Below are 116,676 nucleotides of genomic sequence, written 5' to 3'. Positions count from 1 at the left end.
GTCGAAACCCGTCAGGGGCACCCCCGACACATTGTGTAGAGGTGTTACCTAATTTTTGTTTAAGAATAATTATCATTATATAAGATGTTGATGATATTTTTAAAATGTATTCAAGTACAAATAATCATTAGTCACTAAAATGATATAATGATAATTATTGTCATTTAAGGTTAACCATGGAATCAAATGAATTTTTTTATTATGAGTTTGATATATATTGTTTAAAGGATCCATTAGTCAAACATTGTCATTTAAGGTTAACCATGGAATCAAATGAATTTTTTATTATGAGTTTGAAAAAAAAAATTCTACATTTTTACTTATAAATTTGCCCCCCCCTGAAAACTAAGGTTGGTTCCGCCCCTGTATATCATCAACAATTTACTATTATATTTCAATTAATTTTGGTAATAATTATTTATACTATATTTAAATATAAAAAAATTTTAAGTTAAACGTATTACCTATTACATGTGTATAATTGCATTACAATACTATAACTTCAGTCATATCGTTCGCTCCTTCGCCATCAAGCAACACTACAAAATAATTCGTACTTCCTAAGAGTTCAACTTCCTCTCCAACTCGGAAATCCTCTGCCTCCGATGAACAAAATTTCCATCGGCATCACATTCCTCATATTCCTCAATTTTCATTGATGTCTTGTTATGTAGTTATATATTGTCATTGTAGTAGAAAAAAAAAAAAAGTCATTGTAGCATTCCTCAATTTTCATTGATGTTTTCTTATGTAATTATGTATTGTCATTGTAGCCACTACAATAAACCGCTAATTTTTGAAATAATAGTTTGACATATCTTGTAGAATTTTTCATTTCTTTTTCCATACACCAAATGCTCGTTCTATTACATTTCTTAATGAGGAATGTCGCTTATTAAATACCTCTCGATGCCCCATACTAGGTTGACTTACTCTTCGAAAATCTGGTATATGATATTGAGACTATAGTTATGACTTAAAAAAACCTCGTTGAACTCGTTATCTAACATCAACTAAATAAAATTTACCTATTAAAAGATATGTTAACATCCTCATCAACTTTAACATAAAATATCCTTCTAAATTCATACTTATTAATTAAGAAATATCTAATGACGGTGTAGGAAAATTGTATGTTGGACTCCTTACAACATATTGAAAGATATGGACATCAAGAGCTAAACTCTCACATCATATTGTCACAAATGTAAAGCACATATTAAAATTTTAGACTCTCATCACATTTTATATAGGTGAATGATGTCGCCTTATATACAAAATTTGATCTTCATAAAAAATATGAGCGTCTACATGAGTTCACTAGCCCAAATACAATCCTTAAAACATATAGCTCGGATCATCTCTAATATATATAAGAATGTCACGAAATAAAATTTAAGTTAAATATTTTTTATGACACTATGTAGCAGTATTATGAAACAAAAGAAGTTTTTTTTTTTTTTTTTCTATTTCACCGTTTCATAGGAAAAAAGCAATAGAATCAGACAAGTAAGATCATCTCCAACCGTTCGGCAAACAACCGAATGGAGGCCCTCAAACGTCGCAACCGAATGTCATTTCTTCCGCTATTTGATCGCAGTTGAATTGACGTCGCACTGTTCACTTGCGCCATTTCTTTCTCTCTACCGAACTCGTCCGAGAAAGACGCGAAAGAAACGAACGATGATTTGGGGGCAAAATGACGTTTCACTGGAGATGAATCACGGCACTTTTTGATTTTACTGTATTTTACAGTAAAAAATGAGAGTTTCGGCTGGAGATGCCCTAAGAGGCCAAAAGTTTTTTTTGGCCGATAAAAACAATGAAGTTTCAGAAAAAATATATTTACAAATGCCTTGCTTCCAAACAAATTCCGTCAACTGAATTTGCTGTTTCAAACCGGAAAACTGTGGAATTACGCCGAACCAAACGCGCCTGAAGAAATGTGCTCAGCTTTGGCCGGAAAACAGCTTCGCTTTCCCCTATGGTCGCCTTCTCTGGGAGATGTCGGAAAATATCCAACCTTTCCCATTCTTTCTGCTATTTTTCTTTGTATTCTCACCTAATCCTTATTCTTCTATCTCCTTTATCATCACCGCCGCCACAGCATCCAACCTACCGCCGCTGAAGCCGCCGCCGCCGCCGCCTGAAAAAGAAGTTATACTCGATCTTAAGAATTTCCTCCTCGTAAATAACCGCATAAACCCCGGCCAGTACGCCGGATGGAACGAGTCCGATCCATCCCCTTGCCGTTGGTTCGGCATCTCATGCAACTCCAATGGCCGCATCACCGGTATCAACCTCAACAACTCCAATATTAACGGCTCCATCTTCCCCCACTTCTATCTTCTTCCAGAGCTCACTCACCTCGACTTATCAAGCAACAGTTACTTCGGCCAAATCCCGACGGAACTCACCCAATGCCGGGGCCTCCGGTATCTGAATCTATCCCACAATTTCATCGACGGTGAACTCATCCTTTCGGGCTTCCCCCTTCTTAATACCCTCGACGCCTCCTTTAACAGATTAAAAGGTCGCTTCTTGGATACCTTCCCGGAGAAATGCGGCAGTTTGGTTTTTATCGACATCTCGTCGAACAATTTTACCGGCGAGATAGGAGACTATTTTGACGGATGCAGGGCGGGATTGCGGTATCTGGATTTAAGCTTAAATGGGTTCACAGGGGAGTTGTGGAGGGGATTTTGGTTTCTTAGGGAATTCTCGGCGTCCGATAACCATTTCAGAGGAGTAATCTCGCCGGAGACATTCCCGGCGAGGTGCAACCTGGAAGCTCTGGACCTGTCTGGCAACACGCTGAGCGGGAATTTCCCAGATTCGATTGCTAACTGCTCAAATCTCACATCTTTGAATATTTGGGGGAATTTCTTCACCGGTTCGATTCCTTCCGGTGTCGGGTTGCTTACAGAGCTCGAATCTCTCTTCCTCGGAAACAATAGCTTCGAGAGGGATTTGCCAGTAAAGCTTCTTAACTGCAAGAAACTGAAATTTCTTGATCTCAGCCGGAATCAATTCGGCGGAGAAATCCAGGAAATATTCGGGGAACTCACTTCCCTCAACTTCTTAATACTGCATTCGAATTCGTATACCGCGGGAATCGAAGAATCCGGAGTGCTAAATCTCCCAAATCTACTCCGGCTTGATCTCAGCTTCAACAATTTTTCCCGTAAGCTCCCTGCTGCCGCCGCCGATATGCCGGTGATTATGCTATTGATCCTCTCTCACAATGATTTTTATGGTGGAATCCCTCCAGAGTACGGAGGGATCTCAACGCTGCAGGTGCTGGATCTCTCCTTCAATAGGCTTAGCGGCGAAATTCCTCCGCAAGTCGGGAACTTGACCTCGTTACTATGGCTCATGCTCGCGAACAACGAAATCACCGGAGAAATCCCGATGGAGATCGGTCAATGCAGCAGCCTCATATGGTTAAACCTAGCCAACAACAGCCTCTCCGGTCGAATCCCGCCGGAGATATCGACAACTGGGCGGTCTCCGTTGCCGACGTTCGCAAAAAATAAACGATTTGGCGACCTCGCTGCCGGGTCCAGCGAGTGTCTAACGCTCAAACGGTGGTTTCCGGCGAGCTTCCAACCGTTTAGCTTCATCTACAACGGGATGACACGGAAGAGGTGCAGCAAGACCTGGGATCAACTCCTCAAGGGCATTGGCCTCTTCCCTGTTTGTTTAAATTCCTCAAAGCCATTTCAAACGTTAGACAGCTCCGGCTACCTCAGGCTTTCCAGCAACCTTCTCTATGGGGAACTACCACCCGAGATTGGTTCAATGAAAAGGCTCAGCCTGCTGGAAATAGAGGGCAACGACCTCTCTGGTTTGTTACCTTCGAAAATCGGCTCGCTTCCACTCATCGAGCTTGACGTCTCCAACAACCAGTTCTCCGGCCAAATTCCCCCAGCGATTGGCCAAATCCAGTGCCTTCAAAGCTTAGACCTTTCCCTAAACAATTTTTCCGGCGAGTTTCCGTACAGTCTCAACGATCTCTCCTTCCTCAACAAGTTCAACGTCTCCTTCAACCCCTTGCTCTACGGCGTCATTCCCATGAGCAGCCATATCACAACTTTTGGCAACAGCTCCTTCTTCGGAGATCCTCTCATCTCCTTCTACCCTCAGAACGCCATGCCTCCACCCTCCACCACCGTCTATGGCCGCCAGTCCTCAGGTAACATGATCTCCTTATGGGTCTTCGTCGCCTTAACCTTGTTTAGCTTACTGTTCGGCATCGCTTTCCTTTTCCTCTGCCTCACAAGCCGAAGTCGATCAGCAATCGATCCTCTCTTACATTCCAACCAAGATCCCACATTTTCCCAATCAGAGAATCTAATTTTAGATCAAAATTCGATATTTCCTTCTCCTTCGGGGTCTTCTTCCTCGCAGCCTTCCAGCGTCCCTATCGTCAGCGTGCGCGTGTACGGAATGAACAAAACAGCCTTCACTTACCCTGACATCGTGGCGGCGACCCAAAACTTCTCCTCCGACAAGTTGATCGGCCGTGGAGGTTGCGGCGAGGTATATTCCGGTGATCTCCCGGACGGCCGGCGAGTGGCAATCAAGAAATTACAGAGAGGAGGTTATGAAGGGGAGCGACAATTCCGTGCAGAGATGGAGACGCTAGCTGGTGGTCACCCCAATCTCGTTGCACTCCACGGATGGTGCCTCGCCGGCTTCAAAAAGCTCCTTATCTACGAATACATGGAAGGTGGAAGCTTGGAAGATGTCATCAAAGACCAAAACGGATTCCAATGGGAGCAGAGAATGGCGGCAGCAGTGGCGGTGGCACAAGCATTGGTGTACCTCCACCACGACTGCTCGCCGGCGGTGCTGCATCGCGATGTTAAAGCTAGCAATGTGTTGATGGATGGGAAAGGAGGAGTTAAATTAACGGACTTTGGGTTGGCGAGAGTCGTGGTGGATGGGACGAGTCATGTGAGCACAGTGGTGGCGGGTACGGTGGGTTATGTGGCGCCGGAGTACGGGCAGACATGGAAGGCGACGACGAAAGGAGATGTGTATAGCTTCGGCGTGCTGCTCATGGAATTGGGAACGGCGAGGCGGGCGGTGGAGGAGGGAGAGGAGGAGGGGCTAGTGGAATGGTGGAGACGAGTGGGGGTGGAAGGGGTGATGGCGGGGATGGAGGGATGGGGAGAGGAAGGTAGAGAGGTGATGAGGGCGTTGGTGAGGGTGGGGATAAGTTGCGCGGCGGAGGCGCCCCTACGGCGGCCAGAGATGAGGGAAGTGTTGACATTATTGTTGAGTGTCGCGTCGAGGGAGGAGAAATGTGGTAGCCTGCAGTTAACTGGATGAGGATCCGTTCAAATTTTGCCATCCCCATTAAATTCTTTCTCCGGATCTTCGAGCCTGCTCCAATGTGAATCTCATCTCTTTCTATCTCACTGTAATTTTTTCTCTCCCGCCGCAACTTTCTCTTCAATGTGCAAATCCGAACGTCGGCTTTGTAGCCGGAGAGCGGAGCCTCCCAATCCCAGAGCAGATATTCCTCGTCTCTTGACCGCCCTCGTACATTTCTTTATGAATAATCAGATGCTTAGAAAACAAAGATCGACATGGTGGGGTGCTCAACTAGTTGGAATGATAGGTTTTTAGTTGGCCAAATTTTCAGAACAAGCTTTTCACCAGTGACATTTAGAGGAATGAGCATGAATTTTAAAAAAATTATAAAGCATCAAATACGCCATATGATGTGGCACATTCTAAGAATGCGTCAATCTCTTCGACCCTATTAACATCACACATTCTTCAGTATTGCATGGATACGGGTTCATAGCACTTTAGCCATTCTAAAGTATAAATATTTTTTTAAAATTTTTCTTAAAAATAATTTTTTCTTTCTTATTCTCATCTCTCAATACCTAATTCTCACAATTAACAAATCTTTAATAATGCATTTTAATTAAAATTTCATATTTTAAATTAATTTAAATTTCTTCATCAATTCGAATACTATGTTCGTTAATTATGTAATAACTTTTTTTAATTTTTTTAATAAATAATGTAACAATACTTTATTTGAAATTAATTCTTATTTATATCCTTAAACAATTTGTCCTTTTAATTATATCTTTAACTACCGAAACAAATTATTCACATATACTTAATTTAACTTTATATATTATATTATGATTCAACTCAACTTTACTTTCAATCAATATTTCAATCAACTTATAATATTCACCTTATCAATATTTTTTAATCAATATTAATATCACCTACCATAACAAATTTAATTTAATAGGCCAAAGTTTCATTAAAAATACTCAAAATTTTAAAACGTTATTTTTTGATGCATTAGTTTTTCCTTTATTTACTCATCACTATTAATTAAATTAACCAAAAATATATAATTTTTATTACAGCTATATTTTTTATATTAAATGAAATATATATTTCTTCTAAAATTTCAACAAAATATTAAATGAAATCACTATTTTTTTCTAAAATTTTTAGAAGTTAATTTTCTTATAATCTTTATTATTATCCATTTAATTCTCATCATCATTTCATTAAAATTAAAAAGGCCAACTCGATTATACAAGAAATGAGAATTTGATTACACACTCAACCTTTAATTGCCAGGCCAATTATATGTTCACTGAAAACGTAGTCTAATCATTTAGACGTGGAGCTGAATACGAGGCTGAATACGAAATCTTGTGAGTTTTAAGCAACCATAGCACAATGCGCTGGAACGATTAGCGCAATCCACGCAATGCTAAAGAATGCGTTATGGTAATAGGCGCATTCAAAGAATGCGCTGAAAAGATTGACGCATTCTTTGAATGCGCTACATCATGTGGCGTATTTGATGCTTTATAAATTTTTTAAAATTCATGCTCGTTCCTCTAAATGTCACTGGCGAAAGGCTTGTTCTGAAAATTTGGCCTTTTTAGTTTGTCAATACGAAGATGATAAAATTTCTAAAATTTTATGAGGTGGCGCCGCGCCCATTTTAATGATTCAATGAGTTTCAAGCAAACTCTTTTATCCCAGGTCATTATAAATAATTTTGGAGTTCAGATTAAGATTTTATTTGGGATAATTTTCTTCTGACTTTTTATGATAATTTTTAGTACAATTTTTTTTTTGAATTTAAAATTTTAATATTAGAAATGCATTTTAAAAAAATGCAATATAAAAATGGTCTCAAATGAAGTCTAAAGCTAGTGATAAAAATGAGCTATTGTTATATGCTTCTTTTAAAGATGGCCAAAGTTTTGAAGTGATAAAAAAGAAGATGGAACACATTTATGTCGAGTGTCAATAGAACTAGAATAGCTTGGGTCGCTAATGAAATAAAATATTTAGTAAAGAAGCATCTATCAAAAATAATTCAACCGCATTTTTTATGTAGTGAATCGACAAAAGAAATGAGCTGCTAGAAGAAAAAAAAAAAGCATGGAATAACCCAAATAACTCAAAAGAGAATGTATATTTTCTATCTCCCTTCTTAAACCATTGTTTGTATATATAATGGCAATAGAATATTCTAGAGAGCAAAAAGGTAAAATAAACCTATATTCTAATATAACTACAATATTCCACATCAAATTTTTATTTTTTATTTTTTGAAAATAAGGGGCAAACCCCAAATTTCATTATAAGAAAGTAGTTACATGTAAGAGATTGTGATAAACAATCAAAGACTAAACTAAGAAAAATTGAACTAAAAGGTAAATACATAAATCAAAAGCTTAACAAAAGAGTGTAAAAAATACACTAGATAAAATGAGCTAGAAATAAAAAAAGAGTTGAGAGATCAAAATAGGGTGCGGCCGCCCAATAAGTCAAGTAGGGACAAAAAAGCTCAGTATTTAGAAATTGCATCCATTAAGCCACAAATATCCCATGCTATGGGGATTACAATCATATAGAGACCATGTTGCAAAGAACCACCATCCAGGGATGAAGATGCACTTTAATCATACTTGCCCAAAATACCAAACTCATTGCCATAAGTCAAAACCGAGTGCAACAAAATGAGAAAAGCAATGGGATACTATAACAGAACCCCACAGGATAAGACAACAGAAATCCATAACACAGGCCCAAATGAGAAGCAATAGCAGAATTTCCCCAAAGAAAAGCTTCGAAACAGAGCCAGAAAAGGCAAATCGCCAGACAACACAAAAACCAACTAGCCCGCATGTAAAATTAAGCCTTTAAATTCATCTCCATTTTTCCATCTTTACACCTTGAAATAGACTGATTTTCTAATAATCTCATGGATGGTAAAATTGCTTTTGATAGGGTGAAAAATTTCCTCTCATTTCTTTCCCTCCATATATAATAAATTGAACACCATAAAAGTAAAAAACTCAGCTTGGCTGAACTATGCTTGACCCTATCAGTAATGAAATCCACAATTTGAATTAGATTCGGGCGCAGGAGAGAGTTCGATAGGCTGAGAATTAAAGTTGAGATGATAGAGATGGAAAAATCACACTAAAAAAATAAGTGTGTTGCACTCTCTGATTTCATTTTACACATGCAACAAAATACTATTGTTTTTTTTTTTTTTTTTTTTTTGATCAATAGATGAAATTATAAGTAGGATAAACTATTACACTAAACCAAGCATAAAAAAAATTACAAACAAATATGAAGTGATCTCTTAAAGATCATAAGAAAGATATATAGCTAATAAAAGCCAGAACAATTTACTCCAGATGAATCGAAGTAGATTAATGAAAAGAAGCTGGTGAGAAAGCATAAGCATAGGAATGGCCATGTTGTGACTTTGGGCGGAATTATTATGTGTTGTTATGGAATCGTCCGAAGGTCAATCAGGACGCACCACGCCACCAATACGTCGTGTATCGTTACTGTGTATCGTTATGTGTCGGGTGACGTGGCGCATCATGATTAATCTCTGAACGGTTTGATGGCCACATGTAATAATCTCTCCGACTTTGGGACTTGCCAAGAAGGAAAGAAGATGGTGGGATAATAAAAGAAAAGGGAGGTCTGGTTCATAGAACATCATAGCGGCATGCGGCATGATATTTTTTAGAAGGAAAAAAGAGATTAAATTTATATATTTTATCAATGCGTGGTTCAACAAAAATTAAAAGAAGGGCAATAAAATAAAGGGAAATTTACATACATACCACTTTATAACATTCTATTTACATATCTAACACCTAAAACTTTAATATTACATAAATACCACCCTATATTATTTTAATATCAAATATACCACCCATATTTCCTTCCTACCACTCATATATTTCATTTCTACCACTCATATTTCATATAAAAGTGAACTATGGGTGGCATATTTGTAATATTAAAGTTTTAAGTGTTAAATATGTAAATAGAATAGTATAAAGTGGTATGTATGTAAAAATTAAGAGTGATATATCATCAAAAAATTATCTTGATCATCCGAACAAAATCAAGTTGAAAACATCAAAAATTAAATTCGGGACCATTTGAACATTGATTTTAGCAAACTTATAGTCGAACTGAAGGTCTCGGAAATACAAACCCAATGAGATCAAATTTGACCCAATCCGAGCTCAAATAGGTCCAAATCAAAGACCCGAAACGCATTTGGAAGCTTCAATCCATAATTTGGATTACCAATAAGTTTCCAAACGTGACATGCTTATAATCAAATCGAGGGGCCGGGCTTGACGAAACAAATCCAAAGAGGCCTAAGATTGTCAAATTATGATATCATTAAGACATTCTAATGTCCAGTAAACAATCTATATCAAGGGAATCAACATCGGTCATCCATTCAAGCCACTCTCAATTTACACTTGATCTTCCTCCTTTTAAGTGGTCATGCTACTCTCAAAAAATTATAAATAGACCCCTCATTTCTCACGAAAAGAGGACCTAAGAAAGAAGGGGAGGAAGAGAGTTCTCTTGCCACCAGACTCGTCCTCGACCACCGCTAGACTTCAACCCGGCCACAAACTGTCGCTGGACTTCTGCTCGTCCATTGACTGACGCTGGATTTCTGCTCGACCACCAACTGACACCAGACAGAAGAAAGAAAAGAAGGAAAAAAGGAAGTGAAAGAAAAAAATTCTCTTTCCACCGGACTCCACCTCGACCATCGACCGTCGTCGAACTTTCACCGGACATGTTCGACTCGACCACCAAATGATGTCGAACTTCTGCCCATCGCCAGTTTTTTACATGTCGCCAGACTTCTATCAGTCGCCGGACTTTCGTTGGACTTCTGCCCAAGCCCAAACTTCAGCCCGTCGACGATCTTTCATTTGAATTTCACCCAGCCACCGAAGGATGTCAGACTTCCACCTGGCCTCTAACTAATGTCGTAATTCTGTCCGGACACTAATTGACGTTAGAATTCTGCCTGGCCACGGACTGAAGCTAGATTTCTGCCCGGCCACCAACTAAAGCCGAACTTCCACCCGGCCACCGAATGATGTCGGGCTTCTACCCGGCCACCAACTGGCATCAGAGTTCCACCCGGCTTCCAGCTATTGTTGGACTTCCACCCAACAAAGGTCTTTCCGACCTCCATCGCCCACCAACCACGGTCATTCCGACCTCCTTCTACGGTTAAGATCCTTTCAACCTATATCGTTCACCTACTATGGTCTTGCCCACTAAACAAACATGTCAATACTGATTCTTTCTATTTCCTCCATGTAATGTGCTTTGTATGATGTATATTTGCTACATCAAACCAAGACCTTCCCCCTAAGGAAGGGCCTCATTTGTAATTGATTGCAAGCACTAGTGAACTCATTCAAATTGGGCTATGCCCCGTGATTTTTCCCATTTTTAGACGTTTTCCAGGTAAAAATCTTGACGTCTTTTATAAATATTGCACTTTATCTATTTTATTTGATTGTGTGTTTGATCTTCGTACAAAGCTAAGACGTTAAACTTTATAATTCTCTACCACCATGAATTTTTCAAGACGCAACAAAGATAGTATACAAAACTACATCAAATCAAAAACAAAAAATTACTATGATATATAATAAAGTATTTCACAACATTACTATAATATATAATAAAATATTTCACAACATCAAATGAAGGAGAAGCCCTTACCAATTGGGCACCCATAGTGTAGTATATGAAGAATAGTATTTGGTTTCTATTTTATGAGGAGATGAATTAAATTGGACCAATGGATCTCATTTTTAACATCATATAATTTCAGCAGTAAAATGTGTTTCCTACTATGCTTTTCAAATTACGGTCACAGTTTCTATTTTGCAATTATTTTTTTTATTGTTTTCAAGAAAATTTTATATGAAAATGCTGATTTTTATAGCAATTTCAAAAAAAAATTATTTTCCTCACAACAAACTTTATAAAAAATTATGGCCGTTCCAAAAAAAAAAAACTTAAGATTCATTTAAAAAAGTTTTTTTATTATGTTCTAAAGCATTTTTCTAACAAGAGATTTTTGTATTAGAAAATTACTTTACAAAAATCTCTAGTATAAAAATCTATTGACGTAGATATTTTTGTAATAAAAATTTTCTTTAAAAAGCACTTCAAACGAAGCCTTAACCATGAACTTTTATTTGGTCCGGTGAACGTACGTAGAACTACGTTCGGCCGGCACTAAGATTGCAGGCACAAAACGAGAAATACCGAGCAATACCAACAATAACCAGAAATAACATTATGTGAAGACAAAATACCGAATTATACCGAGCAATACCGAGCAATACCGAGTAATCCCAAAAAATACCGAGAGGGATTACTCGGTATTGCTCGGTATAACTCGGTATTGCTCTTCACAAATCGGTATTCCTCGTTATTATCAAACAATACCTAGCAATACCGACCAAATACCGAGCAAAAACCGAGTAACAATCCTCAGACCGAACGTAGAACTACGTCCGATCAGATGACGTAATAAAAGTTCCTTAACCACACGTTCCAACTTCAATTAAAATTTCTATCACTGCTAACTGTGGGGGGTATTTTGACTCTTATTTTTATACGGTTATGTTTTAGATGATTAATTTAATTAAAATAAGAAGCCAGAACAAGCCCTTGACTGCTAACTTTAAATAATTAAATAAAGTTGAGGATTATGATTATGAAGATTTAATACTGCTCGATATTTAAACCCAAAAAAGGACAAACAATTTGACCGAATTCAATAAAATAATTATTTTAGCACTCTTTTTATATTTAAAAATGCAAAGTAGAGGCTGACTTTTTTATTATTATAATAATTTGGTTTTCTTTTCCAAATAATTTTGATGTATTTATATATTAATACATACATTTTAATATTTTCTTTTAAATAATTTCAAAATAATCATTAATATTAGCATTTCTAAAATAAAATATTTATTTTTATGCTTATGTTCCGAACTTATTGATGCACTTATGGATTTAAAAATGGAATTAGCTAGATTGATCGAAGTGATTGTAAACTTGTCAAATGATCATGAACTCAAAGAATCGACAAATCATTGAGCCAGTTTTGATTTCTTAAAATTAATCGGTTCAATTGTTACACTATTAAGCACTTTTGATCTTTGGTACAATGTTTATTTTTTTAATTATAATTATAAATTATAAATTTAATAAATAGGAAAACCCCCAAATCCCCCAAACAAGTAAACCTTATTTAACCTTGGAAATGTATATTTATTTTTTTAATCAAAATTTAGATATTAAATATATAAATATATAAAAATTATGTGGTGCATATGTAAATCATCTTATATTTAAATACATTTAAATATTTGTGCTATATATATATATATATACTTACTTACAGGGATATTAAAGAATATAGTTTGGAAAACTAATACTAATTACAAAGTTTGAAAAGAAATAAAAAAAATTTAAGGATTGAACTTATCAAGAATAAAACTTAGGCTTCATTTGAGACAATTTTTTTATTGTTTTCTAAAGCAACTTTTTAATACAAAAATTTTTAATTCATTTTTTTTATCAAAAAATTGCTTTAAAAATATTTTAAAAATTGTCACAAACGAAGCATTAATCAAAGTCAAAATCCGATTGAGCTATTCATCAATTATGTATAAATTAAACTAAATGACTCGTAGGCTTCATTTGGGATGATTTTCTTAATTCTTCTAGCACAAAAATTAAATTTTTATAATAAAAAGCTGCTTTAAAAAGCATTAAGAAAGCCATCCCAAATGAAACCTTAAGTTAATTACTTGAGTATGACAGTCAAATTCTATCAAATTTAACAAGTAAAAAACTTGAAAAGTTGCAAAATACAAAGGCCCACATATGGATTGCTTGCACAATAAGTGTGGAATATATAGTAGTACAATTAATTATATAGATTTTAAAGGAGGTTGATGTACCAATAAATATCTTTACTATAGCCTTTAAGGTGTACCATCCAATCAATGCATAGTGAATTTTTTTCCCCCTTTGATAGTATGCCAAATCTACCCTATTCTTCCTTTTTATCTCTCATATTTCATTTTTTTTAGTGATAATCAAAGGCTATAATGCTATATGACTTGTTATATTTATAAGATGGCACATAAAAGCAAAAGAAAGCATGTAAGCATTAAGAGTTCAAAGAAAGCATATTGTGTGATGATTTAAAATGTATGAATAATCATGATTGTTTCAAATAAATAATAATTTAAATTAATAAAATAATATATATTTAGGGTTTAGATCTATCAAATGTAAAGCAAATTTTGTGATGATTAATAGAGCATTGATTATTATCAAGGAGTTAATTTTGTGAAAATGAAACAATTGGACATGAAAATTTTATTGAAATAATATTTGGCCAAAAAACATAAAGAATAGAAGTGGTAAAATTGTGTTAGACTTAATAAATAAATTAAGAATTTAAAAATTAAATATTGTCTTATAGACAATGAAAAAAGTTACATGGCCTACTTTTAACCTTGTCGTATCATGATAATATACAAGTATCGAGTATTTGAACATATTTGAAAACGTGATTGTTAGAGCCAACAACATTTATTAGAAATTATAAATAAATTTCTAATTGAATTTAGAATTCAAATTAGAAATAAAGTTAACTTGTGTTTTCTGCCCTAGGACTTCTACTAGAATCCATTATAAGAACAATGTGGATTAACTTCTTAGCAATGTAATGAGATCTAATGCAGATATAAATAAAAGAGGGCTACAAGGGGCACAAAATTGAAATGATTTCACTATTAGTCATTGGTAACAAATATTGTTCTTCTTTATAATTGGGGATTGTGTTGATAAAATATAATAGAAATAAGTTGTATAAAACCTGTGATGGAAGTTTGAATAATCATGTAACATAAGAGTTATGATTGAGAGATCAGTTTTTGTCAATTTGACATGCGCTACCTTAAAGGTGATGATGTGCATCAACCTTATTAGTAACAGCGGGTGATGAAGTTAACATGCATTGGTGTTATCAAGCAATAATAGTCAGGAGACTAAAGTAGGGTGGCATTGGTTGGGATACTATTATCATGTAGTATTAGTTGGGAGACCATATGTAACAATTTGAATTTCTGAAAATAATTACAAATAAAAAAAGTTGAATTTCTATTTGAACTAGAGCGCTGCAGCATTAGGCCTAGAGTGCATTGTATTTTCAATACTTGTAAACAATTGCAATGATTTTTTTCAGTGAAGGAGGAGAGAGAAAGAGAAATCTAGATTTTTCATTTTTGGATCACTTTGCCACTTTTACAAAAAAGTATTCATATCAAAGTATATGATTCTAATCCTATATCTATTTTTAAAGATTTTAATTTTGACTTCTCTTCAAATCAATTTTACTGAATATTTTCCTACTCTATTGAACTTTTATTGCACAATTTTTTGTATTTTATCGTATTGATTATCTTGATTATTTTGACTATAATTTTTTTGAATTATACCGAATAAAATAGAAGTTATTGAATTTTATATGATTTATAATGTATAATAATTAGATAGTTTATTCAAGCATAATGTTAACACAACCATTATGAATGGAAATATATTTGTGATTGGGTAATAGTTGATCGCTATTGATTTTATTATAATATGTGTAAAAGACAAGTAAAGGCTATTTGACCTATTGGTTGAAGATTAATTGACCTAAACATCATTGTAGGCCAACAAGCTTTCTTTTAAATACTGTGATTGGATGTTATTTTCTACTGATTCATCTGATACAAGAATGCAATGATTAGGAGTTATAAGAAGTTATTACTGTGCCGACGGACAAAGAGTGGTGACTCTATTTACTGAGCAAATAGTTATTGATTATTGATTATCGACCATTGAGAGTTTCTTGTATTTGTTGTCTGCCCGATGGAAGTACGAACTACATCTTAAACACTAGAGTTAATTCATCTCATGTGATCTATGCATTGATTTTCCCTGGAATTTCTCTCACTGCTGTCGAATTCACCATCTCTTAGCATCTCCTTCAAAGAGAAATACACCAATGATATCTTCCTATTCTTTGGACATAGCATGCTATTGAAGATCTTTTTTATCCTCAGTAATCAATCTTCTGCAACCTGTGGTCCTACATCTTCTTCGAATAATAGAGGCTTTAGCTCATGAAATGCATGTAAATATTTATCTCCCTTTTCTTCCTAGTTCCCTTGTTGCTTTGCTGAGCTGTTGAGCTCACTCTTGTTTTCTGGTGGTTTTCAGGTTCTGGGAAAGGGAAGGAAGTCCAGGAGTAGATTTCTGAGTTCTGATCCGTATAGGTATTGTTTGTACCTTTTGATTTTTTGTACAGTCATGGCTTTTCTGTTCTGTCTTTCTTTCTGTTCAAAAGCCATGTACTGTATCTGTAGATGATTGTTTTGAGGAAAATAAAAATATATATATTTTGTTCCGCTGCATTTGGTGACTAATAGTAGCTCTGTGGTTGTGTGTCTGTTGAGTTTAAATATTTGGAAGATTCAGTTCAGAAACCAATTCCAAAGCCAGATCCTGGATAAAAAGATTTTGTCGCGGTTCGGCTCGGGCGGGATCCGTCCCCGTCGGGTTGGGTCGTGACATAAGTTGTATAAAACCTGTGATGGAAGTTTGAATAATCATATGACATAAGAGTTATGATTGAAAGATCAGTTTCTGTCAATTTGACATGCACTACCTTAAATGTGATGATGTGCATCAACCTTATTAGTAACAACGGGTGATGAAGTTAACATGCATTTGTGTGATCAAGCAATAATAGTCAGGAGATTGTAGTAGGTTGGCATTGGTTAGGATACTATTGTCATGTAGTGGTAGTTGGGAGACCATATGCAACAATTTGAGTTTTTGAAAATAATTACAAATAAAAAAGTTGAATTTCTATTTGAACTGGAGCGTTGCAGCATTAGGCCTAGAGTGCATTGTTTTTTCAGTACTTGTAAACAATTGCAATTATTTATTTTTTTCAGTGAAGGAGGAGAGATAAAGAGAAATCTAGATTTTTCGTCTTTGGATCACTTTGCCACTTTTACAAAAATTATTCAGATCAAACTATATGATTCTAATCCTATATCTATTTTTTAAAGATTTTAATTTTGACTTCTCTTCAAATCGATTTTACTGTATATTTTCCTACTCTATTGAACTTTTATTGCACAACTTTTTGTATTTTATCGTACTGATTATCTTGATTATTTTGACTACACTTTTTATGAATTATGCCAGATAAAATAGAAGTTATTGAATTTTATATGATTTATAATGTATAATAACTAGATAGTTTATTTAAGCATAATGTTAACACAACCATTATGAATGAAAATGTATTTGTGATTGGGTAATAGTTGATCGCTATTACTTTTATTATAATGCGTGTAAAAGACACGTAAAGGCTATTTAACCTATTGGTTGAAGATTAATTGACCTAAACATCATTGTAGGCCAACAAGCTTTTCCTTTAAATACTGTGATTTGATATTATTTTCTATCGATTCATATGAAACAACAATGCAATGATTAGGAGTTATAAGAAGTTATTACTGTGCCGACGAACAAAGAGTGGTGACTCTATTTACTGAGCCATTAGTTACTGATTATTTATTATCGACCATTGAGAGTTTCTTATATTTATTGTCTAGCCGATGGAAGTACGAACTACATCTTAAACACTAAAGTTAATTCTTCTCATGTGATCTCTGCATTGATTTTTCCTTGGAATTTCTCTCACTTCTGTCGAATTCATCATCTCTTAGCATCTCCTTCAAAGAGAAATACAAGCAATGATATCTTCCTATTCTTTGGACATAGCATGCTATTGAAGATCTTTTTTATCATCAGTAATCAATCTTCTGCAACCTGTGGTCCTACATCTTCTTCGAATAATAAAGGCTTTAGCTCATGAAGTGCATGTAAATATTTATCTCCCTTTTTTTTCCTAGTTCCTACTCTATGTACCACCCATTACCTACGCTAGAATATTGGCAAGATAATAGAGTATGACGTTACTGGAGCTACATTATGTTGCTCATTTGGCGCATCTTGCTCAGGTAGGTCCTTTCAACTGTTCATTTTTGGATAATTATGTTAGATCTGAATAATTCACACATAATAAATTATATATGCAAAATAATGCACCTTAAACTATCCAATCTACCTTACTCATCATAAATTCATATTACTCTGAAAATAATTCAATTCTTCCAATAATAATGCTCTAATACCAATTGTCACACTGCATAATCTAATTTAGAAGAATTCTTTTTTTTTAAAAAAAATCTTTTATTATACAATAACTAGAGCTATCTAATTTCATCTCAGTAATAAATAATAAAAATAAATTTTTAATTCAAAATATCAAACATATATATTCATTGATCTAAAAATAAATCATATATAATACTCAAAAATCATATAATCACAGATAAAAAAATTTCTTCCAAATTAAATTATGGGGCATCATACCATAGTTGGGTGATGGTGGTTAAAGAACTATAATCAAGTGATGGTGGTCTGTGGATTAAAGTTGGGTAATTAGGTTAATAAATTATTGCGTGATAATAATGGTTACATGATCATAGTGAGATAGTAGTGGTCAAATGACTGTAATTGGATAATAATGGTTGAAGGACTAAATTCAGGAGACTATAGTCGAGAGATCATAGAGGACATAAATAAAACCATAGTGTTTGAGGGATTGAAGTGAGGCGAAAGTTGCTGGAGGACCAATTTTGAGTGATGAAGTCTGATCAAGAACTATATTCGAGCGCATGTGGTTAAAGGATCTTAGTTAAGCTATTATATTCAGATGACCTTAGTGGAGTGATGTTCGTCGAAGGACTAAACTTGGATGATGATAGTTAGAGATTCGTAGTTGGACGAATGGGGTTGGGATGCCGTAGTCAAATTATAGTAATCATAAGATTTTAGGTCGGTGATAATAATCAGAGGATTATAGTTTGGTGAATTCGATCAGGAGACTATTGTTAGGTGAAGGTGGTCAGAGGTTTGTACTTAGATGATGGTGACTAGGGTTGATAATCATATGATGGTGGTGAGATAGCCATAGTCAAGATATCATAATTTGAGGATAATAGTTGGGTACAATGGTTAGTGGAGCATAGTAGAGAGATGATGGTTAGAGGATTGTAATCATGCAAATGCAGTAAGAAGTCTATAGTTGGGAAATGGTGGTCAAAGAAGGGGCAGAACCAGCTTCAATTTTGAGGGGGGCAAATACTGTATAAAAATAATTAAATATTAAAAAAATAATATTATACATCTATATATTACGAAAAGTTTTTTTTTAAAAATTAAACAAGAAAAATAGAGAAAAAAATATGTAATTAAACTATCATGAAAAGCATGAAAGAGAATATTATAGCCTATGATGCATGGACACGGACACGGCGACACGAACATGATGAGACACAGATACGTACGGGACACAGGTTATTTTGAAAATATAGGACACGGGTACGGTGCGGACACGACAATACATATTTTTATATAGTGTATATATATTAATGTAATATCATATTAAAAATGACAAACAATAATAAATGAATGACATGATAACTTGTATATCTTATAATATAAAATATTTAGTACAAAATATCTAGTATGAAGCCAAACCAAATAAGATTTGAGTATTAAATAAATGAAGTTTCAAATTTGGGAATGAAATCCACACCGGTGTAATAAGAGATTCCTCCACAACGTCAAAATTTGGAGTCCATTTGAGCAAACACATTTGACACACTTGTATATAGTAGGATCTCCTAGCAAATATACGACTGTAATCAAGATCATTAAAAAGTTGGATAGAAACATGCCTTTGATCCAATAAGTTGATATGAAATGATCTGGACAGTTTTAGGTTAAGAAGAAAATTATGTATAACATCATGATTCAGATGCCTTAGGAGGAATTTACCCACCAGCGTTAAAGAATGGAGCAACCAACTGTATAACCATGAAATCCTCAAACAACAAGGCCAGACAACCTTTAAAGGAAGATTAAACAAACTGCAACTTAGAAGGAGATGATGAAGAACTTGCCAACACATCTTTGAAAGAATGAGATTTCCCCTCAAGAAGAGAAGTAGACAACGGGTTAGATGACAAAGAAGTCATCATCTTCGAGAACCCAAAAAAAAAAAAAAAAAAAAACCTAAAAATCATTTGATTGAGTTCTCTCATCCATGAATACTCTCTCTCTCTCTCTCTCTCTCTCTCTCTCTCTCTCCTCCCTCCGTAGATGTATTGCAAATAAAAGCTAAAATCCACTCTATTGTACATGCAAAAAGAAAAAAAACCCTTTAACCATTAATTTTTTAGTATTTTTTTATCGTTTTTTTTTTCAAAAAAATATTTCAATTTTATTTTTAGGATTTTATTTTAACTTGTGACAAATAAATTAAATTAAAAAAATTAATAGTAAAATTCTATTTGAGTTAAAGTAATTTTTAAATTTTAAATGAAAATTTTTCATATAGTTTGTGTTTATTTTTGTTCACTTGAGAAAATTTTATTTTTTTCTATGAAATAGATTTTCAATTTGTCTAATCATTTTTTATTATTTACTGATTATCATTGAAATGATGGGCAGTGGTAGAGCCAGAAATTTTATTCAGGGGAGGGGCCTAAATTAAAAACTACAGGAAAATCACTCATTACCGGCTGAATTTTCAGACGGTTAATTTTTCGGAGGTCAATTTTATTGCGATTTGTCATCTCATCTTGAATGTCAGAATACATTAAAATAGTTCTGTTTGCTGTCTCTCATTACTGGAGCTAAGAGTAGTTGTAAGATCAAAATTAAGAATACAAATAACATGGCGAGAGAAGAGCGAAAAGGAAAAGGAAAGATGTGCTCGAGATTGCGAGTTGCGAGATATGAGTAAAGGGGAAAACGAAGCAGACAGTTTGGGTCAAGGGAAAGCAAACCATTTGGAAGCAGTCTCCATTTGGGCCTGTGATATGATATTGTTGCTAGAGTGAAAATTTTTATAAGAAAGTTATTGTGAAAATTAGTAAGAAAACTATTACGAACAAAGCCTAAAGCATATTCTTTTATGTTAAATTATGAAATTGTTAGGTCTTATTATTTATAAAAATAATGTTAATTTTTTTTGTAAATTAATCTTCCACATTTAAATTTGCTTTAAAATGAGTGCAAAACATAAAAAATTCAATTAAAATGTATATTACACATATCTTAAAATAAATACAATACTTTTAAGATCCATTTTGACAAAAAATAAATTTTGATCAATAAATTCGATAAATATTTTTTTATGAATATACTACATGTAATAAAAATGATGACTAAATAATTATACATAAATCTCTTCCTTTTCTCAAAAAAAAATTGCTTTAAGCTCTTGCCACATGCAGCCAAAAACTAAAAAACCCCCCCACCCCCCATGATGATGGGGATATAGTGAGAAAAAAATACTTATTAAGAGGGCATTGTAGCCTTAGGATTATAAATTCCTACAAACACAAGTTGGAAATAAATTACACATATTTAAAACTGATAATGCCCCTAAGTTTTATTTATTTATTATTTTATGATATTATGGCGTCTCTTATGAACGTTATAACCACACTCTCTTATTTGTTTGTGTGTACGTTGGATCTTCGTACAAAACTAAGATGCTAAACTATATCACTCTCTATCGCCGCGAATTATCTAGGACGCAAGATTCCTCAATAACAAGAATATATTCCGAATAACAAATACTATATTTTCCTAATAAATACTATATATTACTAATAATTATTGAGCATATGTGAAAATAATAATATAATAATGCTAATATGGTAATATTACAATAATCTAATAAATCTAATATAAAGATGGGAACCAGCACATTACAGAATGTTATCCAACTTTTAGTGATAAATTCTGCCTCATGATGCATTGGCCAGTTTTAAAATTGCAATTGTAGTTGAAACATCCTCCAAAATACAGGTGCAATCGATTAGATCAAGCAAATAAAAACAAATTTACAAAATTGCAATCGTTCCAAAGAATATAAAAACACAAATTATGTCAATAACAGATGAAACTCAATACTCTATAATTGTGTGCGAACTCATGAAAAGAGTTCTCCAGACTCAGATACTGAAATGTTCTTGTGAATGTTGCTTCAGAACGTAAAATCTCCAGTGATTTTTCATGAGAAAGTTCGAGGTTCCAATTTTAATCCTTCAGCAAAATAAGCAAAAGATGAAGAAGAGGGGACTAGTGCCTCGTATCTAATATCTACACCATGAAGAATACCAGTAATAAATTTCAAATGATTGAAGTTCCAAACTAAAATGATCAAGCAGGGCTTGTAGATTTCAGATGCCTTGGGTACCAGTGGCAAATTTCTACCCTTTCAAAAGATCTTTTAAATGCATATATATATGAAGTACAATCAGATTTCCTGTTAGTAGATATTAAACAAAATCATGGCAATTGACTAACAAACAAAAGGTCAAATCCTAATGTTGGAGAGGAATTATCAAGCACATATTGTCAATCAAATAATAATTGCACAGAGTTATTAGCACCTGTATTCACCTCAGCATTTATATTTACACTTCTATCCTCTTGTAGCTATATATACTTGTACCGCTGTTGTTAATAACGATATACATACATTACATTTGTTTGTTTCTCTCTGTTCTCGTTCTTTATCCTCTTTCTCCGTTCTTTCTCCGTCCGCTCGCATGGTATCAGAGCCATGGCTGAACAAGAACAGAACGATCTTCTTCCCTCTATGTCTCACTCCTCCTCAGCTACCAACAACACAACTTCTTCACACATTAGCATACCTCCGGCGCTAAAATTTCTTCTCAACAATATCAAGAATCTCGCCCCTCATCAACTCACGCCGGACAACTACGCTATATGGCGTACACAACTCCTACAGCAATTCACCGCAAATGGGTATGCCGGATATCTCACTGGCGCTGTTTCACCTCCTCCCGATGAGCATTCCACCGACTACGCTCGTTGGCATCTTGAAGATAGCAATCTGCTTTCGGCTCTATATTCCACCATTTCTCAACAAATCTTGCCATACATTCTTACCTCCAGCACCTCACACGAAGCCTGGCAGATTCTTGAAAGGAGACTACAACCTACTTGTCGTTCTCGCGTGATTCAACTAAAGAACGAACTACACAACGTTCGTCTCAAAGATCTCACCATTCCACAATACCTAACACAAATTAAATCCATCGTCGACAATATCGCCGCAGCCGGATCAAAGATTGAACCTGATGACGTTATCCACTACATTCTTCAAGGACTGCCGAACACCTACAGCTCCTTCAAAACGGCTATTCGCACCTATCCGCAATCTCTAGATCTTGACAAATTTTATTCTCTTCTCTGTAGCGAGGCCATAAACATCCAGCAAGAACAATCCCTTGATCTCACCAACAACACCCCTCACAATGCGCTCTATGCATCCTCTCAAAACTCCTCTCGGGATCGTACTCAGCGCCGTTTCTTCAAGAACAAGAACTCGGCTCAGCCTTACAACAGCAACAATAACTCATCTCAGATGGCTCAACCTGCATCAAATCCCTCCGCCAAACCAACCTGTCAAATCTGCGGCAAGATAGGCCACATCGCTCTTAATTGCTGGCACCGCTGCAACCTCAAGTTTGCTCCCACCGTTACCCGCCCGCCGAAAGCTCTTCTAGCTCAAACCCCTTCAAGCAATTCGCACGACTGGGTACTCGACACAGGCGCCACCTCTCATCTCACGCATGACGGCTCTTACCTTCACTCGCCTTCCACTTATCAAGGTAACGACTCTGTATCCGTCGCCAATGGGTCCACGGTCCCGATTCAGCACACCGGACAGGGTCTTCTTCCTCTACCGGAAACTTCCCGTAAGCTTTATCTTAACAACTTGTTACACGTACCTTCCCTAACTCATAATTTGCTCTCTGTTTCCAAGCTCACCCAAGACAATGCAATTTCTATTACCTTTTATGCTAACGGTTTTGATATAAAGGATATCAAGGATCAACGTCCTCTTCTCCGTGGACGTCTCCATAATGGACTTTATCAAATTTCCATGCATCCAGAATCACCACCGAAGGCCTACACAGCAACCACCACGAGCATCATGATCTGGCATGCCCGTCTCGGACACCCGCACAACAGGCTACTTCCGGTTCTTGCCAACAGCATTCCAGAACTTCAAAATTTACCTCATTCTTTTACTTGCATTTCTTGTAACATGGCTAAAAGCCACAAACAAAAATTTAATAAAAGTTCTACTGTTACGTCTTCTCCTTTTGATCTCATCCACACCGATGTTTGGGGCCCTGCCCCGCTGAATTCGACTGATGGTCAACGGTATTATATAATTTTTATCGATGATTTCACTCGCTATTCCTGGCTTTATCTCATGCACACCAAGAGCGAAGCTCTCACAAAATTTAAATCTTTTTGCGCCCTCGTTCAAACCCAATTTCACACCACCCCGAAAATCTTGCGCTCGGACGGCGGCGGTGAATTTACTGGGCACGAGTTTAAAGCCTACCTACAAGACTCCGGTATCACGCAACAACTCAGCTGCCCTCACACACCCGAACAAAACGGCGTCTCCGAGCGCAAACACCGCCACATTCTTGATCTAACTCGTGCACTTCTTCATGAATCTCACCTACCTAATCGGTTTTGGGCTGAAGCATTATCCACTGCCCACTACCTCATCAACCTCCTTCCATCTAAACCTATCAACCTTCACTCTCCTTATCAACGTCTCCACGGCCAGACCCCTACCTACACTCATCTTCGCGTATTCGGTTGCCTTTGTTTTCCCTGGCTTAAACCTTACACCACATCCAAACTATCCCCTCGCTCCACTCCCTGCACCTTTCTTGGCTATTCCCCTCTCCACAAAGGATACAAATGTTTTGACCCTCAAACCGACAAAATGTATATCTCTCGCCACGTAATCTTTCACGAAACCATCTTTCCGCACAAATCCACCACCTCTCCATCCACTTCACCGATCCCGTCGTCAGACACCTTTCCACCCCCCCTTCTCCTGGTTCCAACGTCTACAAATTCTTGTCAGCATACTACCAATCAACTCCCCACTACTCAGCATACTACCACTCACCAAAACTCTACCAACTCGTCTACCAACATCAGCTCACTGCCTCACGCCCCTGCACCATCCAATACGCCGTCCCCATCCACCATATCGACCAACACACCTCAGCTAACTCCTCATCCGTCGCACCCTATGGTCACCCGCCTCAAATCTGGAATCACCAAACCTAAGCATATTCTAAATCTCCTTAGCCACACCTCTGTTTCTCAGATCCCGAAGAACTACAAGCAAGCTATTACCCAACCTCACTGGCTCCGTGCAATGAGCGAAGAATATCAGGCTCTGCAGCGACAGCACACATGGACGCTTGTCTCTCCACCGACCGATAAACCCATCTTAAGCAGTAAATGGACATATAAAATTAAAACCCTTCCTTCTGGCCAGATTGACAGATACAAAGCACGACTCGTTGCATTAGGATACGATCAAGAGTTTGGCATCAACTTCACCGAGACATTCAGTCCCGTCGCGAAGATGACTACCATCCGTGTACTACTCACCCTTGCTCTTCACCGACAGTGGCCAATCTTCCAACTCGACGTGTCCAACGCCTTCCTACATGGTGATCTGCACGACGACATTTATATGTACCAGCCCCCCGGTTTCGAAGACAAAACCCGACCGAACGACGTATGCAAACTTCAAAAATCTCTATACGGCCTCAAGCAAGCTCCGCGCCAGTGGTTCCAGAAACTCACTACCTTTCTTCAGTCCAAAGGATTCGGGTTCAGTCGTTCCGATCCCTCCTTACTTCTCTTTCAACATAATAATATCTTCATTTACATCCTAATCTATGTTGATGACTTTCTTGTTACAGGTAATAACCCGGAAGCCATCCAGAACATTCTTCAACAACTTCGGACTCAATTCTCACTCAAACAATTAGGAACAATTTCCCTCTTTCTCGGCATTCAAGTTCACCACCAACAATCCGGCTATTTCCTTACTCAAGAACACTACGCCACCAAAATATTACAAGAAGCCGGCATGACAGATTGTAAGCCAGCTCCCACACCGGTAACACCAACTCCCAAACACCCTCTCGCCGAGTCACCTCCTTTCCATAATCCCGCGCTCTACCGGAAACTCGCCGGGTCCCTTCAATATCTCTCAATTACGAGGCCGGACATCGCCTTTGCAACCAATCACATTTGTCAACACATGCATCGGCCAACAGATCGGCACTTTCAAGATCTCAAACGGTTACTTCGATACATCAAAGGTACGACCTCTTATGGCCTACCCATCACTCCGGGACAGCTCACTCTCACGACCTATACAGACGCCGACTGGGCGTCCGACCACACCGATCGAAAGTCGGTATCGGGATTCTGCTCCTACCTCGGCAACACCTTGATATCATGGACCGTTAAGAAACAGCAAACGGTCGCAAAATCTACTACAGAAGCCGAATATCGCTCTCTATCAGCAGCAGTTTCGGAGGTACTCTGGCTCCGCCGTCTTGCACACGAGCTCCGCATTACCCAGCATTCGCCGACCACCATATACTGCGACAATATCTCCGCCATCGCTATTGCCAAAAATCCGGTCTTTCATGCCCGGACCAAACACATCGAAATCGATTTTCATTTCACCCGACAACACATCGAGGACGGCAACATTATCATTGAACACATCTCCTCAGCAAACCAAGTAGCAGATGCTCTGACTAAGGCGTTACCCATCCAACGCTTCAATGAACTTCGCACCAAATTAACCATCCGGCAACCGAACGGTTAATTTGAGGGAGGCTATTAGCACCTGTATTCACCTCAGCATTTATATTTACACTTCTATCCTCCTGTAGCTATATATACTTGTACCGCTGTTGTTAATAACGACATACATACATTACATTTGTTTGTTTCTCTCTGTTCTCGTTCTTTATCCTCTTTCTCCGTTCTTTCTCCGTCCGCTCGCAAGAGTAACATCAAAATGAAATGCCAGATCAAGCGACAGAACTATATAACAAAATACAAAGAAACCCTGCATCCCTTAAAACCTTAGCCAAAAATAAGAAGTTCATTAGTTCCTAAAATCACTAAAAAAAGTAAAAGGAACAAAGCCCAGATTGTAGACCAATGATGGTGGTTGGAGGTTCATAATCCGACAACAGTGGTTAGATGACCATAATTGAGCAATAGTGTTTGGTGGAGCATAATTAGATGACAATGGTCATGAGATGTTAAAATTAATTGATCTTGGGCTCATTAGATTTATCTCGTTAAAATGCTCGATTTAACTATAAATATATGAGATTTGGAGATTGCTTGGTCCATCAATTAATGACTTCAAGTTGTTAATTATTTTCAGTTGCTTAATCTGGGCTCTCTCGAATATGAATCAGATCACTTTTTGTATCGATGTGCTCTTCTGCTTAAAATGTTCCGTTTAATTATAGTTTCACTAAAATTTAAATTTGAATTATTTGCAGTTTGATTAAAAAAAAATTCAATTCAAATTTGTATCGATAATTTAATTTTTTTACTTCTAAAAAATGTATATATAGATAAATTTAAATGAAATAAATTTAAATTTATATAAATGAAAGCCTATAGCACCATAAATTGTTAATAATTCCTCCTAAATGAAATAAATTTAAATTTACTTCCAAATTCGAAGAGGGTTATTAGATCTTATCGAATTTCAAAATTTATACTTCTAAAAAAAAAGTGTGAAACCATTTCTTTGTTAATCTTAAAATAGTAATTTTATAAACTCAAAATCAATAATAAATACTATAAAAAAATATTAAAACATCACTTTGTTATCTCCAATCCCATTTTTTCATATACAAAGTCTTTGACACAATTAAAACCTTATCAAACATATTATATCTTATTTAAATATTTTTCCCCCTAACATATTATATAAGTTTTTTTATTTAAATATAAAACATTTCAATATTATCAATTAGAAAAATTCTTAGTGGACCATTTCAAAAATAGGTCGATATCTCTAAGGAGGCCATTTCAACTACGCTCATTTTAATTTTTTTTTAAAAATGTAATTAGATTTTTAATTAGGTCATTAGATAATTAATTATGTTTAATTTTTCTTTAAATAGCTTGTTACATATCTAATGCTCATGCTTGAGGAGGTCACATCTCACATAAGTTCTCCTTATTACATTTCTTGCTATTGTAATAAAGTATCAATGTGATGGTATTCTCAACAACTTTTTATGTAAGTTTCAATCATATTAAATGACTAATATACCCCTATGGGCCCCAACTATTTTCCCCAAAATGTTATAATTGGTTAGAGACAACAATTTGGGCAATTGCTTTAATTTATTTATTTATTATTTTACTTAAAATATTATTAGCATATATTTGGGAAGGGAGAGGGGCCTTGATGTAATTTTCTTTGTAGATTTGATAATTATAACGAGTTTATGTTTGTTTGTTTTTTTTAATTATTGTTCGATAGTATCTATAAAAATAATTTTTTGCAGTTTATTTTTACAATAATACATATTTATTAAAGCATATAAGATTGAATGAGTATTATTAATCATTTGACTATAAATTTAGGTTTCATTTGAGACAAATTTTGATCGTTACTTTTTCGTTATTTTATTTTTTAAATTGTACTAAGTTGTAGAAAGCAGCAAAAAAAATGTCCCAAATAAAGATTAAGGCTTAGTTTGGGATGTCTTTCAATTCTTACTATTTTTTAAATCAGCTTTTTAATACAAAAATTAAAATTTTTATACTAAAAAGCTACTTTAAGAAATAATAAAAAAGATTTAACAAGCGAAGTCTTAAACTCATCCAACTTTTTTTTGATAGATAATATACATAAAAATTAATTTTTTTTTAAAAATATTTAATAAGGGGAACACAAAATATATTGAAAATTTTTTAATTTAATGATAGAATAAGGGTAGAAAATTCTCATTTCTTAAGGGGAAAAAAAAAAGGGAAATAGCCATTGAGCTAATTTCATTTCAGGATTGGATCTTTGTATAAGATTCCTACAGTACTGTTCTTGTTATTAAACAGTACTGATCATATTATATGAGAATAATTTTTATTATATGCAATAATTTAATGAATGAGTTAGGATGTACTCTGTACATAGAAAAAAATAATATATTTATTATTTTATTGTTCAAATGTGGAATAAAAAGAAAACATTGTGAATATTCAAATTCTTTTAGAAAGATAAAAAGGATTGGAAAATCTTTTCAAAATAAAAAGTAAAAAAGAAATGCCATTTGAAATCTAAATGAAGAAAATAGAGAAAAAAAACTTATAAAAAGTTTTGTTTTTCTTTGATGATCATTTACTCTTTTAAGAAATTCATAATCAAAATAAAAACAAAAATTTAAAATTTTTGAATAATTCCTCATAAATGGTAAGGATCCATCATTAGCAAAATTTAATAAGATAAATTTTACCAAAAATTTATTTTCTATTTATGATATGAAGATGAGATTAAAAATATTATTTTTAAAGTTGGTAAAACAATTTTTTAGGAAAAAAATCAATAGGTTAAATGAGGAAGTTTCTTCTGCCTGGTGTGATGTGGGGGTGGAATGGTGAACAAAAAATAAATGCGCTGGATAGTGACAAATCGGACGTCATTGTTCTAAGAAGGTAGTTTGTTCTTGTGGGAGATTTTGTTATCTGGGATCCCTTTCTTTCTTTATCAATCCGTGGCCCAGCAGATCGATAACAATCTAAAATCTCTTGCTTCTTTCAGTTGCTATGGAGGATTTCTAGCATTACGACCCACTTCTCCTCTCCACTTCCACCTTCTCTTCTCGTTGGTGGAGAAAAGCTCCCTCTTTTTTCAGTCTTGCCTTTTCCTGGCCTATTTTTTCTGTTCTTGGCTTGTTCTTGTTCATGTTCACAGTTTTCCTGTGGATGAAATGTGCTTTTGGGTTCTTTGTTCCTTGATGTAGAACCGGTGGCGCGGCATTTACAGAAATTGGATAGTGGAGGGGGTATTTAGAGTCAAGGTACTATCTTTTTACTGTTTTTTTAAATTTGATTTTGGTTATAGATCGATTTGATTTAATATTAAATTTAAAAGTTTTTGTTTTGATTGTTTGGGGCGATTTGTGATTGTAGATGAGTTTTTGTGCTGTTTCTTTCTTCTCATTCTCGTCTGTGGATTGACTTTTAACTTGGTTGTGATTCTAACTTTCTGGATTTTGTTTCTTTTTCTTTTTTTAGTGATTTTAGGAACTAATGAACTTCTTATTTTTGGCTAGGGTTTTGAAGGATGCAGGGTTTCTTTGTATTTTGTTATATAGTTCTGTCGCTTGATCTGGCATTTCATTTTCATGTTACTCTGTGCAATTATTATTTGATTGACAATATGTGCTTGATAATTCCTCTCCAACATTAGGATTTGACCTTTTGTTTGTTAGTCAATTTCCATGATTTTGTTTAATATCTACTAACAGGAAATCTGATTGTACTTCATATATATATGCATTTAAATGATCTTTTGAAAGGGTAGAAATTTGCCACTGGTACCCAAGGCATCTGAAATCTACAAGCCCTGCTTGATCATTTTAGTTTGGAACTTCAATCATTTGAAATTTATTACTGGTATTCTTCATGGTGTAGATATTAGATACGAGGCACTAGTCCCCTCTTCTTCATCTTTTGCTTATTTTTCTGAAGGATTAAAATTGGAACCTCGAACTTTCTCATGACAAATCACTGGAGATTTTACGTTCTAAAGCAACATTCACAAGAACATGTCAGTAGCTGAGTCTGGACAACTCATTTCATGTGTTCGCACACAATTATAGAGTATTGAGTTTCATCTGCTATTGATATAATTTGTGTTTTTACATTCTTTGGAACGATTGCAATTTTGTAAATTTGTTTTTATTTGCTTGATCTAATCGATTGTACCTGTATTTTGGAGGATGTTTCAACTACAATTGCAATTTTGAAACTAATTGCAATTTTGAAACTGGCCAATGCATCATGAGGCAGAATTTATCACATTAAAACCAGGATAACATTCTGTAATGTACTGGTTCCCATCTTTATACTAGATTCATTAGAATATTATCATATTACCATATTAGAATTATTATATTATTATTTCCACATATGCTCAATAATTATTAGTAATATATAGTATTTATTAGGAAAATATAGTATTTGTTATTTGGAATATATTCTTGTTATTTAGGAATGTTGCATCCTAGAATATTCGCGGCGATAGAGAGTGATATAATTTAGCATCTTAGCTTTGTACAAAGATCCAGCACACAAACATGTAAGAGAGTATGGTTATAACGTTCATAAGAGGCAACATAATTTTTATGTGGAAACTCCTGTAAATAAGAAAAGCCATGAGGTCTGACCCAATTTAAATGAATCCACTAGTGTTTGCAATTGATTACAAATGAGGACCTTTCTTAGGAGGAAGACATTGGCGTGATGTAGCAAATATACATAATATAGAGTGCATTATATGGTGGGAGTTGGAAGAATCAGTGTTGATATGTTCATTTAGTTGGCAAGACCATAGTCGGCGAGCGATGTAGGTTGGAAGGACCGTAGTCAGATGACAGTGGTTGGAAGGACCTTAGGCAAACGAAAGTGGTAGGAAGGACTATAATTGGGCAACGAAGGTTGGAAAAACTGTAGTCGGGCAACGAAGGTCGAAAAGATCGTAGTTAGGCGACGGTAGTCGGAAGGACTATAGTTGGAGATGGTAGTCCGAAGGACCATAATTGGCAGGCGACGGAGATTGGGAGGACCGTAGTTGGTAGATGATAGAGGTCGGAAAGACCGCAATCAAGCGATGGTGGTCAGAATGACCGTAGTCGACAGGCGATGGAGGTCAGAAGGACCGTAGTTGGAAATAGTGGTTGGAATGACCATAATTTATGGCGATAGAGGTTGTGAGGACTGTAATTGGTAGATAACAGAGGTCAGAAAGACCGTAGCCAAGCGACAGTAGTCGGAAGAATCGTAGTCGGGCGATGATTGTCAGAAGATCCTTAGTTGACGATGGCGGTTGGAAAGACCGTTGTCGGTAGGCGACGAAGGTCGAGACCTTCGTTGGCGGGCGATGGAGGTCTGGAGGACCGTAGTTTGTGGACGGTGGTCTGGAAGAATTCCGACGATGGTTGGCAAACGAGCGGAAGTCCAGTGGTGGTCAAAGAACAGGTGGAAGTCCGGCGGTGATTGGGAAGAACTCCGGCAGTGTTCAGTGGCAAGTAAGCTCCCAATTCTTCCTTTCTCTTCCCCCTTTCTTCCCTCCTTCCTTTTTCTTCCTTTCTTATGTGAAGAATCGGGGCTTATTTATAGATTTCTGGGAGTGGCATAGCTTGTAAATATGTAAAAGATCAAGTTCAAGTTGGGAGTGTTAGGATAGATGGCCGATATTGACTCCTTCGATCATAGACCATTGATCAAGCCTTTAGGTGCCTTAATGATGTCAGAATTGAGCGAACTTGAGCTTGTTGGACTCGTCTCGTCGAGCCGCTCGATTTGATCGTAAGCATGTCATATTCGGATATCATTTGGTAGCCCAATTAATGCTCTGAAGCTTTCAAATATACTTTGAACCTTTGATTTTGACCCCTTTGGGCTCGGATTGAATCAAATTTGATGTCGTTGGGTTCGTCTCCTTGAGATGTTCAATTTGACTATAAGTTTGCTGAAATTGGAGATCAAATGGTTCCGATTTTAATTTTGGAAGTTTATAATTCATATTTGCATCATGATTGGTGCCAGATTAAGACAATTTTTGGTGACATATCAAGGATATTCTCCTTTATTGTATTTTCGCTATTCTTTTTTTTCTTTTCCCTTTTTATAGACATATTTGTAATAACATCATAATCAATCAAGCAAATATGTAGCCATTTATATTTTTTATCATGGTATCAAAGCCTGCTCTAAGTCTTCGTTTTCTTATCCTGTCTTGACGATCATGTGATGATCCCATCTAATAAAGTCTCATCTTGATCTCGCTCGACGAACAACGATTCATCTTCATCTCCTATTATGAATATCCTATGAGGATCTCATGAAGATTGCGTGACTTGCGGATCTTGTAAAGATACCATGCGAATACTGACTCATGACAATTCTGTTAGCTTTTGCCCTGACAATGACTAGGTCAGCGCCCCGATCTGTTGGTTATTTTTAGTTTCCTTGAGAACATCACGTTCTAGTTTTGATCAGTAATTTTAGAAAGTTCTTAATTACTTCTCAATTCTTCTTGAATACTCAAACTCTCAATACTCCTTATTGTAGCACCATTTGTTAGTGTGTGTATGGGCAGAGAGGGGGAATGTTAGAATTATATGTTATGTATCCATATTAGAATGATTGTATTATCATCATAGTTTTATTGCATATGCTTAATATTTATTATGAAATTATAGTATTAATCTTTGGAATATATCCTCATTATTGAGGATATTCTCCTTTATTATATTTTCCTTATTACCCGTTTCTTGCCTTTTATGTAAGTCGATTTGTACCAGCATCATAATCATTTCTATAGTATTAGAATATTATGTAATCATATTAGGATTATTATATTAAAATAATGATATTATCATATATTCTTAATATTTATTAGTAATCTATAGTATTTGTTATTGGAATATATTCTTACTATTGAGGATGTTCTACTTTATTGTATTTTCCTGATTACTCTTTTCTCTTGATTTTATAGAAGTATATTTGTACTAGCATTGTAATCAATCAAGCAAAGATGTAATCTTTCATGTTTTCTTGTCACTTTTACATGCTACAAAATATATAGTTATGCTATTTCGCAACTAGTGCATCTTTTAGTGCTTTCAAATGTGTACTGGAGAGATATTTACTAAGTCTTTAACATTCTTTATTCAATTGCTATTTGGAATTTTCGTAGGAATGGGGACAAAAGTTCAGTTTAAAAGTTACATTCCTATACACAATGTGATGAGAAATAAAAATGAGCATTCAAGCAACAGCTGGTCCTGGTACTATCAGGATAATGCATTAAGTGGTCATCTCTATGATGGGTCATTGTTAAGAGAAGCAAATGGCTATTCACTGTGCGATAAAGAAATGCTAAAGCGCACGATGCTTGAACATGAAGCTACTTTTACAAAACAGGTATCAATTATCTGAGTTTTGATGTTCTATATAGCTCAATATGAACACATTTGAGTATTTTTGTCATCTTTTTCGCTTGTTCCTTTGGTTCTATAACTGCAGCTCAAATTACCGTGAAATTATTTTGTGCGGACGCCGAACGCAGTTTACGATCCGGAGATCAACCAGAATGCGTCACGTCAGCAGTACTGAGCTGGGTATCGAGAGATACCGAGCAGGGGGTGACGCGACGCATTCTGATTGGTCTCTGTACGGCGTTCGGCATCCGCATAGAATAATTTCACCAAATTACCATGCTTGTTATTTCAAAACCTTGATGAGCTTGTAAGATTTCTCTCATATTATGTTCCATGTATATAGAGGAAACTTTCTCTATTTTAAACTAGCATTTTTTAAAAAAAAAATTTTAAACAACATGTTTGCATGAGAGTATTAAATAATTAACATTCAAAATCTAGCACTTGGAATAACATATTCATATTTTTTTTTGAGCAATCAGTTTGATGATTTCATTGCACTGACTTTTTTCTTCATCTTGTTTTTTGAATTATTCAGGTATCTGAACTTCACCGACTTTATAGAATACAGAAGGAATTGATGAATGAGCTTAAAAATAGAGAAAAACTGAAACTCTGCAGTACATTTCAGACAAATTTATTTGCTTCCCACATGCTATCTGAAGCTACGGAGGAATTACAGCAGATGCCTTACGTTTCTGCACTAAGCAGCCATGGTACCACAGGCAGTGGTATGGAACTACCCTTAAAACATTTTAAAGAAAGTGGTACAAGATATTTTCAAATACCAGTAGAAACTGCAGGTCCTTCTATCGAGGGTAATTTTTATGACCCTAAAACCATAAAATTTCCCAGAAAGAATTTTGACCTCCACCTTCCAGCTGAAGTGTACATTGATATCGATGACGACCCTATAACAGATAAACAGAACAAGCCTTATCTCAAAGTTGCTAATCCATCAAGCATAACACATAATGCAGATGATGATAATAATGTGAGGTTGTCTCCCAGGAGCAAAGCTGATGGCAGTATAAATGGTAATTCGATGCAAAGTATACATCACAGTCTCGAAAATGTCTCACCAAGAGTGGTATTGGATGATCTCAATGAACCTTTAAAACCTTCGAGCTATGAGGAAGGAGGAGACTTCCATTTTTCCCAAGTTATTGGCTCATCAATGGAACATGAAGAGATTATGAAAGATCAGCTCCATTCAAACAAAAGTTCTTTGTGCAGGGATTTCTTCTTGGGAAACCCAAGGCGAAAACAGACAGCCTCTAACTCTGTAATATCAGATAAGGTGGAATGCCTCCAGGGGTGGCAATCATCTACCACTGCATCAGGTAAAACTTCCAACTATCAGTGATGATATTACTGGTTAACAGGTATTTTGTATAATTTAGATCTAGTATGGTTACAAGCTATATTTACATAGATTTGCACCTCTTCAGGTGGTAAATAGAATTGTTAAGGAATAGCAAGTCGTTCTTCTTCAGAAATTATGAAGTAGTTTTGTGTGAGATGCTATAGCTTACCAGTTTTAGAATTTATAAGTTCTTTTGTTGATGTTTTTATATTTAACAAAAGGTTTTAATTTTTTTTTTGTTTTCCAAAATCTTTATATAAGCAGTGAATGTTAATATTAGCTTAAAGTTAAGAACCGAAAACATGTTACTGTTTTTGGATTTTATTGAATTATGAAGTGTAAAACAATCATTTTATTATATTTAACTAATATTGCAGAGTACTGATTTCGTGAAACTACATGCCATGGTTCTTTCAAAAGAATATCAAGCCACCATAATCCTACTTGCCACTGTTAAAATGGCTCTTTTAAAATTTTCTTTCTCTTAATCTTCTTTTTAACTATGGGATGTGCATGGCATCTACTATGAGGATAGTTTGCATTTTGCTTCTTTTATTATAATTTTGTTCTTCAATTATTTTCAGTTTTTTTTAATTTTATATAAGTTATCTGAGATAGATTTTATTTGTTTTATATGTTTTTCTATTGCTATTTTTAAGTGTCATGTATGATAATTAAATAAAAAATCTTTGTTATATGCTGAATGGTACATCCTTCGAATGGAAAAAAAAAATTTAAAAAGGTGATTCCAAGAAAACTAGTGCCGTCCGAGCCCAAGTTTCTTAGTTGTGCCTTTATGGAACTGTCGATGCAAGTGCCCTTCCTTGGGGAGGTTAAGACTCGGGCGGCTTTCTTACTCCTTGAAGCAGCTTTTTAGTTAATTTTTTACTAAGCTGCTTTAAGATGAAGTAAGAAAGCCATGCAAATGAAGTCTAAATCAGCCTGGTGAATTCGTCTGCAACCTCAATGAACCCCAATGAGTCTGCCACCAGCCGCAAAAATTTGAAGAACCCCCTTCCTATCTATCAATGAACCCCAACAAAACTTCCAATACCATGTTTATTCCAAGCTAGCTGTTGGCTCCAGTTTAGAAATAAGTTCTCAATCAAGTTATTTATTCATTCAAATTCATTGAACTCTCTTATCTCTTGGCCGTGAAAAATAATAGATTTGAAAACTTAAAAGAGATATCCCCAGAGTTATCTTTCGCAGCAAATTCCCAAGTAAACACATCCTCAGGAGATCTATATCTTTTTCCCAGGGGATATTTCAAAAGTTGAAGATGTGGGAAACACAAAGCATATTCTACATTTGTAGATTGAGAGGGCACAACACATTCTTAGGGCATACAGGAAGCCAGTGTGCTACAATAGGAAGATGAATGACTGCAATGCACCTATGCATATCTAAGAACTTTTTTGTGTTGTGCTGTGTAATGCTAACTTTTTCTTACAACACTAATTTGCTATACGACAGAGAAATTATACGGCTGTGCATTAATCTTTATATTTCACGAAATAGCATTGCGATTTGCGGAGAATATGGAAGATATTCCATTTGTTAACCATCTTAATATTGTCATATCTTTTTATTATGATTTCCTCTGAACTCGGCTTCTTTCTATGTGATCAAGTTTTTATTTAGCAATGCCATGTTTAACAATGGGTTTTGGGTATCAGAATTCCATTTTGCTCTAATCTGGAGTGCTTGCACTTAAAACTTTTTATGAGACTTAGCTAGTTTTTAGATAAATAAACACAAAGTAAAGAGTATTAAGTCAACGCGAGGATCCAGTCAATTTTGCATGTTCTTTGGCACATTTCGGGAAGCCCATAAGGGGAATTCACACGAACTTCAATTCTCAAGTGTAGAAATGCACTTTAGCACAAACACTCCACGTAAGTAGATTTTGTTAGGTGGATATTATAACCATTGTCTAGTCAAGCAATCTCTAATTAAGTATTACAATCGAAAAGTAAAAGATTCAGCTATATTATTCGATTGCCAAATTTAGTGGATTTTATCTCAACAGATGAAAGAGTTTGGTATGAAAACTGATTACCTGTTTGCCAACTTTTTTACTTGGTCTTTGTCCTCAAAGGCTTTTGCATGACACATACACTGAAGATTGAAGAGAAATTTGTGCAGTCACCATGAGTGTAATTTGTGCCTTTCAGTCACCAACTCACTATCGGTTAACTTTGTGTTCCTTAATGCCACCATGTATGATCCTCACCGGCTCATATCTTTTGCAGGTAAAATTAGAAGCACGGCAAGTGGTTCTCATGGTGGATTATGTGATAAGGTGTTCTCAGTCATATCTCAACTTGTAGAGGAGAAACCAAATAATTGTGACGAGTATGATTTATCCAGGCGAAAAAAGAGTGATAAATGGATTGGAGAAACTCCAAGTCCTGATACTGAACCCTTTAAAAGTACTTCAAAGCTGCCCAACTTGAACAGTTCTGAGTTGCTTGTTTCTCAAGTTCTTCATCCATTAGCAAAATTTTCTCACTTGGATGATTCAAGTATTTCATCTGCATCATTTTCAGCTTGGAGAAATCTAAATGGTGTGAAACAAATACCAACTGCGGCTCAGCTACTTCCAAGTTTCAATGATTATGCAGTTAATAATTGTAGGAAAACTGATGCAACTTTTCAGAACCCATGCAATCCATGTGATAATGTACAATATGTTGATGGTAATTTGAAGAAGAGAGTCAAAGTGGACTTATCTTCCTGTCAGAATGATTTTCATCAGGATCTGAAATTAGATAGCATTTTTAATACACAGACATGCCTCCCACTAATTATTAGTGGAAAATCTAGCCAAACAAATTGCTTGGATAATGTAACCCTTGAGAACTACAATGTTCCTGCAGATCCAGAGTGTTCTGGTGTGAAACAATCATTGGTGCCTTCTTGGCTCAGAAAAACACAAGCTCCACCTGACTCTGCAGGTATAGAACAATCTGCCTCTCAGCTTATGAGCCTGATATCTGACCCTAATGTTGTGGCTCCATCAGTCAACGAGCAGAAGAATAACAAGAAAGTTTCTGCTTCCATCTGTACCCTTGTTGACGCATCTTCTTCCTTGCCTGTAATGGAAAGGAATGAAGCGTCTTGTAGCTTGAGCAGCAAGAGAATTTTGCAATTTGAAAGCATTCAACAAGGTGTCGAGTGTGACTTGAGCAGTGTAGACTCTCTTGCTAGCTTGCCTAAAGATAAGTTACCATCATCTCTCCCCACGGCAAATTTCTCTACTAAAATTTCACCCAAGATTGATCTGGAAAGACTATTAAATGCTGCTGAAGAAAAAAGCAAAAAGGTGAATTGCAATTTGATTACTGCCAATAAAGAAGCTGACCTCAAGCTAATAAATGGCAATCATGAGGTTCATATTAGAGAGGCAGCAGAAAATCTTGTTGCAATGTCATTACTAATCGATAATCATTCTCATGATATTACTTGTCCATCAATCCCAAATTCCTTTGATACTTTATATTGGTTTGCAAATTTTATTACATCAACAGAAGTGGGTACTGGAATCTCTGGAGAACAACCTTCGCATTTTGATGATGAGGTTGATGGCTTGGATTTGTTTGAATACATGACTCTGAAGTTGAAAGAAATTAAGGAAGATGAGTTTTTCCATAAACTGCAAGAAAATCAGAATTATGATGATACAAGCTCTGCTTTGATGCCTATAAGTAGATCTCAAAGGGGTCTGGCAAGGAAAAGGCGGCAACGAAGAGATTTTCAGAAGGATATATTACCAGGCCTCACATCATTGTCCAGGCATGAGATTTTTGAGGATCTTCAGAATTTTGAGGGTATAATGAGAGCTTCAGGAAAGTCATTTAAGGCTGGTTCATCAAAAAGGAGCACAAGCCATAAGGCATCAAAATGGCAATCCAAAGCAAGACAAAGGCTTAGAAGTTTAGCTATCACTGTTACTAAAGCGAAAGTTGGCTCATTACAAAACAAAGATGCAAATAATAAACAAGAGATTAGTACAACAGGTATATTGGGTTGGGGAAGGACAACAAGGAGGTGTCATAGGACGAGACTTTTGCCAGGTAATTTATCGGTTTCCTTAGCATGAATTCTTCACAATTAGATAATCTCGGTGGTCATGAATCATAATATATATAGAGAAAAAAAATGCAGGTGTGAATTTTCAGTGCATTGTAAATATTCTCATGTTTTCATTAAGGTTTTATTATGTGATTTTTAAGTAAACAAAATTTGTATATTTTTATAACAAAGTCAACATTTATCTTTTTTGTCAAATGGAAAATAGAATTGTTGACATTAAATCACTTGCAATATTATTTATTGATCATTTTTATAACAATGTCAACGAAATGATCTTTCTTTATTAGATTTAAACAAGAATTTAACTTTTAAAAATACATAATGGAAAAAAAGGATTCATGTAGCCGACCACATGTAGTGGGACGAAGGCTTGATATTGTTGTTGTTGTATTAGGATGATATGATTGGATGCCTGAGATTTCACTCGTTGTCTCGGTTACATCATTTCTTATTAGATTTTTTTAGAGTAGTGATTGCGTTGCCTTCACGGTAATCTGCAAAAGATAAACATGAATCATGGTACTTGGCTTTCTAGAGTGCTAAAGCTGCATATATCAACGTTAATTCATACCTTACATTGATAGGTAGCTTCATTTTATTAATGCTTTCTTTATATATATTTCATTGAATAAAGAGAGTCCTGGAAAAGTATTTCTTCTTTCATACTTCCATGAATTTGCTTCTAGTTTTACAAGCCGTGACAGAAGGGAGAGATTATTCTGTGCGGACACCGGATGGAGAGAATTGTCTAGTTTTCTCTTTGTCTACAGTAAAAGCGCTTTATATTGTAGACAGAGAAAAAATCAGGTGATTCTTTCTGTCCGGTGTCCGCACAGAATAAAAGTTGAATAGAAGGTCATGTTTAACTTAAATAGAATTTGTTACTTGCCATGCAAAATTCTTATAAAATTATTTTAGAGATTTGAATTGCTCACATTTTTTCACATTTTGTCATCATAATATATAAGATATATGAATTGATTTGGCTAAGTTAAAATAATCATATCACGATGTTTGTTTGGGAGCGCAAGAGTTAAGTATTGTAGAATGTTCACAGTAGCTCTGTAATTAGTCTTGGATCAATGAGCTTAGAGCCTGAGTGAAGAGTAATTGTTGATGAAAATGCAATTTGTGCATTAAAGTGTTGCACAATAGTGATGAGAAAAATGAGATAATAATGTCATTAATATAAACTATAAGATATATATGTGCATCAATAGTGATGAGAAAAATGAGAAATGCATTAGCCAGAGAGTTGGTGATATCATAAGCAACTAGAAATTGTCACAGCTCATGGTAGTAGAAATGAGTTGCTTTCTTAAGGCCATAAAAGCTTTTGCAAAGCTTGTACACATATATAGGATATCCCCTGTTGATGAAGCTTAGGAGTTGGATCATGAAGACGTTCCTTAGAGAGAGAGAGCCTTGGAGAAAGGCATTACTGGCATCCAACATATGCTTGACATAACCAAAATAGAGTCAAGGAGGTTGGTGCGAGTAGGTTGATTGTAAATGCATCAAGACTATTGATTTCAGTAGGTTGCGAAGAGGCGAGTTGTTATAAGCGATGTGATGGGTGTCTTAGGCTTCATTTAGGATGACTTTCTTTCTTCTTCTTAAAGCAGCCTTCTTGTACTAAAAAGCTACTTTGAAGTAGTAAGAAAGCCTTCCCAAACGAAGCCTAACTTGCTTCTGGTGAAGGGCGTGTCAATCCCATGCGGAGATACTGTTGTTTTACCGTGCTGTCATGGGATTGATGGAATGTGTTGTTGAGCGTAATGGCACAAAGGATAGGTTGTGCAATGGGAAGCTAACAGAGGACCCTATGGATGGGGTTATGGTTGTCAAAATTGGGTCATGGGTCGGGCAACTGACCTGCTTTTGCAAATGGGTCGATTTTCTGAACCCGAACCCGACTCGCTTCGGATATGGTTTAATAATTTTTTTTTATTTAATTCGATTTATTTAAATCAAAATTAAATTATGATAAGATTTACTTCAATCAATTTAAAATAAATCAAACTATTTTTTAGAAATATCATTTACTCATTTCATAACAATCTTTTAAAACTCTCCTCAATTAATTAAAAATGGGTCAAACCGGGTTGATATAGGATTTCTGGGTCAAACCGAACCTCATCTGGTTTTACAAACGGATTGAAATCCTTAACCCGAATCCGACCCGGTTCGGATTTGGGTTGGGTCAAATATTGACACCCCTAGATGGGGTGGCAAGAGAGAGGGATGGTGGCAACAGAAAGCTCATGGTACTTGAAATGAGTTGCTTCCTTAAGGCCAGTAAAGTTTTTGCATACACGTGACTTCTTTGATTTGCAACTTTCTGTAGTTTTGTTATTCTCAGGCTTGGAAGCCATGGCAATTATGAGGCCAGCCCCCCCTCACCCAAGTAAATTATTTCAGGGAATCAAATGTAATTGAATAATTTAGATAAAACTCCATTGTTTAATCTTTGTGTTAAAATGTTAATTAGCTTTAAAACATTTAAATTAAGGATAATAAATATTCTGATTCTGCACTGACACACAATTAACTTTTATATGGAGATTTCGAGAAATTCAGATGTTAGAATTAATAGTTATTACATGTAAATCATTATTTTTGTTGATAGAATTTCTAAGTTGTGATCATTAAAAAAAAAAGTAAATTATAGGGAGTTTTATGCAAATAACCCAGTATAATAGTAGGTTAGATAAACAATTACATATCAGAATTATTAGGTCCTGTTATATTTTATGGTAGACTATAGGATAGAAATGCAAATGTGAATTAACAAATATTTTGAAAAATAATATTGAATATTTTGCTTTTTTCCGGCATGCATCTTGATAAAAATCTAAAAAATTATCAAATTTTTAAATTTAAATCTAACAACTATTAAATTTGTACTTTTTACACTCATCATATTAAAAAAAGAACCTTAAAAATAGTTTTTTTGTTTTTCTTTCGGTATAAAAAATTGAGCCCAGATAATAATACAACTGAAATTTGATGCAATGTTTCAATTCAATTAAGTTTTGATTAAGTAGGAAGATTATTCTTTGATTTTAATCCATTATTTTTCATCATAATCAAAGTAATTTGATCATTAATCTATTTATTTCATTAGTTCATTGAATGAAAAAACTTTTAGATACCTTTTTTTTTGCTTAATTATTATTAGCTCGAATTATATTTTATTTGTAAATATTCTCTTTAATTACATAACATGAATTTAGTTGGTCCACTTTGATTTATGATAATTATTGTTACATATTTAATTCAATTAATGTATCATATTATATATTATGTTGACTCAATGTGAAAGATGTATGCCATTATTCAAATCTCTTATATATAAAACCTAAGGTTTGGGGTAAGCATATATAACCCAACCCAAAAATATTCAATACCAGCCTGACTCAAAAATATTGGGTTTAGATTGACCGACTTAATAAATGGGTTGGATTTTTTTTTTTTTTTAATCTTTTTCAACATCGGATCAAGTTCGGGTTAACCTATCAACATGAAATCTAACTACATATTTCATGTTATGTACATTTCAACATTCAAACGAGCTATTACATATTTTTTTTAATATAAATGGGTTAGCATGTCCGGTAGGTTTAAAAGGATTGCTGGCAGGTTCGATTCTGATCCAGAATTTTGATCCATTTATTAATGGCTAACTCATAGTGTTTTAAGGAATTTAATCTCATCAATTTATGTACTTGTTAATTCTTTTAAGTTTTTTTTTTTTTTTTTGAGAACGGGGTATCTACCCACTGCCACCTCCCGAAAGAGGCGCTTGGCGGCGTAACTAATCCTTCGGTGAGTCTACCAGCAACCAACCCCACAGGTGCAGGACCCACGGTTCTTTTCTCTCCACTTAAGGAGTCGTGCCGTATGAGAGGGGATTCAAACTTGATATGGGGGGTTCCCAACCAAGTACGCCCACCAACTCACCTAAGCCCGGTGGGGTTAATTCTTTTAAGTTAGGGAATAGATAAATTACTTGGAAGAAATTGTAGCCTATGACACCTAGTTTTTGTCTTGCTCCAACTTAATATACATGTCATACTAATTTCTTTTTTATTATTTGCATCTTCTTTTTATGATAAGCCAATTTTTACCTTAGTAATGGCGATGGCTAAACTTCTAAGCCTTCACTTTCCTCTTGCTTGGCTTATGATCCTATGTAAATTAAGGCTTCCCTGACTTTCTTGAAGCTCTTGTTATACCCTTAAAACTCTAAAGGCCCTAAAAAATCTCATGCCTTAACACAGATGTGAAGCTTGATAGTAAATTCTTTTAAAAATCTCTACATTGTTGCTTTTTCTTTGCCAGACGCCTTTAAAATCTAGGCATTGAAAGTGACACAATAAAAGTCATTATTATTCTGATTTTCTTACAATTTATAGAATAACTCATCTTCCTTTATGTTTTTTTTTTTTCCCCAATTATGGAGTAATAAATTGAAGCATATTCAAGCTATCAACATCATCATCACTAAACAAATTGATATTTTGAAAATAAATTTAAAAATAAAAATTTGAACTAATGTTTGAACCGGAGCGTTGCGGTGCTGAGCTTGTGAACACTACGATGTTGGGTTGATGAGTTTTCTTTTAAATACTGTGATTAATATTATTCTGTGCTGATTCACATGATTCACTGATTGAGAGTTGTAAATAGTTATTATTGTACTAACGTCAAAGAGTGATGATTGTTTACTAAGTTGACGATTACTGAATTACTAACTACTGGAAAAACATCATGCAAGTCAAAACTCATTGTATAGTGTGATTACTGGAATACGTGTTATTGCACATTGTTATTGCTTTGCCTCCAATGTACTCTTTATTATTCTACTAATTGTTGTTAGTGTTAATGTACTCTTTACTATTACTGCCATCAATTTTATGGATACTTATACCACTATTATTCAACATTATTGTTACTATTGCTATTATTGATTCATTGTTTACTGTCTCATTTTCACTGAGCGCGTGATTTATATTATTGAACATCTGATATAATATACTGATATATAATGGGTGAATATCATGTGTATACTCATATACGATTTTACTATATTGATATGATTCCAACAGTTTTTATAGATGCTTTTGTTTTACTGATTTATATGATTTTCTTATTGATTTGATAGTACTGCTATGACGAATGCTTTATCAATTCGACACCCATACTTATTTATTGAATAACTATTTTAAGATTTCACTTTTTCTGTAATGTACTATTTTATTGGACTATGTATTATACTATTGCATATATTTATTGTTGATGCATAGATTAATGATTATATTGACTTATATTTATATGAATTGACTGACATTATGCATACAGCTTATTTACCATATTTTGAGTCTGTTTTATTGGCATTAGCCAAATTACAATCTATAATGTCTTTCTCTACTTATGCATCCACAGTCCCTCCAAATCAATTATGGGTGCAATTTTTATAGAGATTTTTATTGTGGAGAGACATGACAATTGCTCTTCATTAGACTAGATTAGTAGAGACTTTAATGCATCCATAGAAACTTTTGTGCATAGTTTTCATAGTGACTTTGTTTCGTATATTCTTTTGTACTTATGAGTGAAAAAAAAGTATTTTATTTGTATGACTGATGGATATTATACATAATTTTTTTAGTAGGAATACAAATATACATTAATATTTTGATCAATGGATTTGTTCCCACTGATAGTTATAATATTGATAAGAAATATATATATGTATATATATATATATATATATCTTTGATTGTTGTTATTATTAAAAAATAAAAGAAATAATTCTTCCAAATTAAATAAAATTCGAACCCAAAATCTTTTGGTTGGTATTCAAAGCTTCCATCCAAAAGACAAAGATGAGCTAATACAAAAAAAAAAAAGAAAAAAATTACTCAATATCATTTTTCAAAAATATTTGTTAATTCACATTTGCTCTTCTATCATTACAAAATAATAATAATAATAATAGGGAAAATACAAAGTTGTTACCTAATAATTCTGATATGTAATTTGTAGTTATTTAAAAACTAATCAAAAACATAACTCGTTTTGATTTGTTAATTGGAATCTTAAGCTACCAATTAAGGCTTTGTTTATTTTTTGGTGCTTTTGTAAAAGACAGTTTTAAAAAATATTAGTTCAGAAAATGAAGTTTTTTAACGGATAAGTATATATAAAAAGCTTTCTAAAAATTGCAGAAAAATGAAAAAAAAAGAGTTATTTGAAACGTAATTTGATGAACCAAACAACACAAGAAAAAAATTCCTCCGAAAAAGACAAAAAAAGCTCAAACAAACAAAGCCTAAGAGGTCCGGAGCTAGAATCCATTACAAATAAAGCGTGGGTGAGCCTAATTTAAATGGCCTAAATGTCCAAAAAAAAAAAAAAAAAAAAAAAAGCAAGGTTTTTTTTTTAGTTATTTATTCATGTCTATCAGATCAGGAAATTTGAATCCTTCTACAATAAAAAGAAGCGGGAGCCAAACTATGGATCACCGCCGCCGAGTGCCGGAGTCGCCCTCTCCGCCGATCCCGGTCAAAATCCGTCACCATCACCACACCTCCCTCATTCGCCTCCTCCAGCGTCCAAAACATGTTCCACCACCGCCTGGCTGCCGGAGGAGATTCGAGGGAAATGCGGTAACTTCATCTCTCAGATCAGGGGCCGCCACGTCTATTCTAAATATTTCAGGTACGATTCCCTCAGCTACTCCCTTAACTTCGATTAGGGTGCGTATGATGAATCGCCGATGTACTCTGCCGGTGATATTCGATGCCGGAGTTTCTCTTCCCGCTTGCCGGCCTCTCCTCGATCCTCTCGTAAATTCTAGGGTGTTTAATATAGAAAACTGTTTTATAAAAAAATGTTAAATACTTATAAATTTGTGAAATTATTTGGCAACATAATTCAGATAATTCAGGATTTAAGGATTAAATCATTAAAATTTAAATTTAATTTACATTTTAAATTTAGGCTCTATTTGGAAGATTTTTTATTATTTTATTATCAGACTGTAGTTATAATTTTTATTTGATTATCATTTTTTTTATTTTTAAAAAACTTTGTATTATAAAGTTGATTTTTACGTAAACTTTCAAAAAAATTATTTTCTCTACAATAATTTTACAATAATCTTCTTAAAATTTTGAAATTATCTTAAGGACCCTTAGTTTATAATTTAAATATGAATTATTTCGTAATTATAATTTTCATTATCATCAATAAGCTACAATTATAAATAATATTATTAAAAACTAGTTCAATTATCAAATAACTTAAATAATAATTCAATTATGAATTATCTAATTATTTATTTAATTGTTATTTTAATAAGTATTCGATTACATTAGTATTTATCTTATTAATTATTTAATTAGTTATTTAGGTATTATTTTAAGAAAATTAATTAATAATTATACTATTAATTATTTAAGTGTTATACTCAGATAGCCTTAGGCTTGTCTAAAGTTTCCCTACTTGTGTGAGGTAGAGTTTTAAATGACTTGCTAAAAGTTTTTCACCTCCTTCAATAGGAAAAATATTCTGCGCGGACACCGAACGATATCCAGAGACTAATAAAAATGCATCACGTCACCCTTTTACTATACCGTGGCTTGGTACGGCTCAGTACTCGATACCGATACCGACGCTCGGTACCATGGCATCCAGACGTAAAGTTACATCCAACGTTCGCACAAAATAATTTCTCCATTCGACGACATTCTTCTTGTTGGATTGGAAGAAATGACGAGAGCTCGATAGCTACGCAGGTAATCATCTTTCTCCCCTTTCGTGCGCTTTTTCGGCCAAATCCCTGAGCTGTAGGTTTTTGTAAATCTGGAATTGACGGCAAAAAAAAAAAAAGGTTAAGATGTCCTTCTTTTAGCGCTTGACAGAATTTAGTTTAAGCCCTACTTAAATGCTGATACCAAAGAACCTCTTAGGGTTTCATGGATTCGTGTTGATTTGATATGAATTATGGAAAGAAATTTGTATAAATTATATCTTGTACATCAGTAATCTAAATGATAAATTTTCTGTTGACAATAATACAGAGATATATCAAAATTTGAAGACCTGAAGCACTGACAAAAAAAAAAACAAAATTTTGAAAAAACTAGGCCTAGGCCTGAACTAATCCTTGATTACGATTCTTTTTCTTGGCTTTAGATATCTTTTCTGTAGCATCTACTGTTCCCTCTTCACTATCTTTCCTGCTTTCAATCCTCGCAAAAACTGGCTTTGGCTCAGCCATAACTGAACCTGCTTTAAGACCACCCCATCTTGTATCGCTCTGAAACAATGCGTTTAAAATTTAAATATCAGATCAAAATGAAATCGCTAAGCAAAATCTGACTGAGTTAGCTACAAATTCTCACAAGAGATTATACCCAAGTTGTTGCTTCAAACTCATCTTTTGAAAATCCAAGCTGTGCGTATATTCTCCAGCACAGGCTTGGAGCAACTGGAGATAAAGCCACTGCTATAATCCTCATGGCTTCCAGTATAAGAACAAGGTCCTGTCATGAAGAAAATATATATTTCTTTTCTAGATTGAAGAAAAAACAAGTAAAAATTAGTTTTTTTTTTCTAGATTTAAAACTACACAAGTTGCATTTATCACCTTAGAAGCAGTTTCATAGCTAGAACCTCCTTGTTTAAAAAGGGACCAGGGAGCACGTTCATCCATGTAAATGTTGCCAGCATTTCCGATTTCTAATACAGACTCACAAGCTGATGATAATGAAAGATTCTCATAATGGATCTTGGCCTTATTCACCTACAAAAGCAAGCAATTAACATAAAAAATCTCTCTCCTGGAGCATAAAGTACTCTATTAGCCACCAAAAATCCAAATTTTATGACAATTATTGGAAAATACTGGTAAGCTTAACTAAATTTTCTACTGTATCCTTGAACTTATTTCCTTCAGCTGCAGTAGTTGAATTGATAGCCAAGGTGGATTGACAATTTTTCTTCAGGAGTCCAAGTGTGCGATTCAGAAGATTTCCTGTGCAAATCAGCTAAAATCAGGTCAGACCAAATGAAGATCTTATGTTTATTAAAAACTAACAACACTAAAAGATAGAAAACTAATTAAAAGCTGTTCATTTCAGAACTACACATACCAATTGTATTAGCTAGATGTGCATTGTTTATGTTGATAAAGCGTTCTTCTGAGAAATCTCCATCATTGCCAAACTCAATTTCCCTCAAGAGGAAGTATCTCACAGCATCTGACCCAAATCTGTCAACCAGATCTTTTGGCTCGAGTGTATTTCCCAATGTTTTACCCATCTTCATACCATCCTAAATTTTTCAAACAAGGATTTGAGGAATATTTGCATAGTTAAGACAAAAAGGAACACAATGTAATCAGTATACTGTGGCTTACAAAACATGATCAGCAAACAGAGTTTCCAATAAACTAAAAAAGAAACTTAGCACCTTATCTTTCATTATACAATATTCTCAAAACATTCTTGAAAAATAAAGCACATGCAGCTGCAAGCATGAAAAGGGCTAAGGTGAGGATGTTTAGAATTTAACATATTCATGGAGCATTGATACCTTTGTCAAGAAACCATGACCAAAGACCATTTTTGGAGGACTTATTCCGGCAGACATTAGCATTGCTGGCCAATAAACTGCATGAAACCGCAAAATATCCTGCAGAAACCAAATAAAAGAATTAGCAAGTATGAGAAATATCAAATTCAGCCCACCTATTCTCTTCTTCTCATTCCCTCCTACCTCCATATTCCTTATCCATCCCCCTTCTCAGTATAGGCTCGGTGGCGTATTCCCTCCTCTCCTACAATTTCCACCTCTGTCTCACCTTAGCATATCATTTTCCTGATTCCCTCTTGCTTATGGAAGAGCTGCTTTAGTTTGAAACTCCAATATCCACAACATCATCTCATCTAGATTCCCAAATCGTTCTTCCATCACTAAAAACGCTCATTCAATGATCCCACATTCATTCACAGCTGCCCTACTCCCTCCTCCCTCCTCTAACTTTTCTTCCAATGCCTCAACTCTTCTCCCAACCATCAGTCCCAAAAACTTGCTCTAATACCAATTTGATATATTTGGAGATCAAATCAATACCCAAAACAACCACTAGAGCAAAATCAGCACCAAAAAGTTGAAAAAACAGCCACCAAAATTAAGAGAATAGCAAAGGTATGCATGAACAACACTTATAAAGTTGAAATAATAATCTTTAATCAAAGAAACACAAGATACAATTGATTCACTATTTGAGAGGTGAATTAACTCTCCCGCAATTTCCTAATAGCAACTAGGAACCCAAAATCACCTAAGAAAAATTATTTTAAAAAAATTCTTCACATAATACCTCCCAAATACAAACTTTCCCCCTTAAAATTAGCCATACTCCCACCATAAATGCACCTCACATTTCATCCAATGATCTTGATGTGAATCAATGTAGGAATTGCGTTCGGAAATAAAACAACATGATAACATCAAAAATATAAACTCCCGATCGTAGCCGTCGATCTACGATTCCTTCGCCGATAAACCTGCCTAAAATGTCTGTCGATGACCTCATCAGATCTCCTCTTAAACATTTTCCTCCTATAGGTCTGAATTAAGGTGCTGAAACCCACAAAACAAGAGCCTTTTGATTCTTGAAAGAAGGTGGGGTCCACAGCTGTATCAGTTAAGTATTGTAGAGATGAGGTTGCTCAAGTAGATGAGTGGCTTTACTCTTAAGAGACAGGATACGAAACGAGCATATACATGAAAAAGTAGAAGTTGCTCCAGTGGAAGATAAGATTAGAGAGAGTTGTCTTAGATGGTTTGGTCATATAAAACATAGGCCTTTTGATGACTTAGTTAGGAGAGTAGATGCATTAGGTTTGGCTTATGTTAAGAAAGGTAGAAATAAACCTAAAAAGATTTGGTTAGAAAATAATAGAAATGATCTTTTTTGTAAGATTTAAATAAGGATTTGACTCTTAAATTAACACAATGGGGAAAAAAAGATTCATGTAGCCAATCCTACGTAGTGGGATAAAGGCTTGATATTGTCATTGTTGTTGTTTTATTTAAAAATGCATATTTGGTCACATAAAACTTCAGCCTTTTTATGACCCTATTAGCATAGTAGATGTATTAGATATGACCTACATTATGAAAGGTAGAGATAGACTTAAAAAGGCTTGGTTAGAAAGTATTAAAAATAATATTTACTTATTAGATTTAAATGAGAATTTGACTCTTAATAGAACACAATGGAAAAAAAATGATTCATGTAACTGATCCCATGTTGTGGAGTAAAGGCTTGTTATTGTATTTAAAAATGCATCCCTTTTATTCAATAACATTATTTACATCTTCACATACATTCCTTAAAAAAAAAAAAAAAACCTTCACATACATTCCTTTCGGCTTAATATACATTTTTTATAAGTTGATTCCATTAAATCTATTTATTTATCAAGACAATTTTAAACATTCGTAAAACTTCCATGTTAATTATTTTAAATTCATTTAGTGTAGAAAACTAAAAGAGATTAGATAGTTAAGACATATGTAGGCCTTCCAATGACTTGGTTAGGAGAATAGATGTATTAGATTTGACCTAAGTTAAGAAAGGTAGAGATAGACCTAAAAAGACTAGAAAATATTAGAAATGACCTTTTTATTAAATTTAAATGAAAATTTGACTCTTAACATGACACAATGGAGAAAAATTATTCATGTAGCCAACCCCATATAGTGGGATAAAGGCTTGATGTTGTTGTTGTTGTGCAAAAAACTGTGTAATAGGAAAGACATAATTCATAAGGATAGCATGCTTAAGAGAGACAAATTTGATCCGATGCACATAATTCTAACCAACTTCAATTCAAGCGATAATGAGAAGAAGGAAATAGAATGCATATCAATCAAGTGGAAGCCTCGTACCTTTCCTATCAAATGTAATGAAGCAGGCCACCCGGCACCAACAGCTTTTTCTAGACTCGGCTGTACATCTTTATCTAGTAATGCTGAAACATAACTGCATGGAAAGAAAACAAAGAAAGATTCATACATTAAATTTCCATAGTAGCGACATTAGATTGACAAAATGAATGAACTGAAGGGAAAAAAAAACATAAGCATTCATGCTAGATTTTGAGCAAGCAAAATTATTCAAATTCTAAGCCAAGGGAACTGAAAAAGTAAAATCCAGGGATCTCAGACATTTGAGTACACCTCACAAAAGAAGAAGTACACATGGGCTTGTAGATAGTAGTGCTGCGCTTAAAAAAATTGAACGGTCAACTATTTAAGCAAACTAGCTTTGATGATTATGAAGCTTTATGTTTGAAGTTGTGTTAGCTAAATACGTCAGTCGTTTGATTTAGAAATGAAAACTTGAAAGATGTGTTATGGGCCAAACTATTATGGCAAGTCCGATGCCAAATGAGTCCCAGAACTAAAACCAAGTAGCTGATCTAAGTTTGGTTCTGCAGAACTATAAAGATTGCAATCAGGCCTAACCAAATTCAGACTAACTCTTACTGGAAGGATTGGCAAATAAGGCTTCGTTTGGGACGCTTTCTTACCGCTTCTTTAAGTAATTTTTTAGTAAAAATTAAAATTTTTGTACTAGAAAGCTACTTTAAGAGCAGTAAGAAAGCCATCTCAAACAAAATCTAAGTCTTCACACAAAACAGACCCCCAATACTTGGGATAAGCCTTATAAAGCAACCCACGATGACGATGATAGCTACTGCACCAGCTGATAACTGCAAATTTCTAAACATGGAAATCATTGATGGAAATAGGAAGAGTCTCAAAAAGAGTTCAGCAGTTGGAGCTTCTATACTCCTTTGCAGGAACAAAGGAAACAAGCACGTAAACAAGAGACTAAGCATTATCCGTACATTCTACAAAATATTGATGGTAGCCTTGGAACATATAGAAGATCGAAGGCCTTCCAAATACAAGATGAGAAAACTGTCAGTTGATCAACCCTTCTCCACTAGTCAGACAAGATAGTAAAATAAATTTGGAACTATCGTAAAGAAAAAAAAAGTCCCAACTAACTAATTTGGGCGGATACTGCAAGTAAAAAAGTAAGCAAATAAGAGAATGAAAGAAGAATAGCTTCACAAAGCTAACTCAACTAATAAAAAAAAGCATTCTTATATGGATCCGAGTATTCAGAGACAAATAAATCCCTGATAGCCAAGTTGATTTGGCATAAATAAAAATGAAAAGATAGTTGTAAGGTGAACTTAAATTGAATAAAATTAAACAACAAATTAATATATAACATAAAATGTGATGATAACACCTACTTGAAGATAATGTTGTGAAAAAAATTCAGTAGAGAGGAATATACAATTGGGGTTGTAAGATGCACTAATAAGCCATTAGATAAAATTAATATGAGTTGAATAGTAACGGGTCAACAAAGAAAACCTACAAATGCAAAAAGTTTTGCCTATATAAAGTCACCTCATGTAGCCCTCAATATGCATGAATGGGGAAGGAAGATTCATAAAGTTGTCCCAACATACTTAGAATATGGGTTATAATGGTAAGGATGTAGAGATGATAAAGCTGATACTGATGATGTTCTCAGTGCAAGACCAATCAAGTTATAGCATCATTAACACTTATGATATCAATACTTGAACGAGGATCTTACCCTAATAAAGCATCAAACCAAACATAGATTGTTTGCTTATCATCAGTTGGCACAGGTATTCCCCATTCAACCGAAGAACGTGATATCGAAAAATCTCGCAAGCCACTGATTATCCAGCCTTGCACCTGACATAGGATAAGATTCAACGACTAGAGACAAAACCAACAACAAAAAAAAAAAAAAAAACCACCAATGGATGCCAAGAAAAAGGACATAATAAAGCAACCTAAATAATCCTTGTGTCAAAAACATGAAATTCTTGCAATAAGCAATGCAAAGTGAGTCGTGGAATCTAATTTTTGCCATTTGAAGAAAATGCACTACATAGATTTGATAACAATAACTAATATATGAGGTTATTTAATTAAGGATATTTTAAAATTTTTCTTAGATCTTTTGTTGTCCAATATTTTTTCTTTATAAAGAGGGGGATGTCATCTTATGTATGAGAGAAATTAATGTTGTAATTTTCCATAATCAATAGAGAGCTACGTAGCCAAGGCTATAGGACGCAACCATCAATTGAATGAACCTATAAAAAATTATCATATTTTATGTGTTGGACTTCATTTCTATTTTCTAATTTTTACACTATGTATTTGAATAGAGTTTTCCTATTTTCCAACACAAAAGATGTTATAATTTAAAATAAAGTAAAAGCCTGAAATAGTCCCCGACTATTAATAAGTGATCAATTTAGTCTCTGCCTTTAATGATGAGTTGATGATCCAAAATAGTCCTCCGACTATTAGAAAATATTCAATTTGATCCCAATACCAAAAGTAATAGTTAAATTAACCCTAATGGTTACATGTGAGGACATTTTGAATATTATGATGTATGTAAGATTATAATATTTTTTATATTTTTATCATTTATATATAAAAATAAATACAAAATTCATAATAAAAGTTAAGCAATTAAATAACAAGAGTGAATAATTAATAAAAGATAGATCATACAGAATTTCATAACCTTTGTTATAAAAAGTGTCATCATTGATTACAAAGCTTCAAAATACTTTTACAAAAATGGCATCATTAACTACAAAACTCAAAATATCATGTTACAAAAGAAAGAGCCTCCTAATGATGTCCTTTAAAATATGAAAATGCAAGGTAATACAAAAAAACTTCATTGTGTATGGTATCCTCCAAGCTTACCGATGTTCTTTCTTTTGGATGTATGGACTAACTAACAAACACAATGCCAAATTAGTAGTTACAAAATTGAATTGCATGTGTTTATAAAATTTTGCTTGCACAAATAGCCCTTTGTTTGACAATCCTTGTGTGCACACACTCAATATTGGTCATGTTCGTGAGCTACAATATCAATCTAGATATGTCGATTGAATCGAAGAAACGTAATAAAGTAAAATTATATGTTATTTCATTTGCCTATCTTTTAAATCAATGGTGAATGTGCAATATATTCATTTACTAATTCATTCCTATTGTTTAAATTTTATTCTTGAAGATGCAAGCCATCCTATGATATTGCATTATATTATAGGTTATTATCTACTTGAAGTGTTTGAGTAAGAAGGGTTTCTTTTATTTTTTCCTTTTTATTATCACAACTTCTAGTACAATGGAGGGCTACAATTGACCTACATAAGATTTTTCTTTGTGAATTATCTTCTTGCTCATGTGGACCTCTTCTTCACAGCTTTGGTGGACAGCCCCTCCTACTTAGGTTTCTTGTATTTATGTGGTAATTGATATGACCAAGTACTTCTAGGTTGTTCTTCACATTAATAGGCATAATGTTGAACTCATAAGTTATCCTATGATTATCCACAATGTAAAAGTTGTGAACAAAATCCTCATGATGTTCTCTCATATTGATTGCGGTACACGCATGGAGACAAGACAATCCATTTAATTCCAAAATTTATGTACACCAATTTTCGAGCCTTGATCATAGCTTTCCTTGGTTATAACTTTGACACATGCAACTTGAAAATGCTTATGGCACATTAGGATGAGGAGAGGAGGGGGGAGTGGATGAATTGATATTTTAAAAAATCTTTTACTTAAGATCAAAATGAGATATCTGAAAACATTTACAAGAATAAAATATTTAAACCAAAATCAATAGTAAATATTTTTTTTTTACTTTTAGAAAACAAATATATTTTTATTTTTTTCCTTTTTTATTTCAAAACAAAATTTTAACCATAAATTTTATCACTCAAATATTTCATAAAGATAACAAAAAATAAACTGCAAGAAAGTAAAGAATACACAAACTAAATTTATAGTGGTTTGGTCAAAATCAACTTACATACACTCCCCAAAGGTCCTTCTCTTTAGGTATTGCACTAAAGTGACTCTCCTTTAATTCACAGCTAGGTGGAGATTCTCCCTTACCAAGTGAAGAATGGCATTTACAGAGTCCAAAAGAATCTGCTTCCTCCCACCTCTTGGCCTGGCGGAGATGTCATCTCTCCTTTAGCTCTTCGCTTCGGCGGAGATGTCGATCCCTCCTTTAGCTCCCGCTCCCTCCTTCAACTCTCCGCTACGGCGGAGATGCTGCTCTCTCCTTTAGCTCCTTGCTACGACGGAGATGTTGTCGCTCATTCAGCTCCTCACTACGGTGGAGATGTCATCCCTCCTTCCGCCTTCAGGCTAGGTGGAAACGCCATCCCTACTTCCGCCTTCCACCCCAACAGATATGTCATTCCTCCTTTAGCTCCTCGCTACAGCAGAGATGTCTGTACCTCCTTCCACCTCTCGGCATGACGGAGATGTCATCCTTAGCTTTCTCGTCTAGCAAGCTTTTCGGGCAAAGACTTTTCTTCCAATAACTCTTCTCCAAGAGCTCCATCAAACACAACAGAAGGACCCAAGGTGCAAGCTAACCGAAGCAACCGTGTGAATTCCCTCATGCCCCTTGACTCCCTCGAGGCAAACTCTCCCTCAACTTCACGTCCTCTCTCTCCCTTGTGATATAGGCACTCCAAAACTCTCTCTCAAAAGAAAATGTCTCTAACTACTCAACCCATGACCTCCAAAAAGTTTCTCATGAAAAACTAAAATAGGCTATTTAAATTAAAATATTAATTCTTAAATTAATTGCTTTAATCGTATAGTACGATAGAATGATCGTATAGTATGACTAGTTCAGTTGTCAACTTTATTCATCTTGTACAATGTACAATCATACAGTACAATTAGTTATATCGAGTCACAGATCATCCAGCAAACTCTCTATTTGATCGTCCTGTACATGGCGATCGTACAGTACGATCATTAATTAAGATATGATCCTGATTTGATTCCTTAATTCTCGGTATTAAATTAGACAATTTTAATTAATATTCATACAGTACGAAATGGTTTGTAGAAATAGTTTCTAGAAATAAAGGCGAGGTTTCTAGAAATAGTTGGTCGTCATGTACAATTTGATAGTTATACATTACGATTAGTTATAACTCAATTTAATTAATATGACTTCATTAAACATTTAATTAAATTTAATTTAAACAAACTGTACAGTACGATTTACAAAAAAAATTCAAGTGTTCAATTTCTCTCCCTCTTGTGAGTGTGTGCCTGGTTGCTTAGCCAAAAACACCTTGTACATAAAATAACTAAAAAAATAAAAATTACAAACTCTATCAAACACAAACTCACTTGTACCCTAACGCTATACTATCTTGAGTTTTGATTCTTCAATTATGTTTGGTATATGTTGCAGTTAAAATTAGGGGTGTCAAAATGGATATTCAGGTCGAACCGGAATTGACCCAGGTCCAAACGGGTTGACATTAACCCAACCTGGTTTTGTAAATGGCTCAAAACTTTAGACCTGGACCCGACCCGCTGGGTTACCAGCTAACCCGGGATTTTTTAGTCGAGTGAGGACGTGTGACCGCGTGCAGGTGAAGGGATCACGAGCAAGCGACCTAGGGTGCGGGAGCGAGCGTGAATCCAGCCATTCAAGTGTGGATGCGAGCATGAGACTACGGGAGGGCAAGCGCGGCCAACATCCTACTCGGTCACTAGCGCTGGAGAGCTATCGCGAGCATGGGAGTAGGAGGTCGAGGTGGGAATCTGGGTCAATTCAGGTCACCTTCGTGTTTCTAGGTCACCACGAACCTGAGCCAATTTTAAAAAATAGGTCAAAATCTCAAATCCGAGCCCGACCCATATGGCAAACGGGTTGACCCGAACCCAAAATTTTTTTGGGTCGGGTTTCAAGTCTGGTAAAATATTAACACTCCAACTTAAAATGGTTAGTGACACACAAGAAAATATACAATGTATAAAACAGGAATAGGTAAATAATCATTCAATAATATTTGTAATCATCAAAATATACGATTAAGCCCCGGATTGCAACACAACTTCAATTTATTCATAATATCTCTTATGAAAAGTTTTGTCTTGTAATGTGGATTAATTCTAACTTTATTCACAAATTTCTTGGTTATAATTGTTGATGTTAATGTTTTGTTATGATAGCTCCATGAACATGTATGCTCTTCCAATGATCTCACCTGTCATGAATGACTTCTTTCATGCTTTGATATGTAGAGTAAAGGACAGTTAGGTCTCCTGTAAATAACTCGCATCATCTTTTATCATTTTTTTAAAATTTTATTGCTTTTCCACTAGCAATTGACCAGTTATGGTCTACCTTTTTAAATTCTTCCTTGCTATTGAATAATATTTCCACTTCAAACATATGCTTCTCACAATCAAAATTTAAATTGACAGCTAGCTATCTAGTGTGATCATCCTCATCACCACAACAAATACTAATGTCAATATTGGAATCCATACAATCAATTTCATAATTATTTCTATTCATTTTTTTATTAAAATTTTTATTTTGAACTCCAATCTTCTCCTTTCCCTTCTTTATATTGCCTGCAAATTCAATAGAATGATTTATACTATTTTCAAATAACTCATCATTCTCATACATCTCATAATCACCGTTTATAAACTACTATCTATCATCTAATAAGTTATAGTCATTGTCCTCATCCTCTTCATCATTATGGTAACTGGCTAACAGCTCCTCTCATATGCTTCTACATTCTTATCATCAACATATTAGAAATTAATAACAGTAGGTCCACACAAAACAATTGAAAGTTGTAAGATTGTTAAAACATCAAGTCAACAGAAAAGTACTACACAGTACATAATTTCTTGTTTGATTGCTAAAACACATATAAATATTGAACAATTTAATCATAAATAAACTCACCTACAAGTTTCAAGTATGGAAAACAAAATAAGTGTCCATGCTTATCAATAAAAAAACTCACATTAAAAAAATTTATATTGATTGTCAATGACATTTGTCATCAATCATTCTCAATGACTTCAATTGTGTAACACCCCATAATATCCCTACCAGTAATGCAGATTGTCACAGAGAAATACATTCAAAATTCTCAACATATAATGCTTCTAAGCATTTCCATATGAATCTATATACTCCAACTACAGTACCACATATGTTCTGAATAAACGGAAGCATCTAAATAGTCTCAATTGCATCACACAAGTAATTACAGATTCACTAATAAAATCCAAATATAGTAACACAATTTTGGCAGGTTACATATCTCACAAGAAGACTCATAAACATTGCTAAACATTAAAACCTAAATATTTATTAACCTAAGCCTAATCTGCTTCAACATTTTTCCTTACATTTCTTTATAATAACAGTCAGTATAAAACTTGTGAGCTATAAAGCTCATAAAATTATGCAATTTAAATAAATAATTAAATACAAGATTATAAAAAATAACATAATTAAAATCATAACTGAATCAAATCATAAATATTTATAAAATAATATAAAATCATATTTAGGATCATCTTTTAATTCATTTGAAGCCTGTACAAAATATCACTATTAGTCTTCTAAGGATATGTCTATTATTTTTCATATAGTTAGTTTTTATAAGAATGTTCAATGGTGTTCAGGTAAACCTGACATCATTGTCATTGAAGTACGTAGAGGCCACTTTTGCCTCTTTCTTGGTCCATTTTGCCCCACATGCAATGCAGGTTCATATATGGAGTCCTTTTTGCCCCACCTGCAATGCATGTATCATATCATCTCATAGTCAACCTTTCCTAATTTGATATTTATTAGGCTTCAAAATTAAGAACTTATACTTATTTTGTCATGCTTCATGCTTTCATATAAAAATTCAATCTATTATATCACTTGCATAAAATAATATGTATGCAATATAACATACAGTGTAATGAGTTCTTTCAAAAATATTACCCACTAGGAAAACTTTTTGAAAATCTATTGAAAAACTAATTTCCTAATATAGAATTTTTTTTAAAGCAACGAGAACATAGTAGTCAAACAAAACTGTGGTAGTAGTCTGAAAAGCAATGCAATAAAAAAAATTGTCCCAAACAAACCCTTAAATATGGAAGCTAAATAGCTATCTAAATCAAAATTAATTTGTAGCTTCAATAGTCAAGACTCAAGGTAATTCATGGCTAGAAGTTATAAACAAAAAAAATGCAAAATTACAAGCAGACATCTGATCCGCAGGTTGATATGCAAATTTCCTCTAGAGGAAGCCATGCACAAGTAGGAGATGGTGACATTTGTATGGAATGTGCTGAGACTCCCTCTACGGAAAAAGATGATAAATATGCAACTCTAAGGAACAAGATGATAAAATATAAAAGAGGAAATAGCTTTTAATAAGGTCTAGGAATTAACCATGAATACTGACAAAATTAAGCTAAATGCACTACTTTTAAAAACATAGGGAATAAGACCAGACAAAAATCAACAAATAAAATGACATACGACGCTCTAAAATTCTTACCTCATTCAACCGAAATGCTGGCTTCACAAAGTCTGGATTACTTTTAAAGTATTCTTCCAACATTTTTTGATACTTAGACAAGGCAAAAAAATAATTATCCTCTTTGCGCAGGGCACACGGCTTTAAGTGCATCGGGCAACAATTATTTGCAAGCAACTCTTTCTCATCCTACATTATTTCACAGAGGAATATTAAAAATATATATAATTTGTTGAGAAGAGTGGTGATATCAGTAGAATTTTAATGCCATGTTATAGAAAAAAAACTATTTATGTGAAACATGGCACTATTTTAACCTAAAGTGGATAATTACATCAGATAAGTTCAGAAAGATTGTTGTGCAATAAAATCATGCATACAATAATTAGTGATAGAGCCAAAAAAGATGAAGCTTTACCTTGTATTCCTCACAGTTGATACAATAGAGCCCCTCATAGTCAGCCCTATATATGTCACCATTGTTAAACACTCTTGAATAGAATTCCTCCACAATGCCTTCATGTATCGGATCAGTTGTGCGAATGAACTTATCATAGGCTATGTCTAGCTGTGGTTAACTAAGAAAATATGATAATCCTTTCACATGTATTTTATGCACTGAAGATTTAAAGGTAAAGTGGAACTTACATCTTTCCAGAGAATTCTATAGGCATCTGAAACCGTATCGCAGTGCTCTCTTGGGCTTCTGCCATTGGTCTCTGCAGCAGTGGCAATTTTCTCTCCATGCTCATCTGTTCCAGTGATGAATATTACTTTCTTCCCAAGTAACCTCTGGTGCAAGAGAATAGGAGAAAAGGATTCTTTGATGCTACCAAATTTAATAGAAAAAGGCAAGTTATGTTACTATGAAGCAGCATGCGAATAAATGATATTACTGGCCTGCTAAAAAGTTCAATATTCATGTTGTCAGGGTGCTAAATGTATTACAAAATCAGTAATCATTAGCACCAGATGCAACAGACAAAATTCTATGATGGGACAATGATAGGAAATACTTGAGTTCGAAAGTAATCCTATCGGATTTACTTGAGTTCGCAAGCAACCCTAGCAATAATTGGTTCAAAACAGCAAGAAAAACAAGAAAAATTGGACAAATCAATTTAGAAAAGATATATTACGATTTGCGATAGTGGAAACAAAGCGAATCAAAACTCAAAGCAAGATACAATTGATCCTCAATTCGAGAGGAGGATCGTCTCTCCCAAATCTCTAGACAAGAGAGTCTAGAGCCCAAGTCGCCAAGAAACCCTAATTCCAATCAATCAAAACATAATCCCTCATAATCCTCTCTTGCTCTTTAATATAAAAGTTTTCTGTTACGCGTGAACCGGCCCAGGAGGGGCCGGCTGGACCCGGTTCAGCCCGGGTCTACATCAGGCGGGGGCGGAAACGCCCAGAGGAGGGGGCGGACAAGGTGGACCCCACTTGGGGCTGATTTAATTATGTGGGAGGGAAAATTTTGAATGCAAAGGGCTGTTTAGGTAATTTGTAGGAATCCTTTATTGTTAATTAGGAGGATTAGGAAGGAGAGGGGATCATCTTGAATTGGAATCATTTTTGAGATCTAGGGTTTGTGTTCTTGGGCTCTAGGCTACGGCTAGAGATTTGGAAAGTTTTTCCTTCCTCTCGAATTGAAGGAAAGTTGTATCTTGCAAGTGCTTTTCATCCCTTATTAGAATAAAAGTGTTTGCTTTGTTTTTCTTACGTTTTCTCCTTCGTATTCTCTCCGATTCCACTGTTTTTGGCTGTTTTACTGTGTGGACAGCAGTTTTCATCCTATATCTATTGGGTTTTGGTGAGAAACACTTAGAAATCCAAGTGTTTCCTATCAAATTGGTATCAGAGCCGCGATTCGGGGCCACCGGCGGCTGAAATTCTGAAATTTCAGCAAGTTCCTCGTCTCCGGAAGAAGTTTTCTGTGGATCCGTTGGAAGAACAATGGCCGGAAAGAAGGTGGATGTCTTGGAAGGTGAAGTCGGTCAATTAAAAATCGATTTGGAGGAAAGATTTTTTGATTTTCAAAATCAAATCACCACCAACAACGAAAGGTTGGAGGGAAAATTCACGGCCATGGAAGAAATGATGAAGAAATTATTGGAGATGAAAGTTAGTACGGGGTTATCGATGTAATGTTTCAAATTTGCGCTATATTTATGGGGCATACAACGCTTAAAAATCTATAAATAAGCCTCACTTTTTACATGAAGGGAGTAGCAAGCTTAGGTCTGGGGGGGGGGGGGCTAAATTAAATACTACAGGAAAATCACACATTACCGGCAGAATTTTCCGGTGATTTTCAGATGGTTAATTTTCCAGAGGTCAATTTTATGGCAGTTTGTCATCTCATCTTGAATATCATAATACATTAAAATAGTTCCATTTTCCGTCTCAATATTGGAGCTCAGAGGAGTTGTAAGATCAAAATTAAGAATGCAAATAACATGACAAGAGAGGAGCAAAAAGGAAAAGGAAAGTTGTGCTCGAGATTGTGAGTTGCGAGAGATGAGCAAAGGGGAAAACGAAGCAGACATTTTGGGTCGAGGGAAAGCAAGCCATTTGGAAGTAGTCTCCATTTGGGCCTGTGATATGATATTGTTGCTAAAGTGAAATTTTTTATAAGAAAGTTATTGTAAAAATTAGTAAGAAAACTATTCTGAACAAAGCCTAAAGCATATTCTTGCATGTTAAATTATGAAATTTTTAGGTCTTATTATTTATAAAAATAATGTTAATTTTTTATGTAAATTAATCCTCCACATTTAAATTTACTTTAAAATGAGTGCAAAACATAAAAAATTCAATTAAAATGTATATTACACATATCTTAAAATAAATACAATACTTTTAAGATTCATTTTGACAAAAAAAATTTGATCAACAAATTCGATAAATATTTTTGTATGAATATACTACATGTAATAAAAGTGGTGACTAAATAATTATACCTAAATCTATTCCTTTTCTCAAAAAAAAAAAAAAGAAAAAAAACTTTAAGCTCTTGTCACATGCAGCCAAATTTTTTTTTTTTTTTGGTGGGGGGGTACGTGCCCCCCTCCCTCCGCCCATGGGCTTAAATCCTTAGCTTGACATTTAATAGAACTCATAGGCTTAAAGAATCTTAGAGCTCCAACCAAACACTCTCATTGAATTATTGTATGATCACCATCATCAAATCAACACCTAATCATTGTCATTGGACTACCGCCTTATCACCATTATTTTAACTACCATTGTAATATAAATTACATCTTATCATCGTGGTTGGAACATCATAGTTTACCCTCTGCTATATGATTAAAGTCATCGAACCATTACATGACCGTCATTATTGAACCACCTCATGATCATAGTTAGTAGACTTATTGCATGACTATTGTTCTATCACCATAGTCTCTCAATTATAATCTCCTGATAACTATCGCTTAACTACAATCCTCCGACTACTATCATTTGACTTTGGTCCTTCGACTATTCTTGCCCAATTATAATTCTTAATCACTATCATTTGAGTACAATCATCCAACTACTATCATCTAACTACAATATTCTGACTAATGTCAACCAATTATAGTCATTTAATCTTTGTCGCCCGACTATGATCATTTGACCTCCATAGCCCAACTATAGTCCCCCATCCATCATATCTCAATTATGATTATCTAACCACCATCATCCTACTATAACCTTTTGAACACAATAGTCAAAATATGATTTATTGGCAACCTTCAACCAACTATGACCGTTGAATACTATTGTTTGGTTATGATTTTATGACTATCATTGTTCAATTACAATCCCTTGACTACTATCTCCTAACTATGATCATCCAAACATCACTACTCAGCTATGTTCTTGCAACTACAATCATCTTATTATGATTCTTCAATCATTGTTACTCAATTATAACCTTTTGGCAATTATCACAATGCTAAACTAATGCCAACTCAATGCCATCTATCGCTATAAAAAGGTTGATTCATGTCATATTGTTATTGAAGCCATCTTTGACTCTCGATATCAGCAACATGACTTATGTTGGATTTATTACTCTTTGATCCCCCTCAAACGAGAACGTTCAAATAAATAAAAAACAGTCTCTCGAGAAAAGCTCCTATGTCAAAATTCATTATATATATATATATATATTATATTTTATCAACACATTTGAAATCATAAATTATAACTAATGATATTAGTATAAATCATTTCAACTATTAAACCCCATATTTTTCTCTTTTTGGATTATTGTATATAAAAATATTAGTTTAATTTATAGCTCTCTTATTATTTATGTTCATGTTCATTTTTTACATAAAATTATGACTTTAGGCTCTCTCATATTATCACAACAAACATGGCAACAAATATGATGAATTATCGTCTATTATCTATAAGTACTATTACTTGCAGTAAACCAGTCCTGTCAGAATAGTCTGGACTCCATAGGAGTGGAACGCCCGGAAGCAATGGTGGTTTCAGAGTCTTCAGACCCGCCATCGCCCTCTCGAGCTCACCGGGGAGGGGAACAAGAAGAGAGGCTTCGGCCACGGTTCTTCGACGCCAAGGCCAAGGCCCGTTGCTGGGAATTTGCTGAAGTTGTACCAGGCCGCCACCCTGAAAGGTGGCGACGCGACCCGGCGGGCAACGTCGTCTGCAAGCGCTTTTATAACTGTCAGGGCTGTCTCTGTTTCGAATACGATCACATCATCCCCTATTCCAAAGGTTTTTTAAACGTTCTTTCTGTTCCCCGCATGCTCTGGTTGTAGACTAGGGTTTCGATTGCGGCTTATGTTCATGTATAGATTGGCTTTCCCTGTAGGCGGTGAGTCCATTGCAGAGAATTGCCAGATTCTTCAGACGAGGGTGAATAGGTACAAGTCAGATAAGGAGTGGGTGGATAAAAAAGAACTTGAGGGTTTCTCTTGTGACATCAAGTTTACCGGTATGCATCTCCGTTCTCTCTTTCTTCTTCCTTCCCCTTCAGCTTAATATTCTTTATCTTCTTCTCGGTACAGTAACAATGTTTCCATCCTAAGGAATGGGTATAGAAATGAAAAGTTTGAACCAAATGTAGGGAATGAGTCTGCGTTATTAGTTCGCCGGTATAATAAAGATTCCTATTTAATCAAACAAATATTTTGATGGATGTGTGGACCTCAAAACTCAACACCAAAATACCATTTAGGCCTTTGTTCAACTGTTGTTGCCTAGAGAGTGTTTGAGCTTGCGGCTGATTTCAATTCGCCCAAGGCCAATCAATTGGGGATACTTAACCTGAAGAAGAACTAACGTCGCTGGAAACATCCCAATTCATTCACCCAACTTGTCAAGGCTACTCGCTCAAGCTTCAAGGCTATTGCCCAATGTACTTAGCTTCATTGCTGACAAGGTAAAATTGCCCTAGCTATTGTTATGCAATAAACACAGAGGAAACAATAAATCACACAACAAAATAATCAAAGAACACGGTGATTTATGTGGTTCAACAAAGATGTACTACGCCCATGTCGAGGGGATGATGATTTCACTATATTAAAGAACAATAGGATTACAATTGGCTCTCAAGCTCTGTCTTCTTCTCATACATACAACAACAACCTATAGGTCCTATTTATAGATTTGAAATAAGATCTAATAAATAAAATATAATTAATGCAAAGATTTAATCATGTCAATTAGATCTCTCAATCAGTGCACTAATTAAATCCAATCAAATCTTTTCTAACTAATGCATCAATTAAAAATCTAATCAAATTCTCAATCAAATCTCCAATCTAATCAACTAATTAGGAAAACAATTATCTCCCTAATCAATTACATAAATTTTCCATTAAAGTTTTCCAAAATAAAGCTTTAATCAGATTTGGTAATAATTCCAAATCATAGCTATCTGGTATAGCTAGCTACTAGAACTCGACCAACCTTGGTGAAGTTAGGCAAAGACTTCATGTGAATCTATTCCTTATTGAAAATCTCCATGTAAATTCAATGTATTCAAATAGGTGCATGTTGATATTCATTTTTTATGGGTGTTTCTCAAGCCTTGTTATTTAATGCTAAATTGTAGTTTTTATTATATCATTGTGCTTCGATCCTAGCCTATGAGTAGGATTTCATAAAGTGATCTAAGGACGTCTAATTATCAACATCAGTCCTGTGTTTTCTGACCATATAGTAAAATCTTATGGATTCTCTTTGTTGATTTTCTTTCTCTCCTTTCTATTCTCTTGTTACTTAGGGATTGCTTAGTTGATAGTGTTTTGAGCATTTAAAATGGAGGTGTTTAGGTTTTTAAGTCTGTCTATTGGCGGTAAATACCAAAATTGCCCAAATTGGGTGTATTCAGAATATATTGCATGTGAACTCTTGCGCATTTGACATATCATACAACACGACCATTGGTAATCTCTACGTCTGTGCCCATGTTGACTCCGCTTTTGCCTTTGCTTATGCACCTTGCACAGTACCTCGTGCCTCTGCCTCTACAACTTTTACTCACGTTGAGTACACTTGCAAATGCGACCTACACATTTTGATATTGTCAACCAACCGATTTAATCCGCTATCGTTAGTAATCACCAAGCCAGTGTCATGCCATAATTGAAAAGTTAATAAAAAATGATTTACTTTATGATGATCTAAATACAAAAAAGTGATTCACTGGATTTATTTTACAACTAACAAAACACCAAAAAATTATTTCAAATGGATTGAGTTTACTTTACATTGTATTTGAAACTTAAATGAATTATAAATAATTGTAACAAAACAACCTTTTAGCCATTATTGTCTATAAGATTTTGGCATTTCCATGGATGAATTTCAATCCAACAAATACCATCCAAAGAACTAAGCCTATAAGACTCTGTATTTTTTGTTGAAATCTTACAAGACCAGGCACAATTGTTTCCTTCAGGCTTAAGTTGCAATTCCACTTTTATTGAAGTCATTGCAACATAAAGACCTATTTCACACCCACCCGCTTGCACCATAGCTATCATAGCCTCAAAGACCTTATTTTAACCTCGTTTGTGTCATAATCATCTACTTCAATTTACGAAACAATCTCATTTGTGCTTCATGACTGAGATCAACATCTTGTTTGTACCGTAATTATTTCCTCAAAGTTTTTTTCACAACCTTGCTTGCACCATAGTTATTGTTGCTTTCAATCCGACACCTCAACCTTTTTTGTACCCCAGTTGTGTCCTTTGAAACTGCGTTACAGCTTCAGTTGCACAACACTATTTTTTTATGACTTGTATTGCATTCCCACTTTTGTTGCACTTATTGTCGCATTGGAACTTATGCAACAACTTTGATGTGTTGGAATCATCCCCTTCTTAAGTTATTCATCATAGCGATATTGTCATATAATTTGCACTACAATTGTCTTCATGGAGACCTATGCCATAGCTATCATTAGCACAGCTGAAATCACAATCATCTTTAGTTAGTGTTGCACTACGACCATATTCGGCAATGTTGCCCAACTATTGCATTCATCTGTAATGTTCACAATTAATTTATGTGGAAACCTACCTTGACATCTTTCGCTTTGTAGTCTCTAATTGTTTATGTGTTATCTTGTGCTAAATTCTCTCCCATCACTTGGAGGTGAATAATTTTTGTACTTATTTTCTATAATTGTAGGCATTACTTTGTTGGGTTTTGCCACTTGATTTTTTCCTCTAATTATTTGTCATGCAAAAATCTCATATTGCGCTCTTTTCTTTATTTGAATGGTTTTGTTTGATATCTGAAATAGCAGAAAATGATTAAGATCTCTCTACTGACTCAATTTCTTACACGCTGCAACCTGTAAAAACTATGCTGAGAAGTTGAGTCCAAGGGAAAATGATTAAGATCTCTCTACTGACTCAATTTCTTACACGCTGCAACCTGTAAAAACTATGCTGAGAAGTTGAGTCCAAGGCAATACTACCCCTTGCAACAGTTTTTCAAAAAGTAGACGACATATTGATATTTGTCCTTTCTATATTGCTGACTTAAATTGATGGCCATGATGCGCACAAATTATCATTATAAACCATAACTTTGTATACTGTAGATATAGTCCTAGAGGTGCAGTTTCTGCCTCTAAGTTTCAAGTTGACGTGTCACTCCATCCATGGAAGAACCTTAATTTTTTTATTTGATAATTTTATGTTTTCAATTGCAAAAATGTGTATTCTCTGCATTAAAATTTCAGAATTTTTGAGCTTCTTATGAGGTGGACCTTGGGACTTGAACTTGATTTTTATGCTAGTAGGTTTTTTCCTTTATACTAGACTACTAGTAATTCATGTAACAGTTTCACTAACTCAACCTAGGGCTTTTGATAGTGTTTGGAGAAGCATGTATAGCCATTAGCAACCTTGTATAAATGGCACCTTTGTCTCCCATTTTTGCAACTAAACCTCTGCACATCCCACCTAAACCAATACATCCACTCAAGTGGCTAAGTGTTTTCATATGCTTCCATCTATCAATATGATAATTTTTACTCTAATGGCTTTGCGATTTCCTGCAACAAAAGAGGTTTTCAAAAGATCTCTAAGTAACATTCTGTTAAGCCGGCATTGGAGCCGGCTGGACCGGTCCACCCTGGACCGGTCCAGGTCTTCACCCGACGGACAAATTTAGTTAGAATGTGATTCCTAATTATTAGATTTGCTTTGAGATGAGTGTCATACTGTCATACATGATTAATCAATCAATTCTTATATTAGATTTATCTTAAAATAAATTCAATGATTAGAAATCCAGTCTCTACCAAATTTGGTTAAGGATTTCTTCACTTAAAATTTCTCCTGAATTAGATAATCAATCTTCATTTGATGGGTGATGATGTATCTAAATATGATTGATTCAATTGAGATAGGTGATAACATATCAGGTAATGGGAAATAATTGTTTTACAATATTCTAACACAAATTATATCATAATGGACTTGAAAATTATTAATTTGCTTTGAGATTGCAATATAAACTCTTCATATGCAGCATTATATCAAATATAACAATTTTCAAATCCCTCTAGAATCTAGATATAATTTGTATCAGAGTATCCTAACATGATTTCTATTCTTACATAATTGCATTCCACATCATTTTCTTATGATGCTAGGCTTGAAAATGTTCCTTCGAGCAAACAAACTTTTGATCTGCTATCCCTCTGACCTTCCATCTCAGTTTATAGCATGATAGCTTGCTGATGGTCTTTTTGTAGATAAGGAACTGGATATAATTGAGATGGCTGTTTATGGGGACGTCATCCGTCCAGGAAATGAGTGTCGCTGCCGAACCGTTGCAGAAATGCTGGGCAAGGTTAAATCCAAAAGGCCTGTGGCTGCTTGCAAGTTGCCATATGCAGAAGGTTCTTGATTCTTTTCTTATTCGTATTTGATTTTGTATTGAATTATATAAACTATTTCTTCTTATTTCATTCAAAATCATACTAAGGGACATTTAGTATGGGTTTAAGATCAGTCATATCAGGCACAAATTTTGTTCAAGGTGGAACTAAGCTATTATTATAAAGGGGTTTGGGTAGCCTTAGGGCATCTCCAACCGAAAATCCTATTTTTCACTCTAAAATGTAGTGAAACTCAAAAATGCCGTGATTAATCTCCAATCGAACTCCATTTTGTACGCTTCTGCGAAGGTAACCATCTCGTCCTCTTACCCGCATTTCTTCGGCAAATCCGATTGAAACAGAAAAATCGCGTAGGTGAACAGTGCCACACCAATATTGGCGTCGCACTGTTCACCCTCCACCGATTAGTGATTTTTTCATCATTCGAATGGAGCAAATCAGTTACCCCTTACTTTTGTTTGAAGTTTTGCTGGAGACGTCCTTAGCTAAAATGAGTTTGCCCTTAAACTCTCTGTACAGAGTTCAAGAGATCTCACATTAAGCAGGAGTCGTTCTCAATTAGTGATTTCAATGATGATACTGTGAAATACGACATGAACCAGATAAAGCTATTTGCCAAATTTGAGTGTTATATATTTATATCTGTATAATGTGTGACTATGAATTCTTCATTTTTTTTTTGTTTTTCATCCTTCAGAAATTATTGAAAAATGTGAATATTTTTTTCAAAGTATAAATTATTTAGTAAAAAGATTAAATTAATTTGTGTACTAAGAAGTAGTAAGAAAGTCGTTCCAGACAAATTGATATTTGATATCCAAATCAGTTAAACTTGTCTAGCATCTATAGCCTTCTCTCATTGTTATTAATTTAAGGTTGAAGTTTTTTTTTTTAAAAAGCAATAATTCTCTATATGAATGTGGTTGAGACTTGAGATAGATTTTTATTACTTTATTTTACAATAATCATACTTTTATTTTCTTATTATGATTTTTGTTGTTTTAAAAGATTATGTTATGCGAAATAATTTTTCCTTATTAAATTTGGTAGAATATGGTAGATAATTGGCTATAAGCAATTATTATTTGACCTTTTCTTTGAAGGTAAAAGTATATAATATCTATAATAAATAAATAAAATTAGTTTTGTTTAATCAATTTCATAAATAAAAAATTTATAATAGCTGCATCCATCCCAAACATGTCATAATTGGATCGAAGCTTATCATTTTTTAAATAAGTGATGCGTAAACCTAGATTCAAAAAAAGAGAAATCCAATTTAACGGGATGAAAAAATAGAAAAAATTAAGTTAAGATGTGCTTTAAATATCTTGAAATTATTTTATGATCACTACAATGTATGAATAATCAATAGATTTTTATAATAAACTCATTTCAAATAAATTCATAGATTTTAAAAGTCTTAACCATCAAAATTTTTATACCACCACATGGCGTTGGTTACATGAACCTTTTTTCTTCATTGTGTGCAGTTAAGAGTCAAATTATTAATTAGATCTAATAAAAAAATGTCATTTCTAATATTTTCTCTAATATTTTATAATAAAGCCTTTTTAGGTCTACCTGTGCATTTTTTAACCTATGTTAAATTTAATACATCAACTCTCATAATCTGGTCATCGAAAGACTACTATTTTATGTGACCAAACTATCTAAGACTACTCTCTCTAATCTTATCTGCCACTGAAGCTACGTCTATGTATGCTCGTTTCGTATCTTGTCTCTAAGAATAAAGCCACTTATCCACCTAAGCATCCTCATCTCTGCAAAACTTAACACCACGCCTTATCCATCAATCATTTAAAAACTACTATGATGAACTTATATTCTAAATTTTGCTGTGCTTACATTGGTTTGCAATTTGCATCATTGTTAATGAAGAACAAATTAAGTCATGCAAGCATGTAGCTCATTCAATCTCGCATATTTACGCCCATGTTTTTGAAAAAAATTAGATCAAAATAGTAAAACTTATAGATTGCTAGTTTGAATTATAGCTAGCTGAAGATCAAGAAGAAATGATTATATAGATATATATGGGCAAAAGCTTATCTTAAAAATAATGAATTGATCGATGTTAAATTGATTTTTCGCTCGAATCAAATATAAGATGACCACATCTAAATTTAAAATTTTGACTCAACTCAAAATTAAAATGAAAAATTATAAGTCAAAATCAAATTAGCTTTAGATATAACAACAACAACAACAACAATAAGTCTTTATCCCACAATGTGGGATCGACTAAATGAATCATTTTTCTCCATTGTGTTTTGTTAAGAGTCAAATTCTTATTTAAATATAATAAAGAAATATCATTTCTAATATTTTCTAACCTATTCTTTTTAGGTCTACATCTACCTTTCTTAACATAAGTAAAATCTAATAAATCTATTTTACTACCGGGTCATCGAAAATCCACCGTTTTATGTGATCAAACCATCTAAAATGACTCTATCTAATCTTATCTTCCACTTAAACATACATGAATCTTTCATCAATTTAGCTTTAGATGAAAGTAAAAAAAAAAAAAGACACTTAGGGCTCACCCTAATTATTAGGTTCATGAAAAGGTCCAAAAAAGTGAACATCTTCCTATCAATTTCACCCAACTTTTTGACACATCCCCTAATTCCCCACCATTTGTCATCTCTCAAGCTGTTCAACCATCCCTCTCCTCAACAACTCCCATATCAAATGAACCAACCAAAAAAAGTCTCCATGCACAAATACTAATCTTCAGAGTACCACCTTTTCAATTCAGTTTCTCCGGTTGTTCTTTTTTTTTTTTTCAAAACACAACGGCTATATTTTTTTTCCCCATCAGGGAAATGAAAGAGAGATTCCCCGAGGGCCTTCCCGCGAGAATCTCGCAGAAGCGGCATTACTCCTAAAAGCTTCTGCTCCGTTCATCTCCCATTAATTTCGCGAAGATTTCGATACCATCAAAAGCCTAGAATAGGATATAAAGTTCTCGCCTTTCTTTGCTTTTTTTGGGATTTGTCCCCGTGTTCCACCGCGGACATCTTGCTGTCTTCTCCGCCTTTATCCCCTCTCGGTTCCTCCCAATCCCCAACTCGTTGGATAATCCGGTGCTGCCAATCCCCGGCCGGCGATCCGGCGGCGATGGGCTGCTCGTCGTCGAAGAATGTCGTGTCGGTGACGCCCGTGCTGGATTCGTCAGGCATTCTCAGGGATAACAGAAGATCGGAGGCAGTTTCGGAGATATCGTCGAGGGAGAGGCCAAAGGAGGATGAGGCGGAGGATAAAGAGAAGATCGAGGAGCCGAAGGTAACGGTGAAAGCGGTCGTGGAAAGCCCTAAAGCGGTTGTCGTCAGAGTGGAGAACCTTCACAAGCACATCGAAGGGGAACAAGCCGCCGCGGGATGGCCGAGATGGCTCACAGCCGTAGCTGGTGAGGCAATTCATGGATGGGTGCCCCTCAAAGCTGAAAACTTTGAGAAACTGGATAAGGTAATGATGGACGAATCACGTAGAAAGATGAATAATTCATGGCTAATTACCAGCTTTGTGAATCCTTTTTGCTAAGTACATTTGAGAAGGATAAGCTAATAATGGAGGAATTAGGCAAAAGGATGGACAATTCAGGGTTAATTACCAGCTTTGTTTAATCTTATTTGGCTTGTTATGATCAATAGTGGTTAGTTTTTTGAAGGGATGTTAATCCTTTTTTTGTGTGTGTGTAAATTAGAAGGATTTGCTCAATGATTGAATTTGGAACGTCTTATTTCATTTGAAATATATATATATATTTTTTATATATGATTTTGTTGTTGGCTACAGCAAATTAGTTAGTGCTCGCCCAACAGCACCTTCTGCCAGATCTATTCTAACAACTTCGCTCTCACGTTTTGCTGAAATCAATCACCTTTTTTGCATTCAGTGGAAAGACTCAAATCATAATAATATATTGCTCATATCATGAAATGATTAATTTTGTTGCTAATGAATTAAGGCTTACCAGATGCAGACCAGCAACTGCAGAACAAACCGGAACAGAGGGATAAAATGCACCAAGGAAAAAAAAAGACCTTCTCAGGAATTTGAACAAACACCTAGTATTCAACTTAAAGATACAAGAATGCTACTCATGTCTTGGTTTTAGTGATGATACACAATCTACAAACTAACTACAGATTTCAGAATGTATGTATACATGTTTAGAAAGAAAACAAAGCCACGAAAATCACTACACAAGAAACTCAAGAACAAAAAAAAAAAACTAAAATAGGCCAAAAAAACAGCAAGAGAATCAAATAAAAAAGGTTCACTAATTTAACAAGTTTCATGACTCTAACAAGCTCAAATGCTACATGCTTCATCAATAGGATAAATCTAGTGAGATTATTTAGTGAAAAGAAGGATGCAGCTTTATCTCTACACCAGCATGTTTTCTTTCTTCTTTTTGTTTTTAGTTTATTTAAATTCTACACTTGATCTGTTATGTTAAACAACTAAGCTTTCCTTTCCATATCTTTTACTGATGGATTTTATTCTCTAATTGAATCTGAAGATAGGGCAAGGCACTTACAGCAGTGTGTTTAGAGCAAGGGATCTTGAAAATGGAAAAGTTGTTGCCCTGAAGAAGGTGAGATTTGACAATTTTGAGCCAGAAAGTGTCAAGTTCATGGCACGAGAAATAGAGATACTTCGTCGGCTCGACCATCCAAATGTTATGAAACTGGAAGGTTTGATCACCTCTCAGTTATCTTGTAGCTTATATCTGGTGTTTGAATATATGGAACATGATCTTTCTGGATTATCATCATCACCAGATGTGAAATTCACCGAATCACAGGTTAGTAGTGATCATGAAATGTCAAATATTTTTGAACTGACTGGTGATCTAATAGAAACTTTCAATGAAAAATGGCAATCTGTGCGTGCAGGTGAAGTGTTATATGAAACAATTGCTATCTGGCCTTGAACATTGTCATTCGCGAGGAATCATCCATCGAGATATTAAGGGTGCAAACCTCTTAGTTAACAATGATGGAATCTTAAAAATTGCTGATTTTGGTCTGGCAAACTTCATGCCACCTGAAAATAAGCAACCGCTAACTAGTCGTGTTGTAACACTATGGTACCGTCCACCTGAGCTTCTGTTGGGCTCCGTCGATTATGGAGCATCAGTAGACATGTGGAGTGTTGGTTGTGTATTTGCAGAGATGTTCTTCAAGAAGCCCATTTTGCAAGGAAGAACTGAGGTAATTAGCTCAGTCCAAAAGTTATCACTTCAAAATTTCTTTTCTCCTCTTAGTGTTGGCTTACATGTTTCCCATTCTAGCTGCTATTATGAGCACTCTCTTTGATAACTGTTAGATGTTCATGGTTCTACTTTCTTTCTGCTTGATGGTAGCTGCCATTCTGTTCTTAGGTTGAGCAACTGCACAAAATCTTTAAACTATGTGGTTCCCCATCAGATGAATACTGGAAGAATTCCAAGTTACCTCATGAAATAATTTTCAAGCCCCATCGTCCTTATGAGGGTCACCTGCATGAGACTTTCAGAAATTTGCCACAATCTGTCTACAAATTATTAGAAAGATTTCTATCTATAGAACCTCGAAGGCGTGGAAGTGCTGAGTCTGCTCTGGCATCTGAGGTATGAATCAGTTTTGGCCTTTCGTCCATGTATAATGTCAGCTATAATTTTTCAAGAATCTTCATATATCAACTCCCTTAACTGCTACTGTCATTTCATTTTCTTTTGTACTTATTGTTAGACTTAATACTTTATTTCTTGTCATTTCCACAGTATTTCTCAGCAATGCCTCTTTCGTGTGAACCATCAAGTTTGCCAAAATACCCACCTACCAAAGAAATTGATGCAAAAATCCAAGAGGATGCTAACAGGTTTGATTTGAACATTTGCTTCAAATGCATCATAGCTATTCTTTCCAACGATTTAACTAATCTAATGAGAAGTACATCATTTAGGCATTAAATTTGTACTATTATGTTTGGTTATAGATTAAATCCTTTGATATGAAAGAAGTGTTAATACAACAACAACAACAACATCAAACCTTTGTCCTATTATGTGGGGTCGGCTACATGAATCTTTTTTCTCCCTTGTGTCATGTTAAAAGTCGAATTCTCGTTTAAATCTAATAAAGGAAGATCATTTCTAATATTTTCTAACCAAGTCTTTTTAGGTCTACCTCTATCTTTCTTAATAAAAGTCAAATCTAATACCTCTACTTTCCTAACCGGGTCATCGGAAGGCCGACGTTTTATGTGACAAAATCATCTAAGGCGACTACTCTCTCTAATCTTATCTTCCACTGGAGCTACTTCAACCTTCTCACGTATATGCTCATTTCGTATCCTGTCTCTAAGGGTAAATCCACTCATCCATCTGAGCATCCTCATCTCTGCCACACTTAATTTAGTATTATGCTTCTCTTTTAATGGCCAACATTCTCCACCATAAAGAATTGCAGGTCTCACCACCATCATATAGAATTTTCCCTTAAGTTTGAGGGGGAGTTTTTTATCGCACAAGAAGCCCGATGCATTCCTCCACTTCAACCATCCAACTTGAATTCTACTGATAATATCCCCATCTATTTCACAATCACTTTGAACAATAGATTTAAGATATCTAAAACATGTACTCTTATTAATGACTTGATCGCCCAAAGTCACAATCCCCCCACTAGGTTTATTACTACTAAAATTACACTTCATATATTCAATTTTAGATCTACTCAAGCGAAAACATTTAGACTCTAAGGTTAACCTCCATAATTCAAATTTACCTTCAACTCCCTCTCTAGTCTTATCAACAAGAAGAATATTATCAGCAAAAAGCATACACCAGGTTGCATCTTCTTGCAAATGTCTAGTGAGAACATCCATGACTAAATCAAAAAGATAGAGGCTTAAGGTTGATCCTTGATGTAATCCAACCAAAATAGGAAAATACTTGATCAAACCACCTTGTGTTTGAACACAAGTTATAGCTCCTACATACATATCTTTAATGATTTGAATATAAGTATTATTAACTCATTTCTTTTCAAGAATTCTCCATAGCACTTCTCTTGAAACTTTATCATATGCTTTCTTTAAATCAATAAATATCATATGTAGATCATCCTTATTCTCTTTATATTTTTCCATCAAACCTCTCAATAAATGTATGACTTCCATAGTAGACCTATCCGGCATGAATCCAAATTGATTTTGAGAAACATTAGTATCACGCCGCAACCTACGTTCCATAACTCGCTCTCCCATAGTTTTAAAGTATATCACATTAACTTAATTGCTCTATAATTTGCACAATTCAAACTAAAAATGTTTTGATGGAGGATAGTCCGACATATCAAATATCATAAGAGAACAAGCATTATATTTTTATTATATATTATACAATAAAGAAAAAAGTTATAGGGAGAAATGGTTATGGTGTCTGAAAAACAAGCGCCATATTCTTATTAAATATTATACAATAAATAAAATAGTTATGGAAAGAAATGAATATGGTGCGTGAAAACAAGCATTAAAAACCAGGTTATATAACTTGACATACACTACTCTTATGCATTGGAAATTGTTATGAAGGTGTTGATAAATCATATCAATATCTTTAAAGCACAAAATCAGCCGCTAATTTCATCATTTTACATTTTAACTTTCAGGAGGATTCCAAAGGGCAACGGTAGAGCACGTGTCACAGAAGTGACGAGGAGACCATTAAGGGTTCATAGGGATACACAAGAACTTAGCGGCTTGAGTAGATTATCAAACCACCAAGAGGTAAAATTTACTATTGATTTGATTGTTGACACATCAAAGCATATGAATTTAGTAAAATTGCTTGCTAAGTTTAATAATTATAAATGGCAGGCGGAGCATCGAAAAATTAACCATGGAACTGATAGCAGTGGCGACAAGTTACCTTGTCCCAGAGTTAATGGTGGTTCTAGACTCTTTGTAGATCTTCAGCCAATGGCAGCACTAAATCCTTCTGATCGAGGTCGACATATTAAGCATATTTCTCAAGGGAGCATTCCTTTCTCAGGTCCTTTGCATGTTAATCATTCTAATGGTCTTGCATGGGATAAGAAACTGCGGGAAGATCGTCCATTTGCTAAAACTCATATTAAAACTACCTCAAGGAACCATAATAATGGTGCACCGGAGCTGCCAGCTGCTATCAGAGCCAGAGTTAGTTCTGGTTTTGATGGCCAAGCTAATGGAAATACTGCACATTATCCACTTGATCATCACAGGCGCAATGAGCAGTATAAATTGGCAAAGAAAGCAGCGATGAAAAATTGGGCACAACTGGAACAACCAGATTCATTCGATTCTTCCAAATTTCATTCACATGATTTCTCAAGAAATGGCACAATGCAATCAAAGCGCAGTATGCTGGTTCGTAGAAAGCTATTTCCTGGGTTTGACTATGTTTATATTTTATTTTTCTTAGATTTCTACTATGGTTTTATGGGCTAAAAGATTTCCTATTCTTTAAATTGAAACTTTAGGGATATCATGATGGAGGCAGGGTGGAGTTTTCAGGGCCATTGTTGTCTAAAGCCCAAAAGGTTGATGAATTGTTAGAAAAACATGATCGTCAAATCCGGAAAGCCGTTCGAAAATCATGGTTCCAACGAGGTAAATAGAAATCACTTGTAATACTTATGTTCCATCTTTTGTTTCTGGTTTTTACACATTTATGTTAATAATCATTACATGTCTTCAAAAACTACTTAAAAAGGACATCTTATCAGCCTTTCTATCTGTAATTTTGGGAAATCTCTATAATACACTATCTAACTATGACCTATTTGTGAATAACAATGGCATTGTTCAAATTCAGTGCAACAGCCCTCATGTTTTAACTTTTTTTTTAAATAAGAAAACTTAAAAATTCTAATGATGTTTAACTGTTAAATTTATTAGAGTTGCACTTAACTCTCATAATTTTATTATGGTTTTACCATATTCTAGTTGCTCAGATCTATCAGAGTTGCACCAACCTTAGTAATTTACCTGGGCTTTGATATTTTACCAAGATTTATTTAGCAAAATATTCGTAAAACACTAAGATTTGCTAGTTGATAGGTTCGATTGATCCTTAGTGAGCTCACAACGTCAATTTCTGATGATCTTGTGGAGTTCCTGAAGATAGAAAGAGTAAGAGTAGGAAGAAAGATAAAGAGAGAAACTAATTAATCATTAAAGTTTTTATAAGTTATATGTCTATAAGAAAAAAAAATTGAAAACTTGATAGCTACTTCACTATAGTTGAAAAATGATGTACTTTACAAAAAAGCCACACTATAGGGAGTATTGTACAAATTTCCCTATTATCTTTTTTAATGCTGACAACTTCAACTTTTATCTTCATGACTACCATTTCTTTTCTAAAATACTAGTTGGATTCTAATATTATACTATCAATTGGATGAATATACATTTATACAACTATTTAAAAGAATACTCATCGCGTTAGTATCAGCTTTGTTATACTCCATTTTTGTGTTAACATAAGAAAAAATTTTATCATTTATTTAAACGAATATTCTGCTTGACTTATTCAGATCTACACTCAAAATTGTCTTTAAATACAGGTATGCTGAAACGTTTGCTCCTTTTAAAAAAAAAAAAAAACCTTTTTTCCCTTATATTTTGCATGAACTAATCAGATTTAATCTTATGTGCAGTGGCTGGAAGAAATCAAGTTCAGTGAATCAAAGCTGTTGCTTATACTTAAGAAGCTCCTGCTGTACATTGCAACGTATCCTATCTGTTATAAATTGCCCGACAAAACACTTTGGTAAAGACTGTTACATTGATAGGAATGAGGCTAAATATGTTTCCATTTTTCTCACAAGTGAGTTTAGCAGCCTTAAATATGTTAAGGATGAAAAAAATATAAAAAATTTCATTCATTTGTCATATTTTTTTTGCTGATTCTGAGATGTTAACCAAACAGGATGTTCCAGTTTTCATATTAGAGAAGGATGGAAAACAGCGACTGCTACTTATGCATAGCTTTGATTTTCTATTTTCTTTTCTTTTCTTTTATTTGTTCCCGCTCTCTCTTTTTTTTTTTTTTTTTTTGGCGTTGTATAATGCATTATAACAAAAGTCTTTATATGGCTGATATAATGAAATTTGTGCTTTTAACATCGCTTAAACAGAGTAAAACATTTCTATAAATCTTCACAAATCCAACCACACTCTATCAAAATTGAACTCACCAGTGTAATTATGAATTTATCTTGTCATATTTATTTAAGGATTTTTTTTAATACATCTTTTAAAATTTTCATATTTATTGATGTATTATATAAACCCCATGTAGTGGGATAAAGGCTTGATGTTCTTGTTGTTATATTGATGTATTATTTAAACTTTTATAATTAGTAATATTCTATCTTATTCTATAAAATCTTTATATATTATTGATATATCATTAAAAAAACAACTTAATTAGACATAAATGTTGATGCATATATAAATTAAAAACTTATAATTAAATTTAAGACAATCCAAACTTAAATTTCAACAAACTTATAGTTGAACTAAATATTTTGATGAGATGAGCTCAACAACATCAAAAGTGATGCTCTGAGTCCGAATGAGTTTAGATCAAGCAGTTGAAGCACGATAGAAAACATCAACAAACAATTTGGAGGAATAAATAATTTCCAAAGCTAGCATGCTTATTGTCAAATCGCATCATGACTAGATGAATCCAATGAGCTCAAAATAGTCTAATTCTGACATCATTAAGATGCTTAAATGCTGAAAGTATAACCTATGATTGAAAGAATCAATACAAGCCTTTTGATGGAGTATTCTAGATTTTGACTACAGATCTCCGCTTTCTACATGAAGGGAGCCTTGAAGGCTTGAACCTTAGCTTGAGATTTAAGAGAGCTTACATGCTTGAAAAATACCAGAGCACCACTATTGTTAGATCATCACCCCATTACGACCTTAGGACCACCGTCTGGCTGCCATTATTGAACTCTCACCCAATTAAGGTCCTTTGACAACTGCTGCCCAATTAGGTCTTCTAACTACAATCATCTGACTACATTCATCCGACAATCTTTACCTGACTAAGGTCTTCCAACAACTTCGGCCAACTACAATCATGCTACGATCATTGCTCATCTATGGTTCTCTGACCAGTGTTGCCCAATTACAATCCTTTGATTATTATTGCATGATTACATTCATCTGTATAGTGTTGTTCAACTACATTTCTCTTACCACTATCGTCCAACTATGATCATCCACCACTCTCGCTTGACTACATTCATCTGTCCACCATCACATGATTATGGTTCTTTGACAACTGTCTCTCAACTACGATCCTCCAACCACTATTGCTCAACAAATATCCTCTGACCATCATCCCTTATTACAATCAACTAATCATCTCCTCCGATTAATGTCGCTCAATTACAATACTTCAACAACCATTGCCAGACTATAATCATCTTACCATCATAGCCTAACCATAGTCCTTGATCACCATTACCTAATGAAGACTCTTTGACAACTTTCATGCAACTATGTCCTACTACCATTGCCCAACTATGGTCATTGCTTGACTACGGTCCTTCGACCACTGTGCATGGCTATACTCATCCAACCACCATCACCCAACACCAATACTTCAACCACTATTGTCTAAATATAGTCATTCGACCACAGTTTCTTGGCAACAATCCTCTGACCACTATTGTCCGACTATGATTCTCTGACAGTTATAGATTGTTTATGGCTTTTTAACCCCCGTTGCTTGAATATGTTGTTTCAATTACCTCGCCTGACTATGATCATTAACAATTATCATCTGACCATCATAGCCCAACTTTAGCCCTCCTGTAATATTCACATGTTTAGTTTTAATTTAGGAATTACCACATTGCCCTTGAGTATCTGTTTGTTTTGAATATATTTATATAGATACATGTTTAATTAATATGATACTCAAAGATACATATTAAAATATATTTTCAAGTTACTTTGTTATTTAAATTTTTTTATAAATGTTTGCTAAGAAATAAAGATACGATCAATTAAATTCTATAAGATATATTTTGACCCACAATTTTTAAATAATTTATCTGAATTTGTTATAAATCTGATTTATAAACTATCTTTGCTACATCATAAAGAATTTTGTTCCCTAATTTATATTTTTTTTGTGGACATTTTGTATATGAAAATAATAAATTATTTATTTAATTGAAACTCTTTAATAAATTGTGACACATGTCTTTAAAAACAAATTTTTTGAAATAATTTAGTGTCCGTTTTGCAAACCATTTTTACCAGAACACAACGAAATATTTTGTGATTATTTTTTTCATATTTTGGAGCTCCGAAAATCATGTTATATAAAGGTTTGGATGGAGTTTATATTAAAAATTAAATGATTTGTATAATTTTTTTATATAAATTTAAATCAACACCTTCCAAAACCTTCATTATCCCTCTTTTAAGCTTTCTTAAACTATGGAGGAGAAGGATTAGAAAGGAGAAAAAAAGGGATAAATGGGAGCGAAACTTAGGATTTGAGAGTCTAAGAGCTATTTTCATCAGCCGAGTTAGTTGGAAAAATTATTTGAAACAAAGTGGACTTCCATTACCCTACTTCTATTTCAATGATTTTATTTTTTTGTATTTTTTAAATTTAATTTGATCAGAAATTATAAAAATTATGATATCTCAATATTTTAAAAAAAATTATCATGCAACTTTAAATATATCATTGTTCTAATTATTCTACGCCTTTTGATATAATCATATTAAATTTCTATAGAATATTTCTTATGTCCTAATTTTTTGATAAATTTATGTTGCATCATATCAATATAAAAAATATGATATGAATTATTGTTATATTTCTATTGTGGTTATATATTAAAATGAGCCCAGTGAGTTATTCTATAAACTCTATCATTTTGCTCTACATATAATTTTTATATTACTATAAATGACACAATGAGATGGATATTGAATATGATTTCAAATATTAATTTATTGGATATATTATAAAATATGCGTATGTAAGAAAGACTACCTATGACAATTCAAGATGGTGAAGCATGATATCTTGCACAAGAGGCTGGGTTGACGGACTTTCCTTTAAATATGGGTTAGTAATGTAAACCTAATACAAGATAGGAGAAATATGTTTATAATGTGATATAGTTTTGAGTGCCTGTGGGCTAAGAGTGATAATTTTTGTGTATTATATCATATGACAGTTCTTACATATATGACATGATATAAAATTGTACCTAACTTATTTTAATTGGTACAAGAAAAGAATTACATGATATGATGCGATTAGTGAGAATTAATTTTCTTAATATGTAAATGTGATGATAAATACCTCTTATACTACTATACATGATAATATGCTTTGCATAGACTAATTATGATATGATATGATGCCCTACATGATATAAAATTTTGAAATGATAACTTCGATCATAAATCATAATTATATTGTATATGATACCTAAACATAATTAGTTGAATAAATATCTATTTACTTAGCATATGTTTATAAATTAGTTGTTAGTATAAATATTATTTGTACTTTTGTACACTAAATATAGTTGCATGCTTCATGTAATATACAGAATAGTTTGCTCATCTTTGTTATATTTATATATTTTTCAAATAAAGGTAAGGCCCTAATAGAGTGAGGTCATTGTTTTGCTGTTAGAGATACTTCTTACCATTATAAATTAAACTAAATTCCTAAATATAACTTGGAAAAAAATTTTTCTCTCACACTCAACTTGATACAATCTATTATGATATATAGATAATGCCAAGTGGGGTTGTGATGATTTATGGTATTAGAACAATGGTGTTGGAGGAATTGATTAAGTACACAGTCATAAGATTGATTATGAGATAGTAAAATTTGGGTATTTTTAAGGTTAATAATTCTTTCATTCATGCACATATATACATCATCTTGAGTTATTACATATGATTGTTCAAGTGTAAGGATATTATGGTTGTAGTTCAGTGGATTCCCAAGAACATGAAATGACTAATGGACAAAATTCAATTCAAGCATTATTGACATAGAAATACAATAGGTACTACGGCATTAGACTCCATGATACAATTTGCCAAGATAACTCAGCTAATGGACGATGCACATAGTAGGATGTTTACCAGCAGAGAAGATTATGAAGACAAACTTCTACAAATTATAAATATTGAAAACGCCATTTTTAAAGGGTGCGATCGAGTCACAAATAACAGAGGATTGTTAATTGAGAATAGAAAAAATCTTTGATGGGATGCAATGCTCAAAAAATTGTAAGGTACCAATGCTAGTATTTTTATTTGAGTGAGAAGAAAAACACTGATAATTAGACCAACAGAGAGAGAAGTTTCAGGATAACTTAAATTATTTAATTACTTAGTAATTTATGAGTAATTTCAAACAGGGATTTGTTACTTTTTCGACCAACTTGCAGATACATGAGGCTTTTACAATGCTAATGCAAGGGACATGACTGGTATGCAATATGAGGCTGAGCTCATTACTTTGGCTAGGTATGCCCTACAGATGGTTAATACTGTTAAGGAGAAATGTTATCGTTTTTTGAGAGGGCTTAGAGATTGTTTGAGACAACTCTTAGTTCCATTGAGAATTAAATATTTCACAGAGTTGGTGGAGGGCGATTGAAGCTAACTAGTCATAATTAGCTGGACTTGTAGATTATAATCATTTGGCCTGACTCAAGATTGACTCAAATGACTACGAGCTGATCACGAGTTGAGGGGATATATCAGCTAGAGATTGAATTATTAATCCTAACCATAATAATAATAATAATAATAATAATAAAAGAAAAAAATATTATAAAGGTTGTATTCATGCAACACTAACATTGAAGAACAAAAAATGAAATCTAAAATCATTTTTAAGGCCATCTGTTTAAAGTGCTTCAGAGTGAAGTCACTTCAGTAGTTTTTAAAGGAAAATGTTTAGCACATAAGATCAAAAGATATGTATTCAAATCTTAAATTGCACAAAGAATATTCCAATGAAATGAAGAATCAAAGTAAGCAGCAATGACAAGCTCTATAAATTTTTTACTTACTTGACAAGTACCATGAAGCCTTGATCAAACTTTGATCGCCTTCTTGAATAATTCACCTTCATATACATACTTAAAAAGAGGTTCAGCTGTACCTAAAATTTCTGAAAACCTACTAATTCCTGCATCCCACAAATAATGTTTATCCATAACGAAGGAATGATAGCAGCACATAAATAAAAAGGAAGGCATCACTAAAGCTAGAACTAAGTTTCTTCCATGTGGAATATCTGTATAATATAAGAATAAAATATGTACTGAACTCACTCATCCAAACAAAAACACATTTAACCACTAAACCTTGGTCGGCTAGTTGACTTTCTAACTCACATAACTTAACAAAAAACTATATTAATGGCAGCTTGCAGGGGTGGCAGGTGAGTTGCTAATAAAATATTACTATATATAAACTTCAGCACAATAATCCAATAATTTATCCAATCATTATATAACTTTTTTTTTGGTCTTCCTCGTATTTCCTATTTTCTTCTAAATCAGTATCTCAGGTCAAATGAGATTAGGGTTGGCATTGAATCGAATTCAAACAAGACGGGCTTGGCATGAGCTAGGCTCAGCTCATATTTGTGTTTAGTTTGAATAAAACTCCAATGTTCAACTTTAACATGACTTGAACATGTCAAATTAGAGCAATATTTGGTTCAACTAGGCTCAACTTGCAAAAAATCAATTCTAAGAAAAGTAGTGAGGTAGAATGGAGGGGGTTGGCCAAAAGAGGGGAAAAAGGGAAGGCGTCCACATACGTTGAATGTGTCCACATACGATGAATGTGGACTTAAGGAATTTCCAAACTTGAATTATTAAGATAAGAAAAGAGGAATTATGACAGGTCTTTAATTAAATTCAAATAGGGAGAATTAAGGAAAGCCTCATAATATAATTCATCCTATTTTAAGAAAGAAATTTAAATTCAAATTAATTTAAAATTGAATTTAAAAATTTTCCAAAATTAAGATGCATCGAATAAGAAATGCCTTCAATAATCAATTTGAAAGTAGAGAGAAAGAGGAAATAGGAAGGGGGTAGGGCCGGCGGCTAGCATGATTATGGATGATTGATATGAGGGGTTAAAGGCGACTATATTTAGAATCTTAAAATAGGAAAGTGGATTTAAATCAACTCCCATTTAAAATTCAAAATTGCATGATTTGAGGGACTTCCCTAAAATAGTTTTCCTCATTTAGGAAGTAAAATTCAAATTCAAATTCAATTAAATATGAATTTAAATAGTTTCCAAAATCAAAGGGAGCTAATTTAGGAAATGATTTGAATGCTAGATTTTGAATCTTGGAGCCAAGGGATGGATGATGGACGACGGCTTTGGGAAGGGGATTGGGCCGGCCGTTAGGTGTCTTTTGGCCTAGGGTTTGGGTGGAGTTTTCGGCCAATAGGAGAAAGAGAGATGGGGAAGTGGCGGTTAGGAAAATAAGGAGAATAATAAAAAGAAGAAGATAAAAACTACGAACCTTGGACTCTTCCGAAGACTGACGGGTGATACGTTGCCCTTCTCCAAGGGACTTCAAGCCACGAGCCCGGACCCATCCTGCGGCCAGTGAAAACTCTGATTTCTTCCCATAGGAATCTCACTAATGTCCTCCCAAAAGAACGCAAGTGCATAACACAAATTTTTATTATAATTCCATCATATCTAATACAAGAGAAGGGGACTCTATATATAAGCCTGAAAACAAACTAAAAGATAAATTTGCCCCTAGGGCTTACATAAAACAAGACTCTTAAATAAAAAAGGTAAAAAAGAAAAATTGTAAAATTAAATCAAAATACAATTAGTAAACTAAAGTAAAACGGAGAGATCTCGGCCATCGATCTTCGATTCTTCCTTTGAATATCGTCCACCGTCGGATGCCGCATTAAGTAGACTCCAAATTATTAACAAACAAGACTCATGATTTGAAATCCAATCAAGCCCAGCACTAAATGGGGTGAAATAACTCCAAATTACCCAACACAATTAATATTATCATATTTGATTATTTGCAAAATATTTACCATTTAAATGCAAAATAATATAAAACAAATACAAGACAACCTAAAAGACAACATACAAATTTATGTTCATATAAAGTATAACATTAATGTGCTTTTTTAGCAGACTAGAATCAAAATTTGAACTTTAGCCTGGATAACTTTTGTAAGCTTAAAATTTGGTCAATTACTAGATTGAAAATGACCAAACAATTTCAAATGATTTGAAATTTGAGCAAACCTCACGTTTTATCTAATACTGTCAACTAATCACATATTAGGTATCAACCTAAGATAGTCCAAGAAGACCTTATATGTGAATGGAATTCTGCATTAAGACGTTGAGGAAAAAGAAATAATATGATACCCCACAGAAAAATTAGTATCTTCTTATGCAAATCCTGAAAGCTTATTCCACCAAATTCAGTATTATAGAAACATTCTATTGTTTTCAAGTATATTTTTTCAAGCAAAAAATTGTCCAAAAGTACAATTCACATTATCAACCGATGGGACTTAATGCTTCAAATTTATGGCCATGTACATAATTCTAGTTGAGAATAATGAAAAGTTCTATTCAGTTAACATCTAAGCACATGAACGCCTCTCTATCCACAGGCACACACGCGCACACACACATACTCTTACCACTCCTTCGAAGATGTAGAGCTAGTTGAAAATTTATTTTTATCTAAAAATAACTAACAATAATATGCATGCTCTAATTTAACGGTGAACAAGGATATAAAATCATGAGAACTCCGGAATGATAACTAGTTTTAGGAGGTATGAACGCTTACCACTAAATTTTTTGGTATCTCTATGCATTCAAGAGAGAACAAACAATGAATGGAAAAGCATGACAGAAAAGCTATTGGAAGATTACATGCACCAATGTGCTGAAAGAAAATAAGCAAGCATCTTAATTACAAGTCCTGAAGTTAACAAATATAAGGCCAACTGGTTCCTTTTAGCTAAATAACAATGTCCAGCAAATTTATCTATCCAGCATTGATATCAATTCATGCATTTAACATAAGCCTTTATCTCCTAAGAAAGTGAATTGTTCAAAAACAAAACTTCAAGGATATATGAGGATCAAGGCGGTGTAGCCCAGCCATGTATACAGATTTTTCCTATTTGAGTGATTGAACAAGCGGCAAAGCTTGCTAGATGTCAAGGGCACAGTAAAAGAGAAGTTGTATGCTAAACAGAAATCTATATGGCAGTTATCCTCTTTCAATGAGCAACCTGTAAATTGATGTGACCACACGCCTGCAAAAGAGCAAACTAAAATAGATGAAGAACACCATTTGAATTATTCAGAGTTTACTCTTAACAAGTATTGAGTAGGATCAACATGATGGATAGCTTATTCTGTATCTTAATCAACTGTTTGAAGTGAATACAAAATATATCATTCAGTTTTGTGCTTCAGCAGAAAGTTCTTACAAATAATGCCAGACTATGTCAAGTACTAATCAGGACTCAATTTCCTCCTCCAAACTAACTGAATGAAATATGGCGCTGCTTATTAACTGTAAGGAATTCATGACCAAATGGAGAAAAAAAACAAAAAAATTATCAAGAACATGCTATTCAGCAATTGTTAACTGAGATGAAAGGTTTTCCAATTCTTCAGAAGTTTGTTCATTTGCATTCAATAGTTCCATGCCACCAGATGATCTACAGGTGAAATAGAAAACCGCGCTCATCATAGAATCAATAAGAACCACAAAGGAATACATAAGTACCAACAGAGGTCCTTCCCATATTCGCGAGGACCCATCACCATAGCTCAAAGTTTTTACCCTGTGCTCAAACAGCCCTTCAACAAAAGCCAATCCTGTAGTTGTCCCTAAAAATATCACCAACCCTGCGTGTATCTGCCTCTTGACCAACCTCATGGACCTCACTAATGCCTGTGGACCAGATGCATCCTCCAATACAGATATCACACTGGCGAGATTGCATACCACAATTATATGTGCATAAGCTACTGAAAACCCCAACAGAGCTAGCAATGCAGGATATATGATGATCTCAGGAGGATAGCCCAATCTAGAAAATGAACTGCAGAGAGCAACAATGAGTGTAATGAAGACAGTAAGGCAACTCACAATTGCAGCACAATTGCAAATGTAGGTCAAGACCAGACGCCTCAGAATGCGGGCAACCGTCCCTTTGAACTCGGTTATCATAACCTTCTTTCCTGCATAACTGCAGGCCACGGAGTAAACAATGCAGGCACGGGCCAGGAGAAGGAAGGTGATTATAAGAGGGAAGCAAAATACAGAAGAAACTAATGTTCCGGCGAGATGGTGGCACATTTGTTTGAGGAATTGTGCGGGTGGTAGACCACTGGTGACAGCAAGTAGTATCAATCGGTGCCCTACGCTGCTGACGAAGGACTGGTTGAGAAGAAAATTAGAGAGAAAGGCGGAGGAGACAGGGCAGATGAGAAGGGCAAAGATGGACATGAAAGTGGAGGGATCAACACGGAGGATGCGGACCGTCTCCCTCAAAATCTCCAATGCATTCAAGGGGGGAATGGCTCCGATTTCGGAGAGATCCGGGAGCATGTGGTCGATAACCACCGGTGGCAGCCGCGGAGAGCTTTGACTGCCAATTAAATGCCCCATATCGCCAAAATCGAATTCTATTTTCACAAAGGATGATGACGTTGATGGCTAGGGTGAAGAAACCGCGATTTGGTTCGATGTTAACGGAATGAAGAGCACATTATTTCGCAGGCATTGCAGGACAGTAAATAAACGAAAAACACGATAGTTAAGAAGCGAAGTGGGAGAGACCAGAATAAGAAAGCGATGGAGAGGGAGGGGATCTGAAAAGAGAATACTGCAGTTAAGGAGCAGAACGGAGGTAGAGGTAGAGAAGCATAAGGTTTTCCGGCGAACAGTGGAGGAAAACGTGGGAGATGCGATCTGGAATCAGCCCACAGCCTGAGCTGTTGGTTGATGGGAAAGCAGGCGTTTTTTTTTTTTTTTTTTGGGACATTTAGGCCATTTAAGGCAAACTCACACACACAACGCATACACATAGACTCGAATCTTGAACCTCTTAGTTGGAAGCCTAAGCTCTCAACCAATAGGCCAAGGAGAGTTGTGTAGCAGGCGTTCAATAAGCGGACAAATTATTCTGGTGACGTGGCTGTCACACCAGACTATAATAAAATTTTAACAATTAGGTCCGACATCAAAGTCATACATGAGGCCTTAGTTACTCATGTTTTACTTGAACGGGCATTACCCACCCACACCCATCAATAGTGACTTTTGGGATGTCGTACCAACCTATTCCCATCCACTTTCCATACTTTTTGAACTCAGTCTGTCACGGACTGATGGCCTTGAGGATTGTCGTCCCTTTGCTATGATTACAAACTTTCAAGCCGCATATTAGAATTTACCTTAATTGCAGTGTGGTTAAGTGTTGCACACTACGTAGTGAGAATACCAGTAATATAAGATATACGGTGATTAACAATGTAAATCGATTTATCCCCCGATATTGAGGGCCCACCCATACTCACTCACAAGGTCATGGGCGGTATGGGTGCCCAATGCAGGGCTCTGTTCGACATGTGTATATATATGAATTTCATATTTTATTTTTTTATAATTAGCCTGACCAATCAAGCCCAGTGGTAAAAAATTTGAATAAGTGGGAGATCAAATGTCTCAGCGCTAAGTTCATTTTGCATCTAAACATTCAATTTTCATTTTCAACATTCACTTTCATCTTTGTCATTCCGGATGGTTTACAGTTCAATTGCATTTAGGCGCTAAGTTTATCATCTACCAACAAGATTAGTATGTCATTCTCATTCAGTTCATCTTCAAAGAAATACTTTTTTTTTTGCTTAACTCTCAAAATAGTAATAGGGTTTACGTTTAGGGTTTTTAAGGTTTAGGATATTTGCTTGTCATTTTATAAATTAGCCCATGATCCTCGAACGAACGCCAAACAGAATCAACTGTTAAAAAAAACCAAAAAGGGCAGTCAGTTTAGCGTACACGGGTTGGACGCTTGTAGTATTGCAAACATACGAATGTAAACCGTCGTGCAAAATTTATACTGACTGTATCGACTGTGAATGGACTTTGTATTGACTTGGTTAGTATTAGCTATATATTAATTACAATTTTTTTATATTAATTACATATTTACTGTGTATTCATTGTGTATCGACTCTGTATTGACTATGTTTCAAGTTGTTCTTCCATTTTCAAAATTATGTTGCATAGTTTTGAAATTTCTATGAGTTCTTTTTGTTCATTTTATGAATATTTTTCGAACTATATATTAACTATGTATTAACATTATTTTTATTGTGTATTCACTGGTATTGACTGTATATTGATTGTCTTTTATCTTCAAAATTAGGTTGCAAAATTTTCAATTTTTTTATATTTTTTTTTTCATTTTCGACACTTCTTTGAACTTAGTATTAACTGTGTATTTATTGTGTATCAACTACATATTTATTGCGTATCAACTGCGTATTAATTTACTGTGTATCGATGATGTACCGAATGTGCATTCAATGTGAACTTGTAAAAGAATTTTTTTTTTTTTGTCAAATGTGCATTCAAAATTGAACTTGTAATAAACAAAAATGTTTTTGATAAACTGTTAAGATAACATCACTGTGTATTTACTATATAATTACTGCGTATCAATTGCGTATTAACTTTGTATTTATTATAAATTTACTGTGTATTTTTCTATGATGTTTGTAGATATATGTTCGGTCTATTACTTATCATTGCTATGTATCAAGTTTTAAAACTATCAGTGACTCGTTCGTCGAGATAATAAACAAGAATGTTGAGGACACCTTTAAGAGATTAAACATATATATCGATTTTTAATGTTCCTGCCATTTCAATAGAATGTTCCACTGATATACGAGCTGCTCAAATTCTAGAATATTCCTCAGATATGCTTTATCATTAAGGGTCATGAGATAAAGCTCACCTCACATGAAATGACTTTGCTTACAGGATTTCCAAACAGAGATGATGCGATATGCTGGCAGAGCGAGTCACTCACAATATATAAATCAATGTATATTAATAGTGAGATGATAGAAATTTACATATCAACTTACCCATCCATTATGTTAAAGATATATATCTTATTTTTATTATCAAATTTATTTTGCCCCTTAATAACTATAAAATCCCAAGAAGACTTTTTACTATTACAAATAATGTAAATGAGTTTTCATCTATTAACTGGGTTAGGACCATAAGAGATTTTTTAGTTTATGAGTTTAATAAAATTGTCAGAAAGATTGCTATGTAAAAGCTATTGGGTTATATAATAGTTTTGTGCATCCGCTAATTGTGAGTGCTAAGTGTACTATTCTAATTATTAATTCATTACTTAATATTACATTTGATCTTATACAAATTTGATTCTTATAGCATTTTTCAGTAAATGTCAATAGGTACCCTGACATAAGACCCTGTTTTCTTCGATGGGGTGATACAAATATATTTTATTCTATCGAAAAGACCTTCAATTGATTTGATACGCTAAAGGAAATGCAGGCAAGCATGTAGATTTATCCTGGAACACATTTCAATTAATGTCTCTAAGATTGAAGATTTGCTAACAATGGAATAAATTTTGTGTAGATTTTTTATTCCCTCCAGGGAGTAACTCAGGAGGAAATAGACAACCTACTAGCTAACTACATTGTCATCCATAACTTCTAAACATCAAATCCCCTTCCTTCTCCTCAGCAAATACTCTCTCCAGCAACATGAAAGGAATTCCTACCCACACCCCTCATTCTCCCCATCATTTTATAATTCATATCTTTAGTCGACTTATCAACATATGATAAGTTCTAAGTAAATTTAGATGCTCATAAGGCATCCTTCAAATGAAGATTTGTAACACAAATGATCTATAGATCATTTGGCTGCTAACAATGTTCTTCAAAATGATGATTTCATTTTCATTCAATTTTTATCAGAGTGGCTTATGAAAGGGTTTGTTGAGCTTAATTACATTCATTGAAGTTATGAATCTAATAAATCTTTAGGTTCTTCTAATTGTGTTCTATAACTCATAAGCCAAATGAGTGCTACAGTTTCTCATGAATTAAAAAAGTGTAAATCTACGAATCAAGCAAAAAAAAAAAGCAGTGATCATTTTCCTGCAAAAGGAAATTCCATTAACTTTTATTAACTTCTGCTCGAGCTTTTATACCAAATCACTTATGATCAAATCATCAAAACCGTTACAGCCAGCCTCTGATCACTCATACTTCAGCCTCCACATCCTCCAAGTCACCAAAAAGAATAAGAAAATCCTCAAACATTTTTTGCAGCAGAAGAAAGCATCAACCAATACTCATACGTACCCATCTCTGCTTTCCTCCTAGCTTCCTCCATCACCATAGAAATCTCAAATGATTCATAGAAGCCTGACAACTCTTCCTCCAATCTAAGATGCGTGTCTGAAAAATTAACACTTTTATCTACTTCATCATCTTTCACTTTCTGCTGATCATCATGAGTGCAGATGGATTCTGTATTGCAATAAGTCATACTGAATTCATTCTCTTCACCACTTTGAGTGGTACTTGAAACGCTCACATCACTCAGAAGCTGATCACCATAAGCTATTCTGTTGATGGGTTCGATTTCTGATTGGTTATCGAACTGCTGTTGCTCCGGCGCCGGCTGCAGTACTGACGGTAGAGGCATCGAAGGCGGAGGTGGCGAGGATGTTTGGGCATGAGCGGCCTGCTGGGTTTCGAGGTGGCGTAGGAGGTGGTTGAAGACCTTGGCAGGAAGCATCGAAGATGCGGAGTCTGACCCGCCAGGCCAGCCCGAGGACCGCGGCCAAAAGTTGGTTCTTGTGTTGGCGCCACGGAGGAGGCAGGCAGCCTCATCATAAGCTCGAGCGGCTTCCTCGGCGGTGTCAAAGGTGCCAAGCCACTGGCGGATCTTCTGTGCTGTGCCTTTGATCTCCGCCACCCACCGCCCCGATGGACTTTGCCGGACTCCCATGTAGCGCTTTCGAGGCTGTTCAATGGTGTTAGCGGCTGTTGAAGAGGACGAGGAGGCGAAAGCTTCTATTTTTTTATCACTGCTACTGTCTTTTGTCTTCCTCTTTTGCACCATTTTACTTCTTACTTCTTGGCTTTGAATCTGCTTTTGAAGGAATGAGTAATGCTTGAAAGGTAGAAGAGATATATATGATGATACTAATATGGTTTGCAGTGGATGGAAGTTTTAGCTCTTTGGTTTCTTCTGCTTGTGTTTTGGCTTTAGTTCTTGTCTTTCATTTTGTTTTCTTCCCGTTTGATTTTGTATTGGAAGAATCGGGCGGCAGAAGATGCTATCTCCAGACGTCTTATTTTTATAAGAAAAACCAAAATTTCCTTTAAACATGTATGAATGAAAGGGACAATATTGCAGCAGCAGAAGTCTAACTGACTAACTAATTGGTTGTATTAATTAAGAAGGAATTGCTGAACAGAAGTCAAATGGGAAGTCTGCGCAGTTTCCTGCTTCCCAGCAAAGTCCTCCCATCAATGAAACAAGAAGAAAGCTTGACGATCGACCTTTCTCATTCCCTTTTCTTTTACCTTTATCAATGGAGTGGGGATTGAAATGAATATAAATGTTTTTATAGGGGTTGCGTGCAAGAGATTGCCATTTTGCGAAAAGAGGAACATAGGATGATCTGAAAAAAAAAAAAGTTATAGGAGGGATAATTTCATTCTATCATTTTCTTTTGTCTCCCAACTCTTTCATGCCTTTTTGATTTTAGATGAATGCAAATGCAAAGTGCAGCCCAACTCTTTCATGCCGTTCTTGTTACCAATGGATAAGCTATTGAAGGTTTAATTCATAGTGGGATATTTTTCTATCATTTATTGATCATCTTTGATATGTTACCCAATAATACATCAAATCATGATGTTTGATGACATATTTGAATTAAAATTTTCCAAAATTAAATTCAGAATCACCTGAATTTTAATTTTAGCAAATTTATAGTCAAAGGAATATTCCAACAAAACAAATCTAACTTCATTGATCTGACTTGATCCCTAATGAACACAAATCAAATATTTCAGGCATAGTTAAAAAAATCATGATATTAATTGAAGGACCAAATGATCTCCGAATAATGGATGCTTATAATCAAAACAAGTAGCACAATAATGAGAATGCAATGAGCCTTATATCACTAGATTATTTAAGCAATTAAATATTAAAAGAGTGATCTCTTATCAAAAGAATCAGTATGACTCATTTGATTGAGTGACTTGAACATTTTGGACAAAATTATTAAAATGTTACTTAAGAAAATTATAAATAGACTCTCATTCATCACATGAAAAGGGCTTGAATTTTTTACTTCAAATAAGAGAAAGCATGTAGATAAATTTGCTGATAAATTTACTCAAGTTGTGATGATTCACTAAGCATTCTAATAAAAATTGCTATGAGAAAAATTTTCAATAAGTGATTTTGTTAAATAACTTCAAAACAACGAGAATCAACATAGTTTGACGACAGCCATTGAAATTTGATTTGATGAGTAAATGCTTAAAGATCCTTAAATTTATTATGAAATTCATACTTGAGCTGATAAATTTTGTTGACATATCTAATTTGTTTAATCAGGTTTGATCAATTGCTTCATATAGTGTTAAAATAGCACTCAAATGCTTTGTATCTATTGAATGGTTTAGGCTTCGTTTTGGACAACTTTCTGATTGTTTTTTGAAGCAGCTTTCTACTACAAAAATTTTTAGTTCAAATTTTTTTGTTACTAAAGTTATTTTAGAAAGAGTAAGAAAGCTGTCTCAAACGAAAACTTAGGTTTTGTTTGGGACAGCTTTCTTTCTGTTTCTTAAAACAGTTTTAGTACAAAATTTTTTTTGTACTAAAACTGTTTTAAGATGCAGAAAGAAAGCCGTTCCAAACGAAGTCTTAGACTTGTCGAAAAAGCTCGTTCATGAGCCGCTTGTGTGCAACTAGGTAAGAGCTTTATGTTCGACTCATTGGTTATGGAAATGAGCTTAAGCTTAAATAGATATTTGATCCTTTTTTTAAACGGGTTGATCACAAATAGAGCAGAAGCTTGTTTATTAATAGCCTTTTTTTAGCTCAATTTGACTTCGATTTGAGTTTTTGATCTTGTGTTCAATCTTGATTCATTTTAAATGGTGGATGTTTCATGTTCAGCTCATATTCGATTCATTTCATGCTTATTGAGCTTCTTATCGAGCATGTTCATAAGCTTCAACTGATATTGAATATAAACAAGTCGAACACATAGTTGTTCAATATTGTTTATTCATTCATAAAGTATTTAAAAAATATTCTATCTTGTTTAATTACTCAATCAAATGATCACGAACGAATTATAATTGAGCCGTGTAATGAGTAATTTGTTGAAAGCTCAGTTCATTTGCAACCCTAGCTGCAATATTTCTTTTTCTTATCTTAAAAAAGGAAAAATATATTAAATAAAACCCATGACAAAAAGATAAAAGAATGCAATAAGCTAGCTCTTGAAGCAAAACTTTTAGAAGCAAATTTCTATTTTATTAATTGTTTGTTATGACATTCTTTTTTTTTTTTCTTTTTTTTTTAGTTGTCAACTATTTTAATTATTATATCTTTTGTCAAAACCTTAAGATAAAAAAAAAATTTAAATTAATTTTATATTGTGAAACTCAAATTAACTAAAGGAAGAAGATAAAGGTGGGCTTTGAACTTTCCACAAGTTTTTGCCACCTTGTTCATGAGGAGATGATCCCATGGTTGTTTGAACTGTGGATTAATTATTATATTGATTTAGGAAGTTGCGATTATAGCCTTTCTCAACTTGGTCTAATTATTTTCTTAATGCATTTTTTAGTTTATCATTTCATCATTAATTACTACAAATTAGCTGACAAAGGATAAAGTTGGTGCAATTATTAAAGAATTTAGTTGGGATGTTTATGTAGTTTTTTATAAAGTTGACTGCGAAGTTGTTGTAAGAAAAATATCTTAATTTTTTTAGTTAAGAAAAGCAGCTTTTCGTCACAAAAAATTATTGAAAAGCAATGAGTAAGCAATAAGAAAATAGTCGCCAAATAAAATTGTGGTTGTTATCTGAAAAGAAAAGCAATTAGAAAGTTGACCCAAATAAGCCATAAGTTTCCTCTATTTTCAATCAAAGGTATTTAGTTTAAAGTTTTGTTTTGGACGGTTTTCTGTATCTTAAAGCATTTTTTTAGTACAAAAATTAAAATTTTTATAGTAAAAAGCTGCTTTAAGATACAGAAAAAAAAAAGTTGTTCCAAACAAAGCCTAAATTTGAATAATATACCTCTATATTGAAGGGGTAAAGCTATTTATATGAACATAAACTTCTTTTTTTTTAAATGAATGTCAATGTTATTGAATTTCTTTTAAAGTAAGTGCATATAAATTTTAATTAATTTGTTTTGTATTGTATTCTTTTTAAAGAAAATTAATGATTTTAAGATTCATAATCATCAAAATTTTAATATATGTTAACCTTAAATTCTATAGGGCTGCTATAAGGGAATACCAATACTAGCTGAGTGGGGCATGTGTTTCTATATTTTTCCCCTCAAATATTTTAAGGAAATTTTATTTTATATATCCAAAAATAGCAAAAATTGGAGAAATATGTAAGCTATTTATTTTCTTGGGAATCAAAATATCATCTTTTTTGAATAAATAGTTCGAGTCGAAATCCTCACTAAATAGTTATGCAACTTTTCATTAAAAGGAGCTTGCGATTATAGTTATTTCCAACATATTCTCCATTTTTGGGGCAAATTATTCCGTCCGGTCACCTGACATGCGGACGGCCAATCCAGAGACGCCACCTCACCCGGATGCATTGGACCCCGGTATTTTTGAGTGATCTGGCGTGTTTTTATTGGTGTCCGAAGAAATCCGGACACCGGACCCAATAATTTGCCCATTTCCGGTGATTGCAATACTTGTGTGTTCGAGTTGTCCTAAAATTTCAAAATGATAGTCTCTCCATCCATTCATGATGTGCAAAAGCTAGTGATGTTATTCGTAGATTATTTAAGAATAAATATGGTATTCCCACTCTAAGCTCTAAACCCAAATCAACACAAGTGATCGTCCTATTTGCTTAGAACTTATTAGAACTATCTTTCAATCACCTTCGTATTCACACAAAGATTAAACCACGATCAAACAATCTTCAAATAATCGTTATACCACGGTTTTATTTTATGATTTGAATAAGCGAATCACTTTTGAAGAATCCAAAAAAAATGATTGAATCGTCTTTGAACCTTGATCGAATATTGAAGATGATTTAGGCTTCATTTGGGACAGCTTTCATACTATTTTTTAAAACGAATTCCTAGTACAAAAATTTAAAATTGAAGAAAATTTTTTGAATTTTTTTTACTTAAAAGTTGTTTTACAAAGCAAGAAGAAAATCGTCCCAAATGAAACCTTAGTGATCGTTCGATCCTTATTTCAAGGTGATTCAAAGATATTTGAATCATGAATAAATCATTATTTGAATATTGTTCACTTAGAGTTTAAATATTATTTAATTATGATTAGATTATATCTTATGATGGGAATTGCTCCAAACTGATCATCTATTAGGGTATAATATCATATCTTTTGGATGTCTCTATATTTCCACGGTCGAATTTATAAATAAAACCATAATCCACATAGCTTATACATAAAGTTCATCGATACTTTATTATTATTTTTTAATCTAATGCTACTGATTATTTCTCTTTTTTCTAATCAATATAGTACACAATAAATAAAATAAAGTGTAAGAATAATAGAGAGGATCATATTTTATACATGAAAAATATGTGGAGAATGAAACATGAAGGTGTTGGTTTTCATGATGATGAAGAGTTGGATTTTGCTCTCTTCATGAAAAAAGGGGAGACATTGATAGGTTGAGTGATGACAGACATTGGTCGATGATGAACGTTAGGCGGTGGCAACGGCTCGCGCTCTTCGTCGCATGATGTCTAGCTTCCTCCATCATTCAACCTTCGCCAGGCATTCAATGCTTATTGTTTAGTATCCACAATCATTCAATATACGCCATGTGATCGCTATCATCATCCGACAACTACTATCAACATTCTTGATTTGACAGTCAATTTTGCTTTAAAAAAATATATATTCGGCCCTTGATTATCATCAATGTCAATGCCTATGCATTCCTTTTTTTCATCAATGATGATGAATCATTCTCCTAATATTGGCATTTTAAATTATGGAGGGGATCTTATCTAGTGATGCCTCCTTTAGCAAAGTATTTACAAATTAGGGGTATCAATATTTGATCACCTGACACGAAAATTTCAGATTCGGGTCAACTCGTTTGGAAAACAAGTTAGAATCAGGTTTCAAATCCTGACCCGATTGTAAATTTGGTTCAGTTTTGGGTCAACATGAATACACAAAATCAACTAGGAAGTGACATGCTCGTTTCATCCATCAGTTGTTGTCGCCTCACTGTCGCAGTCCGTCCTTCATCTCTCGTTCGTACTTCGCTTGTCAATAAAGTGCGAACCAGCTTTTTTCTTGGTGCTAGCCCCTCACTTGCATGATGCATGCAAGGTTGCTCGCTTCGCATGCCCACACGCACTAGCCCGCATGCCCCTAGCCCACTTGCTTGCACGCGCGCTGTCACCTGCACTCTCCCACGTAGTTGCCCACATCAACGGATCAAGTTGGGTTGACCCAAGTTAGTGGCGGGTCTTGTCTGGATATGAATTTTCGACTCATTTATCTAATCAGGTCGAATTTAGATCAGTTTCAAATTGGTCTCAAACCAATCCGAAAATATATTCTGACAACCGTATTACAAATAAAGATTTAATGATTGGGAAAGGCACTAAAATTTTTTCTTTCACAAAATTTTCATATAAAAAACCCGATGTTTGCTATTATCTTTTTACTTTTTACCGATTGTTTGTTGATTGTGTGCAATTATTCGTTAAAAGCTAAAAGGAATAACCTTTATCCCCTAAGATCACCAGTTATTTTCCATGCCACAATAATAAATTACTCAAATTCATTTGAACAAATCAATTTTATTCTTATCTGTGATCAGGATATTATTAAGAAAATAAAAAAATAATTTCAGCTTAATCAGATAAAGTCAACAATTAATTTTGTGTGAAAAAGCTGTGACATCACCTCGCACTAAGTTTGTGTCAAGAAATTTTTTATATCTGGTTGATTCAGACATATAATTTGCATTCAAATACCATTTCAACTATGAAATATTTACATAAAAAATGATGAAAATTGTTTATTGGCCTCTATTTTTGTCTTCATTTGAAATATTTTCAGAATTTAAGGGTCTGTTTGGGGATTAATTATTCTGTGCGGACGTCGAACACTGTCTGAAGACCATCCAAAATATGTCATGGCACCCTTTGCTCAATACTGTGACTCGGTACTGCTGACGTGACACATTCTGATTGATCTCCGGATGACATTCTGTGTCCAGTCTCCGAACAAAATAATTTCTCCCGTTTGAGTACATCTTCTATTTTCACACCGTTTTTCAGAAATTTATATGGTGGAAGTTATTTTTTGTAACCAAAATAGCTAAGAGTCAGCTTGGGACAGCTGCAATATTTTATAAAGTTATAAAATTATTATGAAGAAAGTAATTTGGGCTATTTCAATTACAAAAAAAACTGCTTTATATCATATAAATTTTAAGAAAATAGTGAAATACCAACATTCAGCTTTTTCTGCAGCAGCAATTTCTGTACTGCAAAAGCTCCTAACTGTAAGACAAGAAACAGCTATCCCTGCATGTTTATCTCATTCCCAACTTTCAGTTCTGCTTCATAACATTTGTAATAATTTTATTAATAAATCCAACATTTGATGATCTGTAATCCAAATTTTAAACCATAAATGATAAATCCATTCCATTCTTTTATAATATCTCTGTCATCATTAATAAATGTAACATTTTGCATTTGATTTAATAAAATATCTAACAATTTGCAGAATATGAATGTGAAATGGGAGATAATTAAGTTCCAGATTTTTACAGGAAGTAGAAGCAGATTTGCAGAATAGTCCAATTTTACTATTCACTTGACAATGCACAAAAATATGAACTGCAATAAGTACTCCTTCACAAAAATAAGGGCATTTTGCCCAAAATAAAATTTTGAATGCATTTCTCCAAGAAAATAAAGAACGAGCATATTTTGCCAATTTTAAATGTTATATATATATAGAGCTACTTGATGGCTAGGATTTTCTCCTTCAGCCTCCGCTTCGTTTCCGATAGTTTCTCTTGGGTAAACTCTCTCCTTGATCCTTAATACCTAGTTTTTCTTGCGATTAGCGGTTTAATGGCTGGTAATCGTTTAAGTGATCTTGGTTTTTTTTGCTAGGAAGTTTACTTCGTGTTTCTTTAGGGATGCTTTATATAGGGCTTCGTCCCGGTCAGAGTTTTCCAATCTTAAAATCAATTCTTGCAAGGGTATACCATCTTTATGGATTTCTGATGAAGAAATGATGATTTTGACTGCTCCATTTGAGTTTTCTCTTGCTGGAAAATTTTTTGGCTGACGGCCACCGATTGATTCAATACAAAAATTTTTCTTTAAACTTAAGCTTATGAAAAAAATCTATGTTACTTTGCTTGATGCCAAGAACGTTTTCATTAAGTTTTCAGACGATTTAGACTATTGTTGTGTGTTCTCGCATCGGTTTTACTTCGTTAGTAACTATTTCATGAAGTTATTTTAGTTGACTCCTTATTTTGACATTAACATTGAATCTCAATACTATCCCTGTTTGGGTTTCATTTTCCAATCTTCGTCCGCATCTATTTTCTCCACTGATTCTGCATGGGCTTGGCTCATTGTTTGGTCGGCCTTACAAACGGATAATGACACTTCGAATGGTACAAGGCCCTCAGTTGCTCGTCTGCTTGTAGAGCTTGATGTTACAAAGCGGTATCCTTATCAAGTTTGGGTTTGTTCTGAATCTATGGGTTACATCCAACTGTTGGAATTTGAAGAATTTTCTTTTTACTGTGTTCATTGTAAGGTTCTGGGTCATGCTAGATTAGAATGTCATATTGTGGATCCTCATTTAGCTAATCTGATTACTAATGTCATTGGGGTGGGAGTGGCTTCGAATAAAAAAATGTGATGATTATTTTGATCTCATTAGTAAGGATGATCTGATTAGTGTGGACAACAATGGTCCTGGAATTATTTTTCCTCTGCTTGAGTTGACTGCTCCCTTGGGGATGGCAGTCGGGAATGATTTGGCGATCCCTATTGATGGTGCTCCTTAAACTGAGCATTGTGGGGTTATTTTGTGTTGTGCTGATGGTGATGTTGGTGATCATATTTTGGTGACTTCCCCTAGGGGTGAGATTGAGACTATAATTCCTGACACTGTTAGTCTTGTATCTGGTAATGAGTTGCTAAATATAGGAGATAAAGAATTTTGTGATGTTAATATAGGGGTGGTGAACATTGATTCTAATGAGTTGAATCCTTTTGTTGCTTCTCCTGTGATGTTTGCTTATCTGGTTGTGTCAGTCTCTTTTGTGGGATCAGACATGAATGAACAGCTTATTGATGTTCCAGTTGATTTACTTTCTTCTAACGCCTCAAATGCTCATTGGGGCGTTAGATCGAGGGAAACTATTGTGGAGAAAATTGATTGGCTTGAAGGCTCTCCGTCTTCTCCTTCCGAAGTTGGTGAGAATGAAGTGAATGAACAGGATGACTTATTTGATATGAATGCAAGTCGTGTTATGCGTGATACTTTTGTTCGGATGGGTAAATGGAGAAAGAATAAAAAAAAAAATAGCCGTGTTTTGTGGATGGTTTGGTGGCTGTTGCCTTGAATATGTGGGGTGGTGATTTTGTGTTGTTTATTTTTTGGTTGTTGGGGGTTTTGCTCTTTCCTTTTGGTGTTGTCTCTTTTTCTTTGTCTTTTGCAGGTTGTTGTTATGGTGCCAATTTTTGGAGCTTAGGGCTTTAGCTTTGGATGTCATTGTAGCTTTGGTTGTAGGCAGTTGATTGCTTGGCAATTTATGACTTCCTTTGAGCCCTTTGCTGGTTGCTAGTTTTTCGGTTGGTTTTAATTTTGTTTTTAGCTTGGCTTTTGTATTTAGGATGATTCCGAGGCTCTTAGGTTTTGTTTCAATTGATGTATTTTAGCGAGCTTTGGAGTCATTAAAGACTTGTAAATTTTCTCTATATTAATTCATAGGACTCTTCCGTGGGATTTTTTTTTTTAATGAAGCATATATATCTATATAGAGTCAAATTTCCTAAGAATTATTGGAACAACTCTTCAAATAAAATTATTAAATCACTTTCAAAAGCTGAAAACACATTGTGTTATAAAATTTTTTCTTCATCTATCTTCACCTAATTTTGAGACAATAGAAATTATTTGTCAAAAAAAAAAAGTTTCAGACAATTTCTGAGTACTCAAACAGACAAAAATAAAATATTCAGGAAAAAGAAGCCTAATATAATATTATCCTTTCTTTGTTTTGGGACTAATTCAGCACATATAAACAATCAAAGTATGAGCTCAACAAAATTTAGTTTCCATTTTGGTAAAAGTTTAGATCTTAAATTTTGGGGTCCATTTGATTTTTAATTTCTGGCTGATTGCAGTTATTAAATATTTCAAAATTGGAATTTAGAATATTAGAAAATTCTAATTAAGATAATAAATTTTAAATTTAAATGGAAATTTTTTATTTTGATCAATTTAAGTTGATTAAAAAATGATCAATTTTTAATAATATTAGTTTTTGTTATTGATTTCGAGCTAAGTTTTAATATGTTTAGAGATTTAAAATTTTGTTCAAATTTATTTATTAGTTTTTCCATTAAGTTTGAGCTATAAGCAAAGCTTTAATATTTGAGCTTAACTAATTATATTTTAAATGTTAATAGTTTAATTATTAGATATAATTAGATTTATGAATTTTAATTAAAATTGGCAAACTTTATTATATATTATTTAAATTATTTGGTAAAATTTTAAGCATTAATTAAAAATTATTCAAATCTACATATTTATCTTGTTAGTTGATATTTTCATCACACAAATATCTCTAATAATAAACATAATTTATAAATTCAATAAAATATAGAAAAATGATATAAAATAAGCTATAAAATAAATAAATCATAAAGTCATCATTAAATGAACATTTTACTGAATTTTTAGCAAGCTTTTTTAATAAAAGAGATGAGTCAGTGTTCAAATTTATTCATTTATAGGATAAAATTTTGAAATCTTCTTAGACTTCTTTACATATAAAAATAAATGAGCATAAAAAATTATTTTTATAAATGATTATATAATTATTCATAGAATGCCCTCATTTGGAAATAATTGAACTCCATTATTTTAATAAACATATCTAAATGAGACATTAAAAAATTGGCATTTTCTTTTCTTATAAAAAAATTATATATATAAAAGGGACATAATATTAAACCATTGACCATTTCTTTTCTTATTAAGAAATTAGATTACATATATTTAAGAATTTTACAGTTGTTTGACAATTGAATGTCAATCCTTGCAATTGATAAAGACAAATTAGTTTTCTCAAAATGTTTTGTTTATTAAATATTACATTTGTAAAACAAAGCATTTACATGAATAAAATTTAATATTTTATTGAAAATAAACTAGACTAATTGTACATTTATTTGCTTAAAAAATTTGGTATGAATGGATCCTAAATTTTTCTTTAAAAAATTACAGTTTTTTCATTATTTTTTTTATAAAAAATGGGTTGGAATAACATGTCAAAATTTCATATGAATGAGGATTTGTTTGGAACAGCTTTCGTGGTAAAAAAATGTTAATTAAAAAGTAGTGTGCATTTGAAAAATAATTTTTTATGTTTTATTTGGGATGACTTTTTATTGCTTCTTAAATCAGTTCTATAAAAATTTTATAAAAGTTTTGCCTTTGAAAAACTTTTTTTAAAATGCATTTATGAAATTATAGTTGAGGAAGGAGCTTATAAAAAGAAAGAAAGGAAAAAAAAAAAACAAGTCGCCCAGCAAAGTCTGAATCTTAAAATCTTTGAATTTATTTTGAGATGACTTATTTTAAAGAAAAATAATGATAAATAACTAGTTAAGAAAAAAAAATAAAACCTATAAAATATAAACCTTGAATGTGCATAATTGCTTTGGAAGCCAAATGGCAAAGATGCTTTTGAAACATCCATATAATATGTAGAGTATGTCATAATTGACAATCTTTCTTTATAAGATGCAAACTATTCTCTATGGAATCAAAGGATATATTAACAATTGTTATCACAGCATAATTCAATCACTATTATTTTATTTGGATTACTTGCTCTTATTTCTCTTGAAGATAGTCATTTTTATGCTTATATCCCCTTTATTTTGTTAAATTATGCTTGTCCTTCCTCATTGTTGTACACTATTATGTATATTAACATCAAATTTATTTTTTGAGATTGTACTCATTTCCTATGTTAATAGATGCTACATTAAATGTAAACACCATTTGTTTAATCTAAGTAAACGTGATATTGAGTCGAATTCGAGTGAACCTCCCTAAACTGTGTTAGACATTTTATTTTGAACAACAATTGAGTTCGAGTCTAGTAGATGATTATTAATTGTAAGTCAAATTTTAAGTTGATTCAAATAAAATAAATTGAACCACTAACTATTCACTCAAATGAATTTAAATGTTACTTATATCTTTATTAACAATCCCCATATTTAAAATTCAATTGCTTAGGAGAAAAAAATTTATTCAAAGAATGTAAAATAAGTCATCACATAAATGAGATTTTTATTGGTAAGTTACTTTTTAAAGAATAAACAAATATATAAAAATTTTTACATGGAAGGAAAAAAAATTGTGGAGTAACATAGTTATAATGATCAATTATATAATTGGATTGAGAAGAATCCACCCCTCCATAATTGAAGAAAGCGAGATTGCACAATTGAAAATAATTATTTGATTTTCATTATATGAATTACATAAGTTATGTGTTCACAAGCAGATAGTTAAAGTCTAATAGTAATATTAGATGTTAATAGTCAAGCAACAATAGTAAGGTAACTGAAGCATAGAACATGTAAGGGGGATACACAATGCCATCAATTTGCTCATCCCTCTTATTCCAGACTCCAATTATTTCTATTTATAGCGGCATTCTACTGTCATATATAGGTAGTTCATAATTCTCACTACACATGCTCAAATAAAATAGTATCATAGATAAGATTGTATCCTCTCTTATATGTTCCAATGTTCATCTACCAAGAGTAATGCATTGTCATTTTAAATTATGACAAAAAAATTAAAATATCTCAATTTCTCTTTGTAGGTTATGATTTTATCTCCTAAAAGGAGCTCAGTATTATTTTATATAAGCGATACATAATTCCCCTTTCATAGGCACCAATAAAATATTGTCATGAATAAGCAGTATGTATCCCACTTCATCCTCTAGTATTCCTCTACCAAGGGTACCGAACGACATTTCAGACACACTTGTCAGTGATACCCAAGATTTTCAACCTCTATGGTGGTGCTCCATTTTTTATCCTGAAAGCAGGTTCACTGTCCATCACCAAGTTCCCATTGAGGCTACTTTATGGGTGTATCTCTTAAGAATTTTTATTAGATACAGTATTATTTATATATAAAAAAAAGTTTATTTCCTTTATAATTCAAGCAAAAGCTTTCTTGAAAGATATTTTTATCCCCAATAAGTCAAGATATAACTTCAAGTCCAATAGGAACTCAACTTCTTTGACTTCTTTCAGTCATGGAATCTTCCAATGTGATGTTACTTCTATTCAATAATTTCAATATTTTTTTCATCATGACTCTTCTGATCTCGTCTATTTTGGGGCTAATAATTTATATGTATTTCTTGTAAATAATAGCCATATTATCTTTGATGAATTAGAAATTCAATTTCTTCCTTCAATTATTATTATTATTTTTTAGTTGAATGTTTTCTTGCATGGTGAAAGTGAAAATATTGAAATTGTTAGTTGTTATTTGGATTCTTTAAAGATTTTGGCCACTTGAGGTATTTAAAATTTTGAATATCTATCAACATGTTAGCCTTTGATGTATTTAATAGTGTAATTGGGTGGTTCAGACCGAATTTGGTTAGAAAGACATCTTTGATAACTTGAATGCACATACTTTTTTCATTAAGTATGTGGATAAATTTCTTATTATAAATTATTATGTTTATTCGAGAATAATTCAAATTGCTTTAGATGAGCACTGACGACCTCAAATATCAATTGTGCTTCTACTCAATAAATAAGAGCAACATATGAGCACATTTTCTTATGCATTAATAAGGAATAGAAAGGTAGTAGTTATTTGTGCTTCAACTCAATAAATGAGATTAACATATGAGCATATTTTCTCATGCATCAATAAGGAATAAAAAGGTTCATGGCATAGTCCTCCTAGAAATACCTTTCTTACTAACTCCATATCCACTCCCAAGATTTGAATTGATTTATAAGGGAATCTTTGAGAGAATTTCTTAAGTGTTTCTCCCTCATTTTGACAAATCCTAGAAAAATAGAAGAATTTATTGATGATTATTTGGTTGGCGACGAATTATTAGACAAAAAGCTTGGCTAGATTGATAAAAATATGAATAGTTCTCCACAAGAGAGTAGAACTATGTGTAAGCCTTTATATAAGAGTTACACGGATGACCTGGAAGAGTACCTTATCAGAAGATTGATGAATGTGCATAATAATCTTATAGTGATCAATATGTTCATAAGAATCATAAGTCTCATTGTATGAATCAATAACAGTAAACTTAAACCCTACAAGAATAACATACTCAAGAATTGTATCAATTAGAGGTGACGGTTTTTTGAAGTTAGGGTAAGAGATAAGTTAGCCTTTCCCTCAAAGGGAATTTGTCCTAAATAACATGTCGTGGCTCATCTCTTTAGCATTATGATCGGTGTGAATAAAGTGATGTTAATTTAGGTCTTTCATGACTAATGGAAGATTATGGGCTAGCCAAATGATACTAAAAGGATAAGTTAAACTGACAATGTCCGAGAGAATTTTTTGAGGCTATGGTGAAAGGGGAACTACATCATTAGGAGATACTGCTTGAGTGACATCAACTTCACATTGTTGTTGATTATTTAGTAGGAGAACATTATACTATGATGCTCTTCGTTATCTAATCTCCTCTAAGAGCTATAATATTTGAATTTGAAGCCTTTCCATCCAACATATGATCCTCCAAAGTGATGTTTGTGGGTTTTGCACTACTTATATTGTGAAGTCCTTAATTGAGGGATTGATTGACATTCATTGCCACTGCATAAATCTTTGTGATATGTTAGGAATGAATTCCCACCAATGGTGCGAAAATATTGCATGTGGGAATATTGACGCCAATAGAATATATAGTTAATTTATTAATTTTGTATAAGGATTTAAGCTGCACAAACAGAAGGTCTAAGATAACAAATTTTTTATGTGAAATTTTTCAAAAAAAAAATCATGAGACCTTACCCAATTATAATAATCTACTATACAATTAAATGTACAAGATTCCACTCTTTTCTACCATTGAAGAAGATAATATAGCATAATTAAAAACAATTATATGATTCTCATTATAGAATTACATAAGTTGGATATTCACAAAGTGGACAACTAATATCCATCAACATGAATAGATGTTAGCAAACAAGTGGCGATAACAAAAGTTTGACAATGTTGATAATGATTGTTGATAGTGGTTATTAGCAAAAGCCTATTTATAACTTTTTGATATAAACATTTTGATAATTTTAGCCATAATTCAAAACTCTATTAAACAATTCATATTAATCACATCAATAATCAATTATTTATTAAAAATTTAAGTATTTTAATGATAATAAAATAAAATGATCATAGATTATTCGGCTCATCCCGTTGAGTCACTCAAAATAATTAAAAACACATAAATTTAGAGAATATTTGATCATTCAATTAGTTTCATAAAGCTTCCAAATTTGCTTCAAATATTATAGTGGAATTTATTTGGACTCAAATATGATTACTTATCATGTTGATAGATTCATTTCATCGAGATGCTCAATTGAAATATAATTTTATTGAATCAAAATTTGAATGGTCCTCAATTTAATTCTAAAAATTTCCATTTTAAATATTATCTCAAAATGTGTGCTAAATAACTAAGTTTTCTAAAAACAAGTTAATCTTACTACTACATCACAATCAAAATGCAAACTTTGCTCGAAGAGAAAATTTGGGTAATAATATTCTAATCAAAATTAAATTAGGATAAATATTATAAGAAGAAAAAGCCTAAAATAATCCCACATTATTCATATAAAGTTAACTTAATATCAGAATAATACCTTTCTCCAATTTAATCACTCAATTATATAAAATTGATCCATCATATAAAAATTAATTGAATTAAAATAAAAAAAATATATATCACATTTTAATCCCTTAACTTTACAAAATTAATCCCAATTTAATCCCCAAAAATATGCATTGAAGCATCAAAATCCCTTCAGAATCATAAATTTAAGATTTGGGTGTTGGTAAAAGGCAAATGTAGCAAGTTTTCTTTCACATTCTATCATTTGTGCTGATCAGCTTAATACAGATTTGAAGAACATAGAAATTATTGAGATAAAGAAAGGAAAACAAACTAAAAAGTGATCACAAAAAATACTTAATTGAGGCTTACATTTAAAAGATACATATAATTTCTCAGCTTTTCCTCACCATCCAGCTGCATTAAGGAAATAGTGAAGAAAAAGTTAGATAACAAAACAGGTCTTTATTGCAGTTTTTATCAATCAATCTGGGTATAATGTGAGCACTATGGATAGGATAGATTTTTATGATGGTTTTTCAGTTCAGATGAAAAGAAACAGAGGCAATAAGCAGAAATAAAGAATAAAGAAAAAAGAAAGGATTAACAAAATATATACATGATCATGAATGGCAATATTAGTTCAAAAACTTAAGTTTTGTTTGAGACGGTTTTCTTACTGCTTCTTAAAGCAGCTTTCTAGTACATAAATTTTAATTTTTGCACTAAAAAACAGCTTTAAGAAGTAATAAAAAAGCCATCCCAAACTAATCCTTAATTTTTACTGGACTTGGCAGCCCTGTTCTTCAGTCCTCCTCAGAAAGTCAAGTCCACAGGAAATCCTCTGTGAATGGAAATGTGAACAAGATTAAAATCACTGAAAATAGCAAAAACTCCAAGTACTATTTGCTTTTCTGAAAGTTTACCTCTCTTGTATCTCTCAATCGTAATATGTTCAGCCTCTCAGATGGCCTCAGGTTAAGAAGATTCACAAGCTGTCCAAAAATTAATTTGCAGAAAATAAGCAGTTGCGCAAGATCCATAGTGACAGAAGCACAAGGGTAACGTCAAGTACCCAAAAACTAAATTTCTCAGGATCCCGAGCTCCAGGCACTCCATCAGCTTGAAGAACTTCCAAGCGCCTTGCTCTCCTACCTGAAAATAATTGGTCAATATCAAAAATAAAGATAGGAAAATATCATTGATATAATTCATTCTATGATGATCAATTACAAGCTCTAAATCCCCATCTGATAGAAAAAAGGCAGTAAGATTAGTCTAGAAGATAAAATCAAATGTTCAATTATATCTTCTTATTAGCTTTGCAAGTGCTACTAACTTTTGTGAAATTTGTCACAATTGGACTTGCAATTATGATGTAAAATTTCAATCGACTTGTTGTTTTTTATTATAAATTTTCCACTGAATTTCATTGACTTAGGCGATCATCATCATTGGGATGATTTCTTCATGTTCTCAGGTTCTCATTAAAAGTAAGCAAATAATTTTTTAATGGGTGGTTTTTTGTATTATGAATTTTTAAAATGAATGCTGCTTTTATTCATCGCAACATCTGGTTGCACTAGGAAATCTAGACCCTTAAGCATCTTATATCAAACATGCATGTGTGGAGGAGTTATAGAACCAAACAAAAATGATGCAAGCATGATCAAGCAAAGAAGGAGACGGAAATATAAGGGCAACAACAGGGAAGATTATGCTTTGATACCACTTTATGTAGACAAGAGGAATGAGGAGAATCAAGTACTATAACAGAGGAGAGAGAATAACAAATGAGTTCCCACTCCAAAGAGAGATTAGGAAATATCTTTGATTCAATCCATGCTACAAAGATCATGTCAGTAGCTATCTATTGTGTATGCTAAAATAGTCTCCTCATTTAGACGCATATAGGTGGCTTTTCGTAAGCTGTATTTACATTATTTTAATCAAATCACTTTAAACTCCTTCAGATTTATATTCGGTAAACCTTTGATAGTGTATATTGTCACTATTTATCTCTTTAGGCCATTTATGGCTAGAATTCTAGTGAAAATGAATGTTCTGAAAAGGATGTGTGAATTGGCTCTTCTTGTGAATATTAGTACAAGGTAAATTTTAATGCATCCCTCTATTTCTCCTTCTTCAACATCTTTAGCTAGATTATTTTGAATGTTTTAAGGCTCATTCAGATTTGAGGAAATTAAACGTTCAGACATGTTTGCTCAAGAAAGGAGCGATGCGCTGTAGGCATGAATGAATCCCCCTTCGCAAACATAGGATTTCGCTCTCCCTTCAGGCAGATTGAATTTTGAATTTAACTATATTTCCCCTGAGGATAGTGTCAAGGTTTATTTATATCTGGATCTTTACTTCCTATGACCGTAAACCCTCATAAATAATTACTCATTCTAACGCATAGAAGAGCACTCTTGATTAATGATGAAATATATATTTAGTTGTGTTAGAAGTGTAGAAGCATGCAAGTGTTTTAGTCCTAATTATTGGGGGATGAAAGTACACTCAATCAAGATCCTATGATTCTGTCGTCCTGGGTATACCATATGTTCCAGTTTACCAACACGAACAACTATTGATTGTAATGTCCAGGGAATCTGATTTGTAGCCATGTGTTGCCTCCTCTCAAGGATCCCGAGTAAATTGAAGTGGAGAAATATGGATTATAATTTGGTTTAGTTTGGGTTGGGATTTACGATTCCACTTGGGATTTGCCCATGGTTCAGGTTTAGGTTAGGTCTTACGACCCAATTTAGGAGTTGCCCATATGTTTGAATTTGGGTCGGGACTTACGACTTTCATTGAAAGTAGTCCATATAGGGTCTACTGCTTCACTTAGAAGTAGCCCAAATAGCAGGTCTTATAGCCTCCATTAGAGGTTGCCCAAGTTATTAGGGGTGAATTATTTATTTTGGGAAAGTTTTCCCAAACATCCTAATTAAGAAGTGACTTTCAATTTTTATTAAAAGTGGCCTAGGTATAGAGGTCTAAAATTAGGTTGCTACCTAGAGATTTCCCCTAAAGTCAGACTTATAACTTCTATTAGAAGTTGTTGGAAAACAGGTCTTACAACCTAGTTTTATAGTTTAAGCTGTCGACATTTGGTTTGAAAAGGTTTTAGGGTTATTTTCCTAATATATGAGACTTGCTGCTTCACTTAAAAGTTGTCCATAGGTGTATGTTTAGGGTAAATTGGACTATACTCATAGAGGCTCTTGTTTGTAGTTGTTTGCTAGCGTGGCACTATATTGTAGTTTTTAGTTGTTTACTAGTCCGACACTAGTGTTCTGGTATAGTACCCTATTTTTCTTTTAGTACTCACTTTAGCAGTTAGTTTCAATAGTTAGCTTTACTCTTTTCAGCAATACTTTTATTTATTATGTGCTAACTTTCGTGCATTTGGTTACAGGTGCTCGTGGCCAACAGTTACAATAGCTAGAAGTTGCAGTTACAGAAGCTGGAATTTGCAATTGTCGAGGGGTTTAGAAAGCTCACACGTAACTGCAATTGAGGCTCTACTGAGAGTCTGAGAGTTTGAGTTTGAGGGTTTTGCTTGGAGAGCAGTTGTTTGTTCTACTTAGAGAGTTGTTATTTAGGAGCAATTTGTAGCTTGTACTTAGGTTGGATAATGGAAAAATATTATTTTTTGTATTTTATGTTTTAATAAAAAAAATACACCAGGCTCTCCTCTCAAAAACTTTCTACTTGAATTTTAATTTTTTTTGTCAATATGTTGATATAAAAATTAAATTTTGAATTTAATTGCTTAGCTCTCTAATTAAAACTAAATGTATTTTAAAATTATTCAATTAATTTTGATTTAATTAAATTTAAATTTTATTTTATTTGTTCAATTAATTTGATTAAAGCTTTAATTTTAATTAAAATTTTGAGTTTATTAAAAAAAATAATTGATTTTAATTTGATTTAAATCAAAATTTAAGTTTAAATTATATTTTTAAATTATTAATTAAATTAGTTGAATGATGTGAAGTTGTCTCCCCTTTTTTTAAATTATTTATAATAATAATAATAATAATAATAATAATAATAATAATAATAATAGAAATACTAATTATTATTATTATAAGAATATCTCTCTCTCACTCACTGTTTGAAATCAAGAAGGCAACACAAAGAAAACGAGGCGTTCGTGCGGGTTTTGCAGTCTAGGCTTGAGAGCAAGTCGATCCTGCTTGAGTGAGCAAAATGAAGGTGTGGCTGAGTAGGAATTGAGCAGCTGCGTGGGCCAAAGCTAGTGGAGTGTGTGTAACGGACGCATAAGCCCGATTGGGCTCGGCACGTGGATTAGGGCTGGACGCAAGAAGCTAATTAAGCTTGGTTTCGCGCGAGGAACGCGACCTAGGTCAAATGGCAGAAGCTTGAATGGGCTCGATTCGAGGATTAGGGTCGGCCGGCGAAAGCCTCGATTTCGTGCGGGAGGTGAAACCAAAGGAATTGGGCCGGGAGGTGCGTATATGAGAGTTAGAGATCAAGAATATAACGATTGGGAGCCGAAGACGGGATCTCGAAAGTGAGAGAAAATTCCTATTGCAAGTGCGCATAAGCCCTCTGATTGTTTCCCACATCATGTTATATGAGTTTTAGCCGGCAGTTATTTCCATTACGACATGCCGTTAGTGTGGGAACGTGGCAACGGCATGCCTCATTTCATCATGTATTTTATGTTTATTAGAACAAGTCTTTGATAAATTATAATTTCTATGTTATATGAGTAACAGATGCATTGATCTCATTCTTTTATATGCCTTTTTCTTGATCAGCTCATGATTTATCTAAAAGCTGTAGTACTTTGCTAATGTGATACATGTCACCATTTGATATCTGATTTCAGACTTTTTCCTTTAATAGAGGCCTTATATGTTGGAGTTTAGGACACAGAAAAATCAGCTATTAATAAATATAGTAGATATATGGGCATTTTGAAGCATCCTTTGGCAAGTATTTAGTTTTTTTTTTTTTTTTGTACTTTTCGCTCAAATCTTTGAGGAGCCATGTCTTGTTTGGTGCAACTCCAATGTTTATGTAAAATGTTTTCGCGAACAAGGCACAAGAGATATATTTAAATATTCAGATCCTTCTCCAACAATGACTTTCATCAGTTTAAGTTTGCACTTAAGATTTTAAAACAATACACTTACCTTCAGATTTTGAGCCTGTTATGTTTGCCCCTGCTAGCCCTACAGATATGGTACCTATATTATCTGAAATTAATATCATGGATATTAACTCTCCTATAATTGAAGTTCCTCATCTCCATACTATTTCTGAAGACATTGATGATAATGATCCACAACAACTTCATGTGTTTGATAGGAGCATTCCAAGCACTGACCTTCTAGCAGATAGGAGGTTTCATATCTTGCTTACCATATGAGATGTTTAGATGACTCATTAGACACTAAACTATCTTTATAACTGTTGACCTCCATGTTATACCCAAAGAGCAAAAGAGAGAAGAAAACTAAAACCAAATTCCCTCTTATATACCTCGTAACCATTGGATCCATGATTTCTGCCGAAATCTTGCTGGAATCCCATTGATTTACTGTACATGCGGCGCCGTTCCGAAAATCCTGCTCAAAATCTGCGACCTCACCTCGATCGAGCGCCCAAGTCGCCTTTAAATACCGACCCAAAGCCCCCACTCTTCCCGCTGCTTCTCTTCTCCCATTCGTTACCTCTCTTCCACACTCGCCTCCTCCGAACTCCCTTCCTACTCCCGATCTCTGCCTTGTCCGACCTCAAGCCGACGCCAGAGCCGCTGAAGCTCCGACCTCCAGCTATCCCGTCAACCTCCTTCCGTCCATACAGAGAGAGAGAGAGAGAGAGAGAGAGAGAGAGGGGGGGGGGGGGGGGAAGACCGACCTACCTCCTTCGCTCAGCCGGCGACTTTCCCTTTGTCGGTTCGGGAGTTAGACATTTGGATCAGAAGCAAGAGCAAGAGCTCACTTGCTCTTAAGGAAGAACTTTTATTGGTTGCGGAGTGCGGACTTAGCTCTGTGTGTGCAAACAAATTGTTTCGCGCCACGTGGAGCCCACCTTGACCCCACTGACTTGAAGAGAACGTGTGCTCTGTTTACCCGATAACCTGATAACACGAACCATCCGAACTACTTGAAAAAATGCGCGGTACCCATATCTTCGAGAACATCCGAAACGCCGCTTCCAGCTTTCTTTTTCGGGCGATTTGCTAGACTACAGTCCATCTTCCACAAGGAGAAGTTGCAGGCCATTATTCATCTTCCACACGAACGAAGCAACTTTATCTTCTACGTTAAGCCTCCTGAGCTTCATCGTGGCAATGGGCAAGGTTTGTTTTCAGAAGTCAGATCGATGAACTATTAACAAACCAATATCTGGACAACAACCACATCGACGCCTTCGCTAGTTTGCTGGCTGAGAAAAATAAACTTCGTCCTGGCCTTTATCAACCATTTATTTATGTTTCTAGTCTGCATTGGGTAATGGTGTTATTTTTTTCGCTATAACTGAATATGTCGAATGCACATACAGGGATCCAAGAAATATGAGATGGAATGTAAGCAGTACGTGTCGCACATTAACAAAGATGCAGTTACCGCTTCTAACTTCCTTCTACTACCAATAAATGATAATGACCATTGGACTCTTATGGTTGCTTATTTGAAGCAGTCAACTTGGTATTTTTTTGATTCGTTACCTAACCTCATGCATCGGGCTGTGCTTCCACTAGTGGTTAGTCGGGTGCTGTATATTTTAAGTGTGTTGTGCACATTCGTATTGTCAATTTAACGTTAATTTTACTTAACTATTATTACAGATTAATCACTTACACGAGGAAACTTAGGGCTGTTTTCAAACTGATATCAGATCATGGAAAGTTCAAGAAGCCGAGGGAGTTCTAACACAAACCAACGGTTATGACTGCGGGATGTCGTTTGCAAATATATGGAAAATGTTATCCAACCTAACTCTGTTAGATGGGAATTACTAATGGACTTGCAAGCTGAAATGCCTAAGTTTAGAGCAGAACTTGCATTTATGTTGTTATGTTCCACGTTGAAACGATAGTCGTGCTACACTTGTAAATTGTAAATAGACAGAACGTGCTAACTTGGTAAATATGTAAGTACATTTTAGGTGTTTTACTTCTTAACCAGACAGCGAACATGTTGTTGGAGTTGCGTTTGTGTAGGACAACATCCAAATTCTGTCATTAGCTCAAATTGTAAATCTTGCCAATCTTTGATATCCAAAAACATCTTCCTTTTGCGACCATAAACACGTTCATTTAATAATTGCTTGTACAAATCAATTAAAAACCTATCTTCAGCTGGATCCCACGGGTGATAAAGAATTACATTATCAACATCAGAAGCTCGCCTGACCACATAATCAGATTTTGTTACTTCTCCTTTACAAGTCAGCTCATGATAACGCTGCTGCATGAAATGAACACTGGCTAGGTGATGATGATTTGCAAAAAAATTATTTTGGACAGCACTCCACCCCGTAGAATTTAAGAACCGACCTGATCTGTTTTCCTCGATAGCAATCTCCTCCCTCTATGCCACTTGAAGCAAACGATCACAACGATCATGCCATGTATGAACACAGCATCTATATATTTCATTCCGTCTAGCTTGCTGTTCAAGTTCACATTCTGCAACAACATCCACGCAGTAATACATTCTAATTGTGCCAAGCTTGACAAATTCCGTGATCGGCAGGCCGAGATGAAGTTTGGCATCAGGCCACCGAAGTTTATAAACCATGATGGAACTATACAAAAAACCATGGAACTTCCTAAACTTATATATCTTAAAATTTCAACTACCACAGTTAATACCACAACCACCCATCTTAAATACCTTCAACAGTACAACTGCCCAATTTAATTTCAACAGATATAGTAAATATCAACCCACAACAATAA

The 116,676-nt window shown here is 34.1% G+C and overlaps 8 protein-coding genes across 14 annotated transcripts in view; 4 read left to right on the top strand and 4 right to left on the bottom strand.

Annotated features, from left to right (window-relative positions):
• Positions 1 to 1,849: 1,849 nt before the first annotated feature.
• LOC110115585 (probable LRR receptor-like serine/threonine-protein kinase At1g74360) lies at positions 1,850 to 5,480 on the top strand. Of its 2 annotated transcripts, XM_020848849.2 has the most exons (2): positions 1,850 to 3,184; positions 3,272 to 5,480. In XM_020848849.2, exons 1-2 carry the CDS (start codon positions 2,005 to 2,007, stop codon positions 5,335 to 5,337), a joined length of 3,246 nt encoding a protein of 1,081 aa, XP_020704508.1. In that variant the 5' UTR covers positions 1,850 to 2,004; the 3' UTR covers positions 5,338 to 5,480. The 2 variants fall into 2 exon arrangements, with proteins under 2 accessions (XP_020704508.1, XP_028554229.1); XM_028698396.1 differs by having other exon boundaries at positions 1,850 to 5,480.
• Positions 5,481 to 29,249: 23,769 nt separating this feature from the next.
• LOC110115596 lies at positions 29,250 to 39,377 on the top strand. The gene is made up of 4 exons (XM_028698395.1): positions 29,250 to 29,543; positions 33,449 to 33,675; positions 34,231 to 35,035; positions 37,314 to 39,377. Exons 2-4 carry the CDS (start codon positions 33,451 to 33,453, stop codon positions 39,161 to 39,163), a joined length of 2,880 nt encoding a protein of 959 aa, XP_028554228.1. The 5' UTR covers positions 29,250 to 29,543; positions 33,449 to 33,450; the 3' UTR covers positions 39,164 to 39,377.
• A 7,831-nt stretch (positions 39,378 to 47,208) lies between these two features.
• LOC110115590 (methionine--tRNA ligase, chloroplastic/mitochondrial) lies at positions 47,209 to 60,533 on the bottom strand (the record flags this gene model as incomplete). The annotated part of the gene is made up of 11 exons (XM_028698397.1): positions 47,209 to 47,485; positions 47,583 to 47,711; positions 47,816 to 47,971; positions 48,087 to 48,202; positions 48,321 to 48,501; positions 48,763 to 48,861; positions 51,130 to 51,223; positions 52,865 to 52,989; positions 59,697 to 59,864; positions 60,094 to 60,243; positions 60,324 to 60,533. Coding segments are annotated over 11 exons (1,599 nt in total), but the record flags the coding sequence as incomplete, so codon positions are not given.
• Positions 60,534 to 64,104: 3,571 nt separating this feature from the next.
• On the top strand, positions 64,105 to 69,217 carry LOC110115589. The gene is made up of 3 exons (XM_020848854.2): positions 64,105 to 64,418; positions 64,516 to 64,638; positions 68,929 to 69,217. Exons 1-3 carry the CDS (start codon positions 64,163 to 64,165, stop codon positions 69,081 to 69,083), a joined length of 534 nt encoding a protein of 177 aa, XP_020704513.1. The 5' UTR covers positions 64,105 to 64,162; the 3' UTR covers positions 69,084 to 69,217.
• Positions 69,218 to 71,897: 2,680 nt separating this feature from the next.
• Positions 71,898 to 79,164, top strand: LOC110115594 (protein IMPAIRED IN BABA-INDUCED STERILITY 1). Of its 5 annotated transcripts, none has more exons than XR_002305356.2 (11): positions 71,898 to 72,570; positions 73,631 to 73,915; positions 74,007 to 74,324; positions 74,495 to 74,722; positions 74,876 to 74,973; positions 76,767 to 76,884; positions 76,975 to 77,505; positions 77,619 to 77,748; positions 78,678 to 78,707; positions 78,801 to 78,913; positions 79,073 to 79,164. XR_002305356.2 is itself a non-coding variant. In XM_020848859.2 (10 exons), exons 1-10 carry the CDS (start codon positions 72,223 to 72,225, stop codon positions 78,824 to 78,826), a joined length of 2,112 nt encoding a protein of 703 aa, XP_020704518.1. In that variant the 5' UTR covers positions 71,898 to 72,222; the 3' UTR covers positions 78,827 to 79,164. The 5 variants fall into 5 exon arrangements, 2 of the variants coding, with proteins under 2 accessions (XP_020704518.1, XP_020704519.1); XR_002305355.2 differs by having other exon boundaries at positions 78,801 to 78,970; XM_020848859.2 differs by having other exon boundaries at positions 78,801 to 79,164.
• Positions 79,165 to 87,145: 7,981 nt separating this feature from the next.
• LOC110115588 lies at positions 87,146 to 89,229 on the bottom strand. Its single transcript, XM_020848853.2, has one exon. It carries the CDS (start codon positions 88,880 to 88,882, stop codon positions 87,836 to 87,838), a length of 1,047 nt encoding a protein of 348 aa, XP_020704512.1. The 5' UTR covers positions 88,883 to 89,229; the 3' UTR covers positions 87,146 to 87,835.
• Positions 89,230 to 92,590: 3,361 nt separating this feature from the next.
• LOC110115597 (ethylene-responsive transcription factor ERF021-like) lies at positions 92,591 to 93,406 on the bottom strand. Its single transcript, XM_020848863.2, has one exon. It carries the CDS (start codon positions 93,404 to 93,406, stop codon positions 92,591 to 92,593), a length of 816 nt encoding a protein of 271 aa, XP_020704522.1.
• A 15,531-nt stretch (positions 93,407 to 108,937) lies between these two features.
• LOC110115591 (LON peptidase N-terminal domain and RING finger protein 1) overlaps positions 108,938 to 116,676 on the bottom strand; it is a 33,018-nt gene continuing 25,279 nt past the window's right edge. Inside the window, exons 16-19 of one of the 2 annotated variants that reach the window (XR_002305353.2) lie at positions 109,795 to 109,874; positions 109,646 to 109,714; positions 109,339 to 109,563; positions 108,938 to 109,136 (exon numbers count right to left, since the gene is read on the bottom strand). Coding sequence is in view for 1 of the 2 variants with exons in the window: in XM_020848856.2 (XP_020704515.1) it covers positions 109,501 to 109,563; positions 109,646 to 109,714; positions 109,795 to 109,874 (212 nt within the window). In the remaining variant the exon portion in view is untranslated. Of the gene's footprint in view, positions 109,137 to 109,164; positions 109,564 to 109,645; positions 109,715 to 109,794; positions 109,875 to 116,676 lie in introns of those variants that run through there. The other variant, XM_020848856.2, reaches the window with a different exon arrangement.

The sequence above is a fragment of the Dendrobium catenatum genome, unplaced genomic scaffold (genome assembly GCF_001605985.2).
Source record: "Dendrobium catenatum unplaced genomic scaffold, ASM160598v2 fragScaff_scaffold_1078, whole genome shotgun sequence".
NCBI lineage: Eukaryota > Viridiplantae > Streptophyta > Magnoliopsida > Asparagales > Orchidaceae > Dendrobium > Dendrobium catenatum.
This window is presented reverse-complemented; position numbering and strand designations above follow the sequence as displayed.

What these genes read in the sequence shown, in the direction of transcription:
- LOC110115585 (XM_028698396.1), top strand. Translation starts at nt 2,005, where the DNA reads ATGTCGGAAAATATCCAACCTTTCCCATTCTTTCTGCTATTTTTCTTT.
- LOC110115596 (XM_028698395.1), top strand. Translation starts at nt 33,451, where the DNA reads ATGGGGACAAAAGTTCAGTTTAAAAGTTACATTCCTATACACAATGTG. An exon ending in AAGCTACTTTTACAAAACAG is followed by an intron (nt 33,676 to 34,230) that starts GTATCAATTATC and finishes TGAATTATTCAG; the next exon opens with GTATCTGAACTTCACCGACT. An exon ending in ATCATCTACCACTGCATCAG is followed by an intron (nt 35,036 to 37,313) that starts GTAAAACTTCCA and finishes TATCTTTTGCAG; the next exon opens with GTAAAATTAGAAGCACGGCA.
- LOC110115589 (XM_020848854.2), top strand. Translation starts at nt 64,163, where the DNA reads ATGGTGGTTTCAGAGTCTTCAGACCCGCCATCGCCCTCTCGAGCTCAC. An exon ending in CATCATCCCCTATTCCAAAG is followed by an intron (nt 64,419 to 64,515) that starts GTTTTTTAAACG and finishes CTTTCCCTGTAG; the next exon opens with GCGGTGAGTCCATTGCAGAG. An exon ending in TTGTGACATCAAGTTTACCG is followed by an intron (nt 64,639 to 68,928) that starts GTATGCATCTCC and finishes GTCTTTTTGTAG; the next exon opens with ATAAGGAACTGGATATAATT.
- LOC110115594 (XM_020848859.2), top strand. Translation starts at nt 72,223, where the DNA reads ATGGGCTGCTCGTCGTCGAAGAATGTCGTGTCGGTGACGCCCGTGCTG. An exon ending in TGAAATTCACCGAATCACAG is followed by an intron (nt 73,916 to 74,006) that starts GTTAGTAGTGAT and finishes CTGTGCGTGCAG; the next exon opens with GTGAAGTGTTATATGAAACA. An exon ending in TTTTGCAAGGAAGAACTGAG is followed by an intron (nt 74,325 to 74,494) that starts GTAATTAGCTCA and finishes TTCTGTTCTTAG; the next exon opens with GTTGAGCAACTGCACAAAAT.
- LOC110115588 (XM_020848853.2), bottom strand. Translation starts at nt 88,882, where the DNA reads ATGGGGCATTTAATTGGCAGTCAAAGCTCTCCGCGGCTGCCACCGGTG.
- LOC110115597 (XM_020848863.2), bottom strand. Translation starts at nt 93,406, where the DNA reads ATGGTGCAAAAGAGGAAGACAAAAGACAGTAGCAGTGATAAAAAAATA.